Raw genomic sequence first — 144,179 nt, forward strand, 5'->3', positions numbered from 1 at the left:
TAATTTATTTTAGTTTTCTGTAGTTTTACTGATTGGGCATTCGCTCCAAAATGTGGCGTTCGTTCCACAATCCGATTCATCTAGTTCAGATATGAAAGTAGAATCCTTTTAAAACACCATTTCCTCAGAGGAAGAAACTCTGCCCTCAGCTGACTCACTGGACCCGTACAGTATTGATCACCTAATTTCCAGAGTATGTAAATCATTGAGCCTAAAATAATCTAATAAGGAAGAGTCTTCCTCCAGCAGGTATTTTAAAGATTTTAAAAGAAAGAAAATCACATTTCCAGTTCATGAAACCATTAAGGTTAAGGTATACTTCAGGAATGGACTAAGACGGATAAAAAACTTTCACCTCAAGGAAGAATTTACCGGCTATACCCCTTTGAATCATCAGATTCTGCGGCCTGGGACACAGCTCCCAAAGTAGACACGGCCATAGTGAGATTGGCAAACGTACAACCTTACCAGTAGACAATGCTGGCTCCCTCAGAGATTCCATGGATCGCAAAATGGATCTCAATTTGGCCAAAACTCATGTAGCAGCAGGCATTGGGCTTCACCCCTCTATAGCCCTTACTTCTGTATCGCGAACTCTCAAGATATGGCTAGAGGATATTGAAGAGGATCTGAGAAATGGAAGAAGCAGGTCCTCTATTATAGACAGTCTTCAAGATGTTAAACTAGCTGTGGATTTTTCATTAGAGGCATCAGTAGACATGGTCAGAGCCGTAGCAAGAAATATGGTTTTATCTGTCTCAGTCAGAAGGGCCCTTTGGCTACGATCATGGACAGCTAACTCATCATACAAGCACAGTCTATGCTCTCTTCCATTCCAAGGTGAGATGCTTTTTGGTAAGCAGTTTGATGAGTGCATCAAGAGAGCCGCAGAAAGGAAAAGAGCATTTCTCCCTTAAGACCGCAGACCCAAAAGATCCTTTAGGGACAGAAGATATGGAGAAAGCTCCTCCTTTCATGATAACAGAGCTTATCGACCTGGCAGAGAATACGGGCATTCCCAAAACTGGAGAGTCCATTAAAGGTAACAGGTCCAGAGGTTCAGCTCCAACCAAAAGCTCAAGGTCATAACGATGGTCTTCTCTCCCAAACTTGAGGAGTAGGAGCTCGTCTGCTCCATTTTCATCATATTTGGGAGAAATCAGTTCAAGACAGATAGGTCTTGAGCATCATCGAAAAGGGTTACTTTTTCGAGTTCAGCAGTATTCTACCAAAAAGTTTTCAAGTAACAAATTGGCCAGGAGACAACGAAAAAAGAACATCCCTGAAAGAGTTTATGATATCCCTACTACAAAAAGAGGAGGTCCTTATACAAGTGCCACACAAGGAAAGGTACCTGGGTTTCTACTCCCACCTATTCCTAACCAAGAAAGCATTGGGGGAGTGGAGACCGATCTAGGATCTACATCATCTGAATGGTCATCTGAAGGTGAGGAAGTTCAAAATGGAATCCCTTCAATCTATCCTGAATATAGTCTTTTCAGGCTAGTGAATGATGTCCATCGATCTAAAAAATGCTTACTTTCATCTACCAATAGTCCAGCAACATCAACAATTTCTAAGATTTGCAGTAGAAGAAGGGCATTATCAATTTCGAGCCCTTTGAATTAAGCACTGGCCCCAGAACTTTTTCAAAAATATTGGTTGTCCTTGTTGCAGAGTTAAGGAAAAGAGGCATCTTGCTTTACAACTATCTAGACAACATACTGATCCTAGCAGACGACGAACAATCTCTCATCACTCAAGGCCAGATTTGTATAAAGACCCTTTTGGAACATGGGTGGAAGATAAATATTCCCAAAAGTCTAACACTATCTCAGAAGATGATTTACCTGGGCGCTGTCTTCAATAGGGAAGTGTTTGCCTTTCCAGAGACAGAGGAAAACGTCTCCAATTAAAGGCTAGAGAAATAATGACTGTAAATGTGACTATGGCAGTGAGCATCATGGGAAACATAAATACATTTTCCATAAGCTCAAAACAGAAAATTAGTGATACAACTTACAAATAGACTTGTGCATGATGAAAACATTTGTTTTGATCAAACCACTTCATCCAAAAATAATTATTTTTTGGGGATAGCTGAATTTCTGCCATATGGTGATTCTGTGTCAGGATTACAGTACGATCCAGCACATAGAATTGTGTAACACAAAGGACTGAGAGGTAACGTGTACCGGACCTTAGCATAGCCGGACTAACGTACCAAAGAATAGTCAGGAAGAGCCGAGGTCAAGGGATACAGAAATGATAAGGAAAAACCAGGGTTCATGGATGCCAGAAAACAGGGAAGTCAAAAACAAATGCCAAATTCAAATAACCAGAATTACCAGAATCAATAACACGCTCTCGGACAACCACAAGGGAAACCACGACAGGGCACTGAGCAGGATGAGAACTGGGCCTACATACCCCTCCTCTGGATCTGATAGGGTGTAATCGGCCTTTGACCCCAAAGGCAGTTACCAGGTTCCTATTTGCATAATTGCTGCTCAGCACAAACCCTGCTGTGGATTTGATTGCTGCTCAGCACAACCTTTCCTGTCAGGACAGTAATGTTTTTCGGCACAACTTTTCCTGTCTGAACAGTAAATTCCATTAATCACATTTTTATAAGCGGATGAATATGTGACATTCTGTCCATGCACATTTTATTAATAAAAAAAGATTCTGGAGAACAAATCAGATGAACCAAAAATGTCTTGAAGGGGCCAATACGCACACTGCGATTTACATGATATAATCGGTGGCATTTTGTAATTATACAATGTTAAACAAATTTTAAAATTAAGACAAAATCGCTGAATCTGAACAAAAACGCTCCAGTTCACCTGGCTTCCCATTTATTTTCCCATTTATATTTTTAAGCCAGTTTGTGCAATATGTTTTTTGTCACAATTTATTATTTAGTGAATTCATATTTGCATCTGTCAGTACTGCCAGCTGTGTATGCCTTTTATGTATAGTGTAAATAGTTATGATTGCAAGGGTGCACAGTAGTGTAGTGTAAGTATATACAGGGAGTGCAGAATTATTAGGCAAATGAGTATTTTGACCACATCATCCTCTTTATGCATGTTGTCTTACTCCAAGCTGTATAGGCTCGAAAGCCTACTACCAATTAAGCATATTAGGTGATGTGCATCTCTGTAATGAGAAGGGGTGTGGTCTAATGACATCAACACCCTATATCAGGTGTGCATAATTATTAGGCAACTTCCTTTCCTTTGGCAAAATGGGTCAAAAGAAGGACTTGACAGGCTCAGAAAAGTCAAAAATAGTGAGATATCTTGCAGAGGGATGCAGCACTCTTAAAATTGCAAAGCTTCTGAAGCGTGATCATTGAACAATCAAGCGTTTCATTCAAAATAGTCAACAGGGTCGCAAGAAGCGTGTGGAGAAACCAAGGCGCAAAATAACTGCCCATGAACTGAGAAAAGTCAAGCGTGCAGCTGCCAAGATGCCACTTGCCACCAGTTTGCCCATATTTCAGAGCTGCAACATCACTGGAGTGCCCAAAAGCACAAGGTGTGCAATACTCAGAGACATGGCCAAGGTAAGAAAGGCTGAAAGACGACCACCACTGAACAAGACACACAAGCTGAAACGTCAAGACTGGCCCAAGAAATATCTCAAGACTGATTTTTCTAAGGTTTTATGGACTGATGAAATGAGAGTGAGTCTTGATGGGCCAGATGGATGCATTGGTAAAGGGCAGAGAGCTCCAGTCCGACTCAGACGCCAGCAAGGTGGAGGTGGAGTACTGGTTTGGGCTGGTATCATCAAAGATGAGCTTGTGGGGCCTTTTCGGGTTGAGGATGGAGTCAAGCTCAACTCCCAGTCCTACTGCCAGTTTCTGGAAGACACCTTCTTCAAGGAGTGGTACAGGAAGAAGTCTGCATCCTTCAAGAAAACATGATTTTCATGCAGGACAATGCTCCATCACACGCGTCCAAGTACTCCACAGCGTGGCTGGCAAGAAAGGGTATAAAAGAAGAAAATCTAATGACATGGCCTCCTTGTTCACCTGATCTGAACCCCATTGAGAACCTGTGGTCCATCATCAAATGTGAGATTTACAAGGAGGGAAAACAGTACACCTCTCTGAACAGTGTCTGGGAGGCTGTGGTTGCTGCTGCACGCAATGTTGATGGTGAACAGATCAAAACACTGACAGAATCCATGGATGGCAGGCTTTTGAGTGTCCTTGCAAAGAAAGGTGGCTATATTGGTCACTGATTTGTTTTTGTTATGTTTTTGAATGTCAGAAATGTATATTTGTGAATGTTGAGATGTTATATTGGTTTCACTGGTAAAAATAAATAATTGAAATGGGTATATATTTCCTAATGGGTATATATTGCCTAATAATTATGCACAGTAATAGTCACCTGCACACACAGATATCCCCCTAAAATAGCTATAACTAAAAACAAACTAAAAACTACTTCCAATAATATTCAACTTTGATATTAATGAGTTTTTTTGGGTTCATTGAGAACATGGTTGTTGTTCAATAATAAAATTAATCCTCAAAAATACAACTTGCCTAATAATTCTGCACTCCCTGTATATACGTGCATATATCTGTGTATAGTGCAAGTCGGTTACTGCAAGCACAGCAGGGGTGGATCTAGGGCTCAATATCTAGAGGAGCACAGCCAGATTATATAAAATAATATATATATATATATATATATATATATATATATATATATATATATATATATATATATATATACTGTTTACACTCTGTGATAAATATCCATTATTGTAGCACTCTGTAATACTTACACAGTTGATCTTTATAATATACTCATATGCACATTGCTGTGGAGTTCCATAATACACTCTATGCACTGCACATCACTATTGAGTTCTATAATGCAATCATACACACTACATTTACCCATTTATATTTCCTTTTTAACCCCCCCCCCTTTATTTACATTGCATATGCAAATTATTTCATGCCATTTATATTCCTACATCCTTTCCTCATTATCACCTTCTGCCCAATATTCATATTTCAATGATACCCTGCATTTACCATTTACTAATATTTACTAATATATATCTCCACAAAACATTCTGACACTACTTCACATTTGAGAAGAAGGGTTGATGGTTTCTTTGTCACCAAAATAATTGACATTTTATTATGAGAATGTTGAGATTTAGCACAGAGAAGAACAGATAACAGTGTATGGTAAATTTCACTATCTCAAGACAGCTTGTGAAGGCAATAGATGCAGCTTAATTCCAACTATTCTCATCTGTTCACCAATCATTATATTAATATATAAAATACTTTGTGTAATGTGCCTATATGTTGCTGTTATACTAATTTTGCTTTAATGAGAAAAGATTTTTGAGATGATAGCAAAAGAAAATGTGGACATTCTGATACTTTACAGAGAAATGATTAAAACCTTTTTATCATCTATCAAGTACTTTTGATTTATAGATTCAATAGAAAAAGGAAAAAAAGAACATGCAATCATTAGAGCTAAATTAAGAGGAAATTCAAAAGTAAAATACTGACCAAAGACTATTTGACCTGCAAAAGGTCAGATGTTTTTGACAAGCTATTTAATTCTTTTAAAACTGTCTTTTCTTGTAATGATGCAAATGCTGTTAAATGGGCCTGTCAGTGTTAGAAAATGCACACAATTAAGCTAATTTATATTCTTTTCATCATCCTTCCTAAAGAGCAAATTTTCTCTTTACAAATAAAGCCAAAGATTAAATTTTAGTTTATAAATGAGCTTACACATAGGAATTTAATATATATGTCATTGTGACTGTGTCCTTCGTGAGCTCTTATAGATAATGCTTGATTCTTAAAGAGACTGTAAGTGTTAAATGTGACTCCGTTTACAGTGCCTTGCAAAAGTATTCACCCCCTTGGCATTTTTCGTGTTTTGTTGCCTCACAACCTGGAATTAACATGGATTGTTTGAGGATTTGCATCATTTCATTTACAGAACATGCCCACAACTTTGAAGATTTTTTTTTTTTTTATTGTGAAGCAAACAACAAATAGGACAAAATAACAGAAAAAATCAATGTGCATAACTATTCACCCCCCTAAAGTCAATACTTTGTATAGCCACCTTTTGCGGCAATCACAGCTCCAAGTCGCTTTGGATAAGTCTCTATGAGCTTGACACATCTTACCACTGGGATTTTTGCCTATTCCTCCTTGCAAAACGGCTCCAGCTCCTTCAAGTTGGATGGTTTGCGCTTGTGAACAGTAATCTTTAAGTCTGACCACATGTTTTCTATTGGATTGAGGTCTGGGCTGTGACTAGACCATTCCAACACATTTACATATTTCCCCTTAAACCACTCAAGTGTTGCTTTAGCAATGTGTTTGGGGTCATTGTCCTGCTGGAAGGTGAACCTCTGTCCTAGCCTCAAATCACGCACAGAGTGGTAAAGGTTTTGCTCAAGAATATCCCTGTATTTAGCACCATCCATCTTTCCCTCAACTCTGACCAGTTTCCCAGTCCCGGCTGCTGAAAAACATCCCCACAGCATGATGCTGCCGCCACCATGTTTCACTGTGGGGATGGTGTTCTTTGGGTGATGTGATGTGCTGGGTTTGCGCCAGACATAGCATTTTCTTTGATGTCTGAAAAGTTCTACATTAGTCTCATCAGACCAGAGCACCTTCCTCCATACATTTTGGGAGTCTCCCACATGCCTTTTCGCAAACTCAAAATGTGCCATTTTGTTTTATGCTGAAAGTAATGCCTTTCTTCTGGCCACTCTGCCATAAAGCCCAACTCTATGGAGCATATGGCTTATTGTCGTCCTATGTACAGATACTCCAGTCTCTGCTGTGGAACTCTGCAGCTCCTCCAGAGTTACCTTAGGTCTGTGTGCTGCCTCTCTGATTAATGCCCTCCATGCCCGGTCCGTGAGTTTTGGTGGGCGGCTGTCTCTTGGCAGGTTTACTGTTGTGCCACGTTCTTTCAATTTGGTTATGATAGATTTGATGGTGCTCCTGGGGATCATCAAAGATTTGGATATTTTTTTATAACCTAACCCTGACTTGTACTTCTCAACAACATTGTCCCTTACTTGTTTGGAGAGTTCCTTGGTCTTCATGGCAGTGTTTGGTTAGTGGCGCCTCTTGCTTAGGTGTTGCAACCTCTGGGGCCTTTTAAAAAAGGTGTGTATATGTAATGACAGATCATGTGACACTTAGATTGCACACAGGTGGACATCATTTCACTAATTCTGTGACTTCTGAAGGTAATTGGTTGCACCAGAGCTTTTTATGGGCTTCATAACAAAGGGGGTGAATACATACGCACATGCCAATTTTCTGTTTTCTATTTCTAAAAAAACAGTTTTCTGTATATATTTTTCTCATTTTACTTCATCAAATTAGACTATTGTATTCTGATCCATCACATAAAATTTAGATTAATAAAACATTGAACTTAAGGCTGTAATGTAACAAAATAGGTAAAAGTCAAGGGAGATGAATACTTTTGCAAGGCAGTGTATATTTTTTGTTCATTTGCTATTCTTTCATATCTACTTTTTATTTGTATAAATGGTTTTGTGAAGTTTGAAACCTATATGACATTTATTCCTTTCTGTGTTTCTGCAGACTAACAGCTCCTCAGCTTCTAGCCTGTCATTTCTTCATCAGCATTTGACTGTTTTCCAGTTTGGAAGCAGAGTGAATCAGAGTGAAGCAATAATTCTCTATGTGAGTTATTAGTTTAGCAATATAAAATACAGTATATTATAGATCTGGAACAATCAAAGACATAAGGCCTTATGCCTTAAAGCAAAACAGCTTCTGAAAATTGAATCCCTGATAGAAATCAAAGGCCACATTCTGCTTCTTCATAACAGCAGCCTTTCCTCCAATATCAAGCAAAATACCACATTGAAATATAAATACTTATATGGCTAAATGCATGTGTATTTTAGTAGTTATTATATATTTTCTATCATATTTCATGTAGATTGATTATTGTAGGGAAACTTTTACCAACTAACTATATTGTTTACATTTTGGAATTTAGAACAGCCATCTAAAACTAGGACATATATATCTGTAAATATAACAAAAGAGACAGATCCCAAAAGAACACTGGGAATGGGTAAAATGTGAATGTTAAGGTCAGCACCAGTGTCTCAAGCAAATTAAAGCTCACTTTTCATTAGAGAGCCAAGATAAACCATTTGAATATAAGCATAGTCCAGAAGGACAGTCCAGATCCAAAATACTAACAAAATTTCTCTGCATAAAAGATACTTCAACCCCAGACACAGACATTAATTTCAGGCAGTGTTAGCTTCATCAGTGATGTGTAGTTAAAACACCTGTAGGCACAGTGAGCAAGGTGCTGATTCCCAATTTGCCTTCAGGTTACCCTAAGATGTTGCAAACCAAAACAGGAAGATAACAAGACAATGGACAACTCAAATTGCTTGTCCTTTAACCCCTTAAGGACCAAACTTCTGGAATAAAAGGGAATCATGACGTGTCACACATGTCATGTGTCCTTAAGGGGTTAAAGGGGTTCCTACTTAGGTATCAAGCTAAGGTATTTAGCTAACTTGTGCCATTACAGAGATAACTAAATCATTATCCTATCAGGCTAAACTTACATGTATCCATAACACTCAAGTGTTTTCTATTTTGTTAGGATTTCTGGCCTCTCCCTTGACTCCTAAAAAATAGATAACTTACCTCTAATCTAGTGGTGAGAAATTGGCCAGAAAAAGGGGGCATTATGTTAGTCTCCAAAGCATTTCAACAACCTAAATTGCTGTAAGAGTTTGGATTGTTAATGTAATGTATTGTTAATATGTTTGTAAGATGTGTAATTTCATGCTGGATTTCATTTAATTGTATTTATTTTTTGTGTGGATTATTATATTACCAAATTTTAGTGGATAGGTATTTTGTATGACAATATGTACACATGGACACATTGCCAGCAGTAACACTTTGGTCATAATCACTCAAAACAAGCAAGGCAAAATTAAGAAGTAAAGGCTTCTGTTTATTTATCACACATGAAAAGCATAGCTAATTCTATAATATACCAATATATTTCAGCACTAAGATTCAGAACTAGTTTTATGCATAGTCACACATTTGTGTTCTTGAAACCAAGCTGATAAAAGCTATGGATGAAAACAATATACTTTTCTTATGCCTCTCTGGGATAGCAAGGATCTTCATCTAAATGCCGTCCTGTTCGACTTTAGAAAGTGGCAAGTTAGTGAGTACAAGAGATAGATTTCCCAATAGGGAAACACAAGCCATAAAATGAAAACAAAGAGCTCACTTCGTGCATTGAATCCTTAAAATTTATTTTCTAACTTGATGATAAATGTTATAAATGTTTAAGATTCAGTCATTCTAAAAATTAATTCAATATTTAATGGATGATTTCCCTTTTTTATTTACAATGCAATTGAAAATTATATAGATAGTCACAATCCCAAAGTATCTGCTTATCAGCCTTGAAAGTTAATTTCTAAATCTTTTAATACATGAGTATGGTAGATGCTTTGTTCACATTTCAGGAATTCAGCAACATGAATTACACTAGAAAGGCTGCATTATGCTGTCACTAATAGTCCCAGTGAGGAACATAGTGAGATGCTTACAAATGCATACCTTAGATGACTGTGATCATCTTAAGAACACTTAAATAACATCTGTAGTATTTCCATACCTCAACCTCTCAAAATAAATATTCATTGAATAATAAATCAGAGAGGCAACTGTAATAAAATATCTTAAAATAAGATAACTTTTCACTATAAAATTAGGGAATTAATATTATATATATATATATATATATATTTATTTATTTTTCAATTTGTGTTTTATCAGCGTTTGTATACAATGAATATAGCTTTTACATTGTCTGGAGGTTAAATAAGAGATGTGGACCATTTGGGTGTATACATCAAACAGTTAAACATGAGTTAAAACAGTTGAAGCAAATAAAAGAAGGAATGGCATATGTGGTGGAGCAGGTATGATATTTCCTAACTCTATGCAGCAGAGGCTCTTCACTAAAACACATGTAACAATATATGCTTTCCTCTGGTATGGCCAATATAATCTGAGAAATTTGGGTTAGATCTATAGCAGGAGCATAAGTCGCTTGAGTGTGCGTGGTCCTGGAGGTAAGCTTGCGTGTGATATTTCCATTCAGTCTTTTGGATTGTCCCAAACTGTTCTCTCCAGGACTGTCAGGCTCTTGTTGTGCAGTTGTCTGAGCTGTTGGCGTCGATCCTGATGTGACTGGTAGGTTGATAGTATGGAAGATCTCTGTGTCATCAGCCAACATGAATGAATGCAATTTCTTTGCTCGTGAGACCACCAGTTACTGATATTTGATGGAGTGGACCTGCAGCCTTTTGGTGACTGGAGCCAGCCACCTTTTTATCTGTGAGGATAGAGAAAGGGAGATTACTGTATAGTGCAATCCAGTGTCCCTCATAGTTTACTATTCCCATTTCTCTGGATCTGTTCAAAATGACGGCTTTAGACGTTATGTCTCTTGTAAAAGCTATCATTTCTCTGGGTACTGCCACAGGAGCCATTGCAGTCTTCTGCACTCAGAATGCTGAGGAGATATAAGATGATTCAAAGCCCTCTTTGAGGCCTGGAGGAGGCTATGATCTTTTACACAATTGGGAGAGTGTTTTTACCGCTCACCATTTCAGGCACACCTCTCATACAAAGTTTTGCAAGCAGTGCCAAACTTCCAGAAACATAACTGTCTGTTTCAGTAGATGGACCTGATCTGTGAGGCCCTCTAACTGACACTGGGTCACTCTAAACTGTTGGTCGCTAGAGGCCTCTATCGCCTTCACTTCTTGTACCTTCTTGTGGACAGCTCCGATTTCGGCCTGAGCCTTGAGGAGGTCAGACTTCCAGACCAGCCTTAGGTCGACATGCAGCTTTTTAATGTCTACCTTCGTGGAGGGAGAAGAGTAAATTTCTGATTCAGAAGATTGATACACTCCACCTTGACGAGGAGAGGTAAGAGACTCCTTGTCTTCATTAGAGTCCTCTGAAATCTCTGGGTTGTATTGGGCCTTGGGCTCCATTTTGACCTCTGGCGCAGTGCGGGCTTCTCGATGGGGAGCCTGATGTCGGTAGCTTTGCTGTTTCTAGACGTGAATGTCACCAGTGCTTGCGCCACATATTGTCATAGGGGGGTACTTTGTGTAAATGTCTAATAAGTGCCAATTTTGGCTGAAATTAATTCTTATTTGGAGGGGCTGTAGTGGAGCCCCACAAAGCTGAGTCCTGTCATGCTGTCTGCCAGTCACAACCCCCTTGTATAGAAGTATTCAGCAATGCCTTGTCAAGTCTATGCACTCTGCTAAAAATAAAACAATTGTAAGCCCACAAGTGCCCTGATTTTTCCAGCATACTCCCTAATTTAGGCTCCTTTTTATTCCTTGGAACTGTCCACAGGCTGCACAGCACGAGTGCATCACTATATATGCTGAGGAACTAGGATAATGCAGAGAGAGCTTCAGCTGCCTGGCTGCTTTGGTGGGAGGACAAGCACTTTGTCTTAATGAATAAACCCATTATGGGCATGGCCAGTAAAACAAGCTGCATTACTGGAGTAATGTATTTGATATATATTAATTGCTTTTTATGACTCCATTACATATTTAGATAGAAATATATAAAGTGTGTTTTATTTATGATGTGTCTGCCTTCGGTTTGCCCTTATGTCTGCCATGACTTTCTGTCTGTCTATCCACAATTTTGTTTATCTCTCCTTGTATCTCTCTCTTGCTCTCTGTCCCATTTTATGGGACACTGTTTCATTACTGTATCTTGCTTAGTATCCCCTATTTTATGTGCCTGAGCTGCCTTCACATTCATTTATTTCTGTCTCCTAGTTCTAGCTCCCATCTATTATGTATTTTATATTAAATTAACAATTATTATTATTGTCATTTATATAGTGCCAATTTATTCCGCAGTACTTTACAATATTATCAAGGGGGAATTTAACAACAAATGAGACAGACTGTTACAAAGCCAATAAAAATATTGACAGAAGGGTGACATGAGAAGAGCAGCAAAAGAGAAAGTTAAACTGGGTAGCAGCTTTCATTATAAACTGAATGGTTTCTGGAAATATAGGCAGAATGGTTTCTGGAAATACCAATTAGAATAGAGTTACAGTAGTCAGTGCGTGAAATTAGAAGAGCATGAACTTTGAATTGCTGAGATTATAACTTTAACAGTAGTCAAAGTATCTAAAACAGCTACACAAAAGAATTTGAAGAAAGTACATCCCCAGGCTAACTAACAGCATTTTAACACTTTTAATTTTAGCATTTTATCACAAACCTTGGTCAAATCTGTTGATTATATATATATAAATATAAATATATATATATATATATATTTGTGCTCGGAATTTAAATACGTAATGGATAGTAACTGTGAGCAAAGTTGGTTGTGGTGTGCCGAAACCAACGTATGAGTGGGCCTGTAAATAAAAGAGGGCCCACCAAGGAGAATGTAATTATAACAGGGTGTAGGTGGGTGGGAACAATCAGCTGAAAGGCAGAGGTGAGTAGGGGCTGGGAGTTTAAGTAGGGGACTTACTCCTCCCACAAATTCAGGCCTCCACAAGTTCAGGCCTTTTAACTTGTGCTCGGAATTTAAATACGTAATGGATAGTAACTGTGAGCAAAGTTGGTTGTGGTGTGCCGAAACCAACGTATGAGTGGGCCTGTAAATAAAAGAGGGCAAAAAGATAAATTCGAGAAATACACACTTTATTTTGCATTTTTTACAAAACCAAGTTGCTGAAAGCTTGGCGAAGCTCTTTCTCCGGCTGTGGAATATATGCAGTATATATGGAGGATTTTTAAACAAGCTAATTATATCCCCAAACTGACAAAAAAAGGTATCAGTAGCAATATGACCGAACAGGGAATATACGTAAAGAAAAGTAGAATTCATGAAATAGAACTTAGTGCATACTGTAGCCTATTTGAATAAGAACTAGCCGAATATGGATTTAGAGCAAGGTGTTTGTGTTTTAATCGTACGAAATAGATTGGTCCTGGGTGACCAAACGGAAATAAGAGAATGCCCGTAATAATATTACTGTGTATATAAATAATAATAGATTAGGTAGTTTCCGTACGAATATGTAAAAGCAGTGATAAAGTGCCGAGCGTTCGTCTGTTTTGGCGTGAACACTGAAATCGGTTAAAAAAGCGTGTATTAGTACAAATATGATAGAGGGAGCCTACCCCTACGTTTTTAGGCCCGAACGGCGGGAAATAGCGGGGCGCTATTTCCTACGCCTAACTTACGTGAACGTGCCGGTCTCGTGACCGGAAACCGGGTACCTTGACCGGGAACCGAGTGGAAGGCCTCAAACGGACAGAGGACTGGTCAGGACGTCTGACTGCTGGAAACAGGAAAAAATTCTGGAGGGAAGCTGGACAGGAAGTGCTGGTTGCTATGGGGACAAAACAATCAGCTGAAAGGCAGAGGTGAGTAGGGGCTGGGAGTTTAAGTAGGGGACTTACTCCTCCCACAAATTCAGGCCTCCACAAGTTCAGGCCTTTTAACATATATATATATATATATTTTTTTTTTTTTCACATGTTTTTATTTGGCGAAATTTACAGACCATGTATGTGGTTCACTATTGTAACAATTCCATGTATTTATTATACTATTGTTCGAGTTAATACCCAACATTGCCCAAAATTTTACCTCTGATCCTACTCCTAATCTTATCTCTTATCCTAACCATAATACTGTCCCTACATATATTCCTTTGTTCCAAATCCAAACGATAATCAGACCCCTAATCCAACCCATAATCCAACCCATGATTTACCCATATTCCAGATCCTAATCCTGCCCCTAATACAGTTTCTAGTCCCTCCCCTAATCCTACCCCAGAGCGACTCCCCCTGCTTACATTAGTACTGACATGAGCAGAAGGCTTTCCCTGCTCACAGAGTACAGAACACCTAGTAAGCCCTCTATACTGTGTGATTGAAATATGAGAGGGAGATTTTCCCATCAAGTTTCAACTCCTGCACACACTGATTGGTGCTGAACAGCTGTAAAAGGTCATCACTGATCATGGGGCACATAAGGTCTCCCTTAACATGGAGGCAGGCTCAGGGTCACTGGGGCCAAATGTGATCGCTCAACCGCGATGATTAAAAGTCATTTAAAGGGCTATGTGCAGCTCTAATTTTGAGCTGATTTTAGCAGTTGGCAAGCTGGGTGCAGGCCCAGAATCACAATGGCTAACTGATCATTCAGCCACGGTAATATAAAGGGATTTAAAAGTCTATATGCAGCATTCACTTTGTGGTACTAGTGACTCTAAGATATCCAATGATAACTGAGGCTCCATGGTACCTGCAATGATTTAACCCTACTACTACTTTTAATGCATGGCAATCTTTGCTGTCAACAGGTGTTAAAGTCCTGCTGCACATGACTGCAAGTTTTTAATCTACTTCTGGTCATGCATGATATGACATCATATATGAAATTATTACCATATATGTATAAGAAAAGTAACAGTTAGTAAAAGCCATATTTCTTGATGTTTGTAGCATAACATGTGAATGTGAGTAACCTATTTTTCAGGCTGAATAAATAAGAACAATTGTTGATCCTCCAGAGCTGATTTCTTGGCAGCTGAGCCTTTTTTATCTCTTATTTTTGGCACATCGGCTGCTGCACACAGGTCGAACAACCCTATTATAATATATTTAATCCCAGAGACCTTTATTCATTGATACACTATGCAAATGATAAATTATACAGAATATCAGTTACCTAGTTACCAAAAATTATAAGCAAAATACAATTTCTAAATGTTTTCACCACTTAACTAACTACCGTGAGTCTTCTTGCACAGAAAGTACACTTTGGTGATTATTATAAAAAAGTAACTCTGGGTCTTGGTTGGATTTGTAAAATTGGACCAGTAACCATAGAAGTCAATTGCATTTTTCTGCTTGTTTTGTTGTTCTCAGCATTTTGCTGCACATTTGTTCTTGCACATTAATGTATCATAAACTTACTGTATCCCAGTCAGCTAAGGACAACAATTTTATTGTAATAGTCACTAGTGTTTAAATCCAATTGCTGATGCTACAACATATCCAGAAATAATCTTTTAAATGTTCAAAAACACAACGAAAAAGGCAACATTTTGACCCAGACAGCTGTCTTTCTCAAACCTTGAAACACTGCCCAACCTTACTTTCTAAACCAGTAATTCTATGTTTTTGAAAAGTTAACAGATGATTGCTTTACTTATTTTACGTTTGCCACTTTGATGGATTGGTAAGACTAGGTTCTTCTTGCAGTCTTGGAAGAAACCTCTTGCTTGGTACATTAACACTGTAAGTGTGTGATGACTTATTACTTGTTTTAACCCTAACTTCTAGTGCTTATAGCTTTTTCAGTAAGTCCACTTGTAAGAGTTGTAGATCATACTTTATTGTCATTGAAAAAAGCAAATATTAAATGGGTATTCTAAGCACCTCACTTCATCTTTATGTAATTGTTTTGGATAATTATTTCTGCCACTGCATCCTTGCAGATGAGAAAAGGCACTGTTTAGTAGACTTATGCATGCAATTTCAAATGCATCATGATTCATCTAGATTTTTGGCGATTTTTGATTTAGCTGAATTCCCCAATTCTAAAATGCCCTATGGATATAACACAAAAGAAATTAAATGGGCAACAGATTAACTTTTTCGCTTGTTTCATGAATCGGAGTTCCATTTGAGGAGCCATAAAAGAGGGGAGGGAATGAAGAAGAAGATTTCTGGAGGGCAAATAACAAGAGGTCTACCTAATTATGTAGGAGTTGTGTGACTGCCCTAAAAGCACGGTCGCTTATTGCAAAGCCAATAGACTTAGTCTCCAGTCCATGTGAGTGGATTCGGTTATCATCTATATGCACATATATTATAATTACAATCTGTATTTATTTTTGTTTTCTCTTTTACATATTTGTTCACTACTCTGACTGTACCCTAATATAAGCAATTTATTAAATTTGTAATACTTAGCGCTCCACTATTGTAAGAGCTAAATATTGCACACACTTTCTCCTACTGGAGATTAACCACATTTGTATAACAAAATTACCTGCCTTATTGTCTAGCTGTTCACTGTAAGAAGAGCTTCTTTAACCCCTTAAGGACACATGACATGTGTTACATGTCATTACTCCCTTTTATTCCAGAAGTTTGGTCCTTAAGGGGTTAAGCAACTGATACAGGTTATTGCTCTGCAATACATAATTCCTTCGCAAACCAACTTCCGGTGGACTGCAGTCCAGTCATTGCACTATTCTGGGGTAATAGTATTGATTAAAGAGCTAGCTAAGACTGTAGGTCAGTCGGTGAACTTCACCACAGGTTTATCGAGTGCTCCTACTGGCCAGCATGCCTTCCACTCCTTGGTGAATGAGAGAATAAATAGTTGCGGTGCACTCAGACTACAAAAAAATACAAGAAACAAAGAAGGCTACTAAAATGCCTAACTAAGTATAAATATGGGGATTTGGTTCCACCATATGGCCATATGTTGTTAAGCCCACCACTACTTTCAAAGTACCCCATTATTGGTGGGTCCTACACTAAAATGTGGGGGGCAAATAAATAGTAATAGTGTTAAAAATAAAAAAGTGTTAAATACTAGTAAGAGCATAGTAAGTATACAAACATAAGTGATGAAATTAAAAACAGTGTTAACACTAAATAATTAATGTGTTGGTGCTAAAAATGAGTATACTCACTAATGCAGATGACTGTGCTAGCTGGAAAAAATAATATAAGTGACTTGACTATTGATAAACTCCTCCTTCATATACACACCTGTGGCCACCTCTAAAGGAGACTCTGAAGCTGGGGGGGGGGGGGGGGGCTGGGCGGGGTGCTTAACCCCTAAGGAATCAGGTCTGGATTCCAAATATAATATAAACAGAAAAGATAGGGGGCACTCCCGAGACCTGAATTCTGTATGAAAGGTGCTGCCGCTGTGACCAAAACTTCATGAATGAGAGAATAAATAGTTGCGGCGCACTCAGACTACAAAAAAATACAAGAAACAAAGAAGGCTACTAAAATGCCTAACTAAGTATAAATATGGGGATTTGGTTCCACCATATGGCCATATGTTGTTAAGCCCACCACTACTTTCAAAGTACCCCATTATTGGTGGGTCCTACACTAAAATGTGGGGGGCAAATAAATAGTAATAGTGTTAAAAATAAAAATGTGTTAAATGCTAGTAAGAGCATAGTGAGTATACAAACATAAGTGATTCCTCTCCTTGGTGGCACACTGGTGGCATGTTGCATGGGTATAATGTGAATGGACGAAGTCCAATCTTATCAGCATGTTAGGCTCGAAATTAATATATAGGGAAACAAGGTTATCAATCTCTCCTGCCACATGTTGAAGTAATTGATGAAAATCACACTTCAGAAAACATCTTGCAGGCAAACAGATCAACGGTGGCAAATGGTTGGGTGAGCAGGAAAGCACCAATGTGCACATTGGGTTTGCGGTCACCGAATGGACCTGCTAACATGGTCAAAGCACTGCGAGATGGATTATCTGTTCATTTCTGCCCACAGCCTATATCTTACAGTGAAGGCTGCAATTCCTGAAGACACATTTTGAGAATCCAGACCGTTCAAAAATGTTTCTGCAACTGATGGAGCACATGGTCTTTCTCAAGTTTCGAATTTTCCTAAGTTGGCTTAGTCTGTTCTTCCGTTTACTACTTGAGATGTAAAAATCTGCAACTGCCCACTCACATCTTCTTTCAAAGTTATTTAAACATTTCTAAAAGTATTCTAAAATCTGGTACTGAAATTGAATCACTCATGCTGATGCTACTCCACCGTTTTTTAAAATGCCTTTTATTTTAGGAATTTCACTATGCTTGGCTCAGTCTTGCAGTGTGATTATAACTGCTTGCTCTGCAGATGCAGATTGCCTTCAAATTATTTTTTTTTTCTAAATTTCTAAGATTAGTTAAGGTGTTTGTAACAATTATATACCTTTAATGGCAGTGGTTTTACCATGCCTGGCTGAGTCTTGTGGTCTGAATATGCCTGCTCCCTTTGCAGATAGCAATTGCCTTCAAATTGAAATCATTAAAAAAAGTCATGTATTAAAATGTAATGGTTGTGGTTGTAATGTGTTCATATGCTTTTCATTGTAATAATTTTGGTTTTGAATTTTGCATACCTGCTGCCTCTGCAGATGAAAACCTTTTTTTAACATTTTTAAAAGTGTTATACAATGTAGTGGTGGTGGTTGCAATGTTTACAAATGTCTTTAACATCATGGTTATTGCACTTCCTGTCCCCTGCTATGTTGACAAAGGCAAATTGCTTGAAAATCTTTTTTTCTAAATTTCAAAAAGTATTCTAACACATGGTGGTAGAGTTTTAAAATACCTCTAATGGTAGTTGTTTCTCCCTATCTGGTTTAGTCTGCAAACATATTTTGTATAAGCTTACAGACCATTTTTTCCCCACACACTACAGTGAGGTCACTCACTCTACAGAATCAATGTGTGTGAAAGCTTAGTTCTTCTTATCAATTACCCATTAACTTTTACCTTCCATTTTTTTTTTAAACAAGTTTTTTTCATATTAGACTTATTCATGGTGCAGCTCCCCTTTTTTCATTAATGTAAGTTTTCAAAAAAGAAAAAAAAACAATCATTATCACACAAAGCTCTATATTAATATGTTTTTAATACAGATACAATTATACAAGCATGACTACTCACAATTGGCATTTCACTAATCAATATTTCCACCATTTCTGTATTGAAATACACTAATAGGCACACTAATTTACACATTTTTGCTCCATTTTGATTTGTTCAAATTGTTTTCCACGAATGGACAAAATTGGTCTGAACCGAAATGCCACATGGATGAAAAGTTCCTGCAAACTAAAAAAAAAGATATAGATTCTGACTAAGCACATTTTTTTCCATGCACAACTCAGTGTTTACATTTTGCAGTGCTCATGACCATAGTATCTGTTATTCAACCAACCACTAAGGGTTTTAAACTAAAATATATTCAATAATGGACACTGCTGCCATACATTGGGTGTGCAACCAGTGCATATCTATGAGAAGTATTCAATTCAGTGCTTCACATAGAGAAGCATTGGATTGGGGGATTTGGAAGGTTCCATCCATGAGCCAAATAACTGAAATATTGCTGAATACATTGAGGGAAAAGTGGACAGTGAGGAGACTATCCTAGTGCTGGAAAAACAATAAATATAATTGCATTTTTTTTAAAAGTTATTTTTCAAAAGAGTTTTCTAATATACTGTCTAAATTAAAGAAAAAAATAATGGTGTTTTAAAAATCCAAATTTTTTAATATGTTTTGATTAATTGAGTTCATGCATTGACAAACGAATGAGACAGGTATGAAAAACTGGTGGTAATCTAGAACTAGATTCTAGATCTTCCCTATATAATGGCAATATTGTCTTTCCCTGAAATGAGTGTATGCGATGTATGTTTGAATTTCATTCATCTATACAAAACGTGGTAATGCAAGAGTGATATATGACATTGTCTAATATCTAATTATCTATCTGTATGTATATTTGACTATATATACTTTGTAATTAAAAGACTATTTAACTCACCGAGTCCTGACTAATGAATCCACAGTCCACTCTGAAATTAAGGCAAGCTTAATATAGTAAAAGTTCCAATATTGTTGATGTTAGGTGAAAAGAATGATTTTCTGACAGGATAAAGTAAAATATCATTTATTTTCCCTGAAGCTATCTCCCATCATTGAATGGGATCTCATAAACTGAAATGTTTGCCTCTGTATCTGATTTGTTTTCCATGTTTAAAACAGCCGAGATTGATTGCCATGGTCATAAAAGTAATGATGCATATAATGAAAACATATTTTATGGGCAAAATAAATTTAAAAAGAATACTGAATTCAGTGTTATACACATTAATGGAACAACATTGAAAATGTGGCTAATTTGACCTGAGGTTACTTACTGAACATTAGACTCCCTTCATGCTTATTTAATTTTCATAGAGTACTTTTTATAAATTCTTTTTTTTTTCTACAACAAATGCAAGACATTATACCTAAAGAAATATATAAATACATACATACATACATAAGCTGATACATTTTCATTTGACAAAGGCACACAAAAGTTTTGCTTATTGTCCTGCTACAGTCTTCATCTTACTGCTATTACTTTGCTATAAATATGCTGGGAATCATGAGAAATGTTAATGGAAATTTTTAAAGCACAAGCAGATTGCCATCACATGCCAGCGAATTTTCATAAGTATGTTTGTGGTTAGGCATACTAGCACCGTTCAGCTATTCTGGTACTAGGACTTCAGCAAAGAGTCAATACTTGATAACTGGATGCAGTGATGTGTTTTTTTATGGGCTTACAAGTGATGTACAGATTCCATAACCTGCGACCCATATCTGACCACTGTTCAGCCACCATAGAGCTAAGTAAAACCTGTGCCAGAGCCAGAGATTATTTGGCACCTGGTGCAAAACATATGTGATGCCCCATCCAAACTGTATTTTTTGTGTGCTGTGTGTTGTATGATGACTAAATCCCTTTAGTGAGGAATGCAGGCGATCATTCATACATATGCATGGACATTCATATATATGCACATTCATATACACACAGTGCTTTCATATACAAGTGCTCATATATACTATTTTTCATGCATAGTACCTACCCCAAAACAACCAGTTACACATAGTTTCAACGTAGTCAAGAGAAAGCCAGTTTCACAATTGGAATTAGATGGACTATACAAAATACCATACATAAGCTACGAGGACTCAGAAGGCAACTTAGCAACGTTTCTATGTTTTATTCTCATCCATTCTTGGCTATATTTTGACGTTATTATCCATCTGTTCATCCCTTTGGGTACTCGGAAGCTCAGTACTGATGCGGGGGAGGGGCTGGAGTGACGTCAAATCCTGGCTCCAGGTACAAGTAAATGCCATGTGAAGGAACTGTGCAACTATCCATACAAATATAAATGCCTGATTGATTATGTATATGGATAATAGGTACTTACAGCTGTAAGTGTTAGAAGGATGTAACATTGCATTTTTAAAATCTAATTGAATAGCACCGGACAATCACAGGTATGAAGTGAGTTTGAGCAGGAAGTTATTCTGAAAAATGCACCTTCCCACGAACGTTTGCCACAAACTTCTTGAGGAATGTGGAAGCTGGCCTCCTGCCCACCAACTATGGTCGAGGTCGCAGTCCCCTTTCGGGAGTTACCATGCTCTGCCCATTATCAGCTTTTATCTTGGTGCACCTGGTTTGGCACACTTCCTTCATTCGAATGGAACAAACGCTAGCTCCTTGGCGGTTGTTTGCATGAACCAAACCCACAAGTGGTCCACTATGGAACAAATTTTGGCATGAAGACTTTGTGGTTCCGGTCACCTCAGCGGTACTTAGCCGCAAATGTTATGGAACTGTTTTCGGCACGAGGTAACCTTGCAGTTCCCGGACAACTTAGTCCAGGGTTTTGAACCACTTTACGACCCGCCAGGAGAGCAATTTTTGGAGGGAAGGTGCCTGAGACTAAGGGAAACAAACGCTACCTATTGCGACTGCAGGAGCTCCCGAACATTGACTGGCCAAAGCACCAAACGCCCTGGAACTATTTTGGGCTAGGTGTAACATATAACTCAACACGCAGAGTGAAAACCCACCAGGAGAGAATAGAGACAGAAAGAAAATTCCTAAACTGGTCCTTAGAATGGCCAAAATAAATAATACACTATAAGGAACATCAGAACAAGCCAAGATCAAGGGAAGCCAGAAATGCACAAATACAAGAAACAAAGCCGAGTCAAGGGAGCCAGAAAAAAGAAAAGTCAAGAGGAAGCCTGGTCAAAACTGAATATATGCTACAAAGTATATAGGAACACGCATAAGGACCCTAGTGACACAAGGAACACCAGGGATCACAACAGGGCACTTTGCTTTGGGCAGACTGGGTTTTTATATGGTTGTGGGCATGGTTAGTATAGACACGCCCCCAAAAAGTACATGTGTTGAGCTCTTCTGCATAGAGCTCTTTCATTGTCATGATGCCGGCACACATGCCCCGCATCATAAAAAGGGGAGGGCGCGCAGTGGCTGGCATCCCCGAGGCTGAGTGGAACCTCAGGCTGCGTGGGAGCGGTGGTCCGCCGGAGGCCAGCTTCGGCAGATCGGCGGACGGCCAAGGTAAGTGTAAGAGGGCTGACATTAGAACCACAGTTGAGGCCGGTCAGAACTTTGCCATGGTCGCATTTTCCCTACACTACTTGTGTATGTTTGGTGATGTACCACAAGTGGGGTTATTATATGTTTTTATGATGTTTTGGGGTACTTTTATGTTTTTTATGTTTTTTTGTGTTTGGCTCTCTGTTCCTGGGAGATAATTAACTTACCGGTCTATAACTCAATTATCTCCCAAGCCCAGAGATTCCAGGGAGGGGCTTGTATTGTATTGTTTGCAGACCCACTGCTGGGGCCTGTGTATAAAAGGCTGAGTTTGGATCATTAAAATCAGTTGTACTCCCAGAACTATTTGTGGACTAGGTACTGGGAGGGGAAACCTTGCACCTTGTTCCAGCTCGTGGAGTATTAAGCAGGGAAAGTCCATGTAAGGACTAGCGCTCCCAGGACTGTGTGTTGTCCAGTCAATGGGAGCGGATAGAATTAGTCTCCTATTCTGTACCACGATGGAGAGGCTCCAGAAGGACCTCAGTCAAGCCATGGCGACTGGGGCAGAAGCGCTGAGGTTTTTCCCGGCTCCAGCTTGTAATCGATCGTTAGCGAAGGTACCTAGACAGGGTACAGGGAGCTATGCTACAGTTATATTGCATTATGATGTTATAAAGTGGTGTGTGGTGTTGCAGAACGAGTTATTTAAGAAAGCATAGACGTGGTATATAGCTTTGTTATGGTGTCCTTTGCGTCAATGTGCCTCGTCAATGTGCCTTGATGTGTTATGTATAGGGGAACTGTGAATAACTATTTAGTATGATTATTCTGTAGACCCTGCATTGAGAAGGTTAAAGTGCACTAGTCCCACTCAGATCAGATTTGTTGCAGATGGGATGTATTAGTAGGCAATAGAACAGCTTTAGGCATACTTCAGTCAGTAATTCTGTGTTCCATTGTGTACCTTTATACCATGTGCATTGACTATTCTGTTTTTCTTTATGGATAGCATAGAATACAGAAACATCTAGTGAGTTCATCTTCAGCATTTTGTTCTCCTGACAACAGCACTAAATCTACTGCTTGAATGGAACTATTTGAAAGTTTTGCCTGTTAAAAATGAAGCTTCCATTACTCTAAGATACCGAGATGTGCTCTTATAATTTGTACATCCCTTGGGAAAAGAAGTTCCACTGACAGATTTTATGTACTGACATTGTATATATTTGCATATAATAATCATATTAACTCTAAGGCACATCCTATTCAGTGATAAAAAGTGCTATTAGGTTAGCCTCTCATTACAAACCAATCACATCATTAACTTAATTATCTTTCTTCCTCTTTTCAGCTCCCTTCCAAGCTCAAAATGTATTCTTTAGAGCATGTGCCTAAAACTAAACCCTGCAGTGAAGGTGACATCTTACTAACAATTTGTACAATTGCAGCATATTTCTCGTCTTTGTATCAGTAACACATTGTCAGACATTTTATGTTGTAGACTAATGAATTTCAATGGCATGTGCAAATATGCTTTGAGGATTGAGGTTACAGTGAAACAATGAGAGTAATGATTAGAAATAGGCTCTCCAATGTTTAGGATTTCATTGGACTATCCTGTATTAAAGATATCTGATTCTTTCAATCAGTGAAATGCAAGTGTCATTGAATCTTATTACTGTTAAAGCTGCACTGCCTGTGTTTTACAAAGCTGAAGCCTGCTTCATGCTCCACCTTCAATACATCATGGCTATAAACACATTGTAGAAAATACAGGTGTCCAAAATGTATTTTTTTAATAAATCCCAAATAAGTAACCATTATAACAACTTTTAATTATTGATCTATGAACATTTTTGTAATGTTGAATGCATTTTAAACTTAGAACACTCATTGACTGGGTTATTCATTTAATATCAGAAAATGGCAGAATTACGACCAAAATGACAAATCTAATATTTACTAAAGCTAATTCTTGTCACAACTCTGCCAACCCAAATGTGCCTATGCCACAAGCTCCTGGAGGATCCTGCTGGTTAGCCTCCTGCCCAAGGACTATGGGCCATGTAACTGACCCCTTAAAATACTTGGTTTGTGTGTTTTCCCTTTTCAGTTTGGGAACCAAAAAAACTCATGAATTGTGGACCACCTCTGGGCTTGTTAACCCCTATTAACCTCTCCTGACACTTCCATCATCATTTCACACTTTGTATCATAAGTGTTTGGCTGGGTGGCCGCCGTTTGTATGCACAAACACATGGGAACTGATTTGGCGGCCATCTTGTCGCACGAACGCAGAAAGCAGTGTTTGGTAGTCTAGTGCATGGAACTGAAATCAGACACACAAAATTGACGACCACCGCTGAACTTTAACGAACGCTTGCTTCTTTTCCAAAAATCTCAGGAAAGCGCCGTTCGGTAGGATTGTTCGCATGAACTGTGCGAACAATCACTACTAGGAGCCAGAGGATCAGTCCCGAAAGTGACCGACAACTACCACTTTTCTTATGGAACTATTTTGGTCAGAAGCCACGTATGCGGCCAGTAAAAACTTTACCCCGGTGGCGATTCGGCTGTGTTTGTGGGATCTGAGCGCCTTTTGGATATGTTGGGCGCTGAGAACCAGGCTAACCGGGAATATAGGACTGAAGGGGTCCCTTGTAATATTATATCTGTTTTGGGGTGTTTTGTATTTTTTAACATTTTACCTTTAGTATCTCCTAGACACAGAGACTCCAGGAGGTGTTTGTATGTAACTGTATGGAGACCCCCTGCTGGGGGTCTGTGTATAAATTGCCTGTACAATGCCCCATTAAACTCTGTTTACTCCCAGCATTAACTGTCGGCTAATGTCTGTGGGGGAAGGCTATAACAGCTATAATCACTACACAGCTATACTCTCTGCAGGAGAGCTTTGATCACTGAAAGCTGGATCCAGGACCCTGTTCCAGGGTGGGAAGCAGGGGTGAGACCCCAGCCAAGCTGCAGTGGCTAGGGGCTGAAGTGCTGATGGCATCCTGGCGATAGCTAGGAAGCGTGCTTAGCGGAGGTACCCAGCTGGTCCGCCACATCCACTAACTGACCAGATACATTCAGACTCTGTTGTTTTTTTTCATCTGAACCCTATAGAAAGTATAGGATTCAGAATATGTACAAGAACTGATTTTAGACTAAATGCATTCAGCAGAACATTTGCAAATTATAGTACACTTGATTTTGTGCAAGGAAACAACAATTTAAAGTGTTATTCATCCACTGGCAGCTCTTACAGCCAGCAGGCAAATAGCTAACCCGTATTTGCTAGCCATCTACCACCTTAAAAACTGATACAAAAAAAAGACTGACCAACATCTTAGTATAAGGGAGGTTGTAAAACTTCCTTATGCCAAAATTTGCCATGTTGCGGTTGGGGTCTATTTCATAATCAGTGGGATGGGGGACTTGATATTTTCCACCCTCTCCCATGGGCTTCTGGTGGGGGAAACTAAATGTGATAGGAAGTGGAGACAAGCCTTTGTGCACACTCCAAAGTTAGGGATAATCTCTTGTTACACCCTCATCCAGTCCCCAAGTAGGATAAATCCTTGTGAGCCCTGTGAGGCTTTCTAGGCAGGAAAATCCTTTTTAAAAGGTTTTCCATGCTTGGAAATATCAGTAGAAGGGGGGGAACCTACTGTCCTCCCCCTCCCGGCCCCCACCCATGGGCAGCAAGTGGGGGCCATAAACTACAATGGTCGGGAGGACCTACTGTCCTCCCCCCCTGCCCCACACCTGGGTGGCGGGGTCTCCATACAGTTACATACAAACATTCACCCCATGGTTCTGTGCTAACAGGGCAGCCTCCCAGGGGTGGACCGGGATCACCCCCACCGGTCCAGAGGGGGGGGGGAATGGGGCATACGTTTTCAAGTAAGAGCCGTTGTGAAGCCCCAGACCGGGAGATCGTCCGCTTCTCCCGCCCGGTGCAACCTAGGCCGCATGTTCCGAGACGTGCCACAGATGGGCTCACGTCGAATCTTTGGGCCCTGCAGTGTTTCTCAGCTGGAGCAAGTAGTAGGGCTTTTCCTGTTCGGCTGCTTCCAGGGTTCGTGTGTCTCTGGTTCGGGAGTTGGTGAATACATGCAGTTTAGAGTTCGGGAGTTTGGTGATTGCAGTAGCTGCTGGTCTATCTGGAAGGGGATTATCGCCTAAACGTTTTTTATCCTGCTGTGGGCGAAACGGTCCGTTACACATACAGATACAAACACACAGACAGACATACACATACTGACATACATACACACACAGACATACTGACATACATACATACAGATACAAACACATACATACTTACTGAAATACATACACATACATACAGATACATACATACATACACACACAGACATACATACAGACTGAAATACATACACATACACATACATGCAGATACATACAGACAGACATACAGACATACACACATACATACTGACATACATACATACTGACATACACACATACATAGCTAATTTTGCTTACCTTTTTTTGCAGAAGGCTGGCTGTGGTTGATGGGAGTTGGGGTGGCTCTGGCAGCCTGGCTCTCTTCCCTCCCGTGCAGAGGGAGCTGGGAGGAAGTGACCACCGGCCGTCACTTCCTAACAGCAGTACTTGTGGCTGCAATTTTTTTTAAAGGGGCCCGGGCATGCTAATGCACAGCCGCAGCGCTGACCGGGCCCCTGAAGATATAGGGTCCATTGGGTGGCCCTGAGTGCTTGGGCCGGGATCAGGACTCTGGTGGGCCGCATCTGACCCGCGGGCCATAGTTTGAGCACCCCTGATCTAGACAATGCACATAACTGCTATACAGTCGACTTCAACCAACAGATGTCACTTTGCTGAATGGAATCTAGGTTACAGTTTTAAGGCTTACAAATAACATAGCGAGTACTCAAATGTATGGATTATTTAGTGATACATGCGCATAGTAAAAATTGGATGTAACCCTTCTTGGGTCTCCAGCCTCTGATAATTATACCTGGGATTATACTTGTGGGTTTACTTATATGCACTTTATATGTATCAGATATTGATATATGATCTTTATTGAGATGCACTTTATTCATACTTTTGTACACACTTTATTACTGTTTATCTTGTGACTTTAGGTAATGTGAAAACAATATATTTTTGCATAACTTGGTGTTCTATTGGTTTTCATGCCAGCTCGTGGATAGATGTTTAATTAAAATGTGAATTCTGGAAAATTTGAAAACTGGAGCAATCCAAATTATATTTCAATGTATTTAGAGTTTACAAGTTACTGATGTATTATAATCCGTATGGTGAGGAGTTCACAGATAACAAATAGGATACTGTATGGTATATTGGGCATATGTATGGTGTGTGCGCACACTTAGTCCTTTGTTCATTGTTACTCTTCATTGAAGCATTTCAAATCCAAAGTAATTGTTTAATCTAGTAATTTATATCAGTGTATAATTTTTGGATTTAAAAAACAGATTTGTTCCACATATATTTATTACATACCATACCTTATAAACCGAACAGACATGCATGCGTGCTCTGAACATAAAATAAATGCAGGATCAGATTGAAAGAAATGTTATTTCATAATTACCATGAATTGAGATACTCTTCCCCCCAACCGACTGTGCACACCTCTTGTTGTGACCACCTCTTGTGAAGCCATGGATTAAATCTGAGCTGTTGGCATGCTGACAGTGTTAGATGTAAAGTCATTTCAACATGCTGTGAAGCTGACAGAAGCAGTCAATGCGGAATATCCTGCAAGACTGACATATTCTGCTCATTAAAGAAAGGTTTCTCTTCTGCTAACATCAATGAAAACCTTGCCAATATATGTTTTTTTTTCTTTTTTAACCAGTTTATTACTTCAAGCAATCATGGGAGTTATTATTCTCTCAGTTTTATCTTGTTTGGTTTTCATTTTTATGAAGGAACAAATTAGGTTGTTTGTTGAAAATCCTTGTGGTTAGATATACTGAGCTTCATGCTGAATCAACATCACACATGAGGTGAATTAAGGGAACATTAACAGCCAGTACGTACTTGAGACAATGCAAGTGCCCATGGTTCTAGGTACTTAGGTCACTAAAGGTTTTACTCTGTTACATAGTGTCTTAAAGAATACATATTAAGTCCACTGATGAAAAACCTGGGGGAAATACAGCTTCAGTGTCTTCATCCTCCCAATCTTGTGTCTGAGAACAAAGATGGAAAATTGTTTGCGTTCGTAAACTCTCTTGTATGGAGACAGATGTAATGTTTAGCAGTACGCAACAAGCATTCCGCACATAGCACACACTTCTCTCCTTAAGGACTATTTGCTGTGACTGATCTACAGCTTACTGGAGTTTCCATATTCCTTGATTATTTTTTCCAAGTAAATACAGCCCTGGAAGATCACTTTGTGGGGGTAGGTGGGGGGGTTGGGGAGGGTGTTATTGGAGATAAAATAACACACTCCATCTCTGACAGAACCATTCCTACTGTACCACTTTTATTTTCAATGCCTATGCAATAAATAAAATTGTCCCAGCCCTGGTCTGGCTTCACAGTCATGTACGATCAAGAGGAACACCAGGCAGATGTGAATTACAAGTAAATCACAAAGTAAGCCACAAACAGCCAAAACTGAAAACAGAATTGATATGGAGAATATTTTAGCTATTATGATGAATTTTGAAAATGCAAACAACCTTTAGACTGGAAGAAAGAAGATTTGGTCTAAGGAAAGGCAAAGGAAAGGATTTTTTTTTTACCATAAGAACAATAAGGATATGGAATTCTCTGCCGGAAGAAGTGGTTTTATCAGAGTCTGTACAGATCTTTAAACAGCATCTAGAAGATGCATACTCACAAAAACAGAATATTCAATGATATAATTTTTTAACTGTAGGGTAATAGCGTAATAGCTTCTTTATCAAAGGATAAATCTGACTGCCATTCTAGGATCAAGAGGGAATTCTCTCCTAGTTTGTTGCAAAATTGGATGTGCTTTAAACTGTATTTTTTTTTTTGCCTTCTTTTGGATCAACAGCAAAAAATAAGTGTGAGGAAGGCTGAACTTGTTGGACACATGTCTCTTGTCAGCCTATGTAACTATAACTATGTAATACTTTGCATTAATTTTGAATTCCTGGAAATTCACACTTGAGCAAATCATCCTTATTGCTATATTGACTTGATTACATTTCTATTACATTTCTATTATAGAATTATAGACTGGATACATTGTTAAAAGTCAACTAAATATAACTAAATAGGACTTTCTGTTTTAGATGTAAGACTCAGCAAGCACTAGCAAGATATGGTAAATAAACCTTTAAATGGTATGAAAGCTTTGCATGCATCTGCAAAACCTGACAAATGTGCCCCTCTAGGATTAAGAGTATTCAAAACACTAATCAATGAGTAATGAGGGAGTGACCACAGTTACATAAGAGGAGGGTCTGGCATATTGGCTTGTGTAATTTAAAGTAGCACCATAGTGTCTGGAAAACAAACATGTATTCCTAACACTATAGTGCTTGAATAAATATTTAGGTGTCCCCCTTCTCTCCTTACCTGTTCTATACTGCAACACCGGTTTTGCCGCAGCTGGCCCTTCCTCCATGGCTGAGATCATCACTCTCAATGATCTCAACCAATCCAATGCTTTATCATAGTAAAGCATTGGGAGGACATTGTGCATGCACAGCAAAATGCTGTGCCAATCAGAATCTCCTTATAGAGATGCATCGAATGCATCTGTATGAGGAGTATTCAGCATATGCATGCAGAGCATGGAGCTGCTGAACATAGGCGCTGCACACTGTGCAGCTCTGGACTAGGAAACACCTTTAGTGGCCATGTGAGTGACTAGGCAGCAATGTAAACAATACCTTTTCCTTAACCCCTTAAGGATGGGAGTGCTATGACGTCCTTGGGGATCCGGCTCTAAACGCCAGCAGGCGGCATAGCACGTCCCTGCCATCCTATGTATTTACCCGCTTGCTGGCGATCCCACGCTGATGATCACATTGGGGGGACTTACCTGGCATCCCAGAGAGTCCCCCTGCTGCTGTTCCGGCCCTCCTGGGCCACGTGATTACGAGGTCCTTGTGAGGACCTCAAGATCACATGGACGAAATAGCCGTCTATAGCAGTGCCAGCAGGGGGAGTGCCTGTTATAACAGATAGTCCTCATGCTGCCTGTAAAAAGTAAAATAAAAGCTAAAAACTGTTTAAAATTAAATAATATATACTTAGATCACATATATATATATATATATATATATATATGATCTAAGTATATATATATACACTTACACATACATACACATACACTGTCTAAGTGTATTTTAATATTAATATATATATATATATATATATATATATATATATATATTCATATTCATATCAAAATACACATTGAATGATATTGATTAAATATATAAATAATTATAATTATATATATATATATATAAAAAATAAATAAATATGTAAATACAAATAAAATATATATATATATATGTCGTTTTGTTCTAACTGTATTTTGATATTAACCCTTTAAGGACTGAGCCAAATGTACACGTTGTGATCAAAACAAAACGTAAACAAAAATTTGAATTTGCACTATATGTCTGTTCGGGCGTAATTCACTTCTTTCATATTAAGTGTACCCACACTTATTATATATCATTTTATTCAGGGGAAACAGGGCTTTCATTTAACATCAAATATTTAGGTATGAAACATAATTTAATATGAGTAAAATATAAAAAAAATATTTAAAAAATGGGAGAAAAAAAAGGATTTTTTTAAAAATGTTTAGTTCTACGTGACATTTTAACTGTGAATGTCATAATACTGTTTGCTTTTACTGCAATAAAATGCACATATTTGTATTCATCAATGTCTCATGTGAAAACAGTACCCCCTATGTACAGGTTTTATGATATTTTGGGAAGTTAAAGGGTCAAATATAGCTTGTTAAATTTTGTAATTTTTTTTCACATTGAAATTCGCCAGATTGGTTACGTTGCCTTTGAGACCGTATGGTAGCCCAGGAATGAGAATTACCCCCATGATGGCATGCCATTTGCAATAGAAGACAACCCGAGGTATTGCAAATTGCCACTTGGTCACAAACACTGGCCAAAGTTAGTGTTAATATTTGCTTGTGTGTGAAAAATGCAAAAACACTAATTTGAACCCAAAAAAACTAATTTGAACCCAGGCAACATAACCAATCTGGCAAATTTCAATGTGAAAAAACTGAAAAATGTAACATGCTATATTTCACCCTGTAACTTCCCCAAATCACCATAAAACCTGTACATACGGAGTAATGTTTTACACATGAGGCATAACTGAACACAAATATGTGTATTTTATTGCAGTAAAAGCAAACAGTATTATGACATTCATAGTTAAAATGTCATGTAGAACAAGAAAAATAACACTTCTTATTCTCTCCCATTTTTTTATATTTTATTTATATTAAATTATGTTTCATAGCTAAATATTTGATGTTAAATGAAAGCCCTGTTTCCCCCGAATAAAATAATATATAATAAGTGTGGGTGCACTTAATATGAAAGAGGTGAATTACGGTTGAACAGACATATAGTGAAATTCCAGGTTTTGTTTACGTTTTGTTTACGTTTTGTTTTTTAATTACAACATGTACATCTGGCTCAGTCCTTAAGGGGTTAAAAGGCAGCATTTACAATGAAAAGCCTGCAGGGACATGCTATAGACAACATAACCACTACATTAAGTTGTAGTGGCCCTGGTGACTATAGTATCCCTTTTTTCCATAGGGCCATGGAGGCACACCAAACTGCCTTTTCTCAAGCCTGTTCAAACACCAAAAATATTTAAGTGTTTGTTCATTCAAATTCACAAATGTTTTTAAAAATCAAAAACTAATGAATTGTGTTCATTAAAAAAAAAAAAAAAAAATAATAGAAATAAATTGCACTGAATAATGTTATTATAATTTTTAATCTTAAGCACTTTGTAATTTTGGCACTTGGTGAATTAACAATATGCATAATTTACAAGCATAACCAAACTAATTACATATCATATATTCAAAGGGGATATTGAATGTATTTTAAATTAGGTTTGGATTTTTGCTATATCCCATCAAATTGTAAAGCTTCATGCTTTTCATTTTTGCAATCTGATATCATGTAGTATTAGCTATCTAACTACCATTTGGTAGAATAATTATTAAGTAGCAAGTCTGTGATTTTCTAATTTCTTTACAGAGTTTAATGAAATAATTTAGGAACATAAAATGAATTAAGGTTTTAGAGATGTTGAGGATAGCAGTCTATTTTTCAAATATAGGCATTTTTTTCCATAAATGCAAAAAAGACTCCTGTTATTTTCCTCTTTTTCCCAGTTAAGATAAATAAAGCAATTTGGGAGTTTATACACTAGAGTTTAGGATTGACTGGTATAAATTTAGGACTCATTTCTATTGTTCTCAGTGATTTTTATAGACTAGTCACTAAATGGCTCCCCCATTTATTTTTATTGCAGTCAATGCAAGTATGATTTCAGTTAAATTATTATACCTTAAAGGGAGTGCTCCTAATCTCAGCTCATTACCTGTATAAAAGACACGTGTCCCCAGAAGCAATCAATCAATCAATTAGAATCCAAACACTCCACCATGGCCAAAACCAAAGAGCTGTCCAAGGATGTCAGGGAGTTTCAATGATCATGAGAATCATGATGAATCAGCCCAGAACTACATGGGAGGATCTTGTTAATGATCTCAAGGCAGCTGGGATCATAGTCATCAAGAAAACAATTGGTAAGACACTATACCGTGAAAGAACTGAAATCCTGCAGCGCCCGCATGGTCCCCCTGCTCAAGAAAGCACATGTACAGACCCGTCTTAAATTTGCCAATGGACATCGGAATGATTCAGAGGAGAACTGGGTGAAAGTGTTGTGGTCAGATGAGACCAAAAGCGAGGTCTTCGGCATCAACGCAACTCGCCATGTTTGGAGGAGGAGGAATGCTGCCTATGACCCCAGGAACAACATCCCCACCCTCAAACATTGAGGTGGAAACATTATGCTTTGGGGGTGTTTATCTGCTAAGGGGACAGTACAACTGCACCACATCAAAAGGACAATGGACGGGGCCATCGTCCATCAAATCTTGGGTGAGAACCTCCTTCCTTCAGCCAGGGCATTGAAAATGGGTCGTGGATGGGTATTCCAGCATGACAATGACCCAAAACACACAGCCGAGGTAACAAAAGAGTGGCTCAAGAAGAAGCACATTAAGAAACTGGAGTGGCCTCGCCTGTCTCCAGACCTTAATTCTATAGAAAATCTGTGGAGGGAGCTGAAGGTTTGAGTTGCCAAACGTCAGCCTTGAAACTGTAATGACTTGGAGAGGATCTGCAAAGAGAAGTGGGACAAAATCCCTCCTGAGATGTGTGCAAACCTGGTGGCCAACTACAAGAAATGCTTGACCTCTGTGATTGCCAACAAGGGTTTTCCCACCAAGTACTAAGTCGAAGGGGTCAAATACTTATTTCACTCAATGACATGCAAATCAATTTATAACTTTTTTGAAATGCGTTTTTTTGGAAAAAAAATTTTTTTGTTATTCTGTCTCTCACCGTTAAAATACACCTACCATTAAAATTATAGACTGATTTTTTTCTTTGTCAGTGGGCAAACGTTCAAAATCAGCAGGGCCTCAAATACTTTTTTTTCCCTCACTGTAACTATTTGCAGCAAATAGTTTTCACCAAGTTATCTCCCACAAATTAGTGGCAGCTGGTGTTTCTAAAGCTTACAAGTTTCTAAATGGCAAGGTGCCAGACTCCATACACGAAATGTGAGACATGTAAAATATCAAGATGGCTGTAAAAAAGAAACCAAAAATCAACATATTAATTTCATTTATTTAAGCCTTTCCATGCCAATGATATGACTAATCAATATATGCTGAGGTTGGGGTACACATTTACTGCAGACACATTATCATCTCACACATTACTATTACCATTGATGGACGGACAGTGGCCTGGGCCCCCGGGCAAAATTAGTACCTAGGCCCCCTGCAGACCAATATATATGTTGGTGTAGATGTACCATGTATTTGATTGTATGTGCATGTAAAGTGAATGTATGATTCTGTGTGTATCTTCACTGGGAACCCTGGTGTAAGTGTCTGGTGTATGTATGTCTGTGTGTTGTGTCAGTTTTTTTTGGATTCACAGTATATTTAAATATATGATTTTTTTTTTTAAATAGGGTAGTATTTATATGTGTATTTGTGTAGCATGGGAATATGTATAAGGGGGTATGTGTGAATTGTGGCAATGTGTTTGTATAAGGTATGCAAAATGTGTATTCCTGACACCTGACACCCCCTTACACACCCTGTTAAAAAGGTGATTTTCATTTTCCTGGTTCTCCTCGTGGCTGGCCCCGCCTCCTTGGCTGAGATCATAAATCTAGATGATCTCAGCCAACCCAATGCTTTTCTATAGGAAAGCACTGGAAGACTATTGCACATATGTGGCAAAACACCACCCTGTGCCAATCAGCATCTTCTCAGAGATGCATTGAATCAATGCTCCTCTATGAGGAGCATTCACAATAGGCAGCACTGACCCAGGAAGCATCACTAGTGGCCGTCTGAGTGACTGCCACTAAATGTGTTCCGGCGCAGTGTTTACATTAAAAAGTCTGCCGGGACAGGCAGTAGACACATAACAACTACATTAAGGTGTAGTTTTTCTGGTGACTATAGTGTCCCTTTAACTGCTTGTGCTTTTTTTGTTTTAATTCATTCAAGTATGTCCATGACACCAGAGTGTGCATGCAGGGACATATTTTTATTGAGGGTCTGTACGTGATTTAAAGGCAAGGCTATATTTGCATGTAGTTTGTGTGTATGAACGCAGGTTTGCATGTGTTAAGGGTCAGAGTGCGTGAACACAGGATCATGTGTGTGCATAGTCTGTAAATGCAGGGGTGCATATGTACAGAGAGTGAATGTGCTTAAATGTAGGAGAGTAGGTGTGAGAGAATGCACTAAAAATTACCACCACTTAATCATATTAGTAGTAATCACAGGGGGGATAGTGGGTGAAGGGGAGGATTAGGAACTGTTGTGGATGGGGGGGGACCTTCGGGCTGTAGTGGATGCAGTGGAATTGGGGCTGTAGTGGGTGCATGGGGTAGGGGCTTTAGTGGGTGTAGGGGAAAGGGGCTGTAGTGGCTTTAGTGGGTGCATGGGGTAGGGGCTGTAGTAGCTTTAGTGGGTGCAGAGGCTGTAGTGGGTGCAATGGCTTTAGTGGGTGCAGGAGGTAGGGGCTGTAGTGGCTTTAGTGGGTGCAGGGATGTAGAGGCTGCAGGGGGTGTAGTTTCTCTAGAGGGTGCCTACAGGTAATAGGAGTTATATTAAGTGAAGAAGGGGTGTAGGGAGTGTAGGGCCTTTGGTTGATAAGGGGGTAAAAGAGATATGAGCTGTGAAGGGGCAGTAGTGAGGGGCACTAAAACATTTTTCAAGGAAAAAAAAAGGATTTAAAAAAAAAAGTAAATGTATTTACCACCTCCCTTACCTTGTGCCAGGGAGGGGAGGATGCTTGAGATGCTGCTGCCTGTAACACAGATCACGGCAGCTCTGCAGACATGATGTCACATCCTGCAGAACCAGCCACAGAGAGCTGCCCTGATCAGCGTTACATGGTGCAAGCTCTGTGTGGCTGTGATGATCTGCTGGCAGAGCCTCTGACGATTTATCTCAGCCACTCTGAGACAAGCACACTGAGGAGCAACCTAGTAGGGTCTTTAGTAAGGCCCCTTAGCTGTTCCTCCATGTGTGTGGGAGAAGATTTTTGGCAGTAGGGGCCCGTGGAAGGCTATGCGGGCCCCTTACTGAGTGCAGGCAGGCAGGGGAGATTGGCTAACTCCCTAGCTCAGCCCTTAGTTAACTGCACATCACAGGTGGGCTCCCCCACCCAGAGCCCCAGGCCCTTGGTCCATGACCGATTTGCCCGAGTGCTCAGTCCGCCCCTGACTATTGTAACAGGACATATTTTCTGCAGGATCAAAAAGTTAATATTGGAGGGCACATTTAGAGACACAATGTTGGTATTTGGTCTGAGCTTCATAACTACCTGAGTTATTTTACAGGTTAGTGGATAAATGTTTTATTTTTCAATCTGACAGCTGAGGTTTAATTCATTGCATAGGCATAACACTATTTATTATTTGTTATCAGTATCAGACAAAAACAAACATTGACCAAGATTTCACATACTATAAATATATAATTTTACATGGACTAACACATGAAAATGTAAACTTGTTCATTCTTGCATATTTACTCCATAGAAACTACATTACATGTAGTTTTTCCAAATTGCAATAAGATTATTAATGACATATATTAAGATAATATTCTTATGATATTGCAATACAGAGTTTGTAGTTTTTCCAAATTGCAATAAGATTATTAATGACATATATTAAGATAATATACTTATGATATTGCAATTGCAATTGCAATCATTGTGTGGGGGGTTGCTCTCCCAACTTTCACTTTATAAGCCAAGTTATAGATTTAGCTATAGATTGAAGACTTTTCAACTATCATTAAGAGCATATCCAGGCCCAAGCATCCTATTGGATATTCTTGTGTTTGCATGCTGCAACCGACTTATTCAAATCCCACCAGACATTTTCTATGGGGTTCAATTCAGGTGACTGGAATGGCCACTGTGGAATTTTCCAGGACTTCTTCTGCAACCAAGCCTTGGTGGAATTTCAGGTATGCTTGGGATCATTGTCTTGTTGAAGGTCCAATGATGCCCAAGCTTCAACTTTCTAACAGCCAGCATAACGTTTTCTCCTAGGATTTCCTGATACTTCAATGAATCCACCTTGCCTTCCACACGTTGCAGGTTTCCTGTGCCAGAGGTTGCAAAGCAGCCCTAGAGCATCATTGAGCCACTACCATGCTTAACTATAGACAGTTTTTAGTATATGTTTTTTCTTCTTCCTCCAAACATGGTGCTGGTGCTGATCGAGTGGGACGAAAAGTTCCAGTTTTGCTTTATTGCTCCACAAAACAGAATCCCAAAACTTCTGTGGCTTAAATATATATGATTTTGAGCATAATGGAGCCAATTTGTCTTGTGCTTTTGGGTCAGCAGCGGTGTACATCTAGGGGTTCTGGCATGGAAGCGTTCTGCGTTTAGTATGCGCCTTACTGTGCTCACTTTAACCTCATTGACTGTTGCCACTAAGTCTTGCTGCAGGTCTTTTGCAGTCACTCAAGGGTTTTTCACAACTTGCCTTATCAGAAATCTTGTTGCAGCCATTGATGGCTTCCTTTTTCTGCCCCATCTAGGTAGAGTAACCACTGTTCCTTCAACTTTAAACGTGTGACCTATGCTTCCTATGCTGTCTCTAGGAACATTCAGTGCCTTCACCATCTTTTTGTATCCTGTTTCTTGTTTGTGAAGGGTGATGATCTCTTCTCTTAACTTTGTGGACCATTCTTTTGACCATTCTTGTGACCTAGCCATATTTCTAACATGCAGTCAAATGTGACATTCAACAAACCCATTGCCAGTTCAGGTAAATAAAGTGTTCCAGCTCAAGCACACCTGGTACAACTAATGAAGCCCTAATTGCATCAGGTGTGCTTGAGACAATGCAATTTTTACATATTTTTGCTGTTCTGAGGGATTCTGTTTAGGGTGTTGAATAATTTTGAGACTGGGAAAGTCATTATAGGGAATTTCAATTGCTTTTGTTTGATTTGTTCATTATAAACAGCTGAAAGTCTGTACATTTTGGCGATAAACCTGATTTTTATTAGAATTTGATTTTTTTTTTATTCTTTATTTTTGGTTCAATCCACAAGTATATATTATTATTATTTAATTATTTATATAGCACCAGCAAATTCTGTAGCGCTGTACAATGGGTGGACTAACAGACACGTAATTGTAACCAGACAAATGGACGCACAGGAACAGAGGGGTTGAGTGCCCTGCTCAATGAGCTTACAAGAGGGAGTGGGGTATAGTGACACAAAAGGTATAAGTATGGTAATGAAACAGTTTTTTTTTTTTGACAGTTGCAGAAGAGGAGTCATGGGGGTGGGGGTGGGGGGGGGAGGCAGGGAAAACCTGCTAACAGTTTAAATGCTATGCTTTCCAGACGAAGTGTGTTTTCAAAGCTTATTTGGAAGAGTGGAGACTAGGTAAAAGTCTAACGAAGAAGGGAAGGGAGTTCCACAGAAAAAAATGCAGCCCTCGAGAAGTCTTGGAGGTGAGCATCAGATGTGGGAGTACGGAAAGAGGATCGATGTAGGTCTTCGGCAGAGTGCAGGGGCCTCAACAGGACATACTTGTGTATTAGGGAGGATAGGTAGGTTGGAGCTGCATTATGTAGGGACTTGTAAGCAAGCACCAGAATCTTAAATTGAGCCCTATGTCTAACTGGAAGCCAATGTAGGGACTGACAGAGGGGGGAGGCGTGGGAAGTGGGGGCAGACAGGAACATGAGCCTTGCCGCTGCATTCATTATAGATTGCAGCGGTGCGATCTGGGAACACATAAGACCACTGAGAAGGGGATTGCAGTAGTCAAGACAAGAAAGAACAACAGCAAATCAGCACTGTAGCCGCATCTGGTGTTATATAGGGGCGGATTCAAGCTATGTTTTTAAGATGGAAGGGGCAGGATTTGGGGATCAACTGGACATGAGGGGTGAAGGAGAGGTCGGAGTCAAAGAGAACACCTAGGTAGCGAGGCGGTGAGGTAGAGGTGATGGTGGCGCTGTGGACTTGGAGTGAGACAGACACTGAAGTAGCAGCACTTGAGGGAGGAAAGACCAGAAGTTCTGTTTTGGACAGGTTGAGTTTAAGGAAGTGAGCAGCCATCCAGTTGGAAATTGCGGAGAGGCAGTAAGAGACACGAGTCAAGATGAGCGAAGAGAGATCAGGAGAGGACAGGTAGATTTGTGTGTCATCTGCATATAAATGATAAAGGAAGCCAAAGGAGCTGATGAGTTTACCAAGGAAGGCCGTATAGATGGAGAACTGTAGGGGACCAAGGACAGAACCTTGGGGAACGCCAACAGAGAGGGGTTGGGTAGAAGAGGCAGAGCCAGAGAAAGTAACACTAAAAAAGCACTGGGAGAGATAGGAGGAGCACCAGGAGAGAGCAGTATCTCGTAGACCGATATTATGGAGAATGAGAAGAATCTGTTGATAATCAACAGTGTCAAAGGCAGTAGAAAGATAAACGAGAATTAGGATAGAGTAATGGCCGCAAGATTTAGCAGTGATTAAATCATTGGATACTTTGGTCACAGCTGTTTCAACAGAATGATGAGCAAGGAATCCAGACTTAAGCGGGTCAAGCAGAAAGTTGGATTCGAGGAAGTCTGTCAATCTCGCATAGACATCTCTCTCAAGGATCTTGGAGGCAAACGACAGAAGCGACATAGGGCGGTAGTTGGATGGGGAGATGGGGTCAAGGTTGGGCTTTTTCAGAATTGGTTTTATGGTTGCATGTTTGAAGGGTGAAGGAAATGTGCCAGGGGAAAGGGAGAGATTGAACATTTTAGTGAGAGGAAGAGCAAGAGAGGGAGACAGAGTGCAGATGAGATATGAGGGAATAGAATGGAGGGAACAGGTGGTGGGGCGGGAGGACCGGAGCAGAGCAGAAACCTCTTTCATTGTAGTAGGTGTGAATGATCATAAAACAGTGGAGTGAGTGCGGTTAGGTGATATATTGGAAGATGTATTGGCAGGGGAGGGGGAGAGGTTAGAGATCTCTTCCCTGATTGTAGAAATCTTCTCAGTAAAGTGAGTTGCAAAGTTTGAGGCGGACAGGGTGGTAGAAGGAGGGGGAGCAACAGGGCAAAGAAGATCATTAAAAGTGTGAAATAGGTGTTTGGGTTGGCAGGGCAGTGTGCTTATGAGGGTGTTGAAGTAATTTAGTTCTGCATAGGAAAGAGCCAGAGTTTATAGTGGAGGAAGTCAGGTGCAGAGTGAGACTTTTTCCAACAGTGTTCAGCAGTTCTGGAACATTATATCATAACATAAGGACAAAAAGAAAGGCATAATCCATGACAGACTTTCCAACGTGAAATACAGACATATGTTAGACATTTCGCACAAGGGATTGAACTTTTTTTTAAACAAAAGATATAATAATGGTGATTCAGATAGGATACAGCTCTCGCTGAATTCCTAACTAAGCTAACTAAGCTAATCTATGGTCATTACAGAACTGGCATAGATCTACAGACTTGTTTTGGGAACTATTAGGCATGGGATGTATCTGGTGCTGTACAGAGATTACGCCTGGCTGTCTTAAGACAAAGAGTGCCAATTTCTCTAAACTTTTAGCAGGCGGGGGCCATGTTAGTTTTGTCCAGAAACCAGTTAATCTGTGGGGTAAGAGAGCTAAGATTGGCTTTGCATATTGTAAATGAAATAAACGGTAGAACATAATGAGAAACAAAGCTTAACTAACATTTTAAGACCACTGCTAACAACAGTACAATATTCAGGTGGTGATTGAGGCATAGAAGTCTTGCCCTGGTTGTCTCAGGATGAAGGTGGCTACTTTGTCTGGGTCCCAGTGGTGACGCGGTTTGGCTGATCTTCAGGTTTCAGTTAGATGTAGAGAGTCCTGATAGAGTCCCAGCTAAGGTAATAAAGTAGATGCCCCTTGTAGGTCCTGTACCAGATGTTTGTCTTCGTTTTGCTTCCTGAGGGGTGAAGTGAACGGCCTAAGAGACCTTCGCAAGGCCATCGTACCTCCGAAGAGGTCTGCATAAAAAGTGAGGGACATGGCTTCTAATTGGTAAGGTGAGCATTCTTTTACTACTGCTAATACTGTTGCCCTGTCTTTCCCCTGTTGGAAACGGACAATGAGGTCTTGGGGTGATGTGGCTGGGGCCTTGGCTGGCTTTGGGACTCGAAAATAACCATCCAGTCCTACTGTCTTGGCCTGCTGAGGGTATAAGCTCAGCCAGGAGACTCCTTAGGAGGTGTGGTATTTTGGCCCCCAGAGTGTCTTCCGGAATGCCCCAGATCTTTAAGTTAATTTTGCTCCATCCTCCAATGCCGCAAAGCAGTGATTGTAAGCTTCGTTTTGGCGCTGAAGACCCTGGACAGTTTGTTGAATGGTAGCAAGCTGGCTTACACAGTCCCCGCAGGTAGTTTCCAAGGCCCCTAGTCACCCTGTCAGACCCTTTTTTTTATATATCAGTGAAGTACAGCTACATCAAACTGGATTGTTCTCTGTAGGTCTGCCAGTAACGTCTTCAGGACTGTGGTTGTCTGGGCTTGGGAGAGCCGGTGCTGGATTAGGCCTGATAGGTAAGTGTATAGCCTCTTCCTCATTAGAAAAGTCATCTGAGACTTCAGAGTGTGTCTCTGTATAGGTGGCCATCTTGTGCCCAGCTGCCCCATGTGCTTGCTGCAGGATGTTCTTGCTGGGCTTTTCAGCTTTTTGGCGTCTTGGTCTTGCAACCAATTCTGTCTCCCTGTCTCCAGCCAAGTTCCCACAGTCATTTAGATCCGAGCTTGGAGCCCAAATTAGGGGAAAATTGTTGATAGTATACAGAACCTCTCTCTCCATGCGACCAGTCTGCTCCGTTGCCTGGCTCTGCCCCCTAATGGAGGTTGATTTTGATTCCAACTCTATATATAATTTTTCTTAGAATATACCTGTAAATTAATTTATCTGCCACAATCAATGCATACATGAACACAGGAGAAGGTACCCCGAATAGAACTTGTATAAAGCTGTACTTGATTATTTTACTTATATATAACGAGAGCTTCTTACATGTTATTTTTTATTTTAATACAATACAACTTGGTTCAAGGACTGTTCATCTTCGTTTTGTTTGTCTGTTTTATTTTCCATTACTATTAATGATAAAATACTTTCTGATAGAACAAAGATGAGATTGGAAAAGAACTTCAGGTTTTAATACAATTTCTATTTCCCTTTTTAAATGTAGTATATATCCAAAGCAATATAGATCCATCATGTTTTTCTTTCACCTATAATTATTCAGCTAGTGGCTGTTTTTGCTACCTTGGTAACAATAACCTTTACTTGCTTTCAATCACAAAGCATAGCTCCTGATCATAACTAGAGAAAATGAAATGTGGGCAGCTTGAGATGATAAGGCAAAGCACTGTAAATATTAATCTAAAATAATATTTATATCATTTCTTTTGAATTTACAAGAAGAGACAGTTTCAAGGTCAGTTCATTTTTCAGAAAACAGGATGTATTTATCAAGTGAAACTAGTTGCCTGTATTGAAACATATGGCCAAATTGTCATTTATATGTGTACAATATAAAAATAATTATCAAAATATGTCTTACTGAAAAAAGCATAAATATGAGCAGGATTTATACTGACATTTTTAACAAGTTTGTGATGTTTCTGTTAACCGCCATTTTGATGGATATATGAGGTGATTCAGCGTTCTGAAAACATATGTCTAGAGCAAATTTTACATAAACGAACAATCATGCAGATTTCGCAGATAATAAACATCAATTACATAGCAAAACATCACCATTTTGTGAGACATACTGATTTTCAATAAGTGCATCTTACTTTTACTGATGCCATACAGTGGAACACAGCAAAGTAACCCTTGTCTTTCCAAGTGCTGTGGGCTACATCTCCTATAGAGATCTCTTACAACTGTTCTATGTAAGATGTTATTCAACTTTATCTATTTCCTAAGATATTAAAGCACAAATCTGAAGTTTTGATATTTGTTTTTCTTGTTGTATTTTTATTGAGTTCATTAAAAGGTACACTCCAGACCCCTAAAGCACTTTATCTTGCTGAATTATATGTAAGCATTGTTCCCTACTATTGTATCTTTAAAAAAAAGTGCAAATTTCAATAGAAATAAAAAAAAAATAATACATTAGACTGGCTACACACCCTGTCTTTAAAACAGGTAACCCGTTCTGTTATTTTCTGTCTGTTTAGCTCAGTGGAGCTAATTGCCCAGAGCACTTGCCTTGCAAAGACTTCTCATTGAGCTGCATTGGGAAGCCTGTGATTGGACATTTGTAACCTGATAAAAGTTTATACATTAACCCCTTAAGGACCAAACTTCTGGAATAAAAGGGAATCATGACATGTCACACATATCATGTGTCCTTAAGGGGTTAAACCGATACTTTGACTTTACGTGGCATAGCAATATAATAAAGGAATTTTGCAGCAAAGATCCAGAGTGCCAGTGTGAATTGTAACTATATAGTTAGTTATTTGCATATTTTGTTTGCATTAGAAACAATTTTAACAGCACACATTTCAAATAATGCCTATCTTGGGTTGTGTCAACTTGTTTATGCTATTTTCAAAAAACAGTTGTTCCTTCCAATCTTAAACTCGTTTTGGTGTGTTTTTATTTGTTTTGTGATATTTTTTATTTTATTTTTTTTATTGTACATTTAAAATGCATAAAATACAGACATTCACTTAGTGAAATGAATAAAAATTACAGATATCCAAATGAGCATGTGTACAATTTATAGGTATAACACATCAATTGTGTACAATTTATAGGTATAACACATCATGGATACCAGCTTTGAGAAGAGATTACTCTGCATATATAAGTTGCAATTTTGTATAGTGTTTCTTACACTTAGGTCAAATGTAGACATAGTCATGTACCTTTATAGAGGGCAGTTATCCCTAACGAGGGACTCTAGCAAGCTAGTAATAGTCTTATGGTATGTTGCAAATGATATTTGGGTATACATTTAATCAAACAGAGGTATAGAAAAATAGAAATGTGGACATTGAATCTGTAGGTACATATTGAGAACATATATTTTGTGAGAGTATTAATGTGTCTGTCTTAATGTACCTGTCTTAATTTGTGTTATCTTTTTATGTCACAGCTGGGGATTTAGATTCCAGTCATAGTGCAAGTGTATAAAATAAAATGTTCTTGTGTGGATGATGTGTGACATTGAAAGTTGGATTTGGTGACTCATGACATAGAGGCAGGACTTGGTCATCGCACAATCTATGTCCAACAGATCAGATGGAAGCACCTTACCTTTACCCACTCCTTCATCTATTAGTAGACAATTACATTTCCTCAGCACTGCGTGGTAAGGGCACTCTGCAATCATTCTCATGATTTAGAAATCGATACCTGGTGTCAATGTCAGGTTCTTTTAATTGTCTATGTCAATTTCTTTTTTATCAAAAATGTGAAGCCCTGTGCCCTTGGCTATACTGCAAACTAAATTCTGGAAACAAAGAGGGGTAGTCACCAAAAAATTGAGGGAAACTAAACTAAAAATGTTCCAAAGGTATTTTGTATACACCTTTTTTTGTCACTAATTAAAATTGTATAAAAATCAGCACACAAAAATACCAAAAAAGGAACAATAAAGTGTCCCAAAAAAGTGAAAAGGTGGATATTAAGTCACCAAATGTATATACATAGTATAGTCCTTAGACAATAGGAAGTATAGATTGGCAGTATGGCAACTTAAAAAAAAGAAAAAAAGAGGAAATAGAAAGATGGACTCTAAAATGGCAAAGTAGCTAAATACTTAACAAAAGGTGTTATAGAAGCATAGGAAAGAATGTGTAATTAATTCTCAAATTAACTAACTAATCTATATATATTAATTTCTTGCCTCACACCATCTCAAGCAATAATGCACTATTGCACCTCACCTTCATGTGCAGGATTATCATTACTCATCTGCAGTATCACAGTAACTATCCTACAATTATACATCAACAATAGTGATGTCGCAAACATAAAATTTTCGGTTTGCGAACGGCAAGCGCGAACTTCCGCAAATGTTCGCGAACGGGCGAACCGGGCGAACCGCCATAGACTTCAATAGGCAGGCGCATTTTAAAACCCACAGGGACTCTTTCTGCCCACAATAGTGATGGAAAAGTTGTTTCAAGGGGACTAACACCTGGACTGTGGCATGCCGGAGGGGGATCCATGGCAAAACTCCCATGGAAAATTACATAGTTGATGCAGAGTCTGGTTTTAATCCCATAAAGGGCATAAATCACCTAACATTCCTAAATTGTTTGGAATAACGTGCTTTAAAACATCAGGTATGATGTTGTATCGATCAGGTAGTGTAAGGGTTACACCCGCTTCACAGTACCAGACTAAACGCCCCGTTTAACGCACCGCAAACAACCGCAAACAGTCCATTTGCACAACCGCAAACTCCCCATTTGCACAAGGTTGGATACCAAGCTAGCCATGTCCCGTTCCTTGTCCTCACTGATATCATTGAAGGTCTCTTCCTCCACCCAGCCACGTACAACACCAAGGGTCCCCGAAAGGTGACAACAAGCCCCCTTTTAATGTAAACTACTGTTACACCAGATATGAGTTGCACTGGTGTGACACTGTGCCCTGGAAGGCCCTGAAATGCACACGTGTGAAGGAAACTGACTGCTATTATTTCACAGTCAAATTTCTATATATTTTTTTTAATGTACACTACTAGTGTTGTCGCGAACCCGAAATTTTCGGTTCGCGAATGGCGAACGCGAACTTCCGCAAATGTTCGCGAACCGGCGAACCGCCATTGACTTCAATGGGCAGGCGAATTTTAAAAACAACAGGGACTCTTTCTGGCCACAATAGTGATGGAAACGTTGTTTCAAGAGGACTAACACCTGGACTGTGGCATGCCAGAGGGGGATCCATGGCAAAACTCCCATGGAAAATTGCACAGTTGATGCAGAGTCTGCTTTTAATCCATAAAGGGCAGAAATCACCTAACATTGACACCTGTCCTCAAAGCCCAGCCCTGATACACACTGACACAGAGCAGAATAGAGACTGTTCCCCCTACATAAGGTCACTTGGCAGATATGGATTGACACCTATCCTAATGATCCCTGATACACACTGACACAGAGCAGAATAGAGACTGTTCCCCCTACATAGGGTCACTTGGCAGATATGGATTCACACCTGTCCTCAAAACCCCTGATACACACTGACACAGAGCAGAATAGGGACTGTTCCCCCTACATAGGGTCACTTGGCAGATATGGATTGACACCTGTCCTCAAAACCCCTCATACACACTGACACAGAGCAGAATAGAGACTTTTCCCTGTCCACAGAGGCCATGATACACACTGACACAGAGCAGAATAGAGACTGTTCACCGTCCACAGAGACCATGATACACGCTGACACAGAGCAGAATAGAGACTGTTCCCTGTCCACAGACACCATGATATACACTGACACAGAGTGTCCGCGTGAAATAGGGCCGTGAGTAATGACGTCACGGGTAGCCTGCCCATAGTATCGCATAGGGTGGAAGAGCTGATAGGACATCTGAAACGTATTGGGATGGAGATGCTTAATTGTTCTCCAAAATGCTTGACACCACCCCATAGTGAATCTCTGCAAACTTTAATACCATCAGAGGAGGAAGAATGTGGCAGCCCACTGGGATTATTCGAAAAATTTCAAATTGATGATTTTCCAGACCCTGGGGTTGACATTAGTCCAGATTTACATCTTGTGACCCATGAGGATGTTCCAGGCACTACTTGTGAAATAAAGACAGATAATAAAGTGAATGATCCTTCTCCTTGGACTTGCACCCTGTCGTTGAAGGTGGAGTAGGCAATGGCAAGAGCATGCTGTGGGTAGTCAGTGCAAACACTCTCTTCCCGGTGAATAATGAGGAGACTAACTATGATGACGTTATTTGCGTTGAAAGTAATGATGCCAGAGATCTTTTGAAACCATATGGAAGGAACGAATTGGTTAAAAGAAAGGCAAGAGACCACCTGCATATAGACAAGAATACGCATAAGAGAAAGAAGAGAACAGGTGAAAGAGAAGCTGCAGACTGCCTATCTGCAAATAGTTGAGTTAAGTCCTGAAGATGTCCGTGTTACCACAGTGCAGACTCTGTTTGATACACTACTGAGGAGAGTCAGAGAAACCCCAGATCTTCACGTATTGGATGAGTCGGTGCGTGGAGTTGCAGAGAACGTAGAACAAGAAATATTTAAACTTTTCCTGTGTACTGACAGCAGATATATATAGGGTCACTTGGCAGATATGGATTGACACCTGTCCTCAAAACCCCTGATACACACTGACACAGAGCAGAATAGAGACTGTTCCCTGTCCACAGAGACCATGATACACACTGACACAGAGCAGAATAGGGACTGTTACCCCTACATAGGGTCACTTGGCAGATATGGATTGACAAATCCCTGACAAACAGCTACCACATGCAAGGAAGGCAGCAGGGGCGCAAATGACCCACTCCTGACGCGGGAAGGTAGTGACGACAAATAACAATACAGGACTCTTTAGAGGCCCTGTAATTGTAATCAGTCCACTTGAAATCCTTTAACTTTGATCAATTGGAGGGAAGTCTGGTGCAGAGCCACTGACCCATGCGCAGGGCCAGCCTTAGGCCTTTGGGCGCCCTGTGCAAGAAATCTTCACCCTGTCACACCCATGTGCAAGAAATCTTCACCCTGTCATAGGGTCACTTGGCAGATATGGATTGACAAATCCCTGACAAACAGCTACCACATGCAAGGAAGGCAGCAGGGGCGCAAATGACCCACTCCCGACGCGGGAAGGTAGTGACGACAAATAACAATACAGGACTCTTTAGAGGCCCTGTAATTGTAATCAGTCCACTTGAAATCCTTTAACTTTGATCAATTGGAGGGAAGTCTGGTGCAGAGCCACTGACCCATGCGCAGGGCCAGCCTTAGGCCTTTGGGCGCCCTGTGCAAGAAATCTTCACCCTGTCACACCCATGTGCAAGAAATCTTCACCCTGTCACACACACACACACAGGCAGACAGCCATACACACGCACACACACAACTGCGACTGACTTGGTTTGTCACCTCCTCAAAAGGACGCATGAGCCTACAGGCATTGCGCATGAGCGTCCAGTAACGTGGCAAAAAAAATCCCAGCTCCCCAGAGGCTGTCCTAGCACCCCGGTCATACAAATATTCATTAACAGCTTTTTCTTGTTGGAGCAGGCGGTCGAACATTAGGAGTGTTGAATTCCAACGTGTAGGGCTGTCGCAAATCAAGCGCCTCACTGGCATGTTGTTTCGCCGCTGGATATCGGCAAAGTGAGCCATGGCCGTGTAGGAACGCCTGAAATGGCCACACACCTTCCTGGCCTGCTTCAGGACGTCATGTAAGCCTGTGTACTTATGCACAAAGCGTTGTACGATCAGATTACACACATGTGCCATGCACGGCACATGTGTCAACTTGCCCAACTTCAATGCCGCTATCAAATTTTTTCCGTTGTCACACACCACTTTGCCGATATCCAGTTGCTGCGGAGTCAGCCACTTTTCCACCTGTGCGTTCAGGGCGGACAGGAGTGCTTGTCCGGTGTGACTCTCTGCTTTCAAGCAAGTCAAACCCAAGACGGCGTGACACTGCCGTATCCGGGATGTGGAATAGTACCTGGGGAGCTGGGGGGGTGCCGTTGATGTGGAGCAAGAAGCAGCGGCACAAGAGGACTCAGCCGAGGAGGTTATGGAAGAGGATGGATTAGGAGGAGTAGAGGAGGTGGCAGCAGGACTGCCTGCAATTCGTGGCGGTGTCACCAACTCCTCTGCAATGCCACGCATTCCTTGCTTGTCAGCCGTCAGCAGGTTTACCCAATGCGCAGTGTAGGTGATATACCTGCCCTGACCATGCTTTGCAGACCAGGTATCAGTGGTCAGATGGACCCTTGCCCCAACACTGTGTGCCAGACATGCCATGACTTCCTTTTGCACAATCGAGTACAAGTTGGGGATTGCCTTTTGTGAAAAGAAATTCCGGCCGGGTACCTTCCACTGCGGTGTCCCAATAGCTACAAATTTTTTGAACGCCTCAGACTCAACCAGATTGTATGGTAAAAGCTGGCGGGCTAATAGTTCGGACAAGCCAGCTGTCAGACGCTGGGCAAGGGGGTGACTTGGTGACATTGGCTTCTTACGCTCAAACATGTCCTTGACAGACACATGACTGTGGGCAGATGAGCGGGAACTGCTCAAGGCGGGAGACGGAGTGGCGGATGGTTGAGAGGGGGCAAGAAGGACAGCAGTGGTTGACGTGGCTGAAGATGCTGGACCAGGAGGAGGATGGCGGCTTATAGTAGGTGTGCTACTTGTACTCATGTGTTGATCCCATAGGCCAGGGGTAGGCAACCTTCGGCTCTACAGATGTTGTGGACTACATCTCCCTTGATGCTTTGCCAGCAATATGGCTGTAAAAGCATTATGGGAGATGTAGTCCAAAACATCTGTAGAGCCGAAGGTTGCCTACCCCTGCCATAGGCATTTGTGATGTGAGATCATGTGCCTACGCAAAGCAATTGTACCTAGGTGGGTGTTGGACCTCCCACGACTCAGTTTCCTTTGGCACAGGTTGCAAATGGCATCGCTGTTGTCAGAGGCAGACACACAAAAAAAATGCCACACTGCTGAGCTCTGCAATGACGGCATTCTGGTGGTGGACACAGCATGCGTTGATTGGCGTGCTGTCGGGCTGACCCCGGGTGCCGATGCATGCTGTCTGACTGTGCCACTAGCTCCTTGTGACGACCCCCCCTGCTTCCAACTGGTCTCCTCCTCCTCCTCTCTGTCTCCCCATCTGAACTTTGCCCTGTTCTTCTTCTCTTCTAGCGGGCACCCACGTGACATTCATGGACGCATCGTCATCATCAACCGCTTTGCTTGTATCTGACAACTCAGAAAAGGAAGCAGCAGCGGGTACAACATCATCATCATCACACCGTACCTCCATGTGTTTAATGCTGCCTGCCTGAGACATATCCCTGTTATCTACATCCTCTAGCAATAATGGTTGCGCATCACTCATTTCTTCAAACGGGTGTGTGAATAACTCCTCTGACATACCAAGTAAAGCGGCTGTGGTGCTAGTTTTGGTGGTGGCGGCAGGCGGGTGAGTGCTATCTTGAGAGGTGCCTGAAGCTAAGCTGGAGGAGGATGGTGCGTCAAGGTTCCGAGCGGAGGCTGTACAAGATTGGGTGTCCTGTGTTAGCCAGTCAACTAAGTCCTCAGAACTTTTCAAGTTCAGGGTACGTGGCTTCTGAAAACTGGGCATTATTCTAGGGCAAAAGGGAATCACAGCACCACGACCACGACGGCCCCTGCGGGGTGGCCTGCCTCTGCCTGTCATTTTTTTGGGGATTAGTGGTACTATGCGTGCAAGCTACTGTGAGACCAGATATGATTGGCAATGTGCACTGGAACAGTTCTGCAGAGCACACGCTGAAGGAAGGACTGACAGAGCCGCTTGAAGACAAGTAACTGCTATTCAATCTATAACAGTGAAAAACAAATTTTGGTTTTAAAAGCACGCTATAGAGACACCATATATGATTGGCAATGTGCACTGGAACAGTTCTGCAGAGCACACACTGTAGGCCTGAGACACCCGCTTGAAGACATGTAACTGCTATTCAATCTATAACAGTGAAAAACAAATTTTGGTTTTAAAAGCACGCTATAGAGACACCAAATATGATTGGCAACTGTCAAAGCACGCTGGAACAGGTCTACAGAGCACACGCTGAAGTAGGCCTGACACCCAGATGCTTGCAGACAACTAACTGATCTTCTATTACAGTGAAAAAAAAATATTTATTTTAAATCTAAAGCTTAACCAATTGTTAAAACAGATATGAGTGGTGGCACTGGGCAAATAGGCACAGTATCCAATGTGAACCTCACACAGAAGCTGGCAGGCAGGCAACTGCTCTTCTATTACAGTGAATTTTTTTTTTTATTTTAAATGTAAAGCTTAACCTATTGTTAAAACAGATATGAGTGGTGGCACTGGGCAAATAGGCACAGTATCCAATGTGAACCTCACACAGAAGCTGGCAGGCAGGCAACTGCTCTTCTATTACAGTGGAAACAAAATTTTGGTTGTAAAAGCACGCTATAGAGACACAAGATATGAGTGGCAACTGTCAAAGCACGCTGGCACAGGTCTGCAGAGCACACGCAGAAGTAGGCCTGAAACACAGACGCTTGCAGACAACTAACTGCTCTTCTATTACAGTGAAAAAAAAATATTTATTTTAAATGTAAAGCTTAACCTATTGTTAAAACAGATATGAGTGGTGGCCCTGGGCAAATAGGCACAGTATCCAATGTGAACCTCACACAGAAGCTGGCAGGCAGGCAACTGCTCTTCTATTACAGTGGAAAAAAAATATTTATTTTAAATGTAAAGCTTAACCTATTGTTAAAACAGATATGAGTGGTGGCACTGGGCAAATAGGCACAGTATCCAATGTGAACCTCACACAGAAGCTGGCAGGCAGGCAACTGCTCTTCTATTACAGTGGAAACAAAATTTTGGTTGTAAAAGCACGCTAAAGAGACACCAAATATGATTGGCAACTGTCAAAGCACGCTGGCACAGGTCTGCAGAGCACACGCTGAAGTAGGCCTGAAACACAGACGCTTGCAGACAACTAACTGCTCTTCTATTAGAGTGAAAAAAAAAAAATATTTTAAATGTAAAGCTTAACCTATTGTTAAAACAGATATGAGTGGTGGCACTGGGCAAATAGGCACAGTATCCAATGTGAACCTCACACAGAAGCTGGCAGGCAGGCAACTGCTCTTCTATTACAGTGAAAAAAATATATTTATTTTAAATGTAAAGCTTAACCTATTGTTAAAACAGATATGAGTGGTGGCACTGGGCAAATAGGCACAGTATCCAATGTGAACCTCACACAGAAGCTGGCAGGCAGGCAACTGATCTTCTATTACAGTGAAAACAAAAATATTTATTTTAAATGTAAAGCTTAACCTATTGTTAAAACAGATATGAGTGGTGGCACTGGGCAAATAGGCACAGTATCCAATGTGAACCTCGCACAGAAGCTGGCAGGCAGGCAACTGCTCTTCTATTACAGTGAAAAAAAAATATTTATTTTAAATGTAAAGCTTAACCTATTGTTAAAACAGATATGAGTGGTGGCACTGGGCAAATAGGCACAGTATCCAATGTGAACCTCACACAGAAGCTGGCAGGCAGGCACCTGCAATTACATTACACAGGAAAAAAAAAAAAGCAGCCTGATGTTATAGCCATAAAAAGGGCTTTTTGGGGTGCTGTCCTTACAGCAGAGATCAGATGAGTCCTTCAGGATTGTAGTGGACACTGAATACCCTAGCCGAGCTATCAATTTCCCTATCTAATCAGCAGCAGCTAAACTTTCCCTCCTCTCACTAAGCATGCATCTTCCAAATGAATCGAAAATGGATGCTGGGAGGGAGGTTGGAGGGTGTGGAAGGGAGGGAGTGCTGCTGATTGGCTGGAATGTGTCTGCTGACCGAGAGGCACAGGGTCAAAGTTTGCCCAATGATGACGAATAGGGGGTGGATCGAACTGCGCATGTTTCCGCCCGCCGCGGCGAACGCGAACACGCTAATTTCGCCAGGAACTGTTCGCCGGCGGACAGTTCGGTACATCACTATACACTACTGTTACACCAGTGATTGGCCCACGTCATGCCTACGCCCCCAAAACGTTTGTGCCAATTGATGTGGGCCAATGGGAGCCTGAATCAACTTTTGACTCCCACTGCCCCTTTAAGAGCGAGCTCGTGACTCGAGCCGTGCTCCTAGTGCCAGGCAGGCCACGTGACCGATCACTGCGGTCAGTGCACGCGGCTAAGTCAGAAGAGGAGATCAAGCCGCATGCGGCTCGTGTGGAGGCAGGAGTGATCCAGCCACGCGCGGCTCAAGCTTATAAGCCAGGTCGGTCCTAGGATAAGGTAAATACAGCCACAACCATTTATCCCAAGCACACACCTTTCCTAACATCCTATCCCATTAAAAGCATATTACCGCGTAATTAATAAAACAGATAGACCCCCTACTTCATCCAGGTTACCGATCGATGGTTCGATATTCTGTGCCTCTCTAATTTACTGTACACGACTATTCGATATTCCCACAAATTTGGTATAGCATTTTATGTTTGTTTGAGACCACCTTAAAAATATTGGATATCGCTAAAAATCATGATCACTATATACTTTCTATACAAACCTCTAAAACGAATCAAACTACTCATCCATCCGCTATACCACCATTGGCGGATCCAGGGGGGGGGGCAACGGGGCAATTGCCCCCCCCGAGATTCTCCCCTGCCGGCTAGTGCAGGGCTGGCATTGCCCAAGCGCCAGCCCTGCAATGTGCCTGCGGACCGGGGAGGGAGATCAGTGATCTCCCTCCCCGGTCCGCAGGCACATTACTGACAGCCGACCGGAAGGGGAGGGTGAGAGGACCCGGGAGCTCTTACCAGCAGCTCCTCCGGGTCCTCCTCTCGCGAGATTTGGAGAGTTACTGCAGTTACCACGGCAACGCTCCAAATCTCGCGAGAGTGAACTCTAGCCCTGGAGCGCGGGCTAGAGTTCACTGGAACCACTGGACCACCAGGGATTCCCCACTGGGACCACCAGGGATCCAGAAATGTCCCCCCTCCTCCTCAATAAAGGTAAGAAGGGAGGGGGGACATAATATATTTTATTAAATACATTTATTTATTTATTTTTTAATTAAAAAGCCTCCCTTCCCTCCTCCCCTCCCCCCATACACACTGGCCCCATACACACTGCCCCACATACACTGCCCCCATACACACTGCCCAACATACACTGCCCCCATACACACACTGACCCCATACACACACTACACACACTGACCCCATACACACACTACACACACTGACCCCATACACACACTGACCCCATACACACACTGACCCCATACACACACTACACACACGGACCCCATACACACACTGACCCCATACACACACTACACACACTGCCCCCATACACACACTGCCCCCATACACACACTGTCCCCATATACACACTGTCCCCATGCACACACTGTCCCCATATACACACTGTCCCCATACACACACTGTCCCCATACACACACTGCCCCACACACACACTGCCCCACAAACACTGCCCCATACACACACTTCCCCCTTACACACACTGACCCCATACACACACTGCCCCCATACACACACTGCCCCCATAAACACTGCCTCCGAACACACTGCGCCACAAACACTGTCCCCATACAACACTGTCCCACAAACACTGTCCCCATACAACACTGTCCCCATACACACTGCCCCACAAACACTGCCCCATACACATACTGCCCCGCACACACTGCACACCTATACACACAGTGCCCTACACACCCTGCTGCCCCCCCATACACACATTGCCCCAAACACACACACACGACCCCCCCATACACACAGTGCCCCCCATACACACACTGCCCCACACATACATACAGTGCCCCCCCATACACACACTGCCCCACACAGACATACAGTGCCCCCATACACACACTGCCTCCTAATACACACACTGCCACCCTTACGCACTCACACTCACTTCACCGCTCACACACACACTGCACCTTTCACACACACTTCACCCCTAACACACACTACTTCTCCTATGCCCTATATCCCAGCAGACCCCAGGTAAGTTGTCAAACTGTTCTTAAACGGTATGACTACTTACTCCGGGGTGGGATCCTGGCACTACTGGCACCATAACTACTACACTGAGCTGTAGTGGTTATTGTGCTAGGATTATTTTTTTAAAATAATCTACAAGTGCCCCTCCCGAGATCAGGCTCTGGATCCGCCACTGTATACCACTTTATCCCACCTAGAACTAGTGCCCAGTTAAAATACTTGACTCTTACTTACCCACACTCAGTCATGCCACACACATTTCACTACTCTCACTGAATCCCTCTGACTACGGCTAAATTCATCTTCTACATCAGAACACTACTCCTAAGATTGGGTTGTATCCATGTCTCGGGTCTTTAATTTAGAATAGGGGCAGCTTCGGTCTTCTTCAACACTGACACTCCAGTGCATATTATTAAAAGATTAGGCAGATGGAAATCCTCAGTCTACAACCGATATATTCCTCATCCCGAGAAAGAAATGAGGAAAGCTTTTTAAAAGTTTGGCTTTGTAAATTTGATGCAATGCAATGTGTGTTTTTCTTTACCTTTAACTTTTCACCCTCTTTGCATGAACCCGATTTACATATATTACTAATATGTTTCTGAACATATATATTATATTATTCACTCACTCACTCACTCTCTGGGCCGGCCTAAGACATCATGCTGCCTAGGTCCAACGATAAATGACTATGGGGGATAATGTATAATAAACACAGGTTACTGGCTATGGGGGGGGGAGGGGTAATGTATAATAAACACAGGTTGCTGGCTATAGAGTATAATGTATAATAAACACAGGTTACTGGCTATGAGGAGGATAATGTATAATAAACACAGGTTACCGGCTATGGGGGGATAATGTATAATAAACACAGGTTACTGGCTATGGGGGGATAATGTATAATAAACACAGGTTACTGGCTATGGAGGAATAATGTATAATAAACACAGGTTACTGGATATGGGGGGATAATGTATAATAAACACAGGTTACTGGCTATGGGAGGGATAATGTATAATAAACACAGGTTACTGGCTATAGGGGGATAATATATAATAAAAACAGGTTACTGGCTATGGGAGGATAATGTATAATACACACAGGTTACAGGCTATGGGGGATAATGTATAATAAACACAGGTTACTGGCTATGGGGGGAAATGTATAATAAACACCGGTTACTGGCTATGGGGGAAAATGTATAATAAACACAGGTTACTGGCTATGGAGGGATAATGTATAATAAACACAGGTTACTGGCTATGGGGAGGATAATGCATAATAAACACAGGTTACTGGCTATGGGAGTATAATGTATAATACACACAGGTTACAGGCTATGGGGGATAATGTATAATAAACACAGGTTACTGGCTATGGGGGGAAATGTATAATAAACACCGGTTACTGGCTATGGGGGAATAATGTATAATAAACACAGGTTACTGGCTATGGAGGATAATGTATAATAAACACAAACACAAAAAAAAAAAAAAAAAAAAGGATGCAGCTTCAGAATTAATGTCAATTGTATGCTGTTTAGGAGGTGGCATGGTCTGGGAGGGAGGGTCTGCTGCTGAGTGGCTGGAATGTGTCTGACTGTGAGGTACAGGGTCAATGTTTACTCAATGATGACGAATAGGGGGCGGACCGAACATCGCATATGTACACAACAAGCTATGTTCGCCAGGAACTATTCGCCAGCGAACCATTCGGGACATCACTACTCAACAAGTCAGATAATCCTCTTTACTTGCTTACAGCACCACCAGCCTCCTTTAAGTGAGTATAGAGGATTATTCACTTAAAAAACAATGTTGGAGTTAACACCTTAAAGAGGTTACACAGTTAACCTCTTAGGAGGTTTTACTGGTGGCATAAGACAAGACATCATTTCAACATTTTAGTAGGACAGAAGACTGAGCATCTATCCCAATTAGGTCATTTTAGTAGGCCAGGAGATGCTATACTTTGGGAACCTACCCAGCCAGTATTATTGAGGTCCTCAGGGAACTCAGTTTTTTTACATTTCATTATTTACATGTTTGTTGTATTGATTGCAATGTGCATTTCAGTGCCAGGGATAAGAACAGTGGATCAAGAGGGTTATGTGTCTTATTGATGTTGCTATAGCAAAGAAATTGCAAAATGAACTGTTTTTCAGGTTTCAAACTGGTAAACACTATTTGGCATTCAATATCAGTTGAGACAGATATTATTGGTATGCAGACATTAAAGGCAAAAGGGACCCTTTGAATTCTGATGATATTTTGTGGCTGCAAATATCTACTCACAGCAACCAGCAACAACAGTAACAAGATGATATGTATCAACAAAACAAGCCCTGCCTTGTTTGTGCATTTATCTTATACTTGAAAAACAAGTACCGAGTTTCAAAAACATTTTGTACAGTTACCTTTACCATGTTGTAACCAAATAAAATTATTCCTTCTAAATGCATTTACAAAAATGACAGCATCAGTAATATATTGATAACAGTATTACAACACACTTAGATTATTTTCTATTTTCATAAGAACCTGTCATACACAAATTGTGTGGATGACAAATTCCACAATAGAGGGATGGATAAATGGATAGATACAACAAAGATTGTAGTGAGACAAAACACAATAATACTTCCCATGCGGAAATAGTGTAATTTGCATCCAATACAAAGGGTAGCTGCAAAAAATCATAGTAAAGTCTGAAACACAATACTGTGTTTGCTCTTTTGTTTTTTAAGGAATTCAGAGTTTCTGTCCCAAGCAGGACTTTCAAAATATCAGTTTGAGATATGTAGGTAAAGCATAACAATAATTGTTCTCTCTCCATAAATATGTATATATAGTATTTAGTTCATGCTAGCAATATCATTGAGAAACATATACATGAAAATACATGCTAGCTGCATATTACTTTGTGTTAAGCTACATAAAATACTCTTACAGCATATACAACAACTCCTAGCTATGTGCTATAGCTGTGGGCGCCAGCAGATGTATGGATCAAATTGCGTCACTTGGTCATGTAATATATAAACAGATATAAATAGTTAAATAGGTAGTATTTAGTAAAACTCTTACAAAGGAGATAGATAGATAGATAGATAGATAGATAGATAGATAGATAGATAGATAGATAGATAGACAGAAAGAATCAAGTATGAGTCAAATCAGAACATACCAAAATACCTTGAATATCTTATCGTCATTATTTTCTAAATGGAAAATTATCGAGAATTAAAAATTAATTTTAAATTTAAGGCCAAAATTACCAAACTGGAAGCAGTTGGGAGAATTTCTCCAAATTGTAATTTTTTATAATTCACATAGAATTCAGGTCAGTTTAGCAAATAATCCTTATCATGTTAGTGACTTGAGTTTATTTAGAAACAGCTTGGAATCATGCTAGTATTATAAACTCTTGGAAGAATTTTTGAAAATGTTCACATTACCACTGTTTATTACTTTGCACATGGGAAATCTAACTATAGCCATCATGTTGAGAAACTCACCACTTTGCAGTGCTCTGCTCACCTCTGTAGCTCTTAAATGGTTGGAAAATAATGATAAGGAGATATTGTAGATTTATTTAAGTGCATTTAAATGTTCAGTGGCTTTCGGCACAGCAACATTCTTTTTTTCCCTTAATTATGAAAATCCCCTGGAGTTTGCATAATTGTTGCAAGCTGCACCACAGTTATTTTTCCCGAACACATGGAGACTATTTGTGTTCTATCAAAGATCTTGAGCTGCCATCAACTTGATGCCCAAAAGACTTTGAGACACAGTGCTCAGGGTCAATTTTTCTTAAACTACTTTTTGGAGTATATTCAATATGACAAGCAAATCAATCTTTTTCACTTCAGGGACTGATGATGAAATTCTACATTTTATAAAGCATTGCCCTGAGAGTATAAATTGAATGAATTGCTTTCAGCCTTGTTCAATTTTACACCATTTTAGCAGGGATACTATAAATGCAGAACACAAAAGGCTTTTTCAGCCTTTTAACATGAACAGTCAGACATGTTTTTAACAAGGTGACATGCCACTTATAACCACGTACAAAATGACTTGACTTGGATTTTAAAAGCACATGTAGGAGACAGAAACCCCAAATTAGGCTGTATCAAATCTTATGGTAGAAATGTTAAACTGACTGTAGCATGATTTGTTGGCAATGCAGGATTGCAAGATTATTTAGCAAAATATCATCACTTGCAAGGACAATATGACAATTTTGACTCATACATTGTGATATGTATACATATACAAATACACAGCTCTACAATTTATAGCATCACTCAGTAATACACAGGGTGTTTTATGACATAAAATCCTGTCATAAATATATATATATCCTCTGTCACAGGTGCCTCACCCCAGGTCCCTATTTAGCCTTCCACTGCAGAGAACCCCAGATGGAAATATTTTCAAATAAGTGGGTTAATCTCATAAGAGCAAACATTAGGCCATAAGAGTAGTACCTGCCATAGATGGGGTACATTGTCATTGTGGCAGGCTTTTGCATTTTATGATCATGTACTGTAACTAAACTCCCATTATTTTTGCCTAGATTAGGTGTTTTAAAAAAAAAATAAAAAAATCTGTGAGCTTTGAAGTTGCTGTTTAGTGGATGAGTGAGTTTGCTGGATCTAGTGTATTGTATAACTTGGACCCAGCAGCACCCCATTTAAGGAGGGCCACTTGGAGGTGTCCCTAGGGGCAATGTAAACACTGTCTTTCCTCTGAAAAGGCAGTGTTTACATGAAAATGCCTGAAGGGAACTATTATACTCACCAGAACAACTACATTAAGCTGTAGTTGTTCTGGTTACTTTAGTGTCCCTTTAAACTTTAGAAGGGGCTGCCCGGCTGTGCCTGATTGCCAGCCTTAACATACAGAAAGCATGTGACCTGGCAATCAGGCACAGCCGGGCAGCCCATGCGGGTCTTCTAATCTTAGTTTCCTGTGTGTAGTACATGATGTCAGACAGTCAGAGGAGGCAGCAGGGAAGCCAGTTATAGAGCTGCTGAAAGGAAGCTGACAATCAGCTTCCCTGCTTTTTATTTTTCAACAAGCTATTACAGTGCTTCCCGCTCCCACCCTCCCCCTCCTTCCGCTGCATGAAAGCTAAAAATTCAACACTTTAAGCAGAGTTTCAGCCAGGACCCTTTTAAGGCGCAAGGTGGGCTCAGTTAGCAGTGACACCCATGTATTTCATGTGCATTTTACTGATACTTAGGGTTTGTGGGTCAGTATGGATCAATGTGTGTCAGTATAGATCAATGTGTGTGCATCAGTATGGATCACTGTGTGCGTCAGTAGGGATCACTGTGTATGTCAGTATGGATCACTGTGTGCGTCAGTAGGGATCACTGTGAGCGTCAGTAGGGATCACTGTGTATGTCAGTGTGGATCACTGTGTATGTCAGTGTGGATCACTGTGTGCGTCAGTTTGGATCACTGTGTGCGTCAGTAGGGATCAATGTGTGTGTCAGTATGGATAAATGTGTGTGTGTGTCAGTATGGATCACTGTGTATGTCAGTATGGATCACTGTGTGCGTCAGTAGGGATCACTGTGTGCGTCAGTAGGGATCACTGTGTATGTCAGTGTGGATCACTGTGTATGTCAGTGTGGATCACTGTGTGCGTCAGTTTGGATCACTGTGTGCGTCAGTAGGGATCAATGTGTGTGTCAGTATGGATAAATGTGTGTGTCAGTATGGATAAATGTGTGTGTGTGTCAGTATGGATCACTGTGTGCGTCAGTAGGGATCAATGTGTGTGTCAGTATGGATAAATGTGTGTGTGTGTCAGTATGGATAAATGTGTGTGTGTGTCAGTATGGATCACTGTGTGCGTCAGTAGGGATCACTGTGTATGTCAGTATGGATCAATGTGTGTGTGTGTCAGTATGGATCACTGTTTGTGTCAGTATGGATCAATGTGTGTGTCAGTATGGATCACTGTGTGTGTGTCAGTACAGATCATTGTGTGCCAGTGTTTGTCAATGAGTATATGTGTGTATACCAGTGTTTATATTGGTCATTGTGTATCAGCATGAATTGATGTGCCAATATCTGTTTTTACTTTAAAAGGGCAGATATGATAAAACAATTTAATATCTTTTTGCTTTATCTATGTGATTTGTAGGAGTATTATGCATCTATACATGTGCACAAATGTATATTAAGTTATGTGTATTATATTACTATATGTGTGTGTGTGTGTATATATATATTGTATACATTGTAAAGCGCTGCGGAATTTGATGGCGCTATATAAATAACATAATAATAATAATAATAATATATTTCACAAATGTATAGAATATTCCAGACGGTACCGAATGTGTGTTGGAGGTGTGGCCCAGGTGTGGCCCAGGTGTGGCCCAGGAACTCTCACGCACATTTGGTGGGATTGCCCCCTTATCGCACCATACTGGGAAGGGATACAACGTGAAATTGAGGTAATACTAGGGGATACGGGCGAATTCGACAAGAAACTGGCCCTGCTCCACTCCACGCCAACCCCCATTGGAACATATCGGAAATCCATACTCCGACACCTCCTGAATGCAGCCAAAGCCCTGATACCGCAGTACTGGAAACAGACCACTATCCCAACCATTTCGCAATGGCTGGAGAGAATGGACGAGATTTACACAGCAGAATCGGTACAGGCCACGCTACAAGGCTTGGAAGAGAAACACACGGACAGGTGGTGCCCATGGCTGGTCTATGTAGCGAACCGGGCGGCAGGTGAGGGGAGACACACAGGACCATAGACGGTGCGGATGAGAGGCCGGTTGGAAGACTGCCCCACAACTTGACCTGGAACACCCGCGGTGGAAGTCGGGGAGGAGCGCCCCGGATGGAGACGGCCTGGACACCTTCCCTCAACCCCCCCCCTCCCCCATCCTGATCCAACAAGGCCTGAACAGACCACTACCACAATTGGGATTCCACCACGCACCCCATACCCACTTGACACTGCACTAGTCGTCCACCACGACACGCACAACATATAATACAATGGACAGAAGCGGGGCTACCACACCCCGCTCCCGAAAGACAAGAATAGCACACTAGACGTTACTAACTAGCGCACTCCAAGAGTGTCATACACCACTTCGACTATGGGGATGAGGCTACCATGCACCTTCTGAAACACATACTACACCCAGTGGTGTATCCTGGTTTTGTGCTGCCCTAGGCAGGACAAAACTCAGGCACCCCCCCGCGCCACCCCCACCCAACCTTTACCCCGTCCCGCATTATAAATACACACACACACATTCACTGACAGATACGCATACACTCGCTAACACTCACACTCGGTAACAGACACACTCACACTCCTTAACAGACACACTCACACTCAGTAACAGACACACTCACACTCAGTAACAGACACACTCACACTCAGTAACAGACACACTCACACTCAGTAACAGACACGCACTAACAGACACGCACTAACAGACACGCACTAACAGACACGCACTAACAGACACGCACTAACAGACACGCACTCAGTCACTAGCAGACACAAACTAGCAGACACACACACTCACTAACATACACACACACACAGTCAGACACACACACACACACTCACAGGCAAACACACTAACAGACACACTAACAGACACACACACACACTAACAGACACACACACTCACACTCACTAACAGACACACACACTCACTAACAGACACACACACACACTAACAGACACACACACTCACACTCACTAACAGACACACATTCACTAACAGACACACACACACACACTCACTAACAGACACACACTCACTAACAGACACACATTCACTAACAGACACTCACACTCACTAACAGACACACACACACACACTCACACTCACTAACAGACACACACTCACACTCACTAACAGACACACACTCACACTCACTAACAGACACTCACACTCACTCACTCACATTAACACTTTTTTTTATTTATTTTTACTTCAACCCCCCCCCCCCCCAGTCTCCTTACCTTTGGGAATGCTGGGGGGGGGGGGCATCCTTTTTCCCTGGTGGTCCAGTGGCTGCTGGGCTGCTGCTGGGCGGTCGGGCGGCGCTCTTGGGCGGCTGGCGAGGGAGCACTTCATCTGAGCTGTCTGCTCAGCTCCCTCGCGCGCCACACAGTGAGGCTGGGAGGCGGAGCCGGAATATGACGTCATATTCCGGCTCCCAGCCTCACTGTGCGGCGCGCGAGGGAGCTGAGCAGACAGCTCAGATGAAGTGCTCCCTCGCCAGCCGCCCAAGAGCGCCGCCCGACCGCCCAGCAGCAGCCCAGCAGGTCTGTTAGCCGCAAGGCTAACAAGACATTTGCCTTGGGCATTTGGGGGGCGGCTTTTTTTGCCGCCCCCTAGAAAATGCCGCCCAAGGCAAATGCCTTGTTTGCCCCGCGGCTAATACGCCCCTGACTACACCATCCGCCCATCCTTTCCAATCAGTCACCATGCTAGGACCCAACACACCCTACAACCCACAGCCCCGATATCATGATACACTACACCTATCCGAAGCACCTGATCTCAACACAATGTACCCGCGATGCAGTGGTCCCTTACTTTCACTTTCCATTACCCCAGCTAACCTACCTGATACAACACTACCCTCCCACATACCATATCTCCCCCCTACTATTCAATATATAACACTATAAAGTCAACCATATGACACTTGCTGGAGACCTAAAGACCCCAGAGGGAAGGAGGCCTCATACCCACCTACACCCTCAGACGGAGTGGGACACTGATATCTACAGCACGAGCCCCACCGTCAGGGCATAGGCATCCCCCCTCCACCGCACACTGGCATTCCGTGATAGGAAAGGTCAGGGAACACATCAAGCCACGGCAGTCCTGTTAACTGACGGATGGGCTCCCATGTAAACGCAGGTGTCACCGTCTCCCACACCACGGCTGAGGCGTACCCACCAACACAACTCACGCACCTCAGGTATAACACTATGGTTAAACCGCTATGAATAAGCTCTGTATTTTCACCGGCTTGCAGACAACGCGTGCATGCTGTTAAAGGGGACGTTGATACTATGCCAACACTGAACCCAGTGGTTTAATAACACATAACAGTCATCCTTCACTGATAAGCTACGCACTCCCTCCCTCAAGTTACCTATTTGGAATAAATGATCTTATATCTGATTGACAACAACGTGTACAGAAAATTTTTTTTATAAATATGTATGTACATGTGTGTGTATGTGTATTTATGTATATATATATGTGTATATATAGACACACGAAGAATATATGTGCGGAATGTAACTGAGGGTCGGACCCAAATGTGACTAAAGCTATCGAAATTATAATATATTACTGGCTTGTTAAACCCCTCTCTTTTTTCTGTACCCCTTTCCCTCCTAAAAACCTCAATACAAAATTCTTGAACAAAAAAAAGCCATTTTGTCACACCCTCCATCCCAGTATTCCGCCCCACAGAATTAACCCTCTCCCTCCCACTATTCCTCCCACATCATTAACCCTTCCCCTCCCAGTATCCCCCCACAGCAGTAACCATCTCCCTCCCGGCTTTCCCCTACAGCATTGACCCTCACCCTCCCAGTATTACTTTCACAGTATTGCCCCCTCCACCCCAGTATCCCCCTCCCCGTATTACCTCTCCCCCTCCCAGTATCCCCCACTCCCTCCCGGTATCCCCCCTGACAGTATTACCCCCTCACACCATCACCCCTATCCTTCACACCATCACCCCCTCCATCATAGTATCCCCCCACAGTATTACACCCTCCCTCACAATATTCCCACCTCACAGTATCAACCCCTCCCTCACAGTATCACCCCCTCCCTCACAGTATCACCCACTCCCTCACAGTATCACGCCTCTGTCCCACACAGTATCACCCTCTTCCCTCACAGTATAAACCCTCTCTCCCACACAGTATCACCCCCTTCTCTCACAGTATCACCCTTACACAGTGTCACCCCCTCACATACAATGTCACCTTCCCTCACACATACTGTCATGCCCCCACCCACTGTCAGCCCCCACAATGTAGTGTCACCGTACTCTCACACAGTCAGCCTCCCCACACATGCAGTCAGCCTCCCCACAAACGCTGTCAGCCTCCCCTCACACTGTCAGCCTCCCCTCACATTGTCACCCCCACCACACTTTCAGCCCCTTTACGCATCTACACTCACATTAACCACTCCTAATCTTGTTAATCTCACCCCTCCAAACTCACCTACCCTCGCTCTGCCACACTCACCCTGTCGTATAAACCCCCTTAATTATGTCACACTCACCTTCTCTCACTCTGTCACACTCTCCCCCCAACCCTGCCACACTTATACTGTCACATTAATGCCTCTAATCCTGTCACATAAAATGCAACCCTATTGTTTTTTTCACTTTTGGTGTTAGTGGGGCCTTATGTTTGGGTTTCGCCTAAGGCCTCATAAAGTCTAAAGCCACCTCTGGCTGCTTTTTATTCCTGGTCCGGCTCTGCCCAGGCTAAGTCCTTGGTTTTGCACCCCTCCCTCTCACAGGTGCCTCATTCCAGGGCCCTATTTAGCCTTGCACTGCAGAGAGCCCCAGATGGAATTTTATTTCTCAAGTAAGTGGGTTAATCTCATAAGAGCAGTCATTAGGCTGTGAGAGTAGGACCTGCCATAGATGGGGTACGTTGACATTGTGGCAGGCTTATGCAATGTATGATCATATACTGTAACTAAACCCCCATTATTTTTGCCTTAATTAGGTGTTTTTAAAAAACTAAAAAAAACTAATACAATCTGAGAGCTCTGAAGTTGCTGTTTAGTGGAAGAGTGAGTGCACTGGATCTTGTCTATTGTATAAATTGGCCCCAGCAGCACCCCATTTATGCATTCAGGTGACTGCAGCCCCATGGTTTCATATATATATATATATATATATATATATATATATATATATATATATATTTGTGGTCGGGATCAAAAAGCCAAAGCATATAATAAGGATCAAATTATACTAATAGCAGCAACACGAATGGGGTAAGGCCTAAAAAGAGGGCCCACCTATTAGAGTATATATAAAAATGGGAGAGGTGGGAGGGTTTCCAAAACATAGGACGAATGTCAGGAGGAGGTGGTACATATAGGCAGGCAACAAACCCCTCCTACAACTCTAGGCATTCTGCCTTACATTTGTGGTCAGGATTAAAAAGCCAAAGCATACAATAAGGATTAAGTTATACCAGTAGTAGCAAGTCGGTTGAGGGGTGCAGAAACCGACGAATGAGGTACAAGGGTAAGAGGGCAAAAAATAATAAACTCTCTTTACTCATAACTACATAATAGCAAAGTCCTGTGGTGTATAAGCCTACTTAAATCTTTATTAATGCGGTAACTGAGCATACCTTACAAACATCAGTTTGTTAAAAAGAAAGCATCTAGGAATTGAACGTGTCAATAGTCCTAAATGATACCTGAACCCTTTGCAAAGCTATGCTAATTATATGACAATTAACTGATGATTGTGAGCGGTGCTCTATACTAGTTTTTGTAATTAAATACTGACTTTCCTAAGTCTCATGTCTCGTTACATGTTCTGAAACAGGTTTGAGGGGCTAACATCAGTCAGCCCCTTAAATCTCTTCTCTTCCTTCCACAATTCCTAGAAGTATTTATAACCACACCTGAAAGAGAAAAAAAAATGTTAGTGGTAGCAAAAGGATAACATCCTGGTACTGGCTGGCCTATGTCATGCCAAGTGGGGAAACAATTAAGCTAAATTGGTGAAATGGGAACCTAATAAGCTGCAAAGTGGCGATATGAGACTCGACATATGATTTGGCTTTTGGGTAGGTTTGCCACCGAACGTTATGGCGGGCGGGGTGTTGGCCTCTCAGTGATGATTAACAAGATTCTAGACAGGTGAGGCCCAAACTGTTTTTGCAAAGAGGGCAGAGATGCAAGGCACTAACTTGGCCCTAGGGGCGAAATACCTCCGTAGTTGAGGGAGTTGGCCTCGCGGGACAGCTATGTAATGGCACAAGAAGCTGGAAATCTACCTTTGGTTACCTAGGGAACACTAACAGCCAGACCAAGCTAAAGGTAATGATTTGTGGAGTAAGTCATTGTCATAAGGGGTAGGTAGTATTGTAAAGTGAGTCACTTGCATGGTGACTTGAAAACAAATGCGTATGCAATTAAACTGAATAGAGATACCTGGCAGGATTATTGAAATGTAAGAAGTATGTGATTAGAAATGGAGTGCCAAAAAGTGGGCAGCAGTTCATATCTAGACACGAACCAAAGTGACCCAAGGGAGGGTAGTGTATGTAAACAGAATTAAGTTACCAATACTGTGAAAAAATGCAGCAGTGTGATTATTAGGTAGATAAAGTAAAAAAAACACTATTCCATAATATAACTACGTTAGTGATAACTATACCAAGCAACCAAAAGAAAATCAAAGTGTAATAAAATACCCATTTGTCCTTGGATATTAAAACAATCCCAAAATATAAAGCATACATAGTGAAGTTTTATGTATAGATCTGCTTGAGGCACATGTAGATACGTAAAATAGGCCATAGGTGAGGTGGGAAGAAAAATTGAACGACCCTTGAGTTATGAAATAGGAACTGAGGGTAACTTAATTGCATAGTATAAACATAACAGTGAGTACACTAGTTCGAAATACACTGTACAAAATTATAAACGCAACACTTTTGTTTTGCCCCCACTTTTCATGAGCTGAACTCAAAGATCTAAGATTTTTTCTATGTACACAAAAGGCCTATTACTCAAAAATCTTGTTCACAAATCTGTCTAAATCTGTGTTAGTGAGCACTTACATTCTCTGTATAGTTTATCTTGTATTCATTTTCTCATTGTTGCCCTCCATGTATGGTTTTAACTTTCAATTTCCATTGTTCAGTGTCACTGTGGTATATGGATACCATCTAGTGGAATACGTCCACATGTTGGCATTACATCATCACACACATATGACATCAAGCATGGAGGGGTGTTCCGACAGTCGGTTCAGCAGGAGGGATTGAAAATATTGTGTATCACCAGGATTGGGTAAGTTGCCTTATGCCTTATAAATATTGTACACCTAGCGATTTTCAGTATCTTGATAAAGACCGCTTGTCGGTCGAAACATTGATCAAAATTATGCAAATGTAAATATAGTTATTTGAATTTATTCACCAAATCCAGTGAGTGCTCTCATTTTTTGGATGGTTATACATTGCTGAGATAGCACCTTGGTCTATTTAAGGTATATTTTTTTGTTGATGAGGGAAGAGTGCCAGAATAGACACAAAGAAGACAAGAAATTAGCAAAGACAAACTCATACCAGGCCATGGTAACACATCCCATAGACCTTCCATGTACCATTTCTATTACAATTTATTAGTGGTTAGAACATTGACCAAGCACATTTAATTCCTTATTCAAATTTTGGATGGTGTGAAAACATACTGCCTGTTCATGCTATCTAAGTCTACCTCCGGAACTTGAAGGAGATGTAAGCGCACACATTCATACAGCAGTATCCATTGCCCATATTAGAGTGCTGTTTTGAAATGGGAAAATTATACAAATCATGTTAGTAGTTAAGAAGTGGAGTCAGGACACAGAGGAGTTTAACTGTAAATAAAGATGAGGGCAGTGTTTCAAAGGTATGTTTGAAGAGACAGCAGCTTCTCAGCATTATAATCTGATCTCAATAACATATAATGTGACGGCAGAAAAGAACCATTCGGCCCATCTAGTCTGCCCAATTTTCTAAATACTTTCATTAGTCCCTGGCCTTATCTTATAGTTAGGATAGCCTTATGCCTATCCCACGCATGCTTAAACTCCTTTACTGTGTTAACCTCTACCACTTCAGCTGGAAGGCTATTCAATGCATCCACTACCCTCTCAGTAAAGTAATACTTCCTGATATTATTATTATATTTTTTTTAAACTTAAAGTTTATTTGTTTTTTTTTTTGTTCACTTTTCACAAAACATGGTGGGAGGTGGTGGGGTACAAAAGGAAAAGGAAGGGTTCAGGTACAGGGATACATTGGTTGGTTGTATTACATTGGTACAGGTAGTAATGCATCTGCTTGTTACATCATTGGTCAGATCAACAGTTTTTAACAGTGTTTTTAGTAGCATGGTTGTGAATATCAGTGTGCTCAAGGGATATGTTTTATTTCTGGTATGGCTATATACTCATTTGCGTTGCATCTCGGGGGTGCTTGTGCGTCTTCGAGTGGCTATGCTTTTACCAGTTTATATACCTCTACAGTGTTTATGGTTTGATGCTCGATACTCCTCCACGTATCATTTATTGCGGGGATCTTCCCTCACTACATGGGTGGGGGGGGGCAGTTTGGGTCGGTGTCTCATTGGGTGGTAGTGGGTGCCATAATTGTTCCCCATGTCTCGTGGGCTGCTTGGACGCTTGGACGTATGCCAAATTGCGCCGTTGCCATTAATTCGTATGACCAGTTTTGATCAACTTGTTTTATCAGCTCGGTTATCGTTGGCATAGTGTTTTTTTTCCAAAGCCTAGATATTAGTAAGTTTGCTGATATCAGAGTGTGGTATATAATGACTCTAATATGCTTTGGGATGCCCCCTGGTAGCATGAACAAGGCACTCCTGTTGCTTATCCAACCTTGTGTCAGGCAGTAATTTTTGGAGCAAGTGGGTCACCGCTTCCCATAATGGGCTTATTTTATCACAGGAGCACCAGATGTGGAGCATCGTACCCACCGCCCTCCCGCACCTCCAGCATAGGTTACTGGTTTGAGGCCATATTTTGTGTAGCTTTGCTGGTACTAGGTACCATTGATACATGATTTTGCGCTGCAATTCTAGGTGGGTGGCGCACGCCGTGAGCCTGATACCGGAGAAACTGACGGAAGCCAAGCACAGAGAGATGGACACAGGTTTCTTCAGGAAGGAAGAGATTCTTTATTCGGTTCACCGATCGGGACTCAGAGGGACTAATGTCACCAAAATACAACAAGTTCTGAGCCCCGGACAATAGTGTAGGCTCCTTATATAAGCATGTAACTCCTCCCATAAGTAGCTCCACCCACACATTCTCTTACCCAATCAATCGAATAAGAACTAACTTCCGGTTTGACCGCATGGCTTGCCCAGCACAATGGAGGAGGGGAATACTACATCCGGTATTCTCGCACATGCTCCGTACACTACTGATCTATCTTTGCCACGTGCAACCAACCAACCGATACACCAGTATATGCACGTACACATGCCACGTGGTAATCTCGGCCTACTAAATTTATTTTTACCGAGATTCCACCACATTCCCCCCTTTGATGCCTCTGATATTTTCACAATTACGGAGGCATCACTTAACCTTAGTTTGCATATACCTCAGGTTGCCATGAACCAGACCAGACTTTGCGACTAATGACATGAATCCCTCAACATTCCTCTTCCTACACTAGTTCTCCCTGATTTAGAGCCTAATATCTATATATGGCCATTATCTGTGCAGCAGCCTTTCTTTCTGCTATATTTTCTATAATGCCCTGCACAGACCTAACTACCAAAGGAACAAGACATGGTAGGAGAAGACACAGCATTAAGATTAGCATGACTCCACCTACCAATGCCTTAAGTCCTCCAAACTGCTCATACCAATTACCAAACCAACTACTTGGATTATACCCTTTCCATACCTGAGTAGGCACATGCGCTATTTTAACCATATGGCTAGTAAGCTCAGCTATTGCTTGCCCTTCATCATCTATTAGAAGACAGCAATTGCTTAGGTTAAACTTCCCACATACACCTCCCTCTACTGCCAATAGATAATCCAAAGCTAATCTATTTTGGTAAACGGCTGTCCTCATCCTAGTATTGAGCGCTTGTGATGTCTCATTGGTAATTATCTCAACCACTGCCTGTAACCTTATAATGCGGTTGAGCATATATATTGGGGTTCTATATCCGAAAGTACCATCTTCTGCCCAAGTGGCTGGCCCATAATAATCTATGATGCGCTGGGGAGGCCATTCATTATCTTCCCAGGTACCTATCTCTAGGGGTCCCATTTTCTTCCTATGATTCACATCATATACTTTAACTCCCAAAGTCTCTCCTGTTTCAATAGGCAACAAGAAGAAGGATGGTTTGAGCATACCTAACACACATGCCCCTTCCCAGTCCTGTGGTAACTCCGAATAGGCCTTCTTACCACAGATCCAGTACAAATTTGCTGGGGCTTTCCAACTAGATGTGATAGATAGATCAAACCACACGTCCTTTAAATTAGCATAACTTGCAAACGGGTTAGGTGGTTCTGAGACATTTGAAGCCGACCACCAGGTTGTATTCTTTGTATTATCATCATAAGCTTTTTGCCCTAGACAAGTTAGTTCTCCTACAGATGTGTTAAACATTATTCCTTGTCTTGCTATGCAAACATAACCTATGATGGAGGTCTTTAATCGCCACTCAGATTTCCCTCTAACACTCATTTGATAATCGGCTTGAGAAGATATTATTTGTTCAATTGTCTCAGAACCAGACATTACCTCCTTTGCTTCCCAGGGCCATTGGTCTCCCATGTTAGTACCTCCACATACATAGCAGTTGGTCACATTAAGACTACCAGCAATACTTTCAGCTAAATCTATAAACAGGTTTTTAGCATTATGGGGGATCTTATTTTCTACACTCATCTCTTCATAAAAAGAATGGAAAACCTGATGAGTCTGGGATGCTACGGTATCGGTCTCTATCCCTATAAATAATATTGTCCCAGGATCTAAACCCATCCCATATATCTGGAACCCAAATAAGTTACCAAACCTATCTAAAAATTGTTCAGGATTATTAATAAGTATATGGACTGGGTTACACTCCATAGACTTACAATACGGTTTGGTAGGCAACTTAGTAACAATCATATCCTTATCTACTGTCTGTCCCCAAGTTGCCCACCCCACACAAGACCAATATGGGCAATAATTATAATCCATATCTGGGCATTTTGGACTTACGTACTTATTTTTACTACTGGGACAAATATACTTATCGTTAGACCCATACGTTCTCTCCCATTTAAGATCCCCACATACATTCCACGGCTTTCTACCACTCGATATTGCCTTACATGCATCAAATAGCAGAACACCCGAAGAATGTACGGTTTCTAATACTGTTTTATTTATTAGGGTCCCCTGTGGATCTCCATTCCAGAGGGTCAACCAAATTGTACGTGGTTGATACTCTGGATTGACGCACTTAGGTTCTCCTACTCCTAAATGGAATACACTATATTCTATACCTAAGTATCTACACCTAGACACATATCCTTTACACTCATATTGTGAATGCCAAATTAGGGTCTGGGAAATATGATTACCTGTTATAGTAGTCTTAATGCAAACCTCACAGCTAGGTGTGTCGGTACCTCTACCTTCCTGAATATTTAAAAACACAAAAATACACATTATCAAAAACACTTCTTTCGACGTCTTCATCCTCAGTCTTCGTCCGTGCGATGGCACCTCAGCTTCCAGGATGTAAGGGCTGCAAGGAATGGAGTTCTGCTCTTCTCTTCACAGAGGTCCCTTCGAGACACCCTGGCTATGACACGTGGGTAAGTGGTCAAGCTTTATTATGGGCTTCAAAACACTCACTTACTGATCTCTTTAAATACAATTGTAATCCCAATATCTCCTCGTCACTCCGACTGAGTCGTGCGCTTTAACCGGATCTTGCAGGGATTCTCTGGATCTGGTGTAGCTTGCCAAGAATCTACTGCTGCTGGTTTAACCCTGGAGTGATGAATCCACGGAGTCACTTCAGCCACCTTTATTGCTGTAGGGGTAGACAAAAGAACAACATAAGGACCCCTCCACTTAGGCCCTAACGGTATACTGTTCCACTCTTTAATCCACACTTGATCTCCTGGATGATAGCTATGAACAGTGGGATAAATATTCACAGGTAATCTATCTTGTACCCATATCTGTACCTCCTCCATAGTTTTACCCAACTCTACAACCTGCTGCCGGTTAATTCCTTCTCCCAACTGACTCAAATCCCCCCTTAAGTTACCAAGTACGGGAGGTGGACGACCATACATGATTTCAAAAGGTGAGAGACCCATCCTTCTGGTAGGTGTACTACGAATACGTAACAGAGCTACAGGCAAAAGAACATTCCACTTAAGCTGAGTCTCTTGACACATCTTTGCCAACTGGTTCTTAATAGTTCTATTCATTCTTTCTACTTTACCAGAGCTCTGAGGTCTATATGCCGTATGAAGCTTCCACTTAATACCAAGCATATGAGTCAGTTGTTGTAGGCACTGATGAACAAAGGCTGGACCATTATCCGATCCTATAGAGCATGGTAGTCCATATCGGGGTATTATTTCTCGCAACAGGAATCGTACAACTTCTCCTGCTTTCTCTGTACGAGTAGGACATGCTTCTACCCAGCCTGAATAGGTACACACAACTACTAGTAGGTAGCGATGTCCACCGGATTTAGGCATTACTGTATAGTCTATTTGAAGATCGGACATAGGGAGTCCCCCCATATACTGGACTCCCGGTGGTTTCACTGGTCCTTGCCTTGCGTTGTTCTTAGCACATATTACACATCTTCGTACAATGGCTTGAGTCAAGTTGGACAATCTTGGTATGTAGAAATGTTTTCTGAGAGATTCTTCCATACTATCTCTTCCAGAATGTGTCCCGTTGTGATAGTTCTGGACAATTTCTACAGCTAGTGATGCTGGAATGACTATTCTTCCATCTTCTAACTGATACCATTTGTTCTACAGGTACTTCCCAGCTTCAGTCTTTAATGACTCTTCTTCTTGAGCTGTATAAACTGGAGTCCATTGAGACAGTGGAGTCGGTATAAGTGCAGCTATATGTTCCGCATATTCCTGTCTTCCTGATTCAGCGGCACGCTTAGCTGCATTATCTGCCATCCAATTTCCTTTGGTTACATCACCATCTCCTTTCAGATGCGCCCGACAATGTATAATACCAACTTCTTTCGGTTCCCACGCGGCTTCCAGTAGTTGTAATATTTCAGCTGCGTACTTAATTTCTTTACCCTCTTTCTTTATACAAACCTCCGTGGGCATGAGTGGTTAAAAACGCATACTTGGAGTCCGTGTAGATGTTCACTCTTAAACCTTCAGCCAATTGTTAGTGCAATTAGTTCTGCCTTCTGTGCCGATGTTCCTTTTGACAATGGCCGTGCTTCTATCACCTTGTCTATGGTTGTTACTGCATATCCTGCATAGCGAATCCCTTCTTTCACATAACTACTGCCGTCCGTATAATACTGGACATCAGGGTTCTGGATGGGAAAGTCACGAAGATCTGGTCTACTTGAAAATACTTCATCCATCACCTCCAGGCAATCATGTTGACTTTCAGTAGGTTGTGGCATAAGGGTAGCTGGATTTAAGGTGTTAACAGTCTCTAAATGCACTCTTGGGTTTTCACACAACATAGCTTAATACTTTGTCATGCGGCTGTTACTAAACCAATGATTGCCTTTATAGTCTAGCAACGTCTGTACTGCGTGCGGGACTCGCACATAGAGTTCTTGACCCAGAGTGAGTTTATCGGCTTCAGCTACCAGCAGGGCGGCGGCAGCTACGGCTCTTAGACAAGGTGGAAGACCACTGGCCACTGCATCCAGTTGTTTTGACATATATCGAACAGGTCTTTGCCATGATCCCAAGTACTGTGTCAATACTCCCACAGCCATTCTTCTTTGCTCGTGTACATAAGTAGAATGGACGTGTATGATCAGGTAGACCTAATGCTGGGGCACTCATCAAAGCCTTCTTCACATCTTCAAATGCCTTTTGCTGTTCAGGTGTCCACAGGAAGGGATCGTGTTCTGTACCTTTTATAGCTGCATAAAGAGGTTTCGCCAATATCGCATAACTGGGAATCCATATCCTACAGAAGCCTGCTGCCCCCAAGAATTCCCGCACTTGTCTTCTATTCTTGGGTATTGGTATTTGGCATACAGCTTCTTTTCTCTCTGGCCCCATTATTCTTTGACCTTCAGAGATATGGAATCCCAGATACTTGACAGTTGGCTGACACAACTGAGCTTTCTTCCTGGACACCTTGTATCCTGCCTTCCAGAGAATGTGTAGTAGATCATGTGTTGCTTGCTGACATATTTCTCTAGTAACTGCCGCTATCAACAAATCATCTACATATTGCAATAGTACACACTCTCCTGGGATGGACTTGAAATCCAGTAAGTCTTGACTTAAAGCTGATCCAAATAGGGTAGGTGAATTTTTAAACCCTTGGGGCAGTCTTGTCCAAGTCATCTGGCGTTTCGAGCCCGTTACAGCATTTTCCCACTGGAATGCGAAGATACACTGGCTTTCCGCAGCAATTTGAAGGCAAAAGAAGGCATCTTTGAGATCTAAGACAGTGAAATAGGTAGCCCCGCCCGGAATTAAAGCAAGCAGGTTATATGGATTGGGCACAACTGGGTGTATACTTACGACCGCATCATTGACTGCTCTCAAGTTCTGCACAGGGCTTTACTCATCTGTACCGGGCTTTTGAACAGGCAGCAATGGGGTGTTCCAGGGGGAAGTACAGAATTTTAGGATACCATACCTTATGAACTTATCCAAATATGATTGTATATTCTTCTTGGCCTTTTGTGGGATATGATATTGCCTTAAGCTCACTGGATAGACCCCAAGTTTCAGTTAGATTCGAATTGGTGGGATATTGCGAGCAAGTCCTGGTGGGTTGTTCTCTGCCCACACTCCTGGTATATTAAACAAGGATTCATCACTCTTAGGGTTTTGGTTAGTCAACGCTGTATAAATTCGCCACTCTTCTTCCTTTGGTACAGATATTGTCATTATACCTGAAGGTCCCTTGAACTTTAAAGATGTTGTTCCATTTGGTAGAAACGTTATCTGCGCTTGTAGTTTTGACAACAAATCACGTCCTAGCAGTTGGACTGGACATTCAGGCATATAAAGGAATTGATGTTTTACTACGTGGCCTCCCAATGTACAGAGTCGACTTTTAAGAACCGGTTTAGCAGCACTCCTTCCAGTTGCTCCTATTACGGTGATGGTTCTTCCAGATGGAGGAGCAACTAGGTCAGTCACCACCGAATGTTCAGCACCAGTATCAATCATGAACGCACTCCTTTTTCCCCCTATTGATACATCGACCATAGGCTCCGCTCGGCCAAGGGGGATAGAGCCCGGTCGGTATCAATAGTCCTCCATGACCGTGTCAGCCAATCCTACAAAGTCCCTATCTTCTCTATCGTGGGATCTCTGCGCTGCTGGATAATACCTGTCTTCTCTACTTCCTCTATTGCTACCATTATTCCCTCCAGGACCTCCTCTACCTCTCGCTCTGCCTCTATAATTACCATATCCTGCCCTAGGTCTGTCTCTCTCATACTGTTCCCTTTGTAGACACTCACTTCTCCAATGCCCTTCTTCCCTACAGTACGCGCACTGATTTCTACTCAGGGGTTCCCTATTCCACTTACTATCGCCTTTATCTGCTCCCCTATACACCTCTTTCTCCCTTCTATCTACGCCTGCGATCGCTACTGCTAGCATATCTGCCTTTCTACGCATCTTGCACTCTTCCTCTTCCTCTTTCTTCGTTTCTGTTTCCCTGTTCATATACACTTTATTCGCTACCTCCATTAGTTGGGTTATGGACATCCCTATGAACCCTTCTAACTTTTGTAGCTTGCGCTTTATATCCCCGTAGGCTTGGCTGACAAAGGCAGAGTTAACCATCCGGGAATTCTCAGGGGCCTCCGTATTAAAGGGGGTATACAAGCGGTATGCCTCCAATAATCGGTCATAAAAGACACTGGGCGATTCATCACATTTCTGCAATACCTCAGCCGTCTTAGACATGTTAATCGCCTTCTGTCCTCCAGCTTTCATGCCAGCAATAATAGCGTCTCTATAAGCTTTTAGATGAACCAAATCTGCGCCATTGACATTCCAATTTGGATCGGCATTTGGATAATGTGCTGTGGCCCATGCTGCTGGGTTGGCCTGATTTTGTGTACGGGCCTCTTCTTCCAGCGCTTTAATTGCCGCTTGATTTATCCTAGTCCTTTCCTCGTTATTAAACAATGTCATTAATAATTACTGGCAATCAGCCCAAGTGGGATTATGTGTCTGGACTATTGAAGTAAACAGATCCGTCATGGCTTGAGGCTTTTCGGTGTAAGAGGAGTTATGGGTCTTCCAATTAAAGAGATCGGTGGTTGTGAAAGGGACATAGACGTAGACTGGATCAGCATATTGTATCTGGCCGTCATCGTTAATGTGTGTCGGGCCAGGAGTCAATCAAAGTGACATTTGATAATGTCAGTGTTGGAGAGTACCGGTCAGTTGTCGGGTTAATATGGGGCTTCGTAGAGATGCGTCAGTTAGGGGTTCCGGTCGAGGGGTAGTAAGGCATGGGGATGGGGAAGCTTTATTATGGGGAAGGTTGGTGAGTAGAATATTCCGGGCCGGGCTAGGGGGAGCCTGACCGGAAGCTAGATATGGTGCCAAATCTGGGTATGTGGAGTTAACGGAAGCAGGTATCGGAAGGGGAGGGTTTGAAACAAAGGGTCTGGGCTCTGAGCTAGAGGAGGAAGTAGGTGGGGACAACGGGGCAAGGGGAGGAGCGTTTCCAGCAGCACCTCCTCTTCCGGTGGAGGAGGAGTAAGGGGGCGGCATAGGGATCTCAGACTCAGGGGGCGTGTCCAAAATGGGCGTAATTACGGCCTTAGTGGACAAGCGAGTCCTGGCCACCATGAGGCGACATTGTTCCTCGTGGCATACTCGGATCCATTTTGGCGAGTCTTTTACGGCCTGCCTCCAACAATCAATATAGGGAAACTAGCCGTAAAGTTCAGGCCTACCTGATACAGCCACGTGTACACGCTGTACCATATTAGGATCCAAACTGCCACGTGGTGGCCATGCGGTAACCAAAGTAGACCATTCCCTACTACACAATGTAATCAGGCGTGCTGGAGACATCTTTACCCCAAAATCACATGCTTTATTTCCCTTTTTAAAATTCTTTATCATACATCCTAAGGGATCCAAAATCGTCGAATCTGACGCGCCCATACTTAACAATGGAGCGTCGTTTCCAAAAGAAACTATACAAACACTCTACCAACGGTCACACCCATTCCCTCGGCAACAGCACCACGTGGTACAGTTACTAAGTGAAACGCACACAACAAAACACTCAGGGAATTCCCGTACACACACAGCTGTTACACCAGTCACTAAGTAACTAATACTTAGTATAGTTTGCCCTTTGGCGAAACTATACAGTCAAGTCACCCACGCTATAATTCCCTATATCTGAATTACCCGTCTATAACATACCCCAGTAACATCATCTTTACAAACAGTAGTTATAGTACGGTTAGCATAGGTTAAAGTACAATTTAAAGTCACAGTACAATTGGTAGTGGTTATGGTGTTAAACATGCAACATAGACGACAATTATTAGTACTTATTTACAGTGTCAGTAATTATACATGGTTATGGTACCGCGCGCTATAATACAATTACACACTATTCACACTCTCGCTAGACGGCAGAGCTCACGCTATCTAGCAAGATATACACGCTACTACAACAATCTTTAACACATATACAATTCCCAACTTATCTATTGGCCAGTACCTTGATGGACTACCTAAAACTATCTACATACGTTTTGGTTAGCCACACTGCCGAAGCACCACATATAGCGAACTAAAGGGCAGAATTTACAACAGTACCCTCTTAGTCTATCTACTCTATCAATAGTCTAGTGGATTCCAAATTTACACGCCTTCCCACTTAGCCAAGATAGGTTGAGATCTAGCGAACCGAATTTACACAGGCGCCGCTTAGTCTCCCGGTCCCTCCGACCTAGCGAACAAAATATACACCCTAGAACGCTAGTCTAGACAAGACACCGGTGTCCGGCTAGGGCTATTTACACCAGAACCCCGCCTGACTCCAAACCAAAATTAAATGGGCTTACTAAAGGGCGTTTAATTGAGCGGTGCGCCTTCGCTCCTTCCCTCCACTAGAGGGGGCAGATTCCAAATAACCCCTTATGGGCCTACCGCACAATCGGTATCCAATACCCCTAGTGGGTCCGCCGTCTAAAACAGCGGTCGTCTTACCTCCTCGTTCCTGAACCTGAGTTCACACTCATCGACGGGGACACCCCAGCACTTACTACGTAGAGGCCGATGATCTCCTGGACAACAACCCAGTGGCGCCGAGACGAAGGGAGGTCCACGCAGAAGTTAAGGGGTGCAGCCGTAGAGAACGTGGGCAAAGATAGACCGTCTCACGCCTCTGCTTCTCAGCTGAACGATGAGCTTCCCGGCCAATGCACCAAATGATACCGGAGAAACTGACGGAAGCCAAGCACAGAGAGATGGACACAGGTTTCTTCAGGAAGGAAGAGATTCTTTATTCGGTTCACCGATCGGGACTCAGAGGGACTAATGTCACCAAAATACAAGTTCTGAGCCCCGGACAATAGTGTAGGCTCCTTATATAAGCATGTAACTCCTCCCATAAGTAGCTCCACCCACACATTCTCTTACCCAATCAATCGAATAAGAACTAACTTCCGGTTTGACCGCATGGCTTGCCCAGCACAATGGAGGAGGGGAATACTACATCCGGTATTCTCGCACATGCTCCGTACACTACTGATCGTATCTTTGCCACGTGCAACCAACCGACCGATACACCAGTATATGCACGTACACATGCCACATGGTAATCTCGGCCTACTAAATTTATTTTTAAAGAGATTCCACCACAAGCCCTCGATGGGCCGAATATGCCCTGTCCTACTCATCATTAGAGAATGTCTGGCCTATTTCCCCGTGCCAATCTCTTTTGATTTGGTCTAGTGTGTGTGATTGTGTGGAGACTAGCTTCTGGTATCCCCATGACATTGTCTTTTTGAGAGGCGCCGTTCCCACACATTGCCGTTCGAATGTCGTCCTTGCTTTTTCGTCCCCAATTCCTGTCTGGTGTTTTAGTTTGTCTGATACATATGATTTGAGTTGTAGGTAGGATAATGTGGTCTTGGTGGGCAGCGTATACTCCTTCTGGATGGCTAATAGTGTTTTTAGTTTTTCCCTGTCTATGACTTGGTATATGTGGTGTATTCCCCCTCTCCTCCAGGTTTCCCAGGCGAATGTGGGGATCTCTATGCCTATTGTTTGTATTGGCGTGGCCATAGGTAGCTGAGGCTTCAACACCAACTTGTGTTTCATTGTGTCCCACATTCTTAACAGGTTCTGCGTGCTAGGTAGTAGGGCCTCTCGTACGTGTCTAGGGCATCTCTGGAGCCATAATATTGCTCGGAGGTCTCGTTGAGGTGCCCAGTGGGATTCTATTGCTACCCATTGTGGGGTGTGGGCCGGGAGGTTAATTTGTGCTATGTTGTGTAGGTATGCTGTTCTGCAATATGCCGTTAGATTAGGTAGGCCCAACCCGCCTTTGCTCACTGATTGTTGCAGCGTTCCCGCTGCTACTCGTACCTTTTTTCCTTCCCATATGAATGTGTTAAGGACATGCTGCATATTTTTTAAGAACTGTTTCGGGATGGGTGTTTGTAATGTGCGAAAGAGATATTGAAGTTTGGGTATAAGTGTCATTTTTACTGCTGCTATGCGTCCTGTCCATGAGAGAAACTTTCCCTTCCATTTTTGTATGGTGTCAATGATTGCTGTGCGTATGTTTTCGTAGTTTAGTTTAAATAGTCATGCTGGGTTTCTGGGTCGTCTGCGAAGATGTTTAGTTTGTACTCCCTTTCTCCCAGGGTTATTCCCCTTATGTATCGGTCTGCTCTTATGGCTGCTGCCAATGGTCCCAACGCTAGAATGTACAGTAACGGGGATAAGGGACATCCCTGGCTCGACCCATTAGTTATCGTAATTTGTTTAGACATAAATCCAGCATTGAGTACTCTTGCTGTGGGGTGGGAATACAGCGCCTTTACTGCGCTCAATAACCCTTGGGAGAATTTGTATTTACGGAGCACGGCTTCTAGAAATGGCCAGTTAAGACGATCAAAAGCTTTTTCGGCATCCAGGGAGAGTAGAACTCCCCCTCCCTGGCTCCGAAGCAAGCTGTGCACTTGGTCCACCACCTTCCTTGTGTTGTCAGACCCTTGTCTACCTGTGGTGAAGCCCACTTGGTCATCATGTATCAGTGTGGGGATGATGTGAGTTAGTCTGGTGGCTTGGACTTTTGCGTATAACTTGGTGTCAGTGTTGAGCAGCGAGATCGGTCTAAAGTTTTGGCTGCATGTGGGGGGTTTCCCTGGCTTGGGTAATGTAACAATATGGGCTTCTAGCATATCTGTGGGGGCTTTCTCTTTTTGTGTGGATACATTAAACAGGTTGGCTAGGTGTGGGGTCAGGGTTCTGGCAAATTTCTTATAGTGGGCGTTCGTGAGACTGTCTGGCCCTGGTGCCTTCCCGGGAGGGAGACGTGTGATGGCCTGCAGAACCTCCACCTCAGTTATAGTGGCTTGCAGGGCGGTTATTTGTTCCTCTGTTAGTGAGGGTAAGGTTACACTGTCCAGATAGCGTTCTATGTTCCCAGTGGTTGGCTGCGTAGTGTTTGGGTCTTGCCCTAAATTGTACAGGGTCGTGTAGTAGTCCGCAAATATGTCACTGATTTCTTTAGGTGTCACCCTTTTCTCCCCATTCGAGTTTAGTAGATATGGTATCTTGGTGTTCATGCTTTTTTTGTGTTAGTCTTCTAGCTAGGAGTTTGCTCGCTCTGTTCCTCTGTGTATATTGCGTCGCTTTGAGTTTTCTAAGGCTAAATCCCATTTTTGCCAGGTCATGTTCCCTAATTTCATTTAGTTTTTCCTTTATTTGTGTTTGTAACATCAGTGACGGGGTTAGTTGGTTTTGTTTGTTGAGGCAGTATAGTGTTTTCAGCCAGCCTTTCAGTTTTGCCTGAGATTTCTGTTTCAGTGCTCTAGCTTTCCCTATGATCAATCCCCTGATTACTGGTTTGTGTGCCTGCCAGAGGGTTTCAGGGGTAATGTCTGGGTGTGTGTTCGTCGTGAAGTACTGCTTAATGTCTTCTTCTAAGTGCTCGCAGAAGCGCTCAACGTGTAGTATGGATTCATTCAGCCGCCAGGGGCGGCGATGTTTGTAGTCATAGGCATCCTGTAGTTCTAAGGTTAAGGGGGCATGATCGGACCATGTGATGGTGCCTATGGAGCAAGCCTATAGTTGATTTAGGAATGTGCCCTTTATGTAAAACCCGTCTATGCGAGAATACGTGTTGTGTGCTTGGGAGAAGAAAGTATAGTCTCTCTCCTCCGGGTGCAGCACCCTCCATGTATCATACAGGTCATGGTCACTAAGTAGTCGCGTTAGAGGCTTACATTCTCGTGTTAGTGTTGCTGTCCTGGGTGTGTGGGGGGGACCGTGGTGTCCCATCTTGGGTCCAGAATGTGGTTCAGATCCCCACATATGATGGTAACGCCTCTCTGAACCGATGTGAGTAGTGCGACCAGTTTGTGAAGAAAGTTTCTCTGGTTTGTGTTGGGTGCATACATGTTGATTATTGTGTGTTCCAAATTGTTAATTTCGCACACTATTATTATGTACCTCCCTTGCGGGTCTATGGATTCGGATAATAGCTTAAAGGACACATCTCTACTGATTAAGATAGACACTCCCCTGGTTTTTGATGTGAAGACGCTATGGTACTGCATGGGGAATTGTGCCTGTGCTTTGGTTATGGTCTGTTTAAGGTGGGTTTCTTGTAAGCATACAACATCGGGGCGTATTTTGCGCAGATCTCTGGTCAGGCAGTGTCGTTTGACCGGGGTATTCAACCCTTTTACATTATGACTATATATTTTCATGTTCTATTGGGTTTACTAGTGGTTTGTATTGTGGGTCATTGGTTGGCGAGATTTGTCTGCAGGTATTTCCCTCTCTGGGGTTTATCTTGATCCTAAAAGTTTGTGCTCCCTGGGAGTCCCCTTGCTTGGGTATAAGCTCTCCCTGGGTTGCTCGTGTCCTGTGATTGTGGGTTGTCCTGAAATCTAGTCCCTGTCTGGAGGATGTGGGTTTGATAGGGGGGTGTAGGTAGGGTGTAACAGTAATGCAATAATTTTTCATAACATATGAAGAAAACATTACAACATTTAACATATATACAGTAACATTAAGAGCTGTGTACATTGCCCAATGAAGGGTGAGGCACTAACTAGATAGTGCCGAGTGGGAACGTGGTAGTTGTGTGTGTTTATGAGAATTAGAGATTAGTGGGTGAGCTCGCTGAGCCCGATGTGTGCTGTCATTTATCTCTTGGCAGCCGTGTCTGTGTCGTATGTTGACCACCTAACTTTGGAAGCGGATGGGGTCTAAGTTTCGTCTTTCCTTACATTGGTGGTTTACTACCACATGTGGATGTGACCTCGGTTACTTTTTTTTTTTTTTTTTGTTATGTCTGTAATGTGGCACTGCCCTATCAATAGGCACTTTTTACCATATGAGCCCTATCATGCTCTCTATTTTGTCTGTATGTTGTTTCGGCCGTTTGCATGTGTGTGGTGCAGCCTTATTATGGTATAGCCTCGTGTCATGTAGTTATGCATTGTATTTATACTTTTGACTCGCTGAATGTCCAATCTTGGTCGGGACCTCGTTTGGTTCCACTGCAAAGTTTATAAATTTGTAGGTCAGTTCATTTCTTTGGTCTTTTCCACTCCGGTGACATTGTGGTTTGTGTGACAGTGGTCTTCCCCTCTGTATTCGTTGCGATGTTCCAGCTGCGCAGGAGTCTCCGACCCTCCTCAGGTGTGTTGGCCGTCGTCACCGTATCATTTGTCCTTATCAAAAGGCGGATTGGGTAGCCCCATCTGTATTGCACGTTGTTCTGTCGCAATGCTTCTGTGATGTCTTTAAATTATTTTCTCTTCTGTAGCGTGGCCGCCGATAGATCAGTAAATAATTTGATGTGTCTGTAGTTCTGTGGTAGTTCACGTCCTCCCCTCGTGGCTTGGAGTAGTGCCTCTTTCACATAGAAGTAATGCAGGTGTGTGAGCACATCCCTGGGGGTATCTTGTGGGAGGAACGTTGGCTTTTGAACCCTGTGGTACCTGTCTAAAAGCAGTACCTCTGCGGGTAGGTCTGGCGCTAATTCTTTGAAATACCCTATCAGGAACGCATGGAGATCTTCCTGCTTCACTTCTTCAGAAATGCCCCTAATTCACAGGTTTTGGCGCCTAGAGCGATCCTCCAGGTCCATGACCTTATGCTGGGCGAATTCCAGTTGTTGCTGCATGTGTTGCACTTGATCAGCCATGTCATTATGTGCAGCGGCTTGTTCTCCACTCTCTGTTCCATATGTGCCGTCCTGTCTCCCAGGTCCTGCACTTCTTTGTGGAGTTCCCGCAGGGTGCTCTGTATCGATGTGAGAATTTTGCTGGACATGTCGTCCAGACAATTCTGTAGGAAATCCTGCGTGACAGGCAGGTTTTGCGGCCCAGGGGAGGACTGCAGCGGCACTGTGTCATTCCCGCCGTCGCCATCTTGGTCTCGTTCCGTGAGGCCTGAGGTTTTAGACGTCGATGTACGGGTCTGAAAAAATCCGGATCGGTCCGTTTTTTCAGTCTGCTTTTTCTGCTTCGGGTTAGCCATGATGCAGTTTGTTAGGTGGGTCTTTCGGAATCTGCGTTATGCTTTTTTCTTAGCTTTGTCGGGCCAGCGTCGTGCAGAGCTCAGATCAGTGCAACCATCCGCGTTGCTCGCTAGGCCACGCCCCCCGATATTATTTTTAAACCTTTGCCCTTCTAATTTAAGACTATGTCTTCTTGCTGTGGTAGGTTTTTTTCTCTTTTAAATATGGTCTCCTCCTTTATTGTGTTGATTCCCTTTATATATTTAAATGTTTCTATCATATCCCCCCTGTCTCGTCTTTCCTCCAAGCTATACATGTTAAGATCCTTTACCTTTCCTGGTAAGTTTTATCCTGCAATCCATGAACCAGTTTAGTAGCCCTTCTCTGAACTCTCTCTAAAGTATCAATATCCTTCTGAAGATACGGTCTCCTGTACTGCGTACAATACTCCAAGTGAGGTCTCACCAGTGTTCTGTACAATGGCATGAGCACTTCCCTTTTTTTACTGATAATACCTCTCCCTATACAACCAAGCCTTCTGCTGGCATTTCCTGCAGCTCTATTACATTGTCTAAACCAAAGAAAAGAAAATGTTACTTGCGCTTTCTCCTTAATCCCTATGTATATTTAGACAAATGGAGGTCATTTAGTTGCTCCAATGGCCATTGGAGGGAATGCCCGCCTGCCAACGTCAAGGCAGACCCCCCTAAGCGGGTCCTAACACTGACCCTTCAGCCTGCTTCCTTGAGCTTCTGGCAAAGATATCTCTAATGAGACAGAAAGGGGTATTTTTTATATACACCCCTATACTTATTAACCCTTAATAGGGAACACATGGGATGGGCAGCAGCATTGTAACCAGGCTGTGTGATACAAAGTAAATACTTTGTATCACACAGGACTTCTCTTTTTGTATTTCTATTACATTGTCTGCCTACGGTGACCTTTATGGGCAAAGCAACACAGTCCTCTAGGGTAACAGGTATAGAACAACAGTCTCTTATGCAAAAAAAAAAAGGTGTGGTTTATTTACATTGTTCACAACTATCCATGCAGCAATCAGTTTGTTCAAAACTGCAGCAAAACAGAAAGGAAAATCTACAAACAAAATCCTATCTCAAATTCGAGCACTTACTAGACATAAAGTAATGTCCCTTACTAAACCAGGGTAATAATCTAAACAAATCAACAAAATAAACATTGGTTTCACAAACCTTTAGCACTTTTTCTGGTGCTGCTCTGCACAGACCTGCTCTCTGCAGGTCAGATTGTATCCAGGTCCGGACTGGGGACACGAAGCAGCCCTGGAAAAAAATCTATGGCAGCCCCATAAGTCATTGTGCTATGTAGTGTGTGTAATATAACACACACTACATAGCATATATACACACGTACACACATATCTATATATACACACGCCGATAAACATATATATATATATATATATATATATATATAAAAGATGATGGGAGTTGCACTCCAGCTCTCCTTAGGATATTGCCCGGTGCTCAGCAGCACAAATGTATACAGTTCGAAGAGATGCTAGCACTCAGGGACTTTAAATGCGTGTCAAATCGCCTTACCCCTTCCGGTACGGAAGTGCTAACTATCCGTCACCATGGTGATCAAAATAAACAGATCGCGGTGAACGGTGATCTGTGTGTATATACTTCTATGGGCTGTGTCAAAATAAACAGATCGCGAAAAACAGTGATCTGTATGGATATGCTTCTGTGAGCTGTGACAGATGTGAACTGCTACGCTCGATCTAATCTCTTAAAGTGACAAGTGCATACATTCATGAAACATTGCCTACAGATAAACACTAAGTAGAGTTGGAAGGGGAGACACTTTGCTAATTAAGGGTAGCAGTGTGACATATACTAACTACAAAATTACTTATAATTAACTTAATAAATTGTAAAATAGTAATCTGCTACATATCAACGGAGAGACCTAGTTTGGGGGATGTCAACTCAGTAATGACTTATGGGTTAATTAATCTCCATAAATCATGAGGCTTGCTTACAAACTCACTGATCTATATATATATACAATTAAAAAATAGCAATTATAGTAATAATCCTACCCATAGATCTATATGTTCACAATATATGTGCCTATATTCAAATTCATATGGAATCCACTAAGGAAATACATGTTGATATGTATGCAGAAACTAAAATAAAAAATAATTGCTCATCTGAAAATTCAAATAAAAGAAATAAACGTCAATTTTTCATTGAGGCCCATGGGAGCCATGGTGGTAAGTTCTCGGATCCAAAATGCTTCTCTTCGCAACAATGCACTGGATCGATCTCCTCCTCGTCTAGACAATGGAACATGATCAATGGCAATGCATTTCAATGCCGTCAAGGGATGTTTTTGTTCAAGGAAGTGGCGGGCGACTGGTTTATCCGTAGTGCCATCTCTAATCGCCATCCATATACTCGAGCGGTGTCCCCTTATTCTTTCACACAATTGTGTGTCCGTTTTGCCAACGTAGTTTAGTCCACACGGACATGATAATTTGTATATGACATGATCTGTTTTACAAGAGATGCGATGCCTAAACAGCGACAACATCCCAGATTAAGGAATTTGCTCTGATCTCGCAGATAACTCTGTTCCGGATCAGTGCGGACTAACAAGTCTCGCAAATTCTTTTCTCTCTTGTAACATATCATCGGCTTTTGAGAAAATACTTTTGGCAGAGTCGGATCTCCCATGAGGATATTCCAATTTCCCCTCACAGCTTGAACTAGTTTAGTACTAGCTGAATTAAACTTCATAGGGAAAGTCAATCTCGTGTCTTAGGTTGTTGCTGAGTGCTCATGGGTTTCTCCCTTTCCAATCTTGCTTTATGTAGAGCTGTGTCGAGTGTATATCGGTTGTAGCCCCTCGTGAGGAAATTGTTATACATAGCATCTACCTGGTCTTCAACCCGCTCAGTGAGGGAATTGTTCCGAAAGACTCTTAGAAACTGGGTATATGGCAGAGATTTTTTACTGTGTTCCGGATGTGCACTCTTGAAATGGAGTATGGTGTTCCTATCGGTCGCTTTTGAGTAGAGTTGGTACTCGATTTTGCCCTCTTTGATAAAAATTTCCAAATCCAGATATTGTACAATTGTATCGCTGATATTGGCAGTGATTTTGATGGGGCTAGGTAGACTGTTAATGTCCTTAACAAATTGTTCGGCTTCAATAACCGAACCCTTCCAAAAAATCTAAATATCATCGATAAATCGTACATATTGTACAATCTGTTCTGTATATGGCTGCAAGATGTGTTCTTTCTCGAATATATACATGTATGCATTAGCATACATCGGCACCATTGCTGCGCCCATCGATGTTCCTGAGCACTGCATATACCACCGAGTTTTGAATCTAAAGTAATTCAGTTGTAAGGTATGACAAGAAATGTCCACCCTATCATCAGTCCCTATACCCCAGGATAGACATGTTCATAATCATGGCTTCAAAAAATTGCCAGTATAGAACATAAATGAAATATGTAAAATAATAAATTTTATTGACCCCTTCAAGGGAAGATAGTAAACACACAAAATGAATAATAAAAGTGTATATACATGAAAAAAGTGTAAAAGAAAATATAAAATAGAAATCGTCTGTAGCATGACACACCTTGCTATCACAAAAATAAGTGACACAATCTCAACGGATAGCTGTCAATGTGTATATAATCGTAACAGTTACCCGATATGTATCACTAGAGTAGCAAGTGTGAAGAATGGAGCTTCTGTATAGCCACACACCTTTAAATTGCAGAGATATTATAATAACATCTTTATGGCTGAACTGGCTTTCAGTGTGTATATTGTGAGAGCGTAACGGTAACCCTGATATGTATCACAAAAGTAGCAAAAAGAGTAACTGTTCGTACGCAACAGTCACAACTCTCATTTAAGGTACTCATAGGAGGTCTAGGTGATTTGCTAGATTGAAGATATGGCAAATCTAACCGACGACCTGATTACTGTAGGAACGGAGCACAAAAGAGGCACACACACTACTCGTGTGTCAGTAACAGTCTCCGTGCTGGTAAGGAGTATATATCAGAAGATATCTAGGTGCTAGTAGGGAGTCTGATTGCTGAAATAGCTAGTAACCCCAGTACCACCATTGACAGAAAGTAGTGTGTAGAGGAAAAACCCCTTCCTAGTGAGCATACAGCGATTAAATACCTAGTCTACTTGACAGGCAGATTCCTAGTCTGATCAGATTCTAGACTGAGTGGTCCCTGAAATCATACAGAGTACTAGTCTATTCTGATACTAATACTTTTCTTATTCAGATAGATTGCTGCTCTGATCTGATCTAATTCTGGACCAAGTGGTCTTTTTCTTCTCAGATAGATTGCTGCTCTGATCTGATCTAATTCTGGACCGAGTGGTCTCTATAATAACCCAGACTTCTAGTCTAAAGTCTAAATACTGGACCGAGTGGTCCCTTTAATCACACAGACTTCTAGTCTATACGGATAAATAATCAAGTGGTGTAGTGAGTAGCGTAGTAGCTCAGACCGGAGTGGTCCCGGTATTAACTCAACGCGCGTTTCGGCGCTGGCGTGGCGCCTTTGTCAAGAGCTTACCGGAGAGGGTGAGCCCGCCACAATTTAAACCTCCAGGCTCCGCCCATGAAAAGCCCGACGTCATCATCGCTGAACAAACAGCGTGAGTCGGTGGGCGGGGGGTGGATGGTTGAGTGGCATGTACAGCCATCCGGCAGGGGAATAGCCAGAACGGTTAACCCTATGTACGCCAAATATCCGGATGGAGGCTAAAGAGAGTCCCTGAACAGGGGCATAAGTAATAAATGTCATATTTCGGATGAAACATCGAGCAAGTACTGCAGGGCAATACATAGACATATGGTGGAGATAAACAATATATATAGTAAAAAATAGGAGTGCAGTAAAACAGGTGGATAGGCTACCAAACAATTCATGAATACAATAAGGTGGAAAAGTTGATAAATTTACATATTTACAGATGCAGCAAATGAGATTTAAATGGGAGCTTCACCATCAAAATGACCTCAAGGGATCGTATGTTGTAAACTGATCCCCAAGTTGATGCAATCAACTAGTGAACACAATATAATAGATATATTGACCTAGAATATAGGTCATTAAATAGAGTATCCAGAGGCTGGTTGTATGAATCGATCACATGGTCGATATAGTGAATGAACTCCCATCTTACCCCCTGTAACTCCAGGGGGGGTATTTTGATGTGTTAAATGAATGGTGCAAATGAGAATCCTTCGTTTAGACCCTTGGGTTGTAAAGTTTTGAGCCTGTATATCCAAAAACTCTCACGTTGCCTGAGAAATTTGTCATAGTCTCCTCTCCTTCTGTCACGTTTAACCAATTCAAGGCCACAAAAGCACAGGCCCTGTGATTTGCCTGAGTGACGTTCCTTCAAGTGACGAGCAATGGGTGTTTCAATCGTTAGTTTGGGTGATCTAACGTGTCCTTAATCCTCTCTTTGAAAGGACGGAACGTCTTGCCCACGTATTTGTAGTCACACTCGCACGTGAGTAGATACACCAAACCCGAGGTATTACAATTGAAAAAGGATGTAATGTTGAAGGTCTGTTTGTTGTCACTATCTGACACTTTTTTAGAATCCCGTTTAATATATTTGCAGGCGACACATCGCCCGCATTGGAAAGTGCCAGTGATGGATCTGTGAAGCCATGTTTTGATCCCCAGTTGTACAGGCTGGAAGTGACTGGGAACTAACAAGTCTCTTAGGTTTTTGCCTCTACGTGCCGTAATGTCTACTCTTGGGCCCAGAATCTTTTTGAGATGGATGTCGCCTGTTAGGAGTGGCCAAAATTTTTGGATTCCGCTTTTTGCTCTGTCCCAGCCTGCGTCATAGGTTGCAATCATGCGGGGACGGGAGATAGTGGGAGTTACAGGTTCCTTTGCACTTAAAAGGGTCTCTCTTTCTGACTCCAAAGCTCGCCTAAAGGCTCTTTTTAGGCACCGGTTAGGGTAACCCTTGGCCTTAAACTGTACTCTCAGGATGTCAGCTTGAGTTTTGAACTCCTCCAAAGTGCTGCAATTCCTGCGTGCCCTAAGATACTATCCCAGTTAAGGAGGCTGTTTGAGGCAGTCGGTTTTTTGTAAAGGGTAGTTTGGATTACCTGGTTGTCGACCGAGACAGTCAGGTCCAGAAAATTGAGGGTTTTCCCACCGAATTCAGAAGTAAATCTGAGATTGTGGTCATTGTCATTCAGGAGAGTTACAAATCGGTTAAATTCATTATCCGTACCTTTCCACACTATTTAAATGTCATCTATTTACCTAGCCCAAAGGTGTATTAGGGGGGTAAAAGATGAGAATTTGGTTGATCTGATAACTACTTCTTCCCACCATCCCAGGTGCAGGTTTGCGTAAGATGGAGCACAAGCTGTCCCCATCGCAGTGCCCCGCACCTGGTGGTAGAATTTATTATTGAATAGAAAGTAGTTATGGGTAAGGACGAATTTAAGTAACTCCAAAATGAACTTTGAGTGTGCAGAGAGGTCGATGCCTCTCTTTTCTAAGTAGTATTGGACGTGCTGTAAGCCCCCTTCATGGGGTATGGAGGAATAAAGAGCCTCTACATCCAGGCTACAAAGATTCACAGGTTCATGTAGTGTGAGGTTTGAGAGGAGTGCCAAGGTCTGTTTTGTGTCCTGGATAAAGGATGGCAGAGATTCCACAAAAGGGCGTAAAATTTGATCCAGGTAGATGCTACCGTTTTGTGTGAGGCCATCATTGCCAGAGACAATAGGGCGTCCTGGTGGGTCTAGTTTATTCTTATGGATTTTGGGTAGGCAGTAGAACGTCGCTATCCTAGGGTTCTTATTGAGAATAAATTCATATTCTTCCCTGGATAGCAGACCTCTACTGCGACCTTTGTCCAAAATCTGTTTGTATTTCTCCAGGAAGGAGTTTGTAGGATCTGTTGGGAGTATTTGATAGGTTTCCCTATCGTCCAGGATTTTGAGGGCCATTTTGACATAATTGGTTGACTTCATCATTACGATGTTGCCTCCCTTATCTGCCGGTTTTATGATGGTCTCCCTATCGTCTCTGAGTGAGTGTAGGGCTTTCCCCTCCAGTTTTGTCAAATTCATATTGGGATGGAAGTCAAGATCAACATTTTTTATATTTTCAATCTCAAATTTGACTGCTTCCAAGAATACCTCAATATTTCTGTAGCTGCCTATGTGTGGTGTAAACCGACTTTTTGGTTTCAGGTTAGTGAGACTTTTGGTGACAGTGGGGTCATTGTCATCTAGTAAGGATACCAGAGCCATCAGGCCATTATAGTCGTCCTCAGAAATGCCCAGGTCTTTGGTTTTTCTTTCAATCTGTAGCTGATGGTATTTACAGAGAGCTAGTTTCCTGACGAACAAATGTATGTCCTTGATCCATGTAAATTTATTGTATGCTGGAGTAGGTACGAACGAGAGGCCCTTTTTAAGGACATTCGTTTCATGAGGGGTTAGGATGTGATCTGATAAATTGATCACTTGAGTCGTATTGCTCAGTACCGTCTTCTCCTTGTAAACCTTCCCCCCCTGCCTCTGTTGCGAGTTTGATATATTTGGCGAGGGGGCTCCTCCCTCTGGTCCAACTCTAAAAAATTCACCCCTTTTTTTAGGATGCCTCTAGTGTTGGATGGATTGGATGTATTGGACGTGGATGGGGGGGGGGGGGGGCTGTTGTCTGGATTCATTATCAGTATCTGAGGAATCATATTCAGAGGTCATTGTATTGTCTGAGTTCCTTCTAACTCTACGTGAAAATGAACCATAGATATGGCCTGTTTCGTAGTCCCTTAGATCTCTGATAAATTTCTGATGTTTCCTAAGTCTGATTGTCTGTTGAAATTTGTCCAGGTTCTGTTTCAATTTGATCTCCAATTGGTTATATAGGGGATCCGTTTGAAACGTGTGGACCTTATCAATTTCTTGTTCTAGATTTTTATCTGTCTCTTCAAGTTTGATTTTTTCATGTTTGCATATTATTTGCATGAAAGTCTTGGAACAAGTGCCAGCAGCTGCCTCCCATTCTTTGGTTAGTTCAGTGTTTTCAGCATGGGATGAGGGAATGTTGTTGACTCTGAGGCCTCTTGGTATCATCTCTTTTTTGAGGTAATTGTCAAGGGAAGAAATTTCCCAACTAGCTCGTATTTGCTGTCTATATAGTTTATTGAGTGTATTGAATGATGAATGAATATCTAGCAGATCATCTGTGGTATTCAGTTGTCCACCTGAGAATGCATTTTCTGCATCTTTGCACCATACTGAGCTATCTGGCTTATTCGCCAGGAACCCTGTCATTTTTTTAAGTGTAAATTCAAAGCTCGAGAATGAAAAAGCAACCAAGGTACTGAAACCTATTAAATAATACAAGAAAGAAGACACAACGACCAGTGAAAGAAAGTAAATGGATACAATCTTGCACTAGAGTTGGTAGGGTTGCAGGGTATCAGGGCATAACCCAGTAAGTATAATATAGAAGCGAAGAGACTGAGAAAGGTATGACAAGAAATGTCCACCCTATCATCAGTCCCTATATACCCCAGGATAGACATGTTCATAATCATGGCTTCAAAAAATTGCCAGTATAGAACATAAATGAAATATGTAAAATAATAAATTTTATTGACCCCTTCAAGGGAAGATAGTAAACACACAAAATGAATAATAAAAGTGTATATACATGAAAAAAGTGTAAAAGAAAATATAAAATAGAAATCGTCTGTAGCATGACACACCTTGCTATCACAAAAATAAGTGACACAATCTCAACGGATAGCTGTCAATGTGTATATAATCGTAACAGTTACCCGATATGTATCACTAGAGTAGCAAGTGTGAAGAATGGAGCTTCTGTATAGCCACACACCTTTAAATTGCAGAGATATTATAATAACATCTTTATGGCTGAACTGGCTTTCAGTGTGTATATTGTGAGAGCGTAACGGTAACCCTGATATGTATCACAAAAGTAGCAAAAAGAGTAACTGTTCGTACGCAACAGTCACAACTCTCATTTAAGGTACTCATAGGAGGTCTAGGTGATTTGCTAGATTGAAGATATGGCAAATCTAACTGACGACCTGATTACTGTAGGAACGGAGCACAAAAGAGGCACACACACTACTCGTGTGTCAGTAACAGTCTCCGTGCTGGTAAGGAGTATATATCAGAAGATATCTAGGTGCTAGTAGGGAGTCTGATTGCTGAAATAGCTAGTAACCCCAGTACCACCATTGACAGAAAGTAGTGTGTAGAGGAAAAACCCCTTCCTAGTGAGCATACAGCGATTAAATACCTAGTCTACTTGACAGGCAGATTCCTAGTCTGATCAGATTCTAGACTGAGTGGTCCCTGAAATCATACAGAGTACTAGTCTATTCTGATACTAATACTTTTCTTATTCAGATAAATTGCTGCTCTGATCTGATCTAATTCTGGACCAAGTGGTCTTTTTCTTCTCAGATAGATTGCTGCTCTGATCTGATCTAATTCTGGACCGAGTGGTCTCTATAATAACCCAGACTTCTAGTCTAAAGTCTAAATACTGGACCGAGTGGTCCCTGTAATCACACAGACTTCTAGTCTATACGGATAAATAATCAAGTGGTGTAGTGAGTAGCGTAGTAGCTCAGACCGGAGTGGTCCCGGTATTAACTCAACGCGCGTTTCGGCGCTGGCGTGGCGCCTTTGTCAAGAGCTTACCGGAGAGGGTGAGCCCGCCACAATTTAAACCTCCAGGCTCCGCCCATGAAAAGCCCGACGTCATCATCGCTGAACAAACAGCGTGAGTCGGTGGGTGGGGGGTGGATGGTTGAGTGGCATGTACAGCCATCCGGCAGGGGAATAGCCAGAACGGTTAACCCTATGTACGCCAAATATCCGGATGGAGGCTAAAGAGAGTCCCTGAACAGGGGCATAAGTAATAAATGTCATATTTCGGATGAAACATCGAGCAAGTACTGCAGGGCAATACATAGACATATGGTGGAGATAAACAATATATATAGTAAAAAATAGGAGTGCAGTAAAACAGGTGGATAGGCTACCAAACAATTCATGAATACAATAAGGTGGAAAAGTTGATAAATTTACATATTTACAGATGCAGCAAATGAGATTTAAATGGGAGCTTCACCATCAAAATGACCTCAAGGGATCGTATGTTGTAAACTGATCCCCAAGTTGATGCAATCAACTAGTGAACACAATATAATAGATATATTGACCTAGAATATAGGTCATTAAATAGAGTATCCAGAGGCTGGTTGTATGAATCGATCACATGGTCGATATAGTGAATGAACTCCCATCTTACCCCCTGTAACCCCAGGGGGGGTATTTTGATGTGTTAAATGAATGGTGCAAATGAGAATCCTTCGTTTAGACCCTTGGGTTGTAAAGTTTTGAGCCTGTATATCCAAAAACTCTCACGTTGCCTGAGAAATTTGTCATAGTCTCCTCTCCTTCTGTCATGTTTAACCAATTCAAGGCCACAAAAGCGCAGGCCCTGTGATTTGCCTGAGTGACGTTCCTTCAAGTGACGAGCAATGGGTGTTTCAATCGTTAGTTTGGGTGATCTAACGTGTTCCTTAATCTTCTCTTTGAAAGGACGGAACGTCTTGCCCACGTATTTGTAGTCACACTCGCACGTTAGTAGATACACCAAACCCGAGGTATTACAATTGAAAAAGGATGTAATGTTGAAGGTCTGTTTGTTGTCACTATCTGACACTTTTTTAGAATCCCGTTTAATATATTTGCAGGCGACACATCGCCCGCATTGGAAAGTGCCAGTGATGGATCTGTGAAGCCATGTTTTGATCCCCAGTTGTATAGGCTGGAAGTGACTGGGAACTAACAAGTCTCTTAGGTTTTTGCCTCTACGTGCCGTAATGTCTACTCTTGGGCCCAGAATCTTTTTGAGATGGATGTCGCCTGTTAGGAGTGGCCCAAATTTTTGGATTCCGCTTTTTGCTCTGTCCCAGCCTGCGTCATAGGTTGCAATCATGCGGGGACGGGAGATAGTGGGAGTTACAGGTTCCTTTGCACTTGTTTACTATCTTCCCTTGAAGGGGTCAATAAAATTTATTATTTTACATATTTCATTTATGTTCTATACTGGCAATTTTTTGAAGCCATGATTATGAACATGTCTATCCTGGGGTATAGGGACTGATGATAGGGTGGACATTTCTTGTCATACCTTTCTTAGTCTCTTCGCTTCTATATTATACTTACTGGGTTATGCCCTGATACCCTGCAACCCTACCAACTCTAGTGCAAGATTGTATCCATTTACTTTCTTTCACTGGTCGTTGTGTCTTCTTTCTTGTATTATTTAATAGGTTTCAGTACCTTGGTTGCTTTTTCATTCTCGAGCTTTGAATTTACACTTAAAAAAATGACAGGGTTCCTGGCGAATAAGCCAGATAGCTCAGTATGGTGCAAAGATGCAGAAAATGCATTCTCAGGTGGACAACTGAATACCACAGATGATCTGCTAGATATTCATTCATCATTCAATACACTCAATAAACTATATAGACAGCAAATACGAGCTAGTTGGGAAATTTCTTCCCTTGACAATTACCTCAAAAAAGAGATGATACCAAGAGGCCTCAGAGTCAACAACATTCCCTCATCCCATGCTGAAAACACTGAACTAACCAAAGAATGGGAGGCAGCTGCTGGCACTTGTTCCAAGACTTTCATGCAAATAATATGCAAACATGAAAAAATCAAACTTGAAGAGACAGATAAAAATCTAGAACAAGAAATTGATAAGGTCCACACGTTTCAAACGGATCCCCTATATAACCAATTGGAGATCAAATTGAAACAGAACCTGGACAAATTTCAACAGACAATCAGACTTAGGAAACATCAGAAATTTATCAGAGATCTAAGGGACTACGAAACAGGCCATATCTATGGTTCATTTTCACGTAGAGTTAGAAGGAACTCAGACAATACAATGACCTCTGAATATGATTCCTCAGATACTGATAATGAATCCAGACAACAGCCCCCCCCCCCCCATCCACGTCCAATACATCCAATCCATCCAACACTAGAGGCATCCTAAAAAAAGGGGTGAATTTTTTAGAGTTGGACCAGAGGGAGGAGCCCCCTCGCCAAATATATCAAACTCGCAACAGAGGCAGGGGGGGAAGGTTTACAAGGAGAAGACGGTACTGAGCAATACGACTCAAGTGATCAATTTATCAGATCACATCCTAACCCCTCATGAAACGAATGTCCTTAAAAAGGGCCTCTCGTTCGTACCTACTCCAGCATACAATAAATTTACATGGATCAAGGACATACATTTGTTCGTCAGGAAACTAGCTCTCTGTAAATACCATCAGCTACAGATTGAAAGAAAAAACAAAGACCTGGGCATTTCTGAGGATGACTATAATGGCCTGATGGCTCTGGTATCCTTACTAGATGACAATGACCCCACTGTCACCAAAAGTCTCACTAACCTGAAACCAAAAAGTCGGTTTACACCACACATAGGCAGCTACAGAAATATTGAGGTATTCTTGGAAGCAGTCAAATTTGAGATTGAAAATATAAAAAATGTTGATCTTGACTTCCATCCCAATATGAATTTGACAAAACTGGAGGGGAAAGCCCTACACTCACTCAGAGACGATAGGGAGACCATCATAAAACCGGCAGATAAGGGAGGCAACATCGTAATGATGAAGTCAACCAATTATGTCAAAATGGCCCTCAAAATCCTGGATGATAGGGAAACCTATCAAATACTCCCAACAGATCCTACAAACTCCTTCCTGGAGAAATACAAACAGATTTTGGACAAAGGTCGCAGTAGAGGTCTGCTATCCAGGGAAGAATATGAATTTATTCTCAATAAGAACCCTAGGATAGCGACGTTCTACTGCCTACCCAAAATCCATAAGAATAAACTAGACCCACCAGGACGCCCTATTGTCTCTGGCAATGATGGCCTCACACAAAACGGTAGCATCTACCTGGATCAAATTTTACGCCCTTTTGTGGAATCTCTGCCATCCTTTATCCAGGACACAAAACAGACCTTGGCACTCCTCTCAAACCTCACACTACATGAACCTGTGAATCTTTGTAGCCTGGATGTAGAGGCTCTTTATTCCTCCATACCCCATGAAGGGGGCTTACAGCACGTCCAATACTACTTAGAAAAGAGAGGCATCGACCTCTCTGCACACTCAAAGTTCATTTTGGAGTTACTTAAATTCGTCCTTACCCATAACTACTTTCTATTCAATAATAAATTCTACCACCAGGTGCGGGGCACTGCGATGGGGACAGCTTGTGCTCCATCTTATGCAAACCTGCACCTGGGATGGTGGGAAGAAGTAGTTATCAGATCAACCAAATTCTCATCTTTTACCCCCCTAATACACCTTTGGGCTAGGTATATAGATGACATTTTAATAGTGTGGAAAGGTACGGATAATGAATTTAACCGATTTGTAACTCTCCTGAATGACAATGACCACAATCTCAGATTTACTTCTGAATTCGGTGGGAAAACCCTCAATTTTCTGGACCTGACTGTCTCGGTCGACAACCAGGTAATCCAAACTACCCTTTACAAAAAACCGACTGCCTCAAACAGCCTCCTTAACTGGGATAGCTTCCACCCTAAACCCCTTAAGCAAGGAATCCCTATAGGCCAATATCTTAGGGCACGCAGGAATTGCAGCACTTTGGAGGAGTTCAAAACTCAAGCTGACATCCTGAGAGTACAGTTTAAGGCCAAGGGTTACCCTAACCGGTGCCTAAAAAGAGCCTTTAGGCGAGCTTTGGAGTCAGAAAGAGAGACCCTTTTAAGTGCAAAGGAACCTGTAACTCCCACTATCTCCCATCCCCGCATGATTGCAACCTATGACGCAGGCTGGGACAGAGCAAAAAGCGGAATCCAAAAATTTTGGCCACTCCTAACAGGCGACATCCATCTCAAAAAGATTCTGGGCCCAAGAGTAGACATTACGGCACGTAGAGGCAAAAACCTAAGAGACTTGTTAGTTCCCAGTCACTTCCAGCCTATACAACTGGGGATCAAAACATGGCTTCACAGATCCATCACTGGCACTTTCCAATGCGGGCGATGTGTCGCCTGCAAATATATTAAACGGGATTCTAAAAAAGTGTCAGATAGTGACAACAAACAGACCTTCAACATTACATCCTTTTTCAATTGTAATACCTCGGGTTTGGTGTATCTACTCACGTGCGAGTGTGACTACAAATACGTGGGCAAGACGTTCCGTCCTTTCAAAGAGAGGATTAAGGACACGTTAGATCACCCAAACTAACGATTGAAACACCCATTGCTCGTCACTTGAAGGAACGTCACTCAGGCAAATCACAGGGCCTGCGCTTTTGTGGCCTTGAATTGGTTAAACGTGACAGAAGGAGAGGAGACTATGACAAATTTCTCAGGCAACGTGAGAGTTTTTGGATATACAGGCTCAAAACTTTACAACCCAAGGGTCTAAACGAAGGATTCTCATTTGCACCATTCATTTAACACATCAAAATACCCCCCCCTGGAGTTACAGGGGGTAAGATGGGAGTTCATTCACTATATCGACCATGTGATCGATTCATACAACCAGCCTCTGGATACTCTATTTAATGACCTATATTCTAGGTCAATATATCTATTATATTGTGTTCACTAGTTGATTGCATCAACTTGGGGATCAGTTTACAACATACGATCCCTTGAGGTCATTTTGATGGTGAAGCTCCCATTTAAATCTCATTTGCTGCATCTGTAAATATGTAAATTTATCAACTTTTCCACCTTATTGTATTCATGAATTGTTTGGTAGCCTATCCACCTGTTTTACTGCACTCCTATTTTTTACTATATATATTGTTTATCTCCACCATATGTCTATGTATTGCCCTGCAGTACTTGCTCGATGTTTCATCCGAAATATGACATTTATTACTTATGCCCCTGTTCAGGGACTCTCTTTAGCCTCCATCCGGATATTTGGCGTACATAGGGTTAACCGTTCTGGCTATTCCCCTGCCGGATGGCTGTACATGCCACTCAACCATCCACCCCCCGCCCACCGACTCACGCTGTTTGTTCAGCGATGATGACGTCGGGCTTTTCATGGGCGGAGCCTGGAGGTTTAAATTGTGGCGGGCTCACCCTCTCCGGTAAGCTCTTGACAAAGGCGCCACGCCAGCGCCGAAACGCGCGTTGAGTTAATACCGGGACCACTCCGGTCTGAGCTACTACGCTACTCACTACACCACTTGATTATTTATCCGTATAGACTAGAAGTCTGTGTGATTAAAGGGACCACTCGGTCCAGTATTTAGACTTTAGACTAGAAGTCTGGGTTATTATAGAGACCACTCGGTCCAGAATTAGATCAGATCAGAGCAGCAATCTATCTGAGAAGAAAAAGACCACTTGGTCCAGAATTAGATCAGATCAGAGCAGCAATCTATCTGAATAAGAAAAGTATTAGTATCAGAATAGACTAGTACTCTGTATGATTTCAGGGACCACTCAGTCTAGAATCTGATCAGACTAGGAATCTGCCTGTCAAGTAGACTAGGTATTTAATCGCTGTATGCTCACTAGGAAGGGGTTTTTCCTCTACACACTACTTTCTGTCAATGGTGGTACTGGGGTTACTAGCTATTTCAGCAATCAGACTCCCTACTAGCACCTAGATATCTTCTGATATATACTCCTTACCAGCACGGAGACTGTTACTGACACACGAGTAGTGTGTGTGCCTCTTTTGTGCTCCGTTCCTACAGTAATCAGGTCGTCGGTTAGATTTGCCATATCTTCAATCTAGCAAATCACCTAGACCTCCTATGAGTACCTTAAATGAGAGTTGTGACTGTTGCGTACGAACAGTTACTCTTTTTGCTACTTTTGTGATACATATCAGGGTTACCGTTACGCTCTCACAATATACACACTGAAAGCCAGTTCAGCCATAAAGATGTTATTATAATATCTCTGCAATTTAAAGGTGTGTGGCTATACAGAAGCTCCATTCTTCACACTTGCTACTCTAGTGATACATATCGGGTAACTGTTACGATTATATACACATTGACAGCTATCCGTTGAGATTGTGTCACTTATTTTTGTGATAGCAAGGTGTGTCATGCTACAGACGATTTCTATTTTATATTTTCTTTTACACTTTTTTCATGTATATACACTTTTATTATTCATTTTGTGTGTTTACTATCTTCCCTTGAAGGGGTCAATAAAATTTATTATTTTACATATTTCATTTATGTTCTATACTGGCAATTTTTTGAAGCCATGATTATGAACATGTCTATCCTGGGGTATAGGGACTGATGATAGGGTGGACATTTCTTGTCATACCTTACAACTGAATTACTTTAGATTCAAAACTCGGTGGTATATGCAGTGCTCAGGAACATCGATGGGCGCAGCAATGGCGCCGATGTATGCTAATGCATACATGTATATATTCGAGAAAGAACACATCTTGCAGCCATATACAGAACAGATTGTACAATATGTACGATTTATCGATGATATTTTGATTTTTTGGAAGGGTTCGGTTATTGAAGCCGAACAATTTGTTAAGGACATTAACAGTCTACCTAGCCCCATCAAAATCACTGCCAATATCAGCGATACAATTGTACAATATCTGGATTTGGAAATTTTTATCAAAGAGGGCAAAATCGAGTACCAACTCTACTCAAAAGCGACCGATAGGAACACCATACTCCATTTCAAGAGTGCACATCCGGAACACAGTAAAAAATCTCTGCCATATACCCAGTTTCTAAGAGTCTTTCGGAACAATTCCCTCACTGAGCGGGTTGAAGACCAGGTAGATGCTATGTATAACAATTTCCTCACGAGGGGCTACAACCGATATACACTCGACACAGCTCTACATAAAGCAAGATTGGAAAGGGAGAAACCCATGAGCACTCAGCAACAACCTAAGACACGAGATTGACTTTCCCTATGAAGTTTAATTCAGCTAGTACTAAACTAGTTCAAGCTGTGAGGGGAAATTGGAATATCCTCATGGGAGATCCGACTCTGCCAAAAGTATTTTCTCAAAAGCCGATGATATGTTACAAGAGAGAAAAGAATTTGCGAGACTTGTTAGTCCGCACTGATCCGGAACAGAGTTATCTGCGAGATCAGAGCAAATTCCTTAATCTGGGATGTTGTCGCTGTTTAGGATGTGTGACATGTGGGCACCTCATCCCCACTAAATCTTTTCTTCATCCTCACACTCAGAAGAAATATACCATTAGGCATCGCATCTCTTGTAAAACAGATCATGTCATATACAAATTATCATGTCCGTGTGGACTAAACTACGTTGGCAAAACGGACACACAATTGTGTGAAAGAATAAGGGGACACCGCTCGAGTATATGGATGGCGATTAGAGATGGCACTACGGATAAACCAGTCGCCCGCCACTTCCTTGAACAAAAACATCCCTTGACGGCATTGAAATGCATTGCCATTGATCATGTTCCATTGTCTAGATGAGGAGGAGATCGATCCAGTGCATTGTTGCGAAGAGAAGCATTTTGGATCCGAGAACTTACCACCATGGCTCCCATGGGCCTCAATGAAAAATTGACGTTTATTTCTTTTATTTGAATTTTCAGATGAGCAATTATTTTTTATTTTAGTTTCTGCATACATATCAACATGTATTTCCTTAGTGGATTCCATATGAATTTGAATATAGGCACATACATTGTGAACATATAGATCTATGGGTAGGATTATTACTATAATTGCTATTTTTTAATTGTATATATATATAGATCAGTGAGTTTGTAAGCAAGCCTCATGATTTATGGAGATTAATTAACCCATAAGTCATTACTGAGTTGACATCCCCCAAACTAGGTCTCTCCGTTGATATGTAGCAGATTACTATTTACAATTTATTAAGTTAATTATAAGTAATTTTGTAGTTAGTATATGTCACACTGCTACCCTTAATTAGCAAAGTGTCTCCCCTTCCAACTCTACTTAGTGTTTATCTGTAGGCAATGTTTCATGAATGTATGCACTTGTCACTTTAAGAGATTAGATCGAGCGTAGCAGTTCACATCTGTCACAGCTCACAGAAGCATATCCATACAGATCACTGTTTTTCACGATCTGTTTATTTTGACACAGCCCATAGAAGTATATACACACAGATCACCGTTCACCGCGATCTGTTTATTTTGATCACCATGGTGACGGATAGTTAGCACTTCCGTACCGGAAGGGGTAAGGCGATTTGACACGCATGCGCAATGGGTAGCAGACCACGCCGGCACACAGGTGAAGGAAGTTTGGTAAGTTAGCTTTTTCCTTATTTAAGCTGAATATTTTATTGTGTATTTTATGTCCTGATGAAAGTCCACAGTGGTGGACTGAAACGTCGACCTCTGGAATAAAAGGTTTTTTTCTACTTTTTGTCAACATTTAAAGTCCCTGAGTGCTAGCATCTCTTCGAACTGTATATATATATATATATATATATATATATATATATATATATATATATATATATTGGAATATTTACTTTTCAATTCAAAATATTAGTCCTTTTAGGGTAATTAAATTTTACAGTAAAGCATACTCACATGCAGACACAGACAACCTTACTGATGCACACAAATAGGCTCATTGACAGACAATCTCAATGGCACACACAGACAAGGTTACTGGTACACACACAAATTTAGTACAGACAAACTCTGATACACACACAAGCTTACTACAGACAAGCTCACTGCACACACATGCTCACCACAGACAGGAGCAGACACACCCATGCTCCTTACAGACAAGTTCACTAACACACACGATCCCTAAAGACAAGCTCACTGACACACATATAAGCTCACTCACTAGCAGGCACACACACAAATTCACTAGCAGGTGCACACACACAGAAGCTCACTCACTAGCAGATGCGCGCACACACACACACACAGAAGCTCACTCACTCACTAGCAGATGGACACAGACAAAGACATCCACACACACAGAGGCAGACATCCACACACACACACACAGGCAGACAGTCATACATACACACAGAGGCAGACAGTCACACACAGACAGTGTCACACACACAGGCAGTCAGTCATACATGCACACAGAGGCAGACAGTCACACACACAGGAAGACAGACAGTCATACATACACACAGAGGCAGGCAGTCACACACTCACAGGCAGTCACCCACAGGCCTGCTTCTTACCTCCACATCCTTTGGAGCTCCTGAAGGCTTGTTGTTGGGGAAGCAGGAACTCCTTCCTGCTTCCCATGCTGCATTAACCAGGCCCCCCGCCACACGCTAAGCCCCGCCCCACCACACACTAATCCCCGCCCCCGCCGCACGCTAGCTCTGCCCCAGCCGCAAATTATTATTATTTTTTTTTATGATCCCAGCCGGCCATGTGTGATCTGTGCCGCCCGCCTGGCTCCCCCTGCTTCCATGGGGTCCTGTGCGGCCGCACAGCTCGCACATGGCCGGCTGGGATCACAGGAGCCTGATCAGTTCTGAATGGGGCTGTCAGCCCAGCCCCAGGTGCTGCGGCCCACCGGGAAATTTCCCGGCATCCCAGTGGGCCAGTCCAGCCCTGATTGTATCTCCCCCTTTCTGCTCTGAGACCTGCTAAATAAAGCCTTAGCAGTTGCTAATTGGGCAGGTGAATGAGTACAGGCTATGGAGGATTCTGGGTCCTAAATACCTTCCTTCTATTACCCTCCCATAGACTCTGTCACACTACCTTTAAGTCATCAGAAATAATCACCCCTAAATCCCTTTCCTCAGATGTTGAAGTTAGGACTCTATCAAATATTCTGTACTCTGCCCTTGGGTTTTTACGTCCAAGATGGATTATCTTGCACTTATCCGCAATAAATGTCAGTTGCCACAACTCTTTTTCTAGTTTACCTAAATCATTTGCCATTTAGCTTATCCCTCCTGGAACATCAACCCTGTTACATATGTTAGTATCATCAGCAAAAAGACACACCTTACCATCAAGTCATTCTGCAATAGCACTAATAAAAATATTAAAGGTAATGGGTCCAAGTACAGAACCCTGAGGTACCCCACTGGTGACAAGCCCAAGCTTTGAATATACTCCATTGACTACAACCCTCTGTTTTCTGTCACTCAGCCACTGCCTTACCCATTCTACAATATTGGAATCCAAACTTAAAGATTTCAGTTTATTGATAAGCCTTCTATGTGCAACAGTGTCAAAAGCCTTACTGAAATCTAGGTAAGCAATGTCTACTGCACCACCCTGATCTATTATTTTAGTTACCCAATCAAAAAAATCAATAAGATTAGTTTGGCATGATCTCCCTGAAGTAAACCCATGTTGTCGCTGATCTTGAAATCCATGTGTTTTTAGATGTTCAACAATCCTATCCTTTAACATGGTTTCCATTACTTTCCCCACTACTGAAGTAAGGCTTACTAGCCTATAGTTGCCCGACTCCTCCCTACTACCTTTCTTGTGAATGGGCACAACATTCGCTAATTTCCAATCTTCTGGAACTACTCCTGTTAACAATGATTGGTTAAATAAATCTGTTTATGGTTTTGCTAGTACACCACTAAGCTCTTTTAATAACTTTGGGTGTATTCCAGACTTATTTGTCTTTACTTTTGACAGTTGAAAAAAAACCTCTTCCTCTGTAAACTCACCCGTAATAAATGGCTAATTTGTCCTTTTTCCTAACTGAGGTCCCTTTCCTTCATTTTCATCTGTAAATACTGAACAAAAATATGAATTGAGGCAGTCAGCTAGACCTTTATACTCTTCTACGTACCTTCCTTCTTTTGTTTTTAATCCAACTAATCCTTGTTTTACTTTCCTTTACTCATTTATGTATCTAAAAAATGTTTTGTCCCCTTTTTTTACTGACTGTGCTATTTTCTCTTCTGTGTGTGATTTGGAAGCTCTTATAACTTGCTTTAACCTCTTTCTGACTAATCTTATAGAGCATTCTGTCTTCCTCACTCTGGATTTTTTATAATTACTAAATGCTAACTTTTTGTGTTTTACTATTTTGGCCACATCTGTGGAGTACCATAGTGGTTTCTTGAATTTTTTGCTTGTACTGACAAGCCTAATGCAATTTTATGTTGCCTTCAGCAGTGCAACTTTTAAATAATCCCATTTCTCTCGGACTCCATTTAAATTGCTCCAATTTGATAATGACTCCTTTACACATATTCTAATTTTAGAAAAGTCTGTTTTTTTAAAGTCTAAAACTTTTGTTTTTGTGTGGTGTGATACAATCACTGTTCTTATATTAATCCACACTGACTGATGATCACTGGATCCTAAACTTTCACCTACAGTAATATCTGATACCAAATCTCCATTTGTTAACACTAAATCTAGTATGGCCTCCTTACAAGTTGGCTCCACAACGACTTGTTTTAGAGACAATACCAGTAGGGAGTTTAGAATATGTGTGCTTCTGGCACAAGTAGCTAATGTTGTTTCCCAATTCACATCAGGAAGATTAAAGTCACCCATGATGATAACTTCCCCCTTCATTGTCATTTTAGCTATTTCCTCAACTAGTTGATTATCTAACTCTTCTATTTGTCCTGGGGGCCTATAAATCACACCTACATGAGTCACTGTGTGATTACCAAATTCTAACGTAACCCAAACGGATTCTATGTTCACCTCACTAACTTTTATTAGGCTAGATTTTATGCTATCCTTCACATACAGGGCCACCCTCCCCCTTTCTTGCCTTCCCTGTCTTTTTTATATAAAGAGTACCCTGGTATTGCTAGGTCCCAGTCATTTTTCTCATTATACCATGTCTCAGTAACAGCGACTAAATCTACATTATCAGTTGCCATTATTGCCACAAGTTCGTGGATCTTATTCCCTAAACTGCGAGCATTTGTAGACATTACTCTAAGCTTATCCCTTTTTAACACACTTGCTAAAGACACCTTCTGTCCTTGTTTTAGGGGGCAATTGGGTTGATGTGTTATCACCCTTTTGCCCCCCCCCCCACCTAGTTTAAATACATCCTAGTAAAACCTTTGAACTGCTCACTGAGAACATTTGTTCTCAGTGAGCAAACCATGTTTTTGTACAGTTTATTTCCATTCCAAACAGAGCTACCATGAGCAATAAAGCCAAATCCTTGCTCCCGACACCATTCACCAAGTCTCAAGTTAAAGTCCCTAATACGCATTCGCCTGTCGTTCTGAGTAATATGCACAGGCAGAACTTCAGAGAATGACAGTGTGGAAGCAACCTGCCGTATATCATTGGCAAAAACACTAAAAACTTCCTTAAGCTCTGAAACCTCATTGCAAGCCAAGTCATTTGTCCCTAGATGGACAAGTATATCCAATTCCCCTTCCTGCTTTGCTAGCTTAACAATATTACAAATCCGTCTCCTGTCTCTGTGAGCAGTAGCTCCGGGAAGACATCTCACAAGACCACCACTGTCCATCTCCACACCTCTTATGATGGAATCCCCCAACAACAACTGCTTTCTATTAGGCCTCACCACAGTCTTCAAGCCTGTCTCCACAACACCACTACCCTCAGTGCCTGAGCCTGTCTACACAACACCACTACCCTCAGTGCTTGAACCTGTCTCCACAACACCACTATCCTCAGTACCTGAGCGTGTCTCCATAACACCATTAGAGAGTGCAGAAAATTAGTTATGTAGAGTAACAGACTGTGCAATATGCCTTCTATCCACAACTCTAAGTCTACCAGATCCTACAGTAATCCATCTGCCATTCCAGTGTCACATTGATATACAACCCAATAAGCAGTGTATGAACAAAGAGGGACAGTGATAAATAAGCATATATGCTGGTCCTTAGAATGGCTGGGCTTAACACGAGAATACAGGAGTATAAACAGGGAGGTCAAAGGTGAGCCAGAAAATAGGCATTTGAGGATGAAAGCTGGAATAGTCAGGGATAGTCAAGTAAAAACATATATATCAATGATAAAAAGACAGTGTAAACGCACCATTGGCAACATAGGAAACACAACAGCGCTGTGGTGGCTTGGAAACACACTAATTTAAGATATGTAAAAGGGTATTGTATATGACACAAATCTGTGTCGGTTATGTTATGATGTTGGTGGGTGGGAGCTGCATCATAAAAATGGGGAAGGAGGCAGCGGCTGGCATCATGGCATAATGGAGGCAGTAGGATAAGATGGTAGTCTGCCAGATCGGAATTTCATGTGATCAGTGGACCGCCAGAAGTGCTGACTTCTTTGTAACCAGATTACGAACTGCATATTAGAAATAGTTATCACAGCAAGGTGGGTCTGAACAATTTATATTTATCGTGCCATAACCATTATAATAAGCTATAGTGGTGATGGTGCTTGGAGCCCATTAAGCTTAAAATCAAAATTTTTCCCAATGTAAAAATGTAATGTATTTACTAAATGGTATATTAAACATCTATCGTATGCATATGTACTAAATCATTATTCATTGTCATTTCAATGATACGATCAAGGTTGCAAGTATTACAAATTTTAATGCACTAATGGTTTTGATGGATACAGGGTTCCAGCATCAGAGTATTAGATGAACAAGCCTGTGATAAAAAAAAAAAAAAAAAAAAAAAGAATACTGGTGGCAGCAAACACACCAGAAACTCATATGAAATAAAGAGGTCAACCTGCTGTAAGGCAGAGTGTGAAGGAGTCAATGTAGAATTGTAAGATAAGATAAGGGTTGTCATGGAGGTAGTTAATGAATAAATCCATTATGCTGAAGATTCAGCAACATTGTACAGTGAATTAATGGAAATTATTTTCAAGCTTGCCAATCAAGGCTTGATCCATGGTGACTTTAATGAGTTTAATCTAATACTAGAGTTAAAGGGCCACATCACAATGATTGATTTTCTGCAGATGGTTACCATATCTCGTTCAAATGCTAAATGGTATTTTGACAGCGAAGTTAAATGAATTAGAGAGTTCTTCTTAAACTCTTAGACTATGAAGGTGAATTGGGCTCTACAGTTCCAGAATGTTTTTAATGTGCAATTTGTAGCTACAAAAGAAATGGAAAGGCAACTAGTGTACCCATTTGTACTACATATAGAGGAAGATATGACCATATTGATGAGGAAGTTTACAGTTAAAGATGGCTTTGCATTTAAGATCACCACTAATACCTGCAAATGAGATTTCTAGTAACATCATCCAATTTCCGTTTAAACCTCTTAAGTATAGAGGTAATTGTATAAATTCTGACCAAAACAAATCCTAGAATTTGAAATAGGGCTTTTATTTCACTATATATATATATATATATATATATATATATATGTGTGTGTGTTGGTGTGTGTGTATATATGTATATGTGTGTGTATATATACATATATGTATATACATATGTTATGGTGGGGACAAAAAGTGATCGAAAACCCCTTCCACCTGAAGTCTGTGGATAGTTAATACAATGTTAAAAAAAAATCTGCACACCAGTCAAGACATAGGACTTGCTTTTCCCACAGAAATCACAAATCTGCAGTGATGTTACTACCGCAAAGGATTCTAGGTGGGCATATGCAAATTGGTCCCCATATCTCGTACAAATGCTAAATGGTATTTTGACAGCGAAGTTAAATGGATTCGAGAGTTCTTCTTGAGCTCTTAGACTATGAAGGTGAATTGGGATCTACAGTTCCAGAATGTTGTAATGTGCAATTTGTAGCATAACACTGTTAGCTGTCACTGCAATAAAAAATAGGCATACAGTTGCAAGAAAAAGTATGTGAACCCTTTGGAATGATATGGATTTCTGCAGAAATTGATCAGATCACATTTTATGACAATTTGTGCCGAAATCCATATCATTCCAAAGAGTTCACATATTTTTTCTTGCAACTGTATTTGTGTTCAGAGGTGTCTCGCAAGTGCAACAGTATACCATGTACAGGTTGTATGGGGCTTTGTAAAGTTACAGGGTCAAATATAGGGCTTTTCCCTTTTCAGTTTTTGCACAATAAATATTTCAGATTGATCTGCTGGGCCGATGTTTCCCAGGAATGAGAATTACCCATCATGACATACCACTTGCAAAAGTACATAACCAAGTGTATTAAAAATGGGGTATATCCATTCTTTTTTAGTAGCCACTTATTCACAAATCCTGACCAAGTTTAGTGTTCATTTAGTGTTTTTGTTTTTAAACGTTTCACACAAAAACCTCCCTTTCACTGAAGATAGTATCAACATTACACATTTTCCTGCTCTAATATTTGTGTTCAGCGATGTCTGAAGAGTACAACAGTATCCCCTATGTACAGGTTTCATGGTGTCTTGGAAAGTTACAGGGGCAAACCTAGGGCTTGTAAAGTAAATTCTCTGGACATTCTTCCCAGTTGTCAGGCAGGTTCCACTATATATATATATATATATATATATATATATATATTGTGGCGAAACCAACTTCGCCACTGTGAACTGGAGAAGCCTGGTTGCTAGCCTCCTGCCCTGCGACTATGGCCCCTGGACATATTGTACTGCAAAAACTATATTTGGGGCATATTGTATTTTATTGTGCGACTGCTGGCCCTTTAAGTACAGTGAATGGTATTTTATTGTACTGCTGCTGGCCCTTTAAGAACTGTCTGGGGACATATTGAGACTTTGGGTAACAATACCCTTTAAGACTATGGCCCCTGAAAACGTATGGACTTTTATTGGTGTGTATGGCCCTTTAAGAACCGTCTGGGGACATATTGTGACTTTGTTGAACAATGCCCCTTTAAGACTATGTCCCCAGACCTGTAAAATAACTTGTTCCTGGCTTTCCCCCACTTGGTTCAGTAAATAGGGCTTACTGAACCAAGTACCACACAGGCGGACCACCCAGAAGCTAAAGTGTGCAGGCAATTTACCTCCCAGGCTGTGAGGTTACTGCCGGTTAATTGCACGTGGCGGCGGCCATCTTTGTTCAGTCGAACGCGGTCAGCGGTGTATGCTAAAGATTCTGTGGAACTGAAATCGGCTACACATTTTGCCGAACACCGCTGACCCTTACCTTCTCCCATACGGAACTTGCAGCTCCAGAGACTAAGTCCCGTTCGTTTTTTCGGCATGAAATTGACCGACCGCACAGCCCAAATCTATGGAACTGTTTTGGGCAGGAAATTGTGCTTGCGGTCGGTCATAAAGGACTTCCAGCTAACTTTTGATCCACTTCAGGGATTTGGCTGATTTTTGGAAGTGTTTATGTTTGATGTATGCTGAGTCTGAATATGCAACTTTTATTGAAATTGAATGTATGGTTTTAAAGTTACAGTGTGTGTGTAAAAACTGTATTTTTATTGTATGTAATAATTGGTTTAACTGTTTATCTGAGGGGAGGAAATGTGTGGGCTGCACCAGATGTGTGATTGGTGATTTTATACCTCCCCCTGGGAGTGTCCTATTTGCATGTAACCTCAATAAAAGCCAGGCTGGATGAGCCAGTCCAGAGTTCCTGTTTTACCCTCAAAATGAAGTGTCGTCTCGTTCTTGGGGGGAATTGGATTGTAAGCTGACTGCCAAGAGTGTAAGCGGATTGTATGCTTTTCTTGTTCAGCTGTTCCAGTTCGGAGTGTTATTTCGTATCCAGATCGGGAGTTTGGTGTTCTGCAGTAGCTGTGCCTGTCTCTAGCAAAGGGGATTATCGCCTAAACTGATTTTTCCCCTTTTATGCTGAAACGGTCCGTTACATATATATATATATATATATATATATATATATATATATTTATGTATTTGTCTATAATTATACTGTTTTAGTAATTATATGGTGGGGAGCTGGGAGTTGCCTGACAACCAAGTCTGTCCCCCAGCCAGGCAATGATTGTACCTGACCAATACGAGCCATATGATCGAAGTGTCACATCACAAGATCACATGCTGCAGATGGGCAGGATTTGCCTCGGTTTCCAGACAGTCCCCTGAGTGGATCAGGTGAGGAACGTAAGTATCTGTGCTCAAGGGAGGGCCCAATCATTAAGGAATGCAATGCCACCATAACGGCGTTAAAGCTCTCCTTTTGTAGGACACAATAGCACACCATCATGGTGTTAAAAGGGTTAAGGTAAAAAATGCAGTTAATGACATAGCCTTATGTACTGATCTTTCATAGATAACTTGTGTCATATCAAAGTAGATTCTATAATACGAATGTTAACATAATGTTTTGCATAATAGATATCAAGCAGGCAGGTGTCGCCTCCAAAACAGAAGTAAAAAACTCAATGTGCTCTGCTAAATTTTATGCTTTGAATTCAGTGCAATAGAAAAGGGAATTAGTGATGACAAATGTTAAACCCCAAGCATATGTGTAATTGACTGAATGTGTTTACTTGTGGTACCCCTCAATTTGAATATTAAGAGTATTGATAAAATACAGTGATATCAATAATCTCTGCATATTGTTGCAATTAGTCACATTGGAAACATCTGTAATAAATAGGCAGTTACATGTTACATTTTATTTGAAAATATGCTTTTTTTTTTGTTATTAAAGCATTATATATACCATATTATTTGCTGAGAAAATTCTAAAAAAAAAATATAATGAAGAGGATTTGACTGCTAAAGTGGACAACTAAGTGGAAATTCTCTTTTTCACATTTTTCTCTTCTGACTTCCCCTGAGAAAATATAAACAAAAATGAGCTTTAAAAAAAAACAAAAAAAAAAACAAGCTTTTATTCATCTTTACTATCGTTAAAAATCCTTTATGTTTCATGATCAAACATTTTTTTTGATGTACACACTTGAAATCCTCCCAGGCATGTTGACAGCCTTACTAAAATAATGATGCAGACAGTAAATGGTTACCTTTTTGTACAGTATCTCATCAAACTGATATGGTTATAACATTTGTGATGACAGTAGATGTAGCTGTACACATGATAATTACAATGATACTCCTCATGTTTTTTAACCTATTAGGTTTGCCAGGCTTACAATCAAGGTCATTAAAAGATGACAAGTTGATTAGTTAATTAGTCAGGATGTGCAGGAATCTTCCCATGTAATGTATTGTCTAGAAATAAATGAATGAAACACAATGAAAAATATATTTTCAGTTCATGTTTCTATATTTGCTGCAAAGCTTTGCAGCTTCTGCCCTGATAACTAATCCTTTCAGTAAATTAAAAGTGAATGTGGACATGTAATTGCATGGAAGATCAAAACAAGTCACATTTGCCTTTAGGAGTAAATTAAAGATTTTTTCTTTTAAATCATATTGATAACTTTTCTCAATAGGCCAAAGAGGACCATCTATCTAATATGCAAGAAGACTGATTCAACTACCTCACTGTTGCAGGCTGCTACTTAGTTTCCAGCCTATCTGCTTCTAAATTATTACAATATGTAAGAGAAAATCTCTAAAGGAACAATATAGGCAACAAGAGTAGGTCACATTGGGTCAAATTAGTTTGCAATTCAAAAGGTTTAGGTTGGATCACTCATGAGCTACCTTTGGTCCACCTACTCTATGAGAACAAGAAGCCCCAGCAGGACTTAGATCATTGGCTGAGTGAAAACAGATTTTCAAAAATACATAAAAGCAAATATTGTGAATATGGCATACTTCTGTAGTGTGAGATCCTGTGTAAAGAAAAAGAAAGATATTTTCTATTTTCTATTTGCATCTGAGATCAAGCCTGGTGCTGTTGCTCATTCTTTGTTTTCAGTATGTGCAAAAAATGTTATAGATTTGAAAGTGACTTTATTCCTTAAATAAAGACAAAGTATAGAACGTTTGTCATGCTCACGCTTCTTTTAACACATCAAATCTACTAAAACTACTTCTCTATAACTATGTAATATATTACATTTTGACTGCTATGACATATGTGATTTTCTTTACAAATATGTCTTAGATTTTTATATTCCAAGTGAGTACTTGTGATATTTGCTTTTGGCTTATTTTAGTTTGCTCTATATTCAGCAAGTTGTGAAAACATTCAGGAATATAAATAACAAGTGCTATACTGAAATTTATATAATCCTTGATGGAATAGGTTTGATCTATTCTATATTTTACAGATTTTTTATTTCACCTGTCAGTTGACAGCTGAACACAACACACTTTATGTTTAAAAGAAAGGTACAATCTTCTATTTTACTGCATTTAAACTAATACATTTAGAGCAAGCAATTTACATATATTTTTTAAATTATATTATTAAGACATAGTTTCTAAAGATTACTAAGAACAAAAGCTAGATATGTAATTCTTGTATTTATATTGTTATAATGTTCAAAATACAATATAAAATGTAGCTTGTTTATTAGCCTTAAAATGTTATCTATTTTGCCTCTTCTAAAGTAACACTCTTTTCAATAATTACCAGTCTTAAATTAAATATATAAGTAAATACTAGGGATGTGCATGAGCAATAATTTTGGTTAGGTTCAGTTCAGAAATTCCGATAAGTAAAGAAATTCGTCTGCTTCAGCAATTCGGACAAATGGTATTTGGTTCGTTTCGGGAATTTCGGTAATTCAGAACTTACCCTAATCCCTAGCCCTAAACCCTAACCCTACTTTTTTTTGTTGTTGTGGATTTTTTAAAAATAGTTTGTACAGAGTTTGCTAGCTATCATTCATATATCATATTCATATATATATATATATATATTTGTGTAAGGGGCAAATAGCCGTATATGGAGTAAGGATCCAGCATAAGCGTAGGATAGTATAAAGGGAGCAAGTCGGTTGTGGTGTGCCGAGACCGACGATACGGTAGGCCTGTAAATAAAGAGGGCCCACCAAGGAGTAAGAAAGTAAAGTAAATGGAAAGAAAAGAGAAAGTGTTGAAATGAGGAGTGGGTGGGAGGGTCATTCTGATGCTGACCTCAAGCGATATGAGTCAGGTAAGGGGTGTCCCTTATATAGGGGAGTGAATTAATTTAAGCCCCTCCCACAAATACAGGCCAAACGGCCTTAATACTTGTGTAAGGGGCAAATAGCCGTATATGGAGTAAGGATCCAGCATAAGCGTAGGATAGTATAAAGGGAGCAAGTCGGTTGTGGTGTGCCGAGACCGACGATACGGTAGGCCTGTAAATAAAGAGGGCAAAAATGAATAATCAAAGATTTAATACAGTCAACAAATATATACAAATTAACCAGACATTTCCTTAAATGCATTACAGTATTTAATTCCTGGAAGAATTTTGAACGTAGGAATCTAGGACCGAAAGTGAACACCATTTGTTGTGGGTAGGATAGTATGTTATCTCTACTGTTGGTCCGTGTTGACTCGTTTCGGAATGTGGTAGAGCCAATAGGTAATGAAATATGTGTTTACGTACGTGGGATCGTTGAAGACAATGATCTGTCTGAGTGGTGGTGATGGTAGTGAATTCTCTGGCCTGAGAAAGGCATAAAAGGCAATGTGCATGGCTGGTAATGGCCGACTTGGTAGTATAATTGAATGGTTGTAGATCTAATAGGTCCGATAAGGATGAAAAGTTGGATGGCTATTGATAATCTCTGAGAGGAACGTGGGAGAATGGATTCCTGAAAACCTCTGAGCATATTCTTGTCTGGTATGATAGCATGAAGTTATGGTAGTTTTGGCCATAGGTTATCCTGTGTTGTTGAATGCATGTAAACTATATAATTAATGGTGTGTGAGATAGTTGAAGTTTAAGGTGGCAAAAAGAAGCAAAACCTAGGAGAAATGTTATGACACAGGTTGAGCTATGTCGTGTTCCAATGAGATTCTTTAAGCCAGGTGAAAAGCTGTGTTATGTGTTCTACAAGTATGGGACGAAAGTGCTAGGTGGGATAGTGCATGCTATGCTGCATGAGTATGTCTAATCCATGATTTTGTCTCTGGAACGAAAGCGTGGCCGTGACTGTATGGGCGGCTGTAGGAAGCGTATGATGAACATGCCTGGAATATAAATGAGACAATTATCGGCAGGGATGTATACCCCCGTCTGGTACATGAAAGTGAAATGTGATAAGTGGCCAACCAAGTGAGTTCCCCAGAAATATCATGACCTTATGGATGAGTAGTGGCGATTGTTGATGATATGACATGTGCCTAGTTGTCAGAGTAATAACGGATTGATGACCCTGACCATGATTTACCACATGCCACAGCAGCTGCTACAATGGGGTAGATCTCCCAAAGGGGCTGAGGTGGTGGAAAAATTTCCAAACCTGGATGCCATGGCCAACAGCTCCAAAGCAATCGTTCCCGGTAGATCGATGCCAAACCCGTGGTAGACGCCGCATCTGACCATCTGGTTGGAGAAGTGTCAGACAATCCTGGAAGGAACATGCTTTTACCATGCCAAGTGGTTAAGAAATTCCCCCCCATGTGCAGGTCTGCTGTTGCTGAGGTGTCTAGGGACATCCTCTGATCATCATGTTGGAAGTGTGGAAAAAAGGGGAAAGTACTCTGGATGTGAAAGCGTGGTCTTGTGGTATGATTGGCATGGCAAAATTAAGGAACCTGGTAGGGATTGTAGTTCCTTGCAGTTGTAAGTACTAAGCAGGAGGTAGTGATTGATGTAGATGAGAATGTTCCCTATTTGTCTTGTGGTAACTTGCGTGTATGGATGCCGACTCAAGTCATATGCCCAGTAATGTGATGATAGTGTCTGGGCCTTCTGTTTCTTATGGGGTACTGGGACGCCCAAGTGGTCAACCAGACTAAGCTGCCGTGAGGCTTCTAGTGAAAAATATGTTATCTTTGATCAACAAGAAGTCTTCTAGATAGTGTATGACTGTAAGACCTCTGGATATGTTATCATAACCAGCACAGAGTATCTGCGAATATCGATAGTAGGCTAATCTGTAGCTCGAAAGTTGAGCGGGGAAAGGATTGCCCAATTTATGCCATGTAAGTGCCAGTGTGTAGGGTAGATGGTAGCCGTTTACTGCGTTGATTATATTGGTCTTACTTAACCAAGCTTCAACCCATGCTTGAGTGATAGCTGTAAAGGTAGATCAATTGTGTTGTATAGTAAGAAAACTCCTCGGAGGGTATGAAGGAGTTGAGACTTGGGGTAGCGGAGGTGTGTGATGCCAATAAGTCTATGGTTAGTCTTTGTTTAAGGGAAGATTCCTTGTCACAATACCAATGTGTTTGTGTTTGGTGCCCTGCTGTAAATGGTGGAGATTGGAAGACCCCTCTGCAAATCTTGGCTATGAGTGTGTTTACAGCCAATGGTTTTGTTGTGCTGACTGTAAGTGAGGGCATGCTATATTCCTTGAAGGTGTGTTTATGATACCTGTATGGGAGCCCTTTGAAGCTCCAGAGCTTTAGTAAATCTACTACAAGTCTGGAAGGGTGATGAGTCAGTAGTGTTGAAAATGCATTGGTGTGTACGTTATTTGTAAGTTGTATTGGGACACATGGTTTGTCATGTGCCCTGAACCATTTGAACATATATGCAACAGTCTATATGCAATGCAACTACTCATATCAATGGTCTCTGGTAGTTTAGAGGTACAAAATTTAAAACAGAGAAAGGACACAAATGGCGCTAAATTAATAAAATCCGGTGCAGCAAAAACCACCGAAGTGTAATGTCACCACTTACACTAAAATGTGATAAATTCTGGAAAATAAAGTGATTTGCGCACACAGAAAAGACAAGTGTGAGTTTTACCTCTTACACAGGGTATTCTTGTGTGTTCACACTACATACAGTATGCATCACCTAAATACAGGTAAATAAAATACACATAGTGTAAACTGTAAAAAACAAATAATGTTTTAAAAATGATGTATATCATCAAACTCACACTTTTCAGAGCCCATTTAAAGTTGGCTCTAGACTTATAGCGCTTTTCATCTCACTCTTGAGATATCCAGTATTGGAAAGGTCTATATATCCACAGGAACTTGGAACTGGTGGCTTGCAGTGATGCTCCAAAAAGTCCAAGGCAGGTGTGTAGTTAAAAGTGTTTTATTCCAAAAGTTATTTTAAAATACAAAATATGTATATATACACAGTAAAATATATATATATTAGCAGCACAACGCGTTTCAACCTTTCAGTAGGTCTTTCTCAAGTGCATCTGGTTTTCCAATGGGCTCTAAAGCCCTAATATATGCCAAACAATCAATTAATTACCTTAATGATATTACACATCTGTGGATATGTTCCCACCCATGTCCAAACATGGTCACAGCCGGAAGTGTTATGCCACACTCAATATGGCTACATTTCCGTCTGTGTACTACTGTCCCCAGCCCCCCCCAACATGTCCGATATTACATTTATCTTTATCAGTCCGTGTTCCTCCAGTTCGCTGTTTGTTCTTTCGGTCTCCATTTCGCCGCGTCATTTCCGTTGGTGACGTCGTGATGCAGTCCGATACGTCACTTCCGGTTGTAGTTTTTCCGGTCTATCGTGATCTTAAAGACAATTTTGGCGCACAAATGTCCATCATTAAGAAGGGCAAAGTGCCAATAGTTCATATTGCACATAGATAGGAGGACAGACGTTTAAAAGGAAGGGAAAAATACATATTAATGTTGGTAAAAAAAGGGAAGGTATTCATGTCTGGACATTAGTGGAACATTTTAATAAATATAGATAATACACAATAGGATGAGAAAACATATCCCAAAATAATTCTTAATGTTAGGAAATGCCACCATTACATGGACATTACCCCCTCCATCCAAAAGTGCCATTTTAAAGACAAAAGATATATAGGAAATGAATATAAAATATAAGTGTACATATATTCCCTATTATAGAATGCTATTAATCTCAAAATCGATGTTGAGACCCAAGGGAGATAAGGTGCGTATTTCAAAGATCCACTTTACTTCTTGGGTGCTTAGTTTTTTAGGGAGATCCCCTCCTCTCCAGTGGGAATTAATTTTGTCTATAGCAAAAAAAGTTAAAAAACTAGGGTCTGAGCTGTGTTTTTCTAAAAAGTGCTTAGATACACTGTGGTTTATAAAACCTTTTTTGATATTCCTAACATGTTCACTTATCCGTACTTTTAGTGGCCTCGATGTTTTCCCCACATATTGAAGGCCACATGTGCAGTTTAGTAGGCATATCACATTTTTTGAGTGACATGTGATCATAGGTTTAATTTTAAATTCTTTTTTAGTGCTAAAGGATTTAAAAGCTATTACGTGCTTTTCTTTTTTGTCTGTGCTCTTACACGCATTGCACATCCCACAGTGATAGAAACCTTGTTGTGTTTTTGACCAATTATTTAAAAAATTATCATTTCGAGGTGTAGGTTCTAAAAAGCTTCTGGTTAAAATTTGCTTAAAATTCCTCGCTCCTCTAAAAATAAATCTTGGTTTTGGACCTAAAAACTCACGTATCTCCTCATCCTGGCATAGGATGTTCCAATTTTTGTTAATAATCTTTTTGATCATCCCAACATTGCTGGAGTAGTCAAAAATAAAAGGGATCTGTTCTTTCCTATCAGTTGGCACATCACATTTTCTCTTATACTTCAGAAGGGGGGACCTATTTAGTGCGGATATTTCCTGGATCTGAGTGTCAAGGGCAGTCTTGTCATATCCTTTTTGTATAAACTGTTTCTTTAACAGGCAGGCCTGGTTTACAAAATCCTGTTGTTTTGTGCAATTTCTGCGTAGCCTAAGGAATTGTCCCCTGGGGATATTTGACAGCCAGGGCTTGTGGTGGCAGCTGTCAACCTCAATATAACTGTTAATATCGACTTGTTTAAAAAAAGTGCGAGTGACTAAAACACCGTCACAAACATAAATATTGAGATCTAAAAAGTCAATGCTCGTGTCACTCACACTTTTTGTTAAACGAATCCCCCAATCATTTTGATTGAGAGAATTAAAAAAAGTGCTAAAAAGGTCACCAGACCCCTTCCAAATAATAAAAATATCGTCAATATATCTTTTATATAGGACCAGAGGTGCTGGTACCTGGAGCCTGAGAGCGCTCGTCCATTTGTTTGGGACAAAATCCCTTCTGTATGGGTACCTGCAAAAATAAACATCTCTACATATTCCAGAAGGGATTTGTTTGGGACAAAATCCCTTCTGTATGGGTACCTGCAAAAATAAACATCTCTACATATTCCAATTGCCAACCCAACCAAGGGATGGTCAGTTCCCGATTTACCTGGAATCCCTGGATCTGACCACCACAGATACATCATCATACATATATATGCCTTGCTTCCCCAATGTGCTGCGATCATACGTGCAGGGTTAACGTCTTGTGTGTCATAAGAATTGATTGTACCAGGTAACCGAGTTTTGGTTGGTGCTGGTTGTACAGTAGCGTGAGGCCCAGCCTTGTGAGGGCTGTGGTGACCAACTCGAGATTGCCAGTCTGTCATAAATTTTTTGGCTCATGAGTTTATGAGTGAGGCTAGTATAGCCTGGGTGTCACCTGAGTTGCATTCTGATGCTGACCTCAAGCGATATGAGTCAGGTAAGGGGTGTCCCTTATATAGGGGAGTGAATTAATTTAAGCCCCTCCCACAAATACAGGCCAAACGGCCTTAATACACACACACATATATATATATATATATATATATATATATATATATATATATATATATATATATATAGTGTTTAACCCCTTAAGGACCAAACTTTTGGAATAAAAGGGAATCATGACATGTCACACACGTCATGTGTCCTTAAGGGGTTAAGTAGAGATTGTAGCCATATTAGTCCAGTGATGTCGATGTAAAAAACAGATAAAATTAGAATTTTTTTAATGACAAGCTTTCGGGAGAACCTCCCATTCTCAAGTCTGAAGCATTTCTGAGCAAGACAACACATAGAATTCAAAGTTGAGTTGTGATACAGGAAGTAAAGCAACATGAGTGCAGATAAGACACAGGTTTGTTAGAAAATAGACACCATTTCTACAGAGGGTCATAAATATCTTCTCTACAGAAAGATATTTATGACCCTCTGCAGAAATTGTGTATCACAACTCAACTTTGACTGCTATGTGTCGTCTTGCTCAGAAATGCTTGAGAAAGGGAGGTTCTCCCAAAAGCTTGTCATTAAAAAATTCTCTTAGTCCAATAAAAAAGGTATTACAAGATACAAATTTTATGTTGTCTTACATCTCTCTCTCTCTATATATATATATATATATATATATATATATATATATATAGAGAGAGAGAGAGAGAGAGAGATGTAAGACAACATAAAATTTGTATCTTGTAATATATATATATATATATATATATATATATGTGTGTGTTTTCAATTTAGTTATTGCAAAAATCCTCTGCTTTATTTTCATAATATAATGAATACTCAGATGAGAGTATTATTTCCTATAATGCATGAGGTGTGATATACCAGAGGAATAGTATATTTTTATGGTTTGATTGTGGATCAACAATCAAACAGGTATCAATAAGGTATCAGTTGTGTTATAAGTTATAGAATGTTTCTCTCTGTAAAGAGCATTATTCACCAGAAGCAGCTCATTGGTAGAAAATATGTAAAATTGTAGATGTTAAAACTTCTAATTAGTGATGTCCCGAACGGTTCGCCGGTGAATAGTTCCCGGCGAACATAGCGTGTTCGCGTTCGCCACGGATGGCGAACATATGCGATGTTCGGTCTGCCCCCTATTTTTTTTGTGGTCTTTCAGCCACAAAAAAGGGGGAGGACCTATTGTCCTCCCCCCTGGCCCCCACCCCTGAGTGGTGGGTGGGGGCCCTAAATACCAATGGGGGGGACCTATTGTCCTCCCCCCAGCCCCCACCCCTGAGTGGTGGGTGGGGGCCCTAAATACCAATAGGGGGGGACCTATTGTCCTCCCCCCGGCCCCCACCCCAGAGCGGCGGGTGGGGGCCATAAATACCAATAGGGGGGGACCTATTGTCCTCCCCCCAGCCCCCACCCCTGAGCAGCGGTTGGGGCCGTAAATACCAATGGGGGGACCTATTGTCCTCCCCCCGGCCCCTACCCCTGAGCGGCGGGTGGGGGCCCTAAATACCAATAGGATTAAGTAACCAATCAGAGAGTTATGAGTCAAATTACACAGCATGGGAAAATTCCAAAGAACTTTCCCACGCCGTGTAAAATGACACAGAGCACTCTGATTGGTGGATTTCAAACCAACCAATCAGAGTGCTGTGACAGGTAAATGTAGAGACTTACCTGTCAGTCTCTTCATTTACCTGTCAGAGCATTCTGATTGGATGGCTTAAACCCACCAATCAGAGTGCTCTGAGCCCAATTGCAGGGCGGGGCAAGGCTTTATAAGCCTTGCCCCGCCCTGCAGAGCTCAGTCTGCGCGGAGCCCTCGCCGGGTAACCATGGATAATTTTGTATTTTTTTTTATTGCGTCGGTTATTATGGATATTTATTTAACCTTTTTTGGGGTTGAAAAAAGAAGATTTTAGAAGAAAGAAAACATTGAATGGTAAGTTATTTTTTTTTTACAGGTTCTTAGTTAAATGTCCCCCTTCATTATTTTTAGGGTGAGGGGGGTAGGTAGGGGAATCATTTTTATGGGGGGGAGGGGGTGACTAGGGGTTTGGGGACCCCTAGTCACCTGGGGGGGACATTTTTTTAAGGCCCCCACCCGCCGCTCAGGGGTGGGGGCTGGGGGGAGGACAATAGGTCCCCGTCCCTATTGGTATTTAGGGCCCCCACCCGCCGCTCAGGGGTGGGGGCCGGGGGGAGGACATTAGGTCCCCCCCCAATTTGTGTTTAGGGCCCCCACCCACCCATTCAAACTGGGTTTGTGCCCTTTCTCCCGATTAGACGGCGAAACACCTGTCGTTCCTGAGCACCGATTAGTGTAAACTGGTTTCGTGCCCTCTCTAATGATTGGGCATTGAAACACCTCTCCTCCTTGAGCGCCGATTGGCGCGATTTGGTTTCATGCTTTTCCTCTGATTGGTCATTGCTTGGTTCAGGCGCAACATTTTAATTGACTGGCTTAAACCAAGCAATCCTGTGTAACTCATTTTGGGGATGTACAGAGCCTCGAGCCCAGACTTTGAACAATGATTTCTCGGACTCTGTACATCCGATAACCCTGCTATCTCCCAGAGCGGGAAATGGTTATCTGTAAACAATCCCCCACCAGCCCGGGACTGTGGAATTTGTACTGGATAGTATGGATAGTATTAAGCCTGTACCAATAAAGTATTGCAGGGTTGAACCTCCAGGGCTGTGTGTGATCCAGTTACTGGAAGGAAATCGGATAGTCAGTGGTTCATGAGCACCTGATGGAAGGTGTTAGCGCTACACAGACCAGTCAATTTTTTTAGATACCATCATTTCAAGATGGAGGGCATTTATTATCTCAAACGACTGGTTGATAAAAATAGATTTGAAAGATGTGTATTTCACAGTACCTATTCATCATTCCTGTCAGAATTATATACATATTCATATGGGATGGGAAGAAAAGGCAATTCAGATCACTAGATTTTGGTTTATCTTCTGCACCTTGGTGTTTCTCCAAATTACTCAAACCAGTAATATTCCTTCTTTGGAGTTGAGGAGTGAGATTGATTATATATCTAGACAATATTCTAGTAATGTCACAGATATATACTCTTCAAATACATGCTCAATGGACGTTGAGCCTTTTAACGAGTCTTGGCTTCATAATAAATTACGAAAAGCCCATTTTAACTCCCTTACAGGAAATAGAATTTCTGGGATTTTTTGTAAATTCCAAATTGGCTAGTCTCAGTCTTTCATCAAGGAAATTGAAGACAGTTAGGAAAGAGATGACAGCTTACTTCCATCAAATTTCTAGCGAGAATTGTGGGCTTATCAGCTTAAATTCAAACAATATTCCTGGCACCTCTTCAATACCGTGTACTCCAAAAGCTGAAGGGAGAACATTTACGAAATGGTCTTTGCTATTAAGACAAGATAGTTTTAACTCCAGATACGAGAGCAGAACTGTTCTGGTGGCATAATCATGTCCAAATTTGGCACAGGGAAGCCATTTTCATATTATTCCTGAATTTAATTATAGAATCCGATGTGAGTTGGATTGGTTTGGGTGCCCATTGTGGAGGAAACTCCACAGGAGGCAAATGGTCTCTGACAGAGACACGTATGCATATAAATTGCCTGGAACTCATGGCAGGGTTTTTCGCTTTACAATGTTTTGCAAAAGAATAATCCAATTGTCACTTCCTACTCAAGATGGCCAATATTTCAGTGGTCCAATATTTGAACTGTTTAGGAGGCACAAAATGCAAACAACTGGTGGATATTGCAAAAGATTTTTGGCACTTATGCTTCGATTGAAACATTGTTTTGAGAGCGGAATATCTTCCCAGACATTATAACATGATAGAGAATTGGAAATCCCAAATCCTGCTAGATTACAGCGATTGGATGTTGGATCCCATCATTTTCCAACGTCTGTACTAGCTATGGGGCCCATTCCGATGCGACCTCTTTGCATCACGTCTCAACCGCCCATTGAAATAATTTTTTTTGCTGGCATCAAGATCCAGAAGCACTAGATCAATATTCTTTTCTTCAATGCTGGAGGAACGGAGTCAATTATGCATTTCCACCGTTTATGATGATTTCTTGGATTCTTCTGAAGGCATGGTCTCAGAAATCAACTCTATTATTGATAACTCCCCCTCTGGCCCTCAACATTTTGGCATGCTAATTGGGATGTCAATCTGGTTCTCCAATTAATAGAATCTTGAGGTGACAATGATTCATTATCTTTAAAATTCCTTTATTTTAAACTCACTGTTTTACTTTGTCTAATTTCTTTTAAAAGAGTTTCCAATGTTTTCCAATGTTAAGGCTTTGGACCTAAATAATAAACAATATACACCGGATGGTGTTTAATTTTCTATTGTTAGATGTACTAAAACTAATCTGCATTCAGTTTTTTACCCTTCTTTCCCTGATCACCCTCTTTTATGTGTGGTTAATTGTCTTCAAACTTCTGAGCTAAAAACCTCTTCTATAAGACCCTCTAATTTGTCTTTAATATTAAAAAGAAATTCACAAACCTTTTCTCCCTGTCTCTTCTACATCTTTAGCCAGATGGGTAAGACAAATTGTTTATGGCAGGTATTGATATTTCTATATTTGGAGCTCACTCTTCCAGAGAAGCTATGTCTACTAAGGTTTTTAAAGCAGGAGGCTCTTTATCAGATTTATTAAAAGCTGCAGATTGTTCTTCAGAATCTACGTTTAAAAGGTTTAATTTTAGGCCTTACTCTCATGTGTAAAAAAAAATATTCTGTAATTCAATTATATATATTTTTATACAATCAATTTTAGTTCAGCTTTTAACATGCATAACATGAGCCTCCTGTTTTGTTATAAAATTCAAGATTTTCCTAGTCTTGACTTCAGAAAATATAGATTTTATTAAAGACAGGAGGCGAGTATTATCCCTTCTATTAACGCACCCTCTTATTTGTATTTCAGCTTGATCCAGTTTGGAATTTCTGTTGTTTTTGTGTTACCTGTTCTTGAGTTGCAGCTCGAAAGAGGAAGAACATTGGGGATCATTCAATGTAAAGACTATGCTGGATGCTGATTGGCTACTGAAAATTCCACTTCAGTTAATTGACTGTTTTTGCTTCTGTTGTTCACTAAACTTTATTTAAATTTCTTTGCTGCTGGAGTTAATTAAATATAGTTTATGCATATTACCCGCCTCCTGTCTTTCAAAAAATCTATATTTTCTGACGTCACAACTAGGAAAATCTTGGATTTTATGGTTAATCTACTTGGTGTTAAGGGCAATGCTGGGCTTAACCCCATTCCAGATGATTTAGAATACATACATTTAAAACAATAGTAAAAAATACAATAATTTTCGGGAATGCAATAATTTTAACTAGTTCCAGAAGCAAAAGGTCATCTTTAATAAATTACCTCTTACCCATATTCAGTGAATATGGTGTTCAGGCTTTAGGACACCTTCTTGTCCTAGGTTAGTGTAATTCCCTAAGTCAGGGAATTTCCCATGTCATGTGTACCCTTACGTTTTAGTCTGAACATAGATAAGATGTTCCTATGTGAAATTACCAAGTTATGCCCTTGTATATTTGCCAAGTTAAGGTAGGTCCTAACATGTCCTAATTGAAAATCTAAGATATAAATATGCATATTTATTCATATTACGACACAGAGGAGAGATTTTGGAGACAGAGATGCTGCTCCATTTTATCATGACTGAGAGGTTGAAATATTCAGGAGGGTATGTTATTCTATTTTACTAATATTGCAAGCATATACTTTAATCTTATAAACTCTGCTATAAATTATTGTAATGGATTTTATATGTCTATATTTATATTTTTAATTAATACAATATTTAAAAGGACAAAAACTATATTACTTCCAAGACAATCCGTAATTTATATTGTATTCTCAATTATTAATATATTTTAAAAAGAGGAACTCTTACTAACCATGTAATAATATAGCTAAGATATCTTCATGGTTAGCTCTGCTAAATTCTATGCTTTAAGACGTTACATATAAATATATATATTTAGTGGAAAGAAAAAACGATTATAAATAGGATGGCGCAAATGAGAGAAGGATCTTAGTACATGCAGCAACCAACAAAAACAAATCCTGGTAAAACGATTTGAACATAAAATAACTTACAGTAGTGATGGTGCGCAAAAAAAAAATAAATAAATAATAATTCGTATTCCCTATGGACCTCTTATAGAGAGTGAAAGTAACCCTGTGTACATAAAATGAGGTGTTTACATAGTGGAAATATTATAAATAATTGAAAAACAAACAGTGGTTGTGGTGAAACAAAGCACAATCTGTAGGTATACTTGCAAACTTGGAAATCACTCTGACACCTATTAAGGAGACAAAAACAGAAAAAGAGCTCCTAGTGCAGCATAGTAATTAACTTATAAATATATAGAATAAAGCAAACAGAGGTGCCTTTTAGGATTTACACTCACAAGATTGGAGTGGTAAAAGCACCACTCGTTGCTATAGCACTCAGGGAAGATCAGCCCCTAGAGTGCGTGGGATCCGTGGAAAGGAAGCTTGCAATCCGGATCTCAGGTAAGTATACTTTATTAATTTAAATTAAAAACAGCAAAACTTGTTGTGGAGGTAGTTAGTCCGCTCACCAGCCTCAGGAAACCGCAAAGAAAGTTCCATATACTCATGTAATGTAAAAAAATCTTCCGGCTGCTGTTGCTGACTGTCTCCAAATCACTTCCTGGTTCCGGGTCTGTAATGCATTTCGCCCCACCCACAGGGCTTTGTCAAACGGCTGATGCTTCCTCCCACTGTCCTGTGTCTTATATACACCAGTCCATGTTACCCACCATTTTAAAATCAATACAACCTTTCTCATCAACATTTCAAAGTCCAAAATAAGTCTCTTATTAGTAGCACTGCTGATCCCAGTGCTAACTGATAGAAATGGGGTCTCAGATATTAAAAAGAAAAAAAAAAATATATATATATAGTTTTTTTGTTTTTGTTTTTTTTTTATTATAAACTTGGAACAAAAATGGGTTATATTGCCTAAACCGAGTTTTTCACATATTTCTGTGGGCAATAAGAAACTCTACAAAAACTTATTTTATTCAATTAGCATTATGAATTTAAGTAGATATATACATTTAAAATTCTAAATAAAAGAGACAATTTCTTTTCTTAAAATGGCAGCACACATTCTCATAATACCACTAAAAATCCATCTAAAAACCGGATTAGGGAACAAAAAACATATACACCCCTACGTAAATGGGGGTATTTACCACTTTGAAACTTATTTCATGGCAGCTCATTTGTTTAGAAAGAAAGAGAAAAAGAAACAACTACTTTTGAAAATACTTAAAACTTGATAAAATGGGGTATATTGCCTAAACCAAATTTTGCACATATTTATATATGTGATAAGCAATTCCAAAAAACTATTTTAGCTTAATTAGCATCGTGAATATAAATACATATGTTCACGATGTAACAATGAGTAAAAAATATATACAAAAAAAAAAAAAAATTAAGATCAAAAATATAAAAACATACATTTTTTTTTTTTTTTTTTTTTAAACTACAGAAAATTACAAAGTTCAAAATCTTTGTTAAGACCGGACGGAGTTAGTGTTTCCATTTGAAATATCCATCTCATCTCCTCCTGTCCGATCTTACGAATAAAATCACCTCCCCTCCAGTCCCGCTGTACCTTCTTAATGCCTATGAACTCTAGTCCCCGTGGATCCTGTCCATGCACTTTTTTAAAATGTTCTGAGACACTATGACTTTCTAATCCTTTTCTAATATTATAAATATGTTCTCTTATCCTTACGTGGAGTGGACGGGTCGTCCTTCCCACATACTCCAATCTACATGGACATTTCAACAAATAGATCACATTATTGCTGTGACAAGAAATGTGCTCTTTAATCTTGAATTCTCTTTGCGTTCTCTCTGACCTAAATTTTTCCACTTTGCTCTCTTTAATATTCCCCATATTCCTACAGGCAAGACACATCTTGCATCTGTAGAAACCGATGGGGTGTCCTAGGAAATTCTCCGTTACTCTCTTAGGCTTGTCTCTCAAATAACTGTGTACAAGATTGCTTCTTAAACTCTGAGCCCCTCTAAAGGTAATTTTTGGTTTGGACGGGAGAAGCCCACTTAAGTCTTTGTCTGTTTTTAATATTGGCCAGAATCTGTTGATAGTTTTTTTCAAATATTTATGCTGATTATTAAAATCAAAGACTAACACTTCATTAAAACTTTCCTGATTCATATTTTTCACTTTTTCTTTTTTAATTAGATCTATTTGTGCAATTGGTTTCACCTCGTTAAAAGCTTTTTTTAGGTCTATTTTTGATTATAGAAAAAGATCATCATATAAGTTTGATAAAGATGAAGAGAAAGTGGAAAAAGTAGACAGAATGGGGAATGACATTGAGGAAATATTTAGAAATCTAGAGAAACTACTCATCAAAGAAACTAAATATAAGTGGGAAATTGCCACAATGGAGAGATATCTAGCTGAAAAAATTACACCAAGAGGCTTACGCTTCTTTAAAACCCCCACTTTTGAGAAGGAGAATGAGAAGTACTCCAGAATCTGGGATGAGGCTCTGGAGCGCTTCTCTTTTGAATGCATGAGTATACTCATAGCATGCAGATCAGAATCAATTACTAAGATAGATGAGGAAATACATGCCATACAACATAGTTTGGAACCATGTATAGGGACAGAGGATTTTGAGGAATTATCAGAGAGAACTAAGAATAGCCTGGAAAGATCAGAGAGGGAGATTAAAGAGACAAAAATCCGAAAATATAAAAGAGACAAGGAGGACTACAAAGAAGGAAGAGTGAGGAATTTTAAAAGGGATAAGTCTACTAAGGGGAGCTACCCAAAGTATGAAACAAATAGGAAGAATCAGGGAAACTTGAACAAACCTCAGAGCAGAACACCACAACATAATTTTGAGACTCCAGGCAGAGAAGACTCTAGATCTAATAATTTAAGAAATAGAAGGGAGGAGTGGGTTGAGGTTAAACCCAGGTATAACAGGTACAGGAGATATAATGAAGAAAGACAATCTCCTAAGAAACCAAACCCCCCAAAAAAGGATAATGGAAGATCAGATAGATTATTAAGCCCTAGAGGGAACACCTCTCATAATAGGTTTGAGATCCTGAGAAATGAAGATGCAGAGCAGGATTTTTTAGAAAGAAAACCGAGGAGGAACGAATTCCCTATAAAAAGGTCAAGGAAAATAAGTTTCGGGGATGCAGAGGAGGAAAACAGAAAAAGGGGAAAGAGACAGGACCGATAGCTCCAATAGGGATTAATAATATCTCCTCACACATCCTAACAAACAGTGAGATAATGGTCCTTAATAAGGGTCTTAAGTTTGCACCTATGCGGCACTTTAATCCATTTTCTGCATACATTGATCTGATGAAATATGGTCGGAGATTGGCTATTAAAAAGTTTTTTTTAAATACGAATTTTACTACAGAACAAAAGATAGATGAAGTAGATAGTTTTAAACATACAACTTTCCATAACAAATCTAATTTTAACCCTAGTCACCTCAAACATGGAAGCATTGAGGCATTTGAGAAGGCAGTTTTTAATGATTTTAAGAAACTGGAAAAAGGGAATAAGAATTGGAACCTTACACATGGTGAAATGGCAGCCCTTAGAGGTCTGAGAGAAAATGATCACATTGTCATCAAGCCCGCAGATAAAGGCGGTAGCTTGGTGATAATGGACACTTAGAAATATTTGGCTGAATGTGCACGCCAATTAGAGGATACTGAGGTTTATACAAAACTCAATGGAGATCCGTTGGGGAAGATGAGAAAATCCTTAACAGTACTTTTGGATAGAGGTAAACTGGCGTGTATCCTGAAGCAAAAGGAATATGAATTTTTAAATGTTGCATCACCCAGGACCCCAGTTTTTTACATTCTACCAAAGGTGCATAAGGATCTCCATAACCCACCAGGAAGACCGATTGTCTCGGGGATTGGCTCTATCTCAAACAATTTATCGAAATATATTGATTCCTTTCTTCAACCAGTGGTTTTTAAAACTAAGTCCTTTCTGAAGGATACAACAGACATCCTGAGGATGCTGAAGGACTTAGAATGGAAGGAGGGATATTGCCTGGTAACCTGTGATGTCACTTCTCTATATACATGTATACCACATGATATAGGATGTGCAGCAGTCAAGTATTTCTTAGAACAAGATCAGACACTATTACCTGCACAAATTGATTTTTTAGTAGAATGTATTAGATGGACTCTGAATAACAATTACTTCTGGTTTGGCTCTTCCTTTTATTTACAGAAAAGAGGAACGGCGATGGGCAGCACTTACGCACCCAGCTATGCAAATATTTTTATGGCCCACTGGGAGAATTCTTTTATTTATAATGAACATAGCTGGACTGCGCGGGTGCGGGCCTATCGCCGTTATATTGATGATATGATTTTTATTTGGGAAGGCACAGAAGACCATTTTAGAGAATTTTTAGAATACCTAAATAATAATACTTGGGGCATACGCCTTACAAGTAATATCAGTACTTTATCCATTGATTTTTTAGATCTCAAGATATACATAGAAAATGGGGTCCTGAAAACACAGACTTTTTTTAAAAAAGTTGATGTGAATGGTTATGTTTCATATCACAATGGGCACTATTCACCATGGCATAACAACATACCCAAGGGCCAACTACTTAGGTTGAAACGGAATTGTACAGAGGAAAAAGTGTTTGATCAGCAGGCTGAAGACCTTCTAAAGAAATTTAGGGAAAAATCCTATCCAGAAGATATCCTAAAAAAAGCTTATAACGAGGTGAAACCAATTGCACAAATAGATCTAATAAAAAAAGAAAAAGTGAAAAATATGAATCAGGAAAGTTTTAATGAAGTGTTAGTCTTTGATTTTAATAATCAGCATAAATATTTGAAAAAAACTATCAACAGATTCTGGCCAATATTAAAAACAGACAAAGACTTAAGTGGGCTTCTCCCGTCCAAACCCAAAATTACCTTTAGAGGGGCTCAGAGTTTAAGAAGCAATCTTGTACACAGTTATTTGAGAGACAAGCCTAAGAGAGTAACGGAGAATTTCCTAGGACACCCCATCGGTTTCTACAGATGCAAGATGTGTCTTGCCTGTAGGAATATGGGGAATATTAAAGAGAGCAAAGTAGAAAAATTTAGGTCAGAGAGAACGCAAAGAGAATTCAAGATTAAAGAGCACATTTCTTGTCACAGCAATAATGTGATCTATTTGTTGAAATGTCCATGTAGATTGGAGTATGTGGGAAGGACGACCCGTCCACTCCACGTAAGGATAAGAGAACATATTTATAATATTAGAAAAGGATTAGAAAGTCATAGTGTCTCAGAACATTTTAAAAAAGTGCATGGACAGGATCCACGGGGACTAGAGTTCATAGGCATTAAGAAGGTACAGCGGGACTGGAGGGGAGGTGATTTTATTCGAAAGATCGGACAGGAGGAGATGAGATGGATATTTCAAATGGAAACACTAACTCCGTCCGGTCTTAACAAAGATTTTGAACTTTGTAATTTTCTGTAGTTTTAAAAAAAAAAAAAAAAATGTATGTTTTTATATTTTTGATCTTAAATTTTTTTGTTTGTATATATTTTTACTGATTGTTACATCGTGAACATATGTATTTATATTCACGATGCTAATTAAGCTAAAATAGTTTTTTGGAATTTCTTATCACATATATAAATATGTGCAAAATTTGGTTTAGGCAATATACCCCATTTTATCAAGTTTTAAGTATTTTCAAAAGTAGTTGTTTCTTTTTCTCTTTCTTTCTAAACAAATGAGCTGCCATGAAATAAGTTTCAAAGTGGTAAATACCCCCATTTACGTAGGGGTGTATATGTTTTTTGTTCCCTAATCCGGTTTTTAGATGGATTTTTAGTGGTATTATGAGAATGTGTGCTGCCATTTTAAGAAAAGAAATTGTCTCTTTTATTTAGAATTTTAAATGTATATATCTACTTAAATTCATAATGCTAATTGAATAAAATAAGTTTTTGTAGAGTTTCTTATTGCCCACAGAAATATGTGAAAAACTCGGTTTAGGCAATATAACCCATTTTTGTTCCAAGTTTATAATAAAAAAAAAAAAAAAAACTATATATATATATATATATTTTTTTTTTTTTTCTTTTTAATATCTGAGACCCCATTTCTATCAGTTAGCACTGGGATCAGCAGTGCTACTAATAAGAGACTTATTTTGGACTTTGAAACGTTGATGAGAAAGGTTGTATTGATTTTAAAATGGTGGGTAACATGGACTGGTGTATATAAGACACAGGACAGTGGGAGGAAGCATCAGCCGTTTGACAAAGCCCTGTGGGTGGGTCGAAATGCATTACGGACCCGGAACCAGGAAGTGATTTGGAGACAGTCAGCAACAGCAGCCAGGATAGCAGCCGGAAGATTTTTTTACATTACATGAGTATATGGAACTTTCTTTGCGGTTTCCTGAGGCTGGTGAGCGGACTAACTACCTCCACAACAAGTTTTGCTGTTTTTAATTTAAATTAATAAAGTATACTTACCTGAGATCCGGATTGCAAGCTTCCTTTCCACGGATCCCACGCACTCTAGGGGCTGATCCTCCCTGAGTGCTATAGCAACGAGTGGTGCTTTTACCACTCCAATCTTGTGAGTGTAAATCCTAAAAGGCACCTCTGTTTGCTTTATTCTATATATTTATAAGTTAATTACTATGCTGCACTAGGAGCTCTTTTTCTGTTTTTGTCTCCTTAATAGGTGTCAGAGTGATTTCCAAGTTTGCAAGTATACCTACAGATTGTGCTTTGTTTCACCACAACCACTGTTTGTTTTTCAATTATTTATAATATTTCCACTATGTAAACACCTCATTTTATGTACACAGGGTTACTTTCACTCTCTATAAGAGGTCCATAGGGAATACAAATTATTTTTTTTATTTTTTATATATATTTAGTGGTCACAATACATTTGCATGAAATGTGCAATATAGAAACATGTAGTTAAGTTTAAAGATGCCATCTCATTGATTTGAGATGTCATAAAATCTTAGAAAATGAATACTGTCCTCCCTCCAATACAGTATTTATTCTAGACTTGGAGATAATTTTTGTTACAAACTGCAATTTGTCCAAATTTGAGTCAAATGGGTGAGTTAACTACCTTAACTAAAGCTGAATTGTACAAGCCAAACAAATTGTGCAGTGGTTAAGCATGTTTGTTTTAATTCATGATTTGGAATTCCACCTCTACTGACAAAAAAAAAAGTAAAGAAAAAAAGATTGATAGGAAAATATATTGATGGCTAGGGGACTGCTACTTAATATTGATTTTATTCACAGACCAAGTACAAAGTGTTCAATAGAAGGAAAAAAGAAGTAGAAAAAAAACCCTTTTATTTCTATTTTTCTGAATGATATATTTAACAATTAAATAAATGCATACATACATTCATACATACATATATTTTTAGATTTTGCTTCTGCTCCTCCTCTATTCCCCATATTGATTACTTGTTCTCACTTGATTTGTGAGCCAAATGACTTGTTCTCACTTGATTTGTGAGCCAAATGACATTTTGCAGTGTACTGCAAAATATATAAATTTTATTTACAATTATATTAAGTATATATTTAACATAAAATGAGCCAATATTTGCTCCTTTTTTGTTTGTCTGATTTGTTTTCCAAAATCTAATCCCCAAGTCTTGTATTTTCTGACACAGAGTAATTAGGGAGGCAAGACAAGTTATTTATAGGTATCTGATGCGTTCAGATAAATGGTTGCCGAGTTATATTTGTAGTTGTTGAAGAAGTGACAGTGTACAAATAAAAGTAGTCCAGCTGTCCTGGATGTTTTGGTTTTCTGGTTTTCTGGTTAATGCTCTTACAGCCATAATGCAAGAAAAGCATCAAGGGAGATGTACAGTGAAGGAAAATGAATTTGATCCCCTGCTATTTTAAACATTTGCCCACCGACAAAGAAATTATCAATCTATAATTTTAATTTATAACATTTTTGACATGCGTTTTTCTGGATATTCTTTTTGTTATTCTGTCTCTCACTGTTAAAATACACCTACCATTAAAATTATAGACTGATCATTTCTTTGTCAGTGGACAAATGTTCAAAATAAGCAGGGGATTAAATACTTTATTTCCTCACTGTAGTCCACAACATCTGGAGGGCCAAAGGTTGCCTACCCCTGGTATAAGGTATTGAGAAGACAATGTTTCCAAGTGTTTTACATGATGGGAACCTATATACAATCTCTAGTTTGTCAACAAACCTCCTTACTTATTGGCTTGCATGCTGTTAGCTTACCTGATGCATCCATTTAGCATTCTTGCATTGATGGGTATGCCATACTCACCAGATGATGATGCTACATTGAGTCATCAATTCATTGGTGATGCCATGCAACTTCTCTGTATTCATAGTGATGCCTCCCAGTGTACCAAAATCAATTATGTTAACTCACAGGTTTGTAGTGACACATACACATCATATTCAAGGGGCAATCCCATGTTTTCTAATCATGGTGATGTCCACCCTGCATGCTTTGGCCTGTGAGCAACTCTTTTGCAAATACAACCTTCCCAGTTGCTTAAGAGTGATTCAGGAACCTTGGAGATCTATAAGGGCATGAGTGCCTTTATTTGCAGAGCAGAGATGAAGCCAGAAAGGAGTAGACAGGAAGCAGTGTCAGGTGCTCCAATGGTCATGGCTGGCAGTAAAGTCGCGAAATAAAGAGTCAAAATGAAGGTCAGAAAATCAAGGCATTGGAAGCAGGATACCAGAAGTCAAAGGTCATAGACAAGAAGCGTGGTTAGGGTCTTTTGCGGTGCCAATTGGCGTAGTCATGCTAGAGAGGTTACTCAACTAGTATACAGAGCCTGAAAACACATTATGTGCAGGTTAAACTAGTTCTGCAGGCTCTGCTTAGAAATGGTCTATATTGTAAACTCGATCAGACGGAGGTGCAGTTATTGGGCTACATTATATCTTTTTATGGTTTCAAGATTGATCCACTGAAATTAGAAGCAGTTTTGCTATGGCCTTTACCTCTTGGATTAAAAGCAATCTGAAGGTTTATCGGGTTTGCAAAATATTACAGTAGATTCATCATCATTTCTCTGGTAATAGCCCTGATAACCAATCAGACACGTAAAGATGTGAAACGTCCAGTATGGCTTGAAAAGGCTATTTATGCCTTTGAGCATCTCAAGGCCTTGTTTGCCTCAGCCCTATTCTAATTCATCCTGATCCCAGCAAACCATTCATATTAGAAGTAGATGCCAATGAGACTGGGGTTGATGCTATCCTTTCCCAGATAGAGAGTCAGGAAAAAACACTATATTCATGTGGATTCTTATCCAAAACACTGCTACCCACGGAACGGAATTATGATATAGGCAACAGAGAATTAGTGGCCATCATTTTAGCCCTTAAGTACATCTTGGTGCAGGTGGCCCCAAACAGGGATTGATGGGAAGCCCACAAAGTACCCCACATAACAGGAGCATTGTCTCTAGCTTTGGTGGGATTGGATGGCTCTGAATAAGCCGTGTTTAGGAGCCCAAGATCAGACCCGGTGAACATGGCTGTCACTCAGCTCAGTGGGTCAGCCAATCCCCTGGAATAAAGATTTGAAGGTGGCAATTATGATTTTTTCTTAGTTTGGAAGGATATACCTGATAGGGTATTAGACATAGTTGCTAAGATCCATACTGACAAACCCGTACAACTTTTATGGAATTTTGACAGTACCAGTATCTGTTTTCTGGATTTAAAATCTACAATCAAGGCAATAATTTGAGTTACACACAGTTACACATACAAGAAAAGTACTGACTGTAACAAATTGTTACAAGCACAAAGTTTCCACCCCAGACATCACAAACGGCCCCTTCATATTTCTCAATATTTATGTATTTTGTCTAATATTTAACAGAAGGCATTTCACATTTTTCAAAGCAATATCTCATGTAAGAAGAGTTAAGAGAACATGATTATTTGACCTTTGAAATATCATACATGTACATCAATATGTAGTATCAGAATGTATATTAAATATCAATATATACATGCTTACATGTTATGAAATCCATTTATAAACATTGAAATATGTTGGCAGCCAAAACTTTCTTCCCGGAATCCTTGCGTACCCCACCAATAATTAGTTACAAAAGATCAAAATATATTTAAAGACTACTTGGTACATACAGATCCAGTTAGTGGTTATGAGACACAGATCTCCTTAAAAAAAAAACTGGATTTTACACATTTTTGGGATGGGTAACATTGTATCATATGTTGCAAAACAACTCTTTTGTTCATCCTTGTACAGGCACCAGATTTTAAATCATCATATTACCTGTGAAACAGATGATGTTATTATCATGATCACATATCCATGTGGATAATTATACATTGGTAAAACAGAACAGTCCGTGATCTAATACGAGGACACAGATTCGCTATCACTGCAGAATTCACTGCAGAATTCTGGGATGGTCCTATGCATAAACCAGTTGCTAAACATTATTTGTCATTCCAACACAGACTTCTAACTTTGAAGTTTACCACTGTTGATTATGTTCCTCCACTTAGAAGAGGAGGTAACTGGGCTCAGAAATTACTACAAAACGAAAACCTATTGATTTAAGATTCTTAACACTTTATTCCAAACGGTTTAAAATAATATGTGTCTTTTTTGGATCCAAGGTTGTAGATACATTTGTGTGTAATATTTTTCAAATTTTTATTTATTTATTTATTTTTATTTCTTATTTTTACTTCATTTTATTTCTTTACTACATTTTTTATTCATATTTTTCCTAATGTTTGGATGTATTTTTTCACATATTCCTCAAGCACACACACACATAATTTTGGCTTCATTTATACATTTTTTTTGCTCAGATTACACTTTTCATTTTAATTATCTTGTTTTTTTTATTTATTTCACTCAGTCTTTTTTAAATTATTTTTCCTGTTTCTCTATCATCATTTCATACTTTTCTATTATCAGTCCATTATTGTCACACTCAATTTCACACATAGTTCTTCACTTGTTTTTATCCTTTTGTTATATTTTTTAATTATATTTTGAACCAATTTGCTATTTTTTTATTATTTATATACATTTAATTAGTTATATTTGATTATTTTCATTTTTGCGAATATGTAGCAGGTCAAATTTACACTTAGGGTTTTAAGTATGTATATGTAATTCATTTTTTTTGCAATGCTTGCAGCTTTCCTTTTTATCACCTATGCTAATCTATTGCTTTTCACCATAGCGTTGGTTTTTCATGGTAACACACTATGTCACACAACAACGTAACAAGTGATTTTGGTTTTTTTCAGAGGTTGATAGCACGTTGTGTGGACATTTCTCCTATTACATCGGGTGTCCATTGTAACATCACTATGTCAAATATACATGTCATCACTAAGTGATTTCCGGATTTACCAGTGGCTGGTAGAACATTGTGAGGAGATCTCTTCTACTGCTAAGTCACTTTCTTACCTCTTATATATATTGGGTTTTAAGGTGTTCTATTATGATCTTGAGAAAGGCCCAGGTGGGACCGAAACGTTGATTTCATATGTAATACTTAAAACGTTTTAAAAAAGAAACAGATGGATTGTAAAGCCCTACACATCCTCATATCTTCCATGTTTTCAACATTGAAGTTGCTATATAGTGGATAAGTGAGTGCACTGGATCTTGTGTATTGTATAAATTGGCCCCCAGCAGCACCCCATTTATGCGTGTTGAGGTGAGTGCAGCCCCCTGATTATATATATATATATATATATATATATATATATATATGTTTGAGAGTCTAGTCAACTCCTTGGTTTTGCACCCCTCCCTGTCACAGGTGCCTCATCCCAGGGCCTATTTAGCCTTGCACTGCAGAGAGCCCCAGATTAAATTTTATTTCCCCAAGTAAGTGGGTTAATCTTATTAGAGCAGACATTAGACTGTTAGAGTAGGACCTGCCAAAGATGGGGTACATTGACGTTCTCGCAGGCTTATGCAATGTACGATGATATAATGCAACTAAACCCCAATTATTTTTACCTAGATTAGGTGTTTAAAAACAAACAAACAAAAAAAAAACGAATAAAATCTGTCAACATTGAAGTTGCCGTTTAGTGGATAAGTGAATGTGCTGGATCTTGTGGATTGAATAAATTGACCCCAAGCAGCACCCCATTTATGCGTGTCAAGGTAAGTACAGCCCCCTGATTTCATTATTTACAGTATATGATCATACATTGCATAAGCCTGCCACAATGTCAATATATATAGTCTCCATCAAAAATACATGTATTTCGATAGTCTAAATGCATAGTTTCTAAATACATAAAAATAGTCTACCTACACACGTGGCTGCCCTGTCATTTGGCAAAAAAAAAAAAAATCTAAAATAAATGTACTTTGCTTAAAACATACATTAATGGTAAGTAGATAAGTAAATATATGAACAAAATGATGGTCAGAAAGCAAAGTATAGATCACAAACTAGTCTAGATAATAACTTCAACAATAGAAAATGACTATCAATATGACATTTTGAAAATCTAAGTTTAAATACGGATGTTTGGAGAGATACATCACAAGTGGCTGTGTTGGAGGAAGCAGTTCTAAACGCTGAGATAACTTTTGGGCCATAAGTACAAGAGAAAAAAATACAATGAAGCATAGCAGGAAGCTCAGTGAAGAGGTAAAATGTAGAATACAGCTCATTTTAAATAATTAATTTAGATGGGTTAGAGACATCATAAATAATATTGATTGATTTCAAAACTAGAAAATGAAAAATGAAAATAAATAATTCAATCTCAAGAGAGCAAGACTCAAAATTTTGTGTTAAATATTTTAATTTCAAAATAAAATGTATTATGACAAATATATTGGTTCACTGCAATCCGGAAAGAGGATCATAAAAAAAGTGTTTTAAAATATTTTTATCTTCAGTATATATGAAACTTGAACTTGTCCCTATAAATATGAAAAACATTGTTCCAACAACCTCAAAGCAAATGGAGTATTTTCTTAACTCTACCAAAGTAATATATTACTTACAGTATAATTGAAGGAAACTGCACTTTATATCCAAATATTCTCTGTGAATGTCTACCGTGTAAACTGTAGAGGTGCACTTACAGGATTCAGTAAACTTGTATAAATTGATATATTTTTAATTGTATATCTTAAATGTAAATGGACAGTTGTAGTAAGTTTTGCCCAGTCAACTGTCCTTTTTATATATGGACTTTATTTTGTTTAGTATCTTTGAACACAAATCTTCTCACAGATTTGCTGTTTTGTCCTCATTATTAAAAAAAAAGTTAAATCATTAAAAATATATAGCATTACTCATAATTAGAGATGTCCCGAACAGTTCGCCGGGAACTGTTCGCCGGCGAACATAGCTTGTTCGCGGTCGCCGCGGCGGGCGAACATATGCGATGTTCGGTCCGCCCCCTATTCGTCATCATTGAGTAAACTTTGACCCTGTACCTCACAGTCAGCAGACACATTCCAGCCAATCATCAGCAGACCCTCCATCCCTGACCCTCCCACCTCCATGACGAATAGGGGGCGGACCGAACATCGCATATGTTCGCCCGCCGCGGCGACCGCGAACAAGTTATGTTAGCCGGCGAACAGTTCCCAGCGAACTGTTGGGAAATCTCTACTCATAATCAATTCCCTTATAATGCACGTTAATTTGAACAGAGTACTCAGTCATTTCTGTTCCTGTACGATAAACGTGTCATGATGCAGCTACTTGTTTTTTGGTCCACCTATTTGGCGCTGCAAAATATGTTGCCACTGTAGAAATAATAATAATACAACATATCCATTGGAAACAACTATATTTGTATACATACCATTAGACTTATTACAGAACAATAGCGCTTTCAATATGTTATTTTTAAGCAATATATATATTTTTTTTACAAAGGAATTATAATCATGAATGCAAGAGGTTCTTATTTAATATTTTTTTTTTCTTATTATACAAAAAAATATTAACTGATAGTTAATCAGTATCCTGCTGCTAATCTACAATTAATTCAAGACATTTGGTTGCAAATGTAAATTGCGACTTGAAAAGCTGTTTGATATAGTATACTATTATGTGTCAAGATTTATAATGTGATATCTTTGCATTCTGACCTATTTTAAAAACCATTTGGACAAGTTAACACTATATTTCTAGTTGATGTTCAAGATGTTTGACATTATCATTGTTAATAACTCTATATTGTAATTTTTATTGTGCATTTTATTTATGAGGCTAAAGGAACTAAAACACAAGGATTCGTAGCCAAATGAACATTCTCTGTGCACAAGCTCTTCATTTTTTTTTGATAAGCAAATTGTTCTTGACTCTCTTTTGGACAGCATGATAACTTTTGCTTTTTGGTTACGTCATAAACGTTGTATTCTTTGTATTACAGATTAATTGAGACTCACCATTTGTCCAGTTGTGATTTTTTTTATTATTATTTGCATTTTAAATAAATATTTTTTTTATTATTTGCATTTTAACTAAATTTATATTTTTTATTATTTACATTTTAACCCCTTAATTACACATGACATGTGTGACATGTCATGATTCCCTTTTATTCCAGAAGTTTGGTCCTTAAGGGGTTAAAAAGAGAGAAAGATGCTACACATACATGCTAGCTATTATATTTGGTATTAGCTAACAAAAATATTTGGAAAATGTCAAGCAAGAAAAGGGGACAGAATAGCGTATCATGTGGTATTTGCCTCTGATGCCCAATGATGGTTTTGCATGTCTGCTTTTTCTCTCCTACATCTCTAATAACATTAGTCTTATCTTTGTGTAGCTAATCATATCCTTGCAGAGCAGCATTTATTACTGAAGCGTCCACAGCTGATGTTTCCAATATTTAAGTTTGCTACTTGAATGTCTTACATGAGTCACTTGCTATTTTCCAAAAATAGCATGGTCAAACCGGACTTTACATAGGACACGAGGCCATGCGTTTAGAAAGAAGAAAGAAGATTTCGTCTAAGGCAAAGGAAAGGTTTTTTTTTACTGTAAGAACAATCAGGACGTGGAATTCTCTGCCTGAAGAAGTGGTTTTATCAGAGTCCATACAGATGTTCAAACAGCTACTAGATGCATACTTGCAAAAACAGAATATTCAAGGATAGAATCTTTCAATGTAGGGTAATAACTGCTTGATCCAAGGATAAATCTGACTGCCATTCTGGGGTCAAGAAGGATTTTTTTTTTCCTAGCTTGTTGCAAAATTGGAAGTGCTTCAAACTGGGTTTTTTTTTTTTCCTTCTTTTGGATCAACAGCAAAAACATATGTGAGGAAGGCGGAACTTGATGGACGCAAGTCTCTTTTCAGCCATGTAACTATGTAACTATGTAACTATGTAACTTTTGCTAAAAATGCATCATGTTTCTTTTTAAAGGCATCTACTGAACACCAAAGATCTTTATAACTCTATATCATGACTGTTCTTGTTGTCATAGACCCTTTGTGAAGCTACTAGCTCCTCGGTGAATTATTTTATGTTCAATAAAAAAAAACCATAAATAAAAGTGTTATAAAATAAGAGTTATATAAAACAAAAAGCTTGCGCATAAGACACACATTTATAATTGCTCGAATCCTTCATATATAATTTTTCAATTTTCTTTACAAACATTTCATGTATTTTCAGTCTGTATAATTTTAGATTATTTTGTCAAGTAAGTTATTCTTAGTTATTAGCAGTTACTCTTACCATTTTCACAGCATCAATTTTTCAGAAAACAAATAATGATTACCTCAATATATCAGTCTATTTTTATTTAAAGAGTATTTTGTCACTTTTATTGTAAATACTCTGTATAGGAAAGCAGACCACTAGATGTTGCTCAAAGACAAGTTAGGATCAAGTACACTAAATAATCAGTGTTTTCTTCTCGCTTGTCACATGCACAGATTTCTGATTTTACCTGAAACAGTGATAACATAAAGCAACATAAGAGAATAAGTTTACTTACTTTTTATTTTTCTATATTGATAGCTCATAGATTTTTTGCTTCTAATTATAGTTCTTGGTTAACTTTTAAATTATTAAATAGGTGTAAATTATATTTGTAAAGCAAATGCTTTCTTATCACTTTTCTAAATTACCCAAAGCCCAAAGCATAACATAAAATCTAAGCATACAATTATAAAAACATGAACATTAGCATGAACACCATAAGGTTTAACAGTAAGCTAACTGAAAATAACTTAAAGGGACACAGTAGGCACCCAGACCACTTCAGCTCATTGACGTGGTCTAGGTTCACTGTCCCAGACCCCTTAACCGTGCAATAATAATTATTGTAGATATTGAGAAACTGCAATATTTACTATCTGGATTAACTCCACCTCTAGTGGCTGTCTGCCAGACAGCCACTAAAGGGACTTCCGGGTCATTAGGCGACTTTTCTCTGCTTAACTGACAATGGGTGTCCTTACGCTATGCATGAGGACATCGTGCGTCACCCAAAATCCCATAGGATTATACCCTGCTTTCCTATCGAATATGTGCGATGGTGAGGTTCCTAGCGCTTGTTAGATCCACGTATGGCAGCTGGTACTTCTCAACCAGAGCCTCTTCTATCTGGCAGTAACTAGGTATAGGTCAGAAAAGGGTATAGGGAAGCAGCGCCTTCTGGGTGTCCTCAAACTCGTATGGTGGTAAGTCAGAATGGCAAATATGAAGGCACAAAATAGAATATAGTGTAGTATATTCTATAGGTGGTGAGGTAAAATATGAAAAATGCCACTTACAATTTTCTGTAGCTTATGTTTAGCTCCAGATATATGCACCTGGGTGGTATGATCCCCGCCTGTTGATATGTCGCTCAGCTTGGTTCCTTGTAGATGGTAGGTCAGGGTCCAGTGTCAGAGTGTCGAGCGTTCAAGGGTATTTCCCTCCAAATTGGTGTGTCACAGATATTCACCAAACAAATAAAATGAGAATACAAATAGAAAAATAGTGCTCTCTGTTTTGTTGTTATAAAAGCAAAATAAAAGGAGGTATACTCACAAAAAGAGAGCAAAAAATTAGGTTTGTGCTCAATCTTGTGTAGCATAGGTGGTTTCCTCCCCACCAAGGAGGTAGAAAGTATAGGATCCTCCAGATAAAATCTTCAGGGATAAAATCAGAAAGGTCCAGGTAAGGTAAAAAACTAGTTTTATTTATAGCAAAGTTAATATAACCAATAACCTAAAAACACGAACACGTTTTACCCAAAAGGGGATTTTTTCAATTGCCTTCTGGGGGTCCTCATACAAGTTTGTACCTTTCCTGACCTAATGCTTTCCTATTGGGTTGTCCTAATGCTTGTGTGGTGCTTACAGAGCCTGACCGAGAGCTGAGGGACATCATTCTGGAATCAGATATGTAACAAGTAGGGGGGGGGGGGGTGGAGGGTCGCATGAGCAACGGGGGTACTATAGGGAACTATAGTGCTAGGAATACAAGTTTATGTTCCTAGCCTATAGTTTCACTATAATGAATGTGTAGGTCACTGTCCTAGTGTAAGAAAGCATTAATTCTCAACTGTTTTAATAGAACAAGTAAAATAGAGGGGCACAATCCCTCAGTTCACATATATAATAAATATAGGCATATACTACAGAACAAATAGATACCTCTCATGGTGATTAGAGG

Source organism: Pelobates fuscus, chromosome 2 (genome assembly GCF_036172605.1).
Source record: "Pelobates fuscus isolate aPelFus1 chromosome 2, aPelFus1.pri, whole genome shotgun sequence".
Classification (NCBI taxonomy): domain Eukaryota; kingdom Metazoa; phylum Chordata; class Amphibia; order Anura; family Pelobatidae; genus Pelobates; species Pelobates fuscus.